Genomic DNA, 144,179 nt, shown 5'->3' on the forward strand with positions numbered 1-144,179 from the left:
TTAAATTATTAACTTTGGGAATATTCTTCCAACCTACAAATAACTTTCGATAGATGTTCTTAATGCTTTTCAAGAATACAAACATCTAGCTGGTAAGTGTGGGGGAATGCAGCGACCTCAAATTTAAATCATTAAATTTGTCCATTTTTCGAACCTCACCACAGTTCTGACCATGCGCGCTTACGCAAGCATAAATAATTTTACCCGTCGACTCGCGTTGCGCGACAAATAATTAAGCTTATGTACAGGTGTGGATCATGAGTCATCCTCACCTGAAAAGCCCTTTATTAATTTTCGCCAATTATTAGGCAATCACAAAAATGGTTAAGCTTTCAATTATGAATGTGCGATGTTATTCCATAGGGAAATTGAAGGTGTGGCTTAACCAAATTCATTGGCATGTTTGTTCAATGGAGAATTCGACCTTCTCATTATTGACTTACATTTTTGAGAATATTTGAGGAACATTATTTTGATATTCCAATAACATAATTTAAAGTTTCACGACAATGGTTCGAACCCATGACTTCCGATTTTGAGGTGAACTCACTACACCATACGGAAAGTCATGAAGAATTGCAGAGGTCTGCACAATTTAATTCATGAGGTTCATCGATGCTTCTCATCGGAACGGACAACTTTTAGTAGAACAAAATTTAGTAGAGTTTTCGGGGACTGACTATAAAAACCCCAAAATTCTTGAGGAGGGCAGTTAGTTCCAGAATTAGTTCCAGTCAGTTCCAGCCAGCTCCACTCCAGTGCAGTTCCAGTTCCAGAAGACGCCCCAGACCAGCCGGACCCGCCAGCAGCCACCAGTAGCAGAGGCCCCAGTCCAGCCGGACTTAGCGGTGGAGGCCGCAGTCCGCCGGGACTTAGCCGCCGTGAAGAGTCCGCCGGAACTTAGCCGCTGTGAAAAGTCCGCCGAGACTTAGCTGCCGTGAAGAGTCCACCCGGGACTTAGGAGTTCGGGGTCTGGCATGGCTCGGCGCAGAGGTCTGGAGGACAAGTCTGGCTTCAACGTAGAGAATTGGCACGACGAAAGTCTTAATGAAATTAGCAACAAAAAGTTGAGTGATGTGATCGTGCGCGTAGAAGTTGAAAGTGTTACCGCAAAAATGTAATCTTCAAAAAGTGTAATATACAAATAAGTGAAGTTAACTGATCTGTTTTGACTCTACAAGTAAATATCACAAAAATCCTGAAAGCCTAAACCGCTCGGGCCGTTCAGTGCCCTATACTCCACATTTAGTGCCCTCATAGTTTCCATACAAATCGCCATACAAAGTTCAAAAGTCAGATTTCAGATGTCGCCATTTTGAATGGTTTTCAGTGCTCAAATTTAGTGCTCATTTAGTGCTATTTAGTGCCCTATACTCCACATTTAGTGCCCTCATAGTTTCCATACAAATCGCCATACAAAGTTCAAAAGTCAGATTTCAGATGTCGCCATTTTGAATATTTTTCAGTGCTCAAATTTAGTGCTCATTTAGTGCTATTTAGTGCCCTATACCCCACATTTAGTGCCCTCATAGTTTCCATACAAATCGCCATACAAAGTTCAAAAGTTAGATTTCAGATGTCGCCATTTTGAATGTTTTTCAGTGCTTAAATTTAGTGCTATTTAGTGCCCTATTCCCCACATTTAGTGCCCTCATATTTTCCATACAAATCGCAATACAAAGTTCAAAAGTCAAATTTCAGATGTCGCCATTTTGAATGTTTTTCAGTGCTAAAATTTAGTGCTCATTTAGTGCTATTTAGTGCCCTATACCCCACATTTAGTGCCCTCATGGTTTCCATACAAATCGCCATACAAAGTTCAAAAGTAAGATTTCAGATATCGCCATTTTGAATGTTTTTCAGTGCTAAAATTTAGTGCTCATTTAGTGCTATTTAGTGCCCTATACCCCACATTTAGTGCCCTCATAGTTTCCATACAAATCGCCATACAAAGTTCAAAAGTAAGATTTCAGATGTCGCCATTTTGAATGTTTTTCAGTGCTCAAATTTAGTGCTCATTTAGTGCTTTTTAGTGCCCTATATCCCACATTTAGTGCCCTCATAGTTTCAATACAAATCGCCATACAAAGTTTAAAAGTCAAATTTCAGATGTCGCCATTTTGAATGTTTTTCAGTGCTCAAATTTAGTGCTCATTTAGTGCTATTTAGTGCCCTATACCCCACATTTAGTGCCCTCATAGTTTCCATACAAATCGCCATACAAAGTTCAAAAGTCAAATTTCAGATGTCGCCATTTTGAATGTTTTTCAGTGCTCAAATTTAGTGCTCATTTAGTGCTATTTAGTGCCCTATACCCCACATTTAGTGCCCTCATAGTTTCCATACAAATCGCCATACAAAGTTTATAAGTCAAATTTCAGATGTCGCCATTTTGAATGTTTTTCAGTGCTCATTTAGTGCTATTTAGTGCCCTATACCCCACATTTAGTGCCCTCATAGTTTCCATACAAATCGCAATACAAAGTTCAAAAGTCAAATTTCAGATGTCGCCATTTTGAATGTTTTTCAGTGCTAAAATTTAGTGCTCATTTAGTGCTATTTAGTGCCCTATACCCCACATTTAGTGCCCTCATAGTTTCCATACAAATCGCCATACAAAGTTCAAAAGTCAAATTTCAGATGTCGCCATTTTGAATGTTTTTCAGTGCTAAAATTTAGTGCTCATTTAGTGCTATTAAGTACCCTATACCCCACATTTAGTGCCCTCATAGTTTCCATACAAATCGCCATACAAAGTTTGAAAGTCAAATTTCAGATGTCGCCATTTTGAATGTTTTTCAGTGCTAAAATTTAGTGCTCATTTAGTGCTATTTAGTGCCCTATACCCCACATTTAGTTCCCTCATAGTTTCCATACAAATCGCCATACAAAGTTCAAAAGTCAAATTTCAGATGTCGCCATTTTGAATGTTTTTCAGTGCTAAAATTTAGTGCTCATTTAGTGCTATTTAGTGCCCTATACCCCACATTTAGTGCCCTCATAGTTTCCATACAAATCGCCATACAAAGTTTAAAAGTCAAATTTCAGATGTCGCCATTTTGAATGTTTTTCAGTGCTCAAATTTAGTGCTCATTTAGTGCTATTTAGTGCCCTATACCCCACATTTAGTGCCCTCATAGTTTCCATACAAATCGCCATACAAAGTTCAAAAGTAAGATTTCAGATGTCGCCATTTTGAATGTTTTTCAGTGCTCAAATTTAGTGCTCATTTAGTGCTATTTAGTGCCCTATACCCCACATTTAGTGCCCTCATAGTTTCCATACAAATCGCAATACAAAGTTCAAAAGTCAGATTTCATGTCGCCATTTTGAATGTTTTTCAGTGCTAAAATTTAGTGCTCATTTAGTGCTATTTAGTGCCCTATACCCCACATTTAGTGCCCTCATAGTTTCCATACAAATCGCCATACAAAGTTCAAAAGTAAGATTTCAGATGTCGCCATTTTGAATGTTTTTCATTGCTAAAATTTAGTGCTCATTTAGTGCTATTTAGTACCCTATACCCCACATTTAGTGCCCTCATAGTTTCCATACAAATCGCAATACAAAGTTCAAAAGTCAGATTTCAGATGTCGCCATTTTGAATGTTTTTCCGTGCTAAAATTTAGTGCGTCGCGTTAATTAACGACGTTAATTAACGTACTCCGTCCACGTTCACGTTAAGATCAACGTAGGCTTCGTTCGCTTTCACGTTAATTTTAACGATTAACGGAGTCGTTAACGTTGATTAACGTTTAACAGCACTGGTATCTTCGAAACGATAACAACTAGCAGGTTGATTCCAGTTGCATTTGACTGGTAATAAGTTATTACCAGTCAAATGCAACCGGAATCAACCCGCTAGTTGTTATCGTTTCGAAGATACAGGTCCTCAAAATCGGGGCCTCAAAATGTTTTTTTCTTTTGTTATAGCAGGTTCCCGGTTCCCGACCACAGTGTCCAAAACCGGTTTTACCAGTAACATCCACTATCGGTTCAGATTCCGTATTTTGGTAGCCAAAACATGTCTTGGTCATATAGACCCGAGTGACCATGGCTAGGTTAAACCTGATTAAACCAGCACTGCATTGTTGTCGTTCAAGGGCCATCCATAAACGACGTGGTGGCAGAGCCGTATCTAAGGGGGGTGTTATGGGTGTTCAACACCCCCCATGGAAAAAAATAGCCTACACCCCCAACGCCCGCACAAAAACAAGGCCCGAAGGGCCGCCATTTTTTATGATTATCAATATTTATTCACCCAGGAAAAAACTTCACTCTCACTAGATACGCCATCAAGTGAAAAACTCAACTCTTAGTAAATACGCCCTCATAAAAACATTTGACGCTAACAAAAAAACTCCACTTTAAAAAAACACGCCCTTCTAAAAATATTAAAAAATTACCATGATCGTTGACGCCTGAAGAAAAACTACACTCTCGCTAAATACGCCTTTCTAACGCCCTTTTGATCGTTGACGTCTAGAGAAAAACTGAACTGTTACTTAATACGCCCTAATAAAATATTTGAAAAAAATTGAACGTTGACTCCCAGAGAAAACTCAACTCTCACTCGATACGCCCTCATTTATATTTAAAAAAAACTTCGATCGTTGACGCCTAGAGAAAAACTAAACTCTTACTGAATACGCCCTCATACTATTTTTTGCAAAAAAAACTGAATGTTGACGCCCAACCCAACTTTCAATAAATACGCCCTCAAGAAAATATAAAAAAAAACTTTGATCGCTGACGCCCCGAAAAAACTACACATTCACTAAATACGACCTCAAGAAAATATTTAAAAATAACTTTGATCGTTGACGCCTTGAAAATAACTCAACTTGCACTAAATATGCCTTCTTAAAATAACTTAAAAAAAAACTTTGATCGTTGACGAACTCCAAATAGGCATCCTTGACTGATTAAAAATAATTTGATTGAATATAAAGTTTACTAATTACTTAGTATAAAAGTTTATATTACTCTGGAAATTCTAAATAAAACTTATCTAAACTTAATTTTGCAAACTTTCAATTTAACTAAATGTCAATATATTACCATAGAATTGCTAAATAAACATTTTGGAGTGGGTATAACACCGTTTGGGGTCTTTGTATCGCTAGAATAGATTTTTCGTTGGAATTTCGTACCAACCGGAATTACGTCGTCGAAAAATCCGCCGGCATCGAACCGGTCCACAATTCACAAGTTAACCTATGTGGCATCGGAAAGGGCATAAAATTTCCGATCTTTTGATACCCATACATCTAGGTTTTCTATAAAACCCACGTTTTTAAATACCTGGGCAAAAAGTAAGTTTGATCCACGAGAACAAAAATTACGAAATTCCATACATTTTTGGCAGATTGCTCAAACGAAACCATAACAACGTTTTTGCCTAGGTATTTAAAAACGTGGGTTTTATAGAAAACCTAGATGTATGGGTATCAAAAGATCGGAAATTTTATGCCCTTTCCGATGCCACATAGGTTGACTTGTTAATTGTGGACCGGTTCGAATGCCGGCGGATTTTCCGACGACGTAATTCCGGGTTGGTACGAAATTCCAACGAAAATCTATTCTAGCGATACAAAGACCCCCAAAACGGTGTTATACCCACTCCAGAATGTTGATTTAGCAATTCTATGGTAATATATTGACATTTAGTTAAATTGAAAGTTTGCAAAATTAAGTTTAGATAAGTTTTATTTAGAATTTCCAGAGTTATATAAACTTTTGTACTAAGTAATTAGTAAACTTTATATTCAATCCAAATTATTTTTTTTAATCAGTCAAGGATGCCTATTTGGAGTTGGGAGACTGGATTTATGGTGATTTGTCAACAAATAACTTTATTAATGTTAATTTTTCGAAAGGTGTACAAACTTTTTTTGCACCTTTTTTATTTTTGTAATAGTATTTGTTATATAACTTTTTATAGAAAACATATTTTCATGAGCTTTTTGCAGCAAAATGTTCGGCATGAGTTTCTGAACAAAACGTAGTATTAGGTTTATGTCAACATTAAATTGTTTACATGTTTCATCACAAAATGTGCATAGTGCCCAAGGGGTGTAAATACTTTTTACATACTGTAGGCATTCATAAAAATTTGCAAAAAGACCTTGTGTTACGCGTTACATGGGGGTAGGGGGATCGCTCATCTGTTATGATTTGTTACGATGGGGGAGGAGGGGGTCAAAATCCCAATTTGCTCACGTTATTTTGGGGAAGGGGCCATCTATAAACCACGTGGAAACTGTTTTGAAAACATAACCAAGCCCCCACCCCTTCGTGGACAACTATCCATACAAGAAAAAAATGTATCAAGCGCGGACAACCACCCCTCCACCACGCAGGCCCGTATCCAGGATTCTTCAATGGGGGTGTTTCCTCCCATAAGGCGTTAGGGGTGTATGTGTGTTATAGGAAAGGCGTATATAGTCAACAAATGAGTACCAAAAAAACGTGAAATTTGCTTTATATATTGTAACAGTAATGCTAAAAATTATCTAAACATCAATAAGTACATGAAAATATTTTTATTCATGCATATATTATTGATGTGATACATGTGATTGAAAATATTGAAATAACGATGAATTTAAAAATGAATTTAAAATGGAAATCAACTCGTAAGATCTAGGGTAGAGGACCCAGAAATCGCCCACTTTATAGTGGGAATCATAGAAATTTGACAAGAATTCAATGACAATTTATGATTTTCGGTTCTATTTGTTGTAAAACTTTGACAAACTATTTGCTTTTAATTTTCCACCAGGTTTTTATCATTTACAAGTTCATTTTTTTGAAATTTTGCGTTTTAATAAAGTGCTCTGAAGTGTCTATTTTCGCCCCCCTAAATCCAATTTTCGCCCACCCTTGGAACCAGTTTTCGCCCACGACAAAAATCAAGAAATCAAATAAAATTATGGCTCAAAATAGGTCTCCTATTGATTCACAATATGTTCCCGAAGCTCAATTTCATTGATGTGCACAATTTTGTTGTAATATTTTTAAATTGAAATTCAAAACCCTAGTTGTTTTTTTAACAGATATTCCACTAATTTTGAGGTTCTAACTAAAACCAAAACATGTTCGCACTCTTAAAAATATGACTTAATCAAAATTCCTAATAGAACTCATGTGTCCCTATTCACCCAAGATAAGGGCACACAGTTACAATTAGTTCCATGTTCGCTCCCGAATTGACTCAATAGAAAACTTCGAGTACCTCTTAAATAAAAATATTTAGCACATGTGCTATTTTTAAAGATGTTGTGTAACTTTTTTCCTCCTTTACTTAATTTGTTCTACAACTCTTACCACGTTTGAACTAGGTGTCCCATATCTGAGTTTAGGTTAATTTTTGAACTGATGTTTTTACCAAAACACCCGGATGAATTATTCAATAAATTATTCAGATACATTATTTTCGGACGAAATGAATTGTTTTCCTCATTAACATTATTACCCACTGTAGTAGGAATTGACAAAAATATGGCGGCTGCAATAAGGCTTTTTTTAAATGCTTATAAAAACTTAATAAACAATAGTAATTCACTAGGAATGTTTCAATTAGAGCTAGAAATGAATGAATATGCAAACCTGCATAATAAATTCAACCTAAAAATGGTACAAGTTAGCTGAATACAGATTAAATCCAGTAGGTGGGCGAAAACTGGAGCAGGGCGAAAACTGGGTCCTCTACCCTATGCGTTTTGATTTTCGCCGTTTTTTTATTTTTCTTAAATATCATGAGCTTATAGTTCGTGTTTTAAGGAACAAGTTTGCCGAAGACATCAGCGAGATTTGTTCGTACCAAATAAAAAAAATATTAGGATTTTTTGTTGAGAAGTATTTTTATAATCATAGTGTTTGGACAGTGAAAATCTATGCTCCACAACAATAAAATTGCTTTTAAATTTGTCTCAGTGGCCATCAAAATGAAATGAAATGAAAAAATATATCAAGTAGAAATAATGTTTTTCATGGCAATTTAGTATTTTCAACTTGTGAATAAATAGATAATCATTGAATTTGCGTAAAAAATCTAATTTCGCACGTTATTTAACTTGAAACACTATTTCATGAAATCACAACAACAAGTTTTACAATATTTGAAGTGAGTTTTTGAAAAAATGGTTGCATACTTTGGGTGAATTTCATATGATACAAAGTTGTATTTTTAATGATTTTTAATGGTTCCATTTATGGTATGATTTTAGTTATATGGTTATATGGCCTAATATTTAAATTTATTAGACAAAAATAATTTTTGTTGCTTAACACATAAGCAAACAATATTCCTAGTTGTGAAAGCTTCATAAATAAAAATCATTGATTTGTCCGTACAACTTTCTATAGAAGTTTGACAGCTGCCCATATAATTGCTTACGAGTCCATTTCACGAAGCGGAACACCACTCGAAATCGACTTTTTCTGAACATGCTTAACATTTAGCGGAGCTGTTTATCCTATCGAAACATGCAAAAATCCCTTCTTTTGGCACCGCCCCATAGTTTTACGATTTTCACCTATTTTTTATTTAGTTTTCAAATGGTTATATCTTGGATACAAAAATAATAGAGCAAAACTCGACTGCTTTTAAAGAAACGCTGAATTATATTGCGTCTTTACTTGTTAGGCCAAGTTCTCTTGTCAATTTCAAATGTATAAGCTTGCAGTAGCAGAATTTACCTACATCGATCCATGCAACATTTTTTAATTGTTAAAAATGCTGCCATGTTTGATTTTAATCAAAATGATGACGATGAATTGAATCAGCGTCAAATTTCTTTTAAAATAGCAGTCGAATATTACTCATTTTTGTTTCCAAAATATTTGACAAAGTTTTTTTAAATTGGCGAAAATCGTAAAACTTTGGGGCAGTATAATGATAAACAGTCGCCAAATTTCAACAGAATCAGAAAAAGTAGACCATATTTAAAAAATCACTTTGGCGGTACATAGTCAAATTTGGATTTGGATCCGATAACGATCTAAGAAACCATTTTACTTAAAATCCAGAACTGCCTATCCAGTTAGTCGAAGGCTTTATAATAATAATAGCTGGCCGTTTTTAGTGAGATTTCGATTTTTCTCCGTGTGTTAACTATCAAAGTGTCTTTTTAATTTTTTCAAAATATTTTTCTTATGGCGTATCTGGTAAAAGTTGAGTTTTTGTTTTGACGACAACGATCAAAGTATTTTTTGAAATATTTTTATGAGGGCGTATTAACCCCTTCCTTCCCAGAGTAAAATCGAGATTTTTACGTTTTTCACCATAACTCCTAATGGTTATAACCTAACAATCTATATAAACTAACGCAAGTTGAATCAGGTTGAAAACATGCATGGTTGCAGAGAAATTTAGTTTTGAAGACAAAAATTAGTGGTGCTCTGGAGTAACCATGGGCGTTAGAGGGTTAAGATTTTGGTTTAGCTAAACTTTAGTTTTTTTGAAGGCGTCAACGATTAAAGTTTTTTTTTAAATATTTTCTTGAGGGCGTATTTAGTGAGAGTTGAGTTTTTCGGTGGCCATCAATGATCTTTTTTTAATATTTTTATGAGGCGCATTTAGTGAAAGTAAAGTTTTTCTCTTGGTGTCAATGACCAAAGTATTTAGTAAATGTTAAGTTTTTCTCTTGGCGTTAACGATGAAAGTATTTTTTTTTTTCATTTTATTAAGGCGTATCTAGTGGGAATTAAGATTTAGTCAAGGCGTCAACGATCAAAGTTTTTTAAAATTATTTTATGAAGGCGTATTTAGTGCAAGTTGAGTTATTTTCAAGGCGTCAACGATCAAAGTTTTTTTTAAATATTTTCTTGAGGGAGTATTTAGTTAAAGTTTGGTTTTTGCAAGGCGTCAACGATCAAAGTTTTTTTAAAGTTATTTTATGAAGGCATATTTAGTGCAAGTTGAGTTATTTTCAAGGCGTCAACGATCAAAGTTATTTTTAAATATTTTCTTGAGGTCGTATTTAGTGAATGTGTAGTTTTTTCGGGGCGACAGCGATCAAAGTTTTTTTATATTTTCTTGAGGGCGTATTTATTGAAAGTTGGGTTGGGCGTCAACATTCAGTTTTTGCAAAAATAGTATGAGGGCGTATTCAGTAAGAGTTTAGTTTTTCTCTAGGCGTCAACGATCGAAGTTTTTTTTAAATATAAATGAGGGCGTATCGAGTGAGAGTTGAGTTTTCTCTGGGAGTCAACGTTCAATTTTTTTCCAAATATTTTATTAGGGCGTATTAAGTAACAGTTCAGTTTTTCTCTAGACGTCAACGATCAAAAGGGCGTTAGAAAGGCGTATTAATTAACGTACTCCGTCCACGTTCACGTTAAGATCAACGTAGGCTTCGTTCGCTTTCACGTTAATTTTAAGCACTGGTATCTTCGAAACGATAACAACTAGCAGGTTGATTCCAGTTGCATTTGACTGGTAATAAGTTATTACCAGTCAAATGCAACCGGAATCAACCCGCTAGTTGTTATCGTTTCGAAGATACAGGTCCTCAAAATCGGGGCCTCAAAATGTTTTTTTTCTTTTTGTTATAGCAGGTTCCCGGTTCCCGACCACAGTGTCCAAAACCGGTTTTACCAGTAACATCCACTATCGGTTCAGATTCCGTATTTGGTAGCCAAAACATGTCTTGGTCATATAGACCCGAGTGACCATGGCTAGGTTAAATCTGATTAAACCAGCACTGCATTGTTGTCGTTCAGGGCCATCCATAAACGACGTGGTGGCAGAGCCGTATCTAAGGGGGGTGTTATGGGTGTTCAACACCCCCCATGGAAAAAAATAGCCTACACCCCCAACGCCCGCACAAAAACAAGGCCCGAAGGGCCGCCATTTTTTATGATTATCAATATTTATTCACCCAGGAAAAAACTTCACTCTCACTAGATACGCCATCAAGTGAAAAACTCAACTCTTAGTAAATACGCCCTCATAAAAACATTTGACGCTAACAGAAAACTCCACTTTCAAAAACACGCCCTTCTAAAAATATTAAAAATTACCATGATCGTTGACGCCTGAAGAAAACTACACTCGCTAAATACGCCTTTCTAACGCCCTTTTGATCGTTGACGTCTAGAGAAAAACTGAACTGTTACTTAATACGCCCTAATAAAATATTTGGAAAAAAATTGAACGTTGACTCCCAGAGAAAACTCAACTCTCACTCGATACGCCCTCATTTATATTTAAAAAAAACTTCGATCGTTGACGCCTAGAGAAAAACTAAACTCTTACTGAATACGCCCTCATACTATTTTTTGCAAAAACTGAATGTTGACGCCCAACCCAACTTTCAATAAATACGCCCTCAAGAAAATATAAAAAACTTTGATCGCTGACGCCCCGAAAAACTACACATTCACTAAATACGACCTCAAGAAAATATTTAAAATAACTTTGATCGTTGACGCCTTGAAAATAACTCAACTTGCACTAAATATGCCTTCATAAAATAACTTTAAAAAACTTTGATCGTTGACGCCTTGCAAAACCAAACTTTAACTAAATACTCCTCAAGAAAATATTTAAAAACTTTGATCGTTGACGCCTTGAAAATAACTCAACTTGCACTAAATACGCCTTCATAAAATAATTTTAAAAACTTTGATCGTTGACGCCCTGAAAAAACAAACTTTCACTTAGGAGTATTAAGAAAATATTAATACGCTTTCATAAAAATAATTTCAAAAAACTTTGATCGCTGACGCCTTGAAAAAATTCCACATTTATTAAATACGCCCCCAAGAAAATATAATAAAAAAACTTTGATCGTTGACGCCTTGAAAAACCAAACTTTCACTAAAACCGCCTTCAAGAAAATGTTTTAAAAAGCTTTGATCATTGACGCCTTGAAACAAAACTAAATTCTTGCTTCATAAAAATAATTTCAAAAAACTTTGATCGTTGACGCCTTGACTAAATCTTAATTCCCACTAGATACGCCTTAATAAAATGAAAAAAATACTTTCATCGTTAACGCCAAGAGAAAAACTTAACATTTACTAAATACTTTGGTCATTGACACCAAGAGAAAAACTTTACTTTCACTAAATGCGCCTCATAAAAATATTAAAAAAGATCATTGATGGCCACCGAAAACTCAACTCTCACTAAATACGCCCTCAAGAAAATATTTAAAAAAACTTTAATCGTTGACGCCTTCAAAAAAACTAAAGTTTAGCTAAACCAAAATCTTAACCCTCTAACGCCCATGGTTACTCCAGAGCACCACTAATTTTTGTCTTCAAAACTAAATTTCTCTGCAACCATGCATGTTTTCAACCTGATTCAACTTGCGTTAGTTTATATAGATTGTTAGGTTATAACCATTAGGAGTTATGGTGAAAAACGTAAAAATCTCGATTTTACTCTGGGAAGGAAGGGGTTAATACGCCCTCATAAAAATATTTCAAAAAATACTTTGATCGTTGTCGTCAAAACAAAAACTCAACTTTTACCAGATACGCCATAAGAAAAATATTTTGAAAAATTAAAAGACACTTTGATAGTTAACACACGGAGAAAAATCGAAATCTCACTAAAAACGGCCAGCTATTATTATTATAAAGCCTTCGACTAACTGGATAGGCAGTTCTGGATTTTAAGTAAAATGGTTTCTTAGATCGTTATCGGATCCAAATCCAAATTTGACTATGTACCGCCAAAGTGATTTTTTTTAAATATGGTCTACTTTTTCTGATTCTGTTGAAATTTGGCGACTGTTTATCATTATACTGCCCCAAAGTTTTACGATTTTCGCCAATTTAAAAAAACTTTGTCAAATATTTTGGAAACAAAAAATGAGTAATATTCGACTGCTATTTTAAAAGAAATTTGACGCTGATTCAATTCATCGTCATCATTTTGATTAAAATCAAACATGGCAGCATTTTTAACAATTAAAAAAATGTTGCATGGATCGATGTAGGTAAATTCTGCTACTGCAAGCTTATACATTTGAAATTGACAAGAGAACTTGGCCTAACAAGTAAAGACGCAATATAATTCAGCGTTTCTTTAAAAAGCAGTCGAGTTTTGCTCTATTATTTTTTTGTATCCAAGATATAACCATTTGAAAACTAAATAAAAAAATAGGTGAAAATCGTAAAACTATGGGGCGGTGCCAAAAAAGAAGGGATTTTTGCATGTTTCGATAGGATAAACAGCTCCGCTAAATGTTAAGCATGTTCAGAAAAAGTCGATTTCGAGTGGTGTTCCGCTTCGTGAAATGGACTCGTAAGCAATTATATGGGCAGCTGTCAAACTTCTATAGAAAGTTGTACGGACAAATCAATGATTTTTTTTATTTATGAAGCTTTCACAACTAGGAATATTGTTTGCTTATGTGTTAAGCAACAAAAATTATTTTTGTCTAATAAATTTAAATATTAGGCCATATAACCATATAACTAAAATCATACCATAAATGGAACCATTAAAAATCATTAAAAATACAACTTTGTATCATATGAAATTCACCCAAAGTATGCAACCATTTTTTCAAAAACTCACTTCAAATATTGTAAAACTTGTTGTTGTGATTTCATGAAATAGTGTTTCAAGTTAAATAACGTGCGAAATTAGATTTTTTACGCAAATTCAATGATTATCTATTTATTCACAAGTTGAAAATACTAAATTGCCATGAAAAACATTATTTCTACTTGATATATTTTTTTCATTTCATTTCATTTTGATGGCCACTGAGACAAATTTAAAAGCAATTTTATTGTTGTGGAGCATAGATTTTCACTGTCCAAACACTATGATTATAAAAATACTTCTCAACAAAAAATCCTAATATTTTTTTTTTATTTGGTACGAACAAATCTCGCTGATGTCTTCGGCAAACTTGTTCCTTAAAACACGAACTATAAGCTCATGATATTTAAGAAAATAAAAAAACGGCGAAAATCAAAACGCATAGGGTAGAGGACCCAGTTTTCGCCCTGCTCCAGTTTTCGCCCACCTACTGGATTTAATCTGTATTCAGCTAACTTGTACCATTTTTAGGTTGAATTTATTATGCAGGTTTGCATATTCATTCATTTCTAGCTCTAATTGAAACATTCCTAGTGAATTACTATTGTTTATTAAGTTTTTATAAGCATTAAAAAAGCCTTATTGCAGCCGCCATATTTTTGTCAATTCCTACTACAGTGGGTAATAATGTTAATGAGGGAAAACAATTCATTTCGTCCGAAAATAATGTATCTGAATAATTTATTGAATAATTCATCCGGGTGTTTTGGTAAAAACATCAGTTCAAAATTAACCTAAACTCAGATATGGGACACCTAGTTCAAACGTGGTAAGAGTTGTAGAACAAATTAAGTAAAGGAGGAAAAAGAAGTTACACAACATCTTTAAAAATAGCACATGTGCTAAATATTTTTATTTAAGAGGTACTGAAGTTTTCTATTGAGTCAATTCGGGAGCGAACATGGAACTAATTGTAACTGTGTGCCCTTATCTTGGGTGAATAGGGACACATGAGTTCTATTAGGAATTTTGATTAAGTCATATTTTTAAGAGTGCGAACATGTTTTGGTTTTAGTTAGAACCTCAAAATTAGTGGAATATCTAAAAAAACAACTAGGTTTTTGAATTTCAATTTAAAAATATTACAACAAAATTGTGCACATCAATGAAATTGAGCTTCGGGAACATATTGTGAATCAATAGGAGACCTATTTTGAGCCATAATTTTATTTGATTTCTTGATTTTTGTCGTGGGCGAAAACTGGTTCCAAGGGTGGGCGAAAATTGGATTTAGGGGGGCGAAAATAGGCACTTCAGAGCACTTTATTAAAACGCAAAATTTCAAAAAAATGAACTTGTAAATGATAAAAACCTGGTGGAAAATTAAAAGCAAATAGTTTGTCAAAGTTTTACAACAAATAGAACCGAAAATCATAAATTGTCATTGAATTCTTGTCAAATTTCTATGATTCCCACTATAAAGTGGGCGATTTCTGGGTCCTCTACCCTAGATCTTACGAGTTGATTTCCATTTTAAATTCATTTTTAAATTCATCGTTATTTCAATATTTTCAATCACATGTATCACATCAATAATATATGCATGAATAAAAATATTTTCATGTACTTATTGATGTTTAGATAATTTTTTAGCATTACTGTTACAATATATAAAGCAAATTTCACGTTTTTTTGGTACTCATTTGTTGACTATATACGCCTTTCCTATAACACACATACACCCCTAACGCCTTATGGGAGGAAACACCCCATTGAAGAATCCTGGATACGGGCCTGCGTGGTGGAGGGGTGGTTGTCCGCGCTTGATACATTTTTTTTTCTTGTATGGATAGTTGTCCACGAAGGGGGTGGGGGCTTGGTTATGTTTTCAAAACAGTTTCCACGTGGTTTATAGATGGCCCCTTCCCCAAAATAACGTGAGCAAATTGGGATTTTTGACCCCCCTCCTCCCCCCCATCGTAACAAATCATAACAGATGAGCGATCCCCCCTACCCCCATGTAACGCGTAACACAAGGTCTTTTTGCAAATTTTTATGAATGCCTACAGTATGTAAAAAAAGTATTTACACCCCTTGGGCACTATGCACATTTTGTGATGAAACATGTAAACAATTTAATGTTGACATAAACCTAATACTACGTTTTGTTCAGAAACTCATGCCGAACATTTTGCTGCAAAAAGCTCATGAAAATATGTTTTCTATAAAAGTTATATAACAAATACTATTACAAAATAAAAAGGTGCAAAAAGTTTGTACACCTTCGAAAAATTAACATTAATAAAGTTATTTGTTGACAAATCACCATAAATCCAGTCTCAACTTCAAATAGGCATCCTTGACTGATTAAAAATAATTTTGATTGAATATAAAGTTTACTAATTACTTAGTACAAAAGTTTATATAACTCTGAAATTCTAAATAAAACTTATCTAAACTTATTTGCAAACTTTCAATTTAACTAAATGTCATATTACCATAGAATTGCTAAATCAACATTTGAGTGGGTATAACACCGTTTTGTTTGTTAGAATTCGTTACCAACCTGAATTACGTCGTCGGAAAATCCGCCGGCATTCGAACCGGTCCACAATTAACAAGTCAACCATGGCATGAAAGGGCATATTTCCGATTTTGATACCCATACATCTAGGTTTTCTATAAAACCCACGTTTTTAAATACCTAGGCAAAAACGTTGTTATGGTTTCGTTTGAGCAATCTGCCAAAAATGTATGGAATTTCGTAATTTTTGTTCTCGTGGATCAAACTTACTTTTGCCCAGGTATTTAAAAACGTGGGTTTTATAGAAAACCTAGATGTATGGGTATCAAAAGATCGGAAATTTTATGCCCTTCCGATGCCACATAGGTTAACTTGTGAATTGTGGACCGGTTCGATGCCGGCGGATTTTTCGACGACGTAATTCCGGGTTGGTACGAAATTCCAACGAAAAATCTATTCTAGCGATACAAAGACCCCCAAACGGTGTTATACCCACTCCAAAATGTTTATTTAGCAATTCTATGGTAATATATTGACATTTAGTTAAATTGAAAGTTTGCAAAATTAAGTTTAGATAAGTTTTATTTAGAATTTCCAGAGTAATATAAACTTTTATACTAAGTAATTAGTAAACTTTATATTCAATCCAAATTATTTTTTTAATCAGTCAAGGATGCCTATTTGGAGTTCGTCAACGATCAAAGTTTTTTTTAAGTTATTTTAAGAAGGCATATTTAGTTGAGTTATTTTCAAGGCGTCAACGATCAAAGTTATTTTTAAATATTTTCTTGAGGTCGTATTTAGTGAATGTGTAGTTTTTCGGGGCGTCAGCGATCAAAGTTTTTTTATATTTTCTTGAGGGCGTATTTATTGAAAGTTGGGTTGGGCGTCAACATTCAGTTTTTTTTGCAAAAAATAGTATGAGGGCGTATTCAGTAAGAGTTTAGTTTTTCTCTAGGCGTCAACGATCGAAGTTTTTTTTAAATATAAATGAGGGCGTATCGAGTGAGAGTTGAGTTTTCTCTGGGAGTCAACGTTCAATTTTTTTTCAAATATTTTATTAGGGCGTATTAAGTAACAGTTCAGTTTTTCTCTAGACGTCAACGATCAAAAGGGCGTTAGAAAGGCGTATTTAGCGAGAGTGTAGTTTTTCTTCAGGCGTCAACGATCATGGTAATTTTTTAATATTTTTAGAAGGGCGTGTTTTTTTAAAGTGGAGTTTTTTTGTTAGCGTCAAATGTTTTTATGAGGGCGTATTTACTAAGAGTTGAGTTTTTCACTTGATGGCGTATCTAGTGAGTGAAGTTTTTCCTGGGTGAATAAATATTGATAATCATAAAAATGGCCCTTCGGGCCTTGTTTTGTGCGGGCGTTGGGGGTGTAGGCTATTTTTTTCCATGGGGGGTGTTGAACACCCATAACACCCCCCTTAGATACGGCTCTGCCACCACGTCGTTTATGGATGGCCCTTGAACGACAACAATGCAGTGCTGGTTTAATCAGGTTTAACCTAGCCATGGTCACTCGGGTCTATATGACCAAGACATGTTTTGGCTACCAAAATACGGAATCTGAACCGATAGTGGATGTTACTGGTAAAACCGGTTTTGGACACTGTGGTCGGGAACCGGGAACCTGCTATAACAAAAAGAAAAAAAACATTTTGAGGCCCCGATTTTGAGGACTATCTTCGAAACGATAACAAGGGTTGATTGGTTGCATTTGACTGGTAATAACTTATTACCAGTCAAATGCAACTGGAATCAACCTGCTAGTTGTTATCGTTTCGAAGATACCAGTGCTGTTAAACGTTAATCAACGTTAACGACTCCGTTAATCGTTAAAATTAACGTGAAAGCGAACGAAGCCTACGTTGATCTTAACGTGAACGTGGACGGAGTACGTTAATTAACGTCGTTAATTAACGCGACGCACTAAATTTTAGCACGGAAAAACATTCAAAATGGCGACATCTGAAATCTGACTTTTGAACTTTGTATTGCGATTTGTATGGAAACTATGAGGGCACTAAATGTGGGGTATAGGGTACTAAATAGCACTAAATGAGCACTAAATTTTAGCAATGAAAACATTCAAAATGGCGACATCTGAAATCTTACTTTTGAACTTTGTATGGCGATTTGTATGGAAACTATGAGGGCACTAAATGTGGGGTATAGGGCACTAAATAGCACTAAATGAGCACTAAATTTGAGCACTGAAAAACATTCAAAATGGCGACATGAAATCTGACTTTTGAACTTTGTATTGCGATTTGTATGGAAACTATGAGGGCACTAAATGTGGGGTATAGGGCACTAAATAGCACTAAATGAGCACTAAATTTGAGCACTGAAAAACATTCAAAATGGCGACATCTGAAATCTTACTTTTGAACTTTGTATGGCGATTTGTATGGAAACTATGAGGGCACTAAATGTGGGGTATAGGGCACTAAATAGCACTAAATGAGCACTAAATTTGAGCACTGAAAAACATTCAAAATGGCGACATCTGAAATTTGACTTTTAAACTTTGTATGGCGATTTGTATGGAAACTATGAGGGCACTAAATGTGGGGTATAGGGCACTAAATAGCACTAAATGAGCACTAAATTTAAGCACTGAAAAACATTCAAAATGGCGACATCTGAAATTTGACTTTTGAACTTTGTATGGCGATTTGTATGGAAACTATGAGGGAACTAAATGGGGTATAGGGCACTAAATAGCACTAAATGAGCACTAAATTTTAGCACTGAAAAACATTCAAAATGGCGACATCTGAAATTTGACTTTTGAACTTTGTATTGCGATTTGTATGGAAACTATGAGGGCACTAAATGTGGGGTATAGGGTACTAAATAGCACTAAATGAGCACTAAATTTGAGCACTGAAAAACATTCAAAATGGCGACATCTGAAATCTGACTTTTGAACTTTGTATGGCGATTTGTATGGAAACTATGAGGGCACTAAATGTGGGGTATAGGGCACTAAATAGCACTAAATGAGCACTAAATTTTATCACTGAAAAACATTCAAAATGGCGACATCTGAAATTTGACTTTTGAACTTTGTATTGCGATTTGTATGGAAACTATGAGGGCACTAAATGTGGGGTATAGGGTACTAAATAGCACTAAATGAGCACTAAATTTGAGCACTGAAAAACATTCAAAATGGCGACATCTGAAATCTGACTTTTGAACTTTGTATGGCGATTTGTATGGAAACTATGAGGGCACTAAATGTGGGGTATAGGGCACTAAATAGCACTAAATGAGCACTAAATTTTAGCACTGAAAAACATTCAAAATGGCGACATCTGAAATTTGACTTTTGAACTTTGTATGGCGATTTGTATGGAAACTATGAGGGCACTAAATGTGGGGTATAGGGCACTAAATAGCACTAAATGAGCACTAAATTTGAGCACTGAAAAACATTCAAAATGGCGACATCTGAAATTTGACTTTTGAACTTTGTATTGCGATTTGTATGGAAACTATGAGGGCACTAAATGTGGGGTATAGGGCACTAAATAGCACTAAATGAGCACTAAATTTTAGCACTGAAAAACATTCAAAATGGCGACATCTGAAATTTGACTTTTGAACTTTGTATGGCGATTTGTATGGAAACTATGAGGGCACTAAATGTGGGGTATAGGGCACTAAATAGCACTAAATGAGCACTAAATTTTAGCACTGAAAAACATTCAAAATGGCGACATCTGAAATTTGACTTTTGAACTTTGTATTGCGATTTGTATGGAAACTATGAGGGCACTAAATGTGGGGTATAGGGTACTAAATAGCACTAAATGAGCACTAAATTTGAGCACTGAAAAACATTCAAAATGGCGACATCTGAAATCTGACTTTTGAACTTTGTATGGCGATTTGTATGGAAACTATGAGGGCACTAAATGTGGGGTATAGGGTACTAAATAGCACTAAATGAGCACTAAATTTGAGCACTGAAAAACATTCAAAATGGCGACATCTGAAATTTGACTTTTGAACTTTGTATGGCGATTTGTATGGAAACTATGAGGGCACTAAATGTGGGGTATAGGGCACTAAATAGCACTAAATGAGCACTAAATTTTAGCACGGAAAAACATTCAAAATGGCGACATCTGAAATTTGACTTATAAACTTTGTATGGCGATTTGTATGGAAACTATGAGGGCACTAAATGTGGGGTATAGGGCACTAAATAGCACTAAATGAGCACTAAATTTTAGCACTGAAAAACATTCAAAATGGCGACATCTGAAATTTTACTTTTAAACTTTGTATGGCGATTTGTATTGAAACTATGAGGGCACTTAATGTGGGATATAGGGCACTAAAAAGCACTAAATGAGCACTAAATTTGAGCACTGAAAAACATTCAAAATGGCGACATCTGAAATCTTACTTTTGAACTTTGTATGGCGATTTGTATGGAAACTATGAGGGCACTAAATGTGGGGTATAGGGCACTAAATAGCACTAAATGAGCACTAAATTTTAGCACTGAAAAACATTCAAAATGGCGATATCTGAAATCTTACTTTTGAACTTTGTATGGCGATTTGTATGGAAACCATGAGGGCACTAAATGTGGGGTATAGGGCACTAAATAGCACTAAATGAGCACTAAATTTTAGCACTGAAAAACATTCAAAATGGCGACATCTGAAATTTGACTTTTGAACTTTGTATTGCGATTTGTATGGAAAATATGAGGGCACTAAATGTGGGGAATAGGGCACTAAATAGCACTAAATTTTAGCACTGAAAAACATTCAAAATGGCGACATCTGAAATCTAACTTTTGAACTTTGTATGGCGATTTGTATGGAAACTATGAGGGCACTAAATGTGGGGTATAGGGCACTAAATAGCACTAAATGAGCACTAAATTTTAGCACTGAAAAACATTCAAAATGGCGACATCTGAAATTTGACTTTTGAACTTTGTATTGCGATTTGTATGGAAACTATGAGGGCACTAAATGTGGGGTATAGGGCACTAAATAGCACTAAATGAGCACTAAATTTTAGCACTGAAAAACATTCAAAATGGCGACATCTGAAATTTGACTTTTGAACTTTGTATGGCGATTTGTATGGAAACTATGAGGGCACTAAATGTGGGGTATAGGGCACTAAATAGCACTAAATGAGCACTAAATTTTAGCACTGAAAAACATTCAAAATGGCGACATCTGAAATTTGACTTTTGAACTTTGTATTGCGATTTGTATGGAAACTATGAGGGCACTAAATGTGGGGTATAGGGTACTAAATAGCACTAAATGAGCACTAAATTTGAGCACTGAAAAACATTCAAAATGGCGACATCTGAAATCTGACTTTTGAACTTTGTATGGCGATTTGTATGGAAACTATGAGGGCACTAAATGTGGGGTATAGGGTACTAAATAGCACTAAATGAGCACTAAATTTGAGCACTGAAAAACATTCAAAATGGCGACATCTGAAATTTGACTTTTGAACTTTGTATGGCGATTTGTATGGAAACTATGAGGGCACTAAATGTGGGGTATAGGGCACTAAATAGCACTAAATGAGCACTAAATTTTAGCACTGAAAAACATTCAAAATGGCGACATCTGAAATCTGACTTTTGAACTTTGTATGGCGATTTGTATGGAAACTATGAGGGAACTAAATGTGGGGTATAGGGCACTAAATAGCACTAAATGAGCACTAAATTTTAGCACTGAAAAACATTCAAAATGGCGACATCTGAAATTTGACTTTTGAACTTTGTATGGCGATTTGTATGGAAACTATGAGGGCACTAAATGTGGGGTATAGGGCACTAAATAGCACTAAATGAGCACTAAATTTTAGCACTGAAAAACATTCAAAATGGCGACATCTGAAATTTGACTTTTGAACTTTGTATTGCGATTTGTATGGAAACTATGAGGGCACTAAATGTGGGGTATAGGGCACTAAATAGCACTAAATGAGCACTAAATTTTAGCACTGAAAAACATTCAAAATGGCGACATCTGAAATTTGACTTTCAAACTTTGTATGGCGATTTGTATGGAAACCATGAGGGCACTAAATGTGGGGTATAGGGTACTTAATAGCACTAAATGAGCACTAAATTTTAGCACTGAAAAACATTCAAAATGGCGACATCTGAAATTTGACTTTTGAACTTTGTATGGCGATTTGTATGGAAACTATGAGGGCACTAAATGTGGGGTATAGGGCACTAAATAGCACTAAATGAGCACTAAATTTTAGCACTGAAAAACATTCAAAATGGCGACATCTGAAATTTGACTTTTGAACTTTGTATTGCGATTTGTATGGAAACTATGAGGGCACTAAATGTGGGGTATAGGGCACTAAATAGCACTAAATGAGCACTGAAAAACATTCAAAATGGCGACATCTGAAATTTGACTTATAAACTTTGTATGGCGATTTGTATGGAAACTATGAGGGCACTAAATGTGGGGTATAGGGCACTAAATAGCACTAAATGAGCACTAAATTTTAGCACGGAAAAACATTCAAAATGGCGACATCTGAAATTTGACTTATAAACTTTGTATGGCGATTTGTATGGAAACTATGAGGGCACTAAATGTGGGGTATAGGGCACTAAATAGCACTAAATGAGCACTAAATTTTAGCACTGAAAAACATTCAAAATGGCGACATCTGAAATTTTACTTTTAAACTTTGTATGGCGATTTGTATTGAAACTATGAGGGCACTAAATGTGGGATATAGGGCACTAAAAGCACTAAATGAGCACTAAATTTGAGCACTGAAAAACATTCAAAATGGCGACATCTGAAATCTTACTTTTGAACTTTGTATGGCGATTTGTATGGAAACTATGAGGGCACTAAATGTGGGGTATAGGGCACTAAATAGCACTAAATGAGCACTAAATTTTAGCACTGAAAAACATTCAAAATGGCGATATCTGAAATCTTACTTTTGAACTTTGTATGGCGATTTGTATGGAAACCATGAGGGCACTAAATGTGGGGTATAGGGCACTAAATAGCACTAAATGAGCACTAAATTTGAGCACTGAAAAACATTCAAAATGGCGACATCTGAAATTTGACTTTTGAACTTTGTATTGCGATTTGTATGGAAAATATGAGGGCACTAAATGTGGGGAATAGGGCACTAAATAGCACTAAATTTAAGCACTGAAAAACATTCAAAATGGCGACATCTGAAATCTAACTTTTGAACTTTGTATGGCGATTTGTATGGAAACTATGAGGGCACTAAATGTGGGGTATAGGGCACTAAATAGCACTAAATGAGCACTAAATTTGAGCACTGAAAAACATTCAAAATGGCGACATCTGAAATCTGACTTTTGAACTTTGTATGGCGATTTGTATGGAAACTATGAGGGCACTAAATGTGGAGTATAGGGCACTAAATAGCACTAAATGAGCACTAAATTTTAGCACTGAAAACCATTCAAAATGGCGACATCTGAAATCTGACTTTTGAACTTTGTATGGCGATTTGTATGGAAACTATGAGGGCACTAAATGTGGAGTATAGGGCACTAAATAGCACTAAATGAGCACTAAATTTAAGCACTGAAAACCATTCAAAATGGCGACATCTGAAATTTGACTTTTGAACTTTGTATGGCGATTTGTATGGAAACTATGAGGGCACTAAATGTGGGGTATAGGGCACTAAATAGCACTAAATGAGCACTAAATTTTAGCACAAAGAAAATTCAAAATGGCGACATGTGTCATCTGGCTTGTATTTCAAATTTTGTATGGCAATTTGTATGGAAACTATGAGGGCACTAAATGTGGGGTGTAGGGCACTAAATAGCACTAAATGAGCACTAAATTTTAGCACAACGAAAATTCAAAATGGCGACATGTGTCATCTGGCTTGTATTTCAAATTTTGTTTAGCAATTTGTATGGAAACTATAAGGGCACTAAATGTGGGATATAGGGCACTAAATAGCACTAAATGAGCACTAAATTTTAGCACAAAGAAAAATTCAAAATGGCGACATGTGTCATCTGGCTTGTATTTCAAATTTTTGTATGGCGATTTGTATGGAAAATATAAGGGCACTAAATGTGGGGTATAGGGCACTAAATAGCACTAAATGAGCACTAAATTTTAGCACAAAGAAAATTCAAAATGGCGACATGTGTCATCTGGCTTGTATTTCAAATTTTGTATGGCAATTTGTATGGAAACTATAAGGGCACTAAATGTGGGGTATAGGGCACTAAATAGCACTAAATGAGCACTAAATTTTAGCACAAAGAAAATTCAAAATGGCGACATGTGTCATCTGGCTTGTATAGACCGAAGCTTTTAACAGCGGCCTTCCACAGCCCTCCGTGGTGCGGCGATCGGGCAGGGTTGAAGTGCACAGTGAGCGGCGACTGCATCCGACGAGTGCATCGCATCGAATGCTCGGCGCAGTTCCTCCAGGTGGCGATTAGCCCCGACGAACGTTCGGGCGTTATCGCAGTAGAGGACGGTCACGCGGCCGCGACGTCCAACGAGACGCTTTAGGACGTTTATGAACGACGCGGGCGTGAGGTCGTACACCATGTCGATGTGTACCGCTTTCGACCACATACAGACGACGATCGCGACGAATAATTTGACGGACGCGCCGCGACGATTCGGTGGCCTTACGGCGAACGGCCCGCAGTAGTCGACACCACTGCTCGCGAACGCGCGCGACGGAACGAGACGAGCTGCTGGCAAAGGCCCCATCATCTGGTCAATGCTTCTTGGCTTGCAGTGGAAGCAGTCCAGACACTCGTTGACGACTCTCCTCGCAACATCTCGCCCCTGACCGGCCAGTAGCGCTGACGTAGCGTCGATAGCAGCAGTTGTGGACCCGAGTGTAGAGTATCCCAGTGGGTGTTTTTGGCGATCAGATGTGTCAGATGTGCTTTGGCGGGCAAAATTATGGGGTACTTGGTGTCGAACGGTAAGCTGCTGTTTTCCAACCGGCCGTGCACTCTGAGCAGACCCTCCGGGTCGATGAAGGGATTCAAGGTCTTGATTTGGGATTTGAAATCGAAGTCTTTACGGACTGGGCCAGGGTTTTTGAGAAGATGCTTGATCTCCTGAGCGAAGTGGGTGCGCTGCGTCAGTGTAATGAGCAGCTTGAGTGTGTTGTCAATTTCTCGAAACTTTAGAAAACCATTTCGTCGTTCTTCGGGACGGCTGCGACAGTTGTCCGTGAATCTCCGAATCCAAGAGACTGAGCGGAGCAGGGGCAAGAGTGCGGAATGATCTTGGATTTGGATGCGATCTTCGAGAGAGCTTGTTGTGAGCACCGACACAGTTTGGCGTGCTTCGTCGTCACGAGCCTGCATGTGTAATGGTGAGAGTTCAATGCAGTTTGGGGCCAATGCGAAGAGGGCAGCTCGATGACCTCTGGTCCGTGCTCCCACAATAAAGGAGAAAAGCGCGGAACTTAACCTCAAAGGTAAACAACCGAATGAACTTTTTTGACAGGTGTCAGTTCCGGGCATTTAAAATTATAATTTTGTTCCGGTTGTTCCGTTTCGCATGGACACAAATTCGACCAAAAACACGGCAAGGACACGGCCACGGGAATGGCCAGGAACAGGCACCTACACGGCCAGGGACACGAAAACGGCCAGAAGCACGGGCACGAACACGGGCAGGAGTCCGGACAAAGACACGGCCTAGAGCACGGCCACGGGAACGACCAGGAACAGGCAACTACGTGGTCAGGTGCACGTACACGAACACGGCTAGAAGCACGGACAAACACACGGACACTTATACGAAAAAAAACTCGGATATGACGTTTCGCGCAATCGGAAGCAAATTCAAATTCAAAAAAATTCTAAGTCCCGATTTGACACCTGTCAAACCACTCAAATGGCACTCACAAAATGAATACTGAGTTCTTTGAGTTCATTTGCTACGTCACAGTTTTCTTGCCTATACACATCCAACCAGCTCTGAAGGAAGAAGTCCCCGAGAAATAAGATCTGCTGGATTCAGGTGGGTTGGGATGTGACGCCAGGGCATGCCCTGCGTGAGGCGTTGGATTTCTGCGATCCGGTTCGAGACGAACACCTTCCAGGTTGATGAGCACGACGCAATCCAATGCAAGACGATCGCAAAATCGGACCAGTAGACCACTGGACAGCTCAGGTTGGTAGCTTCCAGGACAGCTGCGGTCAGTTGGGCCCCCAGCAGAGCTGCGCACAGCTCGAGACGGGGGATCGTTAATCTGCGCCTAGGGCAGACGCGAGATTTCGAAATGAGCAGGTTGACCTTCGACCTGCCGTACGAGTTAGTTGACTTCACGTAGATACAAGCGCCGTACGCTTTGTCGGACGCGTCCGAGAAACAGTGCAGCTCGATGACCACTGAGTGATCGATTAGAACTCGGCGAGGGATTTTGAGCATGCTGAGGACGCGAATTTCGATTCTGTACTGCTTCCACCATTCTTGATACTCCTCTGGCAGCTCTTGGGTCCACCCGAAGTTCTTTTCCCACAGCGATTGGAGAAACATTTTTGCTCGAACAATGACTGGTCCTGCCATACCAGTTGGGTCGAACAGCTGCGACAATTCCGAGAAAATGAGTGCCTTCGTGATTGGCTCCGTCGAGTTGTATTCGGGAACCTTGCAGCTGAGGTGGTCAGGCACCGGCTGCCACAGAAGGCCGAGCGTCTTGATCGATCCGGATTCGCTGAGCTCCAACTCGGTTCGGGGATCTCGGAGTTCCTCGGGAATGTGAGACAGAACGCGAGAACTGTTGCTGCACCACTTGCGCATGGTGAAACCGCCAGATCCAAGAAGTTCGATGAGTTGACGATTAGTTTCCATCAAGCGGTTCTCGTCGTTGTCACCCGATAGGTAGTCGTCCACGTAAAACGATCGCTTGACTTGAGGAGCAGCGAAGGGGTAGTTTTCTGCCTCGTCGTCGGCCAGCTGGTTCAGGACGCGGGTTGCGAGGTACGGCGCGGGGGCGGTACCGTAGGTAACAGTGTTCAACTGATACATCTTCAGGTCCTCGTTCGGGGTTGATCGCCATAGAATCTGCTGCAACGGCCGATCGTCCGGATGGACGAGTACCTGCCTGTACATTTTCTCCGCGTCGGCAGTGACGACGTACTTTGGCAGACGAAATCGCAGAATGGTGTCCAAGAGTGGTGGTTGCACCGTAGGTCCAATGTAGCATAGATCGTTGAGCGAGATGTTGTTTGACGATCTACACGAAGCATCAAAGACCACTCTGGTTTTTGTTGTTGAATTGGCAGACGAACCACGTACCGACCGTCAGGGGCTCTAGTGTGGGTCTTCACAAAATGATTCTCGCAATACCGTTCCTCGAGGGACAGGGCTTTCCCTGTCTCAAAGCTCTCCACCTCCCAGAACTTGCGAACTGCAGCTTCCAGCCGTTCGACAGCAGTAACGTTGCAAGTTACGGTTTGTTGTGCAGGTGCATCCGTGTCGCCAGCGACGACGTATCCAAAGACAGTGTTGCGTAGTGTTGGTAGGCCAGATCCAATCGATAGTTGTTCACCCTGCAGGATAGCGAAAAAGTGCTTGACGCCAATGATCATGTCGACGTCATGAGCGATGTTGAATTTTGGATCGGCAAGTGGGAGGTGGCGAGGAATGACCCACTTCGAAACATCCACCCCAAGTAACATTATTTGTCACCGATGCTTAATCCAGACAAGTTTGAAACAAACAAAATGAGTAGATACTAGTGCTGTTAAACGTTAATTAACGTTAACGCGTCCGTTAATCGTTAAAATTAACGTGAACGCGAACGGAGCCTACGTTGATCTTAACGAGAACGCGAACGGAACACGTTAATTAACGCCGTTAATTAACGTCGTTAATTAACGCGTTAATCCTTCTGAGGCCCCGACTTTGAAGGCCTGTATATCCCGAATGACAACATTTAGCGGGTTACTTCCAGTTGCATTTTACGGGCATTAACTGTGACTATGAGTTCCCGGTGAGGTTATTTGTCCAAAACTACCACCGGTTCCGGCAACCCGGAACATCCGTCAAGCATGTTTTTTTAAAGCTTTTGTCATTCAATCGACATTTGAGCCAATGTTATGAAACCTTGTTTGTAGTACATAGGTACACTGAATACCTTGGGTAAGTTCAGGGCATCTGTGGCCACTCCGGAACCGATTCCATGGTACCACGCAAATGGTTCCGATGATTGTGATTATCAAAAGTCGACATGTTGCTTATCAAATTTAGTGAAATGAAACTCATTAATCAGCTATTATCATGCCGGTGTCCTTTGACCCGATCGGACCAATCCGGAACCGGTTACCGGTGACCGGAGGAAGTGTAGTGAGTATAGGAAAAGTCCTTTCATGCGACATATCAAACATCATGAAATTGAAAATTATAACTAGGCTTAGTGATTTTTCACGCTCGAAAATTGCAAATGTCTCGGGGACCTGAATTTTAGAATACCAAATTTCACGCAAATTTCGCGGAACGTTATTTTTTTTAAATATCTCTGAAAGTTTTATGTTAAAATCACAGGAACTACTTTTATGCATCATTAGTTATTAATCTTCAATAAAAAAAATCATTACTACATTTGAACGTGACACGAAAAAAATCTCTTAATTTTCAAAAAAGTTTCCACCGGGTTTGTTCGGGATGGTCTCTATTTATATTTCGAAAAAAAAAATGCAGGGCATGCGTATTCTCATTTATTGAACTTTTTTTTAAATATCCAACAAATAATTTTGAAATTTTAATGGGCAAAACCAGTATAATTTGTAAACAAAATATTTAAAGAAAAAATATTTTTTTTAAGTTTATATAATTATAATAGCGAATGAAAATATAACTAACTTTATTTGGTTTTTTAAAAAACTGAAAATCTGAACAGTTTATAAAATTTCACGAATTTCACGCCATCCACGAAATCGTTTATAAAAACCACTAACCCTGTATAAGTAATAAAAAAGGGTATTCACTCGCTTAATTCTACAGTATTTAATAAGGCTATTTTTATTTCTATTTGAGTTTGACAAATTATTTTTAAAAAATCATTACATTTCCAAACAAACATAAAATTTCACGGGATTTCACGGAAAAAGCTAAATTTCACGGATTTCACGCTGTCCGTAAAATCGTGAAATATCACTAACCCTAATTATAACCAATGAAGGCCAAACTGACGTCATCAGGGTTGATCCTTCCGGAATCGGCCATTGGAGGCCGGAATCGGCCGGAATCGGCCATTGGAGGCCACAGTGCTTCCCCCTCCCCTCTCGCTTCTCCTGCATCATAGATAAAGTGTCGACGCCTTTGAAGAATTTCATATTATTAATAAATATATTTTAGCTATACCACAGAGTAAGACAGAGTTACCACTGCCACTTGATTTATGGTTCCACTTTGTGGTACATCGCACGCCTGCTACCAGCAAACCTTATGGAGCCAAAAAGTAAAATGACATTTATTTGGACTGCTCGCTCTGTGTTACTTTGTGGCTATACACTTGTATTGGTTGGCTGGTTTTAAAATCATTGACAGAACATTCGGAAGTGGTTCCGCAACGCAAACTAGGAGGCCTTGAACTAAAAATCAAGCAAATTTGACAATTGACGTAATAAACAGCAACTACTGGCTCTTTGATTGGGTTTCCATGGTAACCGGCGAGATGAGAGTGTCAAACCTGTACAATTCAGCTGGCTACTTGGCCTTATTGGATGGAATGCAATGGGACTCCAACTGCCTACCATCTTGTAGCCTACAAACTGCAAAAGCGCACTGGAGTTTAAAGGCTGGTCAACCGGAACCAATACAAAAGTTTAATTGTATATTTCCTGAATAAAATAAAAAATCTACATATTGAATCATAAGGCATCGACATGCATCTAAGAGGACATAATTTTCGATTTCATGAAGTTAGATATGTCGCATGAAAGGACTTTTCCTATACTGACTACACTTCCTCCGGTCTCCGGTAACCGGTTCCGGATTGGTCCGATCGGGTCAAAGGACACCGGCATGATAATAGCTGATTAATGAGTTTCATTTCACTAAATTTGATAAGCAACATGTCGACTTTTGATAATCACAATCATCGGAACCATTTGCGTGGTACCATGGAATCGGTTCCGGAGTGGCCACAGATGCCCTGAACTTACCCAAGGTATTCAGTGTACCTATGTACTACAAACAAGGTTTCATAACATTGGCTCAAATGTCGATTGAATGACAAAAGCTTTAAAAAAACATGCTTGACGGATGTTCCGGGTTGCCGGAACCGGTGGTAGTTTTGGACAAATAACCTCACCGGGAACTCATAGTCACAGTTAATGCCCGTAAAATGCAACTGGAAGTAACCCGCTAAATGTTGTCATTCGGGATATACAGGCCTTCAAAGTCGGGGCCTCAGAAGGATTAACGCGTTAATTAACGACGTTAATTAACGACGTTAATTAACGGCGTTAATTAACGTGTTCCGTTCGCGTTCTCGTTAAGATCAACGTAGGCTCCGTTCGCGTTCACGTTTAGGTTAACTTTTAACGATTCCGTTAAGTTAAACGTCGTTAATTTAAACGTTTAACAGCACTGGTAGATACGACTAATGTGTAACCTTTGGCGTGACTGGAAAAGCGCAATTTGGAAGCTGATTTGAAACATCTTTCAAGTTAAAAAAAATTGTTGAAAAAATGTTGTCAAAATGTTTCGATTAAGTTATCAAAATAAGAAATTTTGTAAAGTTGTACCAGGTATGTTATGTTTAAGTTGCAGCAATTTTATGTTAACACGTTGATTTCAGTGTTTACTTGAAGTTAAGTTATTCTGTCAGATATTTCTTCCCCTCAACAAATGCAAAACATATTTAGGAATGTTGATGTCTCAATTATGTTTTTGCTGATGATGAAAAAAATTACAAGTTCGAAAATGGTTTTCATTCCTTCTTCGGATTAGTATCTTATTATGGTAGTTATAATGGTCATTAAACATCTGATTAAACTGCGAATTAACTTTCTTCGAACGAAATTTAATTATACTTTTAATTTTTTTACGGGCCTTATTTTTTAAGGATATTTTGCCTTGAAAAATATTTCAAATGGCTGCAAAATAAATGCTAATGATTTTTTATCTATAAATACGTCAGATAGTCAGAAGAAAACCTCAAGCTTTGAATAATGTGATTCATTTCAAACCAAATTTAATCAGTTTATTTGCATAATTCTGGAACAATTTAATTTGTAATCATCAAAAAATTACAAGAATGAAAGAAACAGCATGGCCTCCATCGAAAACAGGGTCAAATCGAGGCACCAATTAAAAAAAATATATAGCAAAATAATTGTTTATCTAAACTGACACATTTAATTGGGTACTAAAGCCCTATATAAATTTTTATGTACAACGGTAAAAAATACGATTAAAAACCATTTCTGATCACTTTTTTTCATTTTAATGCGAATTTTTTTTTTTGACAAGACAACATTTTTTCGATGGATCAACTATGGTCCCCTTGGAACGAGCTGTCAAGTAGGAGCTTTTCTGTCAAGAAGGACCGCGAGGTTAATTTTTCAAAATTGATTTAAAAATCCATTTTAAACTCTATGTGGTCGTACAAAGGGTCATTGTACTCACAAAAATAAGTTTTATCGCTGTAAACAATAATATCAGAAATCCAAGCTTCATTTTAGGACCCAATTTATCGATTATATTTTCTATGCACAAAGAAATTTTGAATTGAAAGTATTTACAATTAGATTAGAAATAATTAAATATATTCTACCAATTTTAAACCAATTAAACCTTCAGAGTCATATTTTTGATCATTATTAGCCTGTGTATCTTTTAATTCCGAAAATTATGAAGACTTCATATTAAAAGTATTTTCTACAGTATTTCAAAGTAAAAAACATTCGGATTGCATGTAAAATCATTATTGTACATCTTAACACGACCCTTGATACGACCCTGCTGTTTGACATTTTTGCCAAGTTTCAGTTTGTTGCATTTTTGTTGAGATAATGTTTTTGGAGCATCTCAACAAATGTTTTGTAATGTTGCAAACAAGTGTTCACATTTTGTCCTTTTGTAGCGGGAAGTGTCAACATGCCAAACGTTTTGGGTTAGTTGTGTTGAGCAGTTCATGTTTTCGTTAGATTAAAAATGATTTGTGCCGTGCAGACTGAAAAAAGAAAGAATTGCCGACCGGAAATGACTATCACGCAGCCACCGACACTTTCGCCAGTAAATCCACTAGACACTTTGGATTGTAGGTCTTTTGAAAGCGCATTGTTGGGCACAAAAACGTATAAAAACACTTTTTTATGTTCCGGTGGTCGATTCCCCAATTCTGGAGATCTTCTTTGGGTAGGGTTGAGGGAAATCTGCAGGCTCGTAATCGTCAGACTAATTTTGCAATGCATCATTGTCGGAATCTATGGCAGACGTCAGGCCTAATCAGGGGTTGGGATGAATCCATCTGCTAGTCATTGTAGGTTCTGGTTTCTGTATGCTTTTCAATGGGGTCTGTATTTATGTTTACCAGTTTCGTCTTTTTCATACGCTACATTTAGCTGGTTCTTACGCCAGATTTCGGAATCCGAAAGCGATTATGGACCTTTCCTTTTCTTCAAAGTCCGCACTAGTTTTTACTCGTCGGACATAAACTAAATGAATCAAAACAATCACGCATTACGTTAATTTGTTTGGCTAATGAATGTTACCGCTACATATTCACAACATAGTTCTTACTAAATAAAAACAATCGGAAAGTTGTCAAGTTGTTACAAAAATAACTTAATGATAACAAAATATGTTACAACTCATCAGCTTTTTCAGTTTCCCAAAAGGCAAAAAGAAGGTCAAAGACACTCATAATATTTTGTTTCAAATTAGTTGTCAATAAGTGTCGCCCACAAAATCCAAATGGTTGTAACAAATGTAACTTTTTTACGCCCCTGATATAACATAGTTTGGACTTAGCCATTTGAAACATGTTTCGCGATGCTACTTGGGGCTGGTTCATCGGATCTTGCTCCAACCTCTTGAAGTAATCCAAGTACGACAGCTCCAGGACTTGCGGCTTTCGTACAGACGGTCCTTCCAGAACTGTTGCAAACTGTTCTTCCGGATGTTTAGGTAATACTCGTCAAACATGTCCCGCAATGAGAAATGGACTGCGGACCCTCGAGAGTGTAGGAGAAGACTTTCCAATTTAACGTGTAACCCTATTTTGATTTAAGTTGGCACCAGGGATGCCAGATACACAGATTTGTCTGTGTTTCACAGACTTTTGAGCTTGTGTCAGACATTTTTTGAGGTGCACAGACTTTAAAAAAACTTCACTAAATTATTATTTTGTAATCTTTTTTGTCGAAACTTATTTCGTTAGTCTTCAAATGCCTAAAAACGCAATTTCTGATGGATTTCAATGACTGTGTATTGATATATTTGAATTTTAGACAAATGCACAGACATACACAGACTTTTTTACAGACATTTTAAAAAAACAAGTGGCATCCCTGGTTGGCACCCCTGTTATCGGAAGAGCAACTGTCACCCACATAGAAAAATGGGCGGAAAACGGCCAGAAAGCGGGGACGTTTTGCCTGAAAGCGGGCCCGATTTTCAGCACGCTTTTTCCCCTCGTTGTGGCCCATTGCGTGCCAGAATGCAACATTTAGGCGGGCGTTACGAATTTTGGCCGCTGTGTTACGCCCGTCTCTGGCACGCTTTTGGGCCCGTTTTGACCACGATAACGGGCCTATAAACGGGGGACTGACGTGCCGGAAACCGGGGGGTTTCTCCTTCCTGTTTGCTTCGGATTTCATGTTAGGGCGATTAAATAAAATAGGGTGACAAATAAACACGACAAATTTTTTTTTATTTTTTTTTCTTGAATTAACAACAAAAATTAAGCTAATTACCTAATATGCTGAACAAAATATAAATTGGGTTAGTATGTAAACAGGTCATTAAATTGATTTTATTGGTAATTTGAACAAATTTAGTTTATTTTTGTAATATTTAGTTAAATTGAGATAAACTTAGTTAAATTAAGTTAAAATCAGTAAACCTTAAATATAGTTAAATAGAGTAAAATGTAGTTAAATTTATTAAGATTTAATTAAATTCAGTTGAATTTAGTTATATTTAATTAAAATAGGTAAAATGTTAGATTAAATAAAATTTGATAAGGTTTTGTAAAATTTCACTTCATTTATTTCAAATTAGTTAACTCTGGCTAAATTTAGTTATATCAAGTTCAAAACAGTTAAAATAAATTAAATTGACTTAAATTGAGTTATATATAGATAATGTTAGTTAAATTTAGTTAAACTTAGTTAATGTAGTAAAATTTAATTAAATATATTTAATTTTAGTTAGATTTAGTAAAATGTATTGAAATTTAGTAAGATTCAATTAAATTTAGTTAAATTTATTACATTTAGTCAAAATGAGTCAAATTTAGTAAGATTAAGTAAAATTTAGAATTTTGCCTAACTTATTTCAATTTAGTGAAACTTTGTTAAATTTAGTGAAATTTAGTTAAATTCAGTTTATTAAGTTAAATTTAGTTATATTTATTTAAACTTAGTTAAAATCAATTGAATTTAGTAAGATTTAATTAAATTTAGTTGAATTTAGTTACATTTAAATTTAGTTGAATTTAGTTACATTTAGTCAAAATAAGTCAAATATAGATTAGAATAAGATTAAGTAAAATTTAATTAAGTTTCGTGAAATTTCACCTAATTTATTTCAATTGTGTTAAATTTAGTTAAACTTTGTTGAATTTAGTTGAATTTAGTAAAATTAAGTTGAATTTAGTTAAATTTAGTCAAATTAAGTGAATTTTAGTTAAATTTAATTAAAGTTAGTTGAATTTAGAAACATTTAGGAAAAATAAGTGTAAATTAGTTAGATTAAGTTTCGTAACATTGGATAAATAAAGTTATAATTAGTTAAAATTAGTTAAATTAATTTTAATTTAGTTAGATTTAGTCAAATTAAGTTAAATTTGATTAAATTTGATTAAATTTAATTATAGTTAGTTGAATTTATTTACATTTTGGGAAAAATAAGTGAAAATTTCTTAGATTAAGTAAAACTAAATTAAGTTTCGTAAAATGTCGCTTAATTTATTTCAATTTAGTTAACCTTGACTAAATTAAGTTATATTAAGTTAAAATTTGTTAAACTAAGTTAAATTGAGTTAAATTTAGTAAAGCTAAATTTAGTCAAATTGAGTTAAATTTAGTAAGATTTAATTAAATTTAGTTACATTTAGTCAAAATGAGTCAAATTTAGTTAAATTAAGTAGAATTTAATTAAGTTTCGTAATATTTTGCCTAACTTATTTCAGTTTAGTGAAAGTTTATTAAACTTAGTCAAATTTAGTTAAATTCATTTTTTTTTATTCAGTTGAATTTAGTTTTATTTATTTAAACTTATTTAAATTTTGTTAAATTCATTTGAATTTAGTAAGATTTAATTACATTTAGTTGAATTTTGTTACATTTTAATTTAGTTGAATTTAGTTAGATTTAATTAAATTTAGTTGAATTAAGTTACATTATGTCAAAATATGTCAAATATAGATTAGAATTAGTTTCAGTAAAATTTAATTAAGTTTCGTCAAATTTCCCCTAATTTATTTCAATTGAGTTAAATTTAGTTAAACTTTGTTGAATTTAGTAAAATTTAGTTGAATTTAGTAAAACTCAGTTGAATTTAATTAAATTTAGCCAAATTAAGTTAAATTTAGATAGATTTAATTAAAATTAGTTGAATTAAGTAACATTTAGGAATAATAAGTGTAAATTAGTTAGATTAAGTAAAATTTAATTAAGTTTCGTAACTTTGGCTAAACTAAGTTATATTAAGTTGAAATTAGTTAAATTAATTTAAATTTAGTTAAATATAGTTAGATTTAGTCAAAATAAGTTACATTTAGTTAGATTTATTTAAAGTTAGTTGAATTTATTTACATTTAGGACAAATTAGTGAAAATTAGTAAGATTAAGTTAAAATTTAATTAAGTTTCGTGAAATGTCGCTTAATTTAGTTCAATTTTGTTAACCTTGGCTAAATTATGTTTTATTAAGAAATTTTTTTTAAACTAAGTTAAATTTACATTAATTGAGTTATATTAAGTCAAGCTAAATTCAGTCAAATTTAGTTAAATTTAGTAAGATTTAACTAAATTAGTTGAATTTAGTTACATTTAGTCAAAATAGGTAAAATTTAGTTAGATTAGGTAAAATTTAATTAAGTTTCGTAAAATTTTGCCTAATTTATTTCAATTTAGTTAAACTTAGTTAAATTTAGTAAAATTAATTTAAATTTAGTTATTTTCAGTTAAACATAGTTAAATTTGATTAAATTCAGTTGAATTTAGTAAGATTTAATTAAATTTAGTTGAATTCAGTTACATTTAGTTAAAAAAGTAAAATTTAGTTAGATTAACTAATATTCAATTAAGTTTTGCAAAACTTAGCATAATTTATTTCAATTTAGCTAACTTTGGATGAATTTAGTTATATCAGGTTAAAATTAGTGAAATTTAGTTCAAGTTAGTTAAATTGAACTATATTTAGGTACATTTAGTAATATTTATTTAAACTAAATTAAATTTAGTATCATTTAGTTAAATTTAGTTAAATAGACTTAAATTTACTAAAATTTAAAAAAATTAGTTAAAATAATAAAATTTAGTTAGATTTAGTAAAATTTAATTAAATGTAGTAAAATTTCGTTTAATTTGCTTCAATTTAGCTAAATTTGGCTTAATTAAGTTATATTAAGTTAAAATTAGTTAAATTCGATTATATTTAGTTAAATTTAGTTAAAATAAGTAAAATTTATTTAAGTTCATTGCAATTTCTTTTAATTTATTTCAAATTGGATAAATTTAGTTCGACAAAGCTTGATTTCGTTGAATTTACTTAAATTTAGTTTAATTCTCTTAAATTTGGCTAAATTTTAATAAAATCAGTATAAAAAAGTTGAGTTATTTTAAATTTAGTTGAAATATATTAAATTTAGTAAAACTAGGTAAATTTTGTAGAATTAAGTAATTTTTTTAAAATTTAGTTAAATTATGCTAAATTAAGCAAAATTAGTTTAAATTTTCCTAAATGTGGTTAAATTTACATAAATTTAACTAAGTTAAGTAAAAATTGGCTAAATTTAGTAAAATTTTGCTAAATTAAGTTAAATGTATGTAAAATTTGCTGAATTTATTTAAGTTTTGTTAAAATGAATATGATTAAGTAAAATATGGTTAAATTTATTGAAATAAGAAAATTTAGTAAAATTACGTTAAATAAGATAAATTTAGAAACTAAAATTTAGTGATGTTTAGAAAATCTATGTTTAATTTTGTTAAATTCAGTTAAGTTTAATAATTTTCACTAATCTTTGTTAAATTAAATTATTAAATTATTTAAAATAAGATAAACTAAGTAAAAATTGATATAATTAAGTAAAATAAAGACAAATCTAGTTAAATTATGTTATATTTAGTAAGATTGAGTTAAGTTTGGCAGAACTAAAGTTAATTAATTTAATTTTATGTAAATTAAGTTAAATTTTGTTTAAAAATGTATCGTTTGGCGAAATTTCGTAAAATTTAGTTTAATTTGGCCAAAATGAGTTAAATTCCTTGTTAAATTCAGTTAAATTTGGTTTAATTAAATAAAATTAGGTTAAATTAAGTAAAATTTATTTATGTTTAGTAATTTTTCGCTTAATACAGTAATGTTACTTACTAAAGAAGTATTAAGCTTAATTAGCTGAATTCACTTAAATTTAGTAAAATTCAGTTAAATTTACCTAAATTTGGCTTAATTTAGATAATATTAGTAAAATAGATTTTAATTACATTCAATTAACTCAACATTTAATTAGGTTAAGTTAAGTAGAAGTTAGTTCAATTAAGTAAAATTTACTTAAATTAAGTTAAATTATGTTTAATTTAGCTAAATTTTGGTAAAATTTAGTTGAATTTGGCAAATTGTAGTTAAATTTGGCTATGTTAAGTTAAATTGTGTTAAATTTTGTTGTTTGTTTGTTGAGTTTATTAATATGACTAGCTGAGTTAGGATTAATTTAGTAAAGCTTGGTTAATTTTTGTTTAATTCTGTTGAATTCAGTTATGTTTAATAAATTGTATTGAACTTCGCAAAATTGATTTAAATTAGATTAAATTGAGTTGAATTAAGTTAAATTGGGTTAAATTTAGAAAACTTAGTTAAAATTGGTAAAATCAAGTGGAAAAAAGGTTAATTTGGTTAAATTAAGTTATTTAGTAAAATTTAGTCAAATTTGGTAGAATTTAAGTCAATTCAATCAAATTAAGGTAAATTCAGTTAAATTTAGTAAAATTTAGTTAAAATATGTTAAGTTTTGCTAAAATTTGTAAAATTTAGTAAAAAAAAAGTTAAAATATGCTCAATTTTTTGAAATTTTGTTTAATTTAGTTAAATGTGGCTGAATTTAGTTTAATTTAAATAATTTTGCCTAATTTTTTAAATATTAAGTTAAATTTTATTGACTATACTTAAATTAACTTTTATTTAGTTAAATTTTGAAAAATTCAGTTAAATTTAGTTAAACATAGTTAACTTTAGTTTTTTTTCCTTTTTGGTATATTTGTATATCTTTGAATTTGTGTTTTTTGTTTTTTTTTTTTTGGGTTTGTATTTTTGCATACAAACATTTTACATACAGCATTTTGATTTTTTTGTTGCATTTTTGTATTTTTTAATTTTTGTATTTTTGTATTGTTGTATTTTTGAATTTTTTCATTTTTGTATTTTTATATCTTTTTGTTGTATTTTTTTTATTTTAGTAATTCTCTATTTGTGTATTTTTGTATTTAAAGTTTTTTGGTTTTTCTTTTGTATCTTTGGGTATTTTTTGCACTTTTAAAGAAAATATTGAGTAATGATGGAAACTTTTAGCCTTTAAAAATATACTGAGGGAACGAAACACAGTAAAAAGAAAAAAATGTCAAAAAAATAATGTTTTGGGAGAAAATAAATAAGTGAGAACTTTGAAAAGTAATAAAAAAAACTACTTTCCCGCAGATCAAAGCGCAGATCTAGCGACGGAACAAAAAGGATGCGAGAAGGTAATTCTCGGAAAAAGCAAAAAAAAAAGGAACAAATGCGAATCAGCAAATCAACACTGCTCAGTTGAGGTTCCAGGTGACGGAACCATGGCCGAAACGAACTCGGCCAGCCCGGCGGCGTAACGTACCTGGGGTTGCGAGAGATGCAGCGTTTGCTGCAGCGAGATGGACAGCTCGGCCTCGGTTGATCCGTCGGGGAACATTGAGTTGGTGGGTTCGCTCCGGCGACCATTTTGCTCAGCACCAACAGACTGCGATGGATGTTGAGGCAGAAGGACTGGACAAACTGTTGGACGGCCGGTTCGACGGCCTGCTCGTACAGCACCTTGCGCTGGACTTGCAGCTTTTTGCGCAGCAGTGCGTTCTGGGTGATCCGAGCCAGCAGGTTTTGGGCCGTGCTGGACTCATCGCCAAGCCGTGACGTGATTTCGTTGATTCGGATCGTACCACTCTGACAGGTGGAAGTCACGTTTGCCGGGGAAAGCGCTTGTTGCCGAAGGCGTCGCTGTTCAACAGAAACGCCTGGCGAAAATTCTCCCCGCTCGATTGTATGTAAGGCAGAACCTGTTCGAAGAAAAACTAACGTTAAACTCAAAAAAAGACATTCAATAAAATCTACAAACCTTTTCAACCTCTAAGGAACCACGTACGCCGATTCGGATTGAATTTTCGAGCGTTCTTAGACCAAAAGTTGATGGAGGAGCATTCAAGTTGTGCATGATGGGAATCAGGTTGACCAGGACACTTCCGCAAGTCTTTTTCGTCTTCACCTGCCCAAAGTGGATGCACCCGTTGAGCCATTCCTTCAGTACAGCTTACGGCACTTCCGGTGGGTTTGATATCCACTATAAATTGTCGGCTGCTAGCACGGAACTGGTCGCCGAATCGAAAACACACCGGAAATACCGGAAATACTTAGGACTTTCCATCGGAAGGGGTAGAAAAGTTGGAGTGGAGTGATGTTTTGGTCGCGGATCGGCGAGCTTCCCATATTCTGGTTGTAGGCCCGGTCAAGGGACGTTCCCGGCAGCTTGATTAATCAAGCAAGTTTCCGTGGCGAAGGGACCGTGCAAAACTTGGACCGTACATTTGTTGGACTGTGGATTTCAGCTGCCAAGTGTTTCTGTTTGTCGAAAAGCAAAATAATATTGAATTAGATCATGAAATGTTTATTATTTTCCTAAAAAACTTACCTGAAAGTTTGAGGCAAAATCGCATCAACACTTTTTACTAAATAAAGGCACGAAATTTCTGATAAACGTCACTGAAAAAGTTTGACAGTTGGCGCGTTATGAAGCGTGCGAGAGTGTGCGTGTCGGCGTGCGTGAAACATGATGGTGTGCGTTTGCCACAAAAAATCTAAATTTTTGAGGATTGTGTCTGAACTAAAGCGTCTTGACTGGCACTGGCAACCCACGATAATCGCCCGCTCCCCCCCCCCAAAAGTTAGTGTGGGCAGTCTGGAAAATCTATGAGCAAACAACACGAAAAATATATTTGCTTTCACACCGTAAAGTATCGAGTTTTATTACGGCTACAGGTTATGGGAACCAGCGCGAAATGACCTCGGAAAAGTCGGATTATCCGATCTTCGACGGCAAGGACTTCGCGGACTGGAAGTTTCGCCTCGAACTGACCTTGGCGGAGCGGGAGTTGCTGGACCACGTTAAAAAAGAAGCCTAAGGTCACGGGTATGAATCTTCAAGCAATTTCAATATGGCGACTTGTATCAGAATAATGTGAGGCATTTTCGCTAGTTCTCACTGTTCTGTGTTCTGCGTGCACGTCCGCAAACATCGACCACTCACATACTAACACAAATCGCCACCAAGAGGTAAAAGGTGATTACGAATATTTTTGTCACTTTCGTTAAAAATATGCAGTTTTGCAAAAACAAATAACAAAACCTACTTTTAATCGATCGTACGAGCACATCGTGACGGTGCTTTTGGCAATGGAAGAGCTCACACTGCGGAAGGCTAAGGCCAGGTTGCTGAACAAAGAGGTTCGGCGCTCAGAGATGAACGAGGAAGAACCCACGGGACGAGCAGCTTTTCTCGGAGCCCCCAAAAAGTTCACGGGAAAATGCTGGCGTTGCAACGAGCCAGGACACAGGGCCTTTGAATGCCCGAATGCTAGCGGAGAGGAAGCAAGAAACACGGAGAAAAGAAGGCCGGGCCCGCCTAAACGGGCGTTCAACCTCAGCAAGAGGGAGGATGATCGCGGCCAGGAGGAGGATACAAGCCGAGCATTTGCTTTCGTCGCGGCGCGAGGGACTGAATCACTTGGCAGTTCCGGACACGCTTCGAGAGAGGTCTTGTGGATCATCGACTCGGGATGTACGGATCATATGACCAACGATGACAAGCTGTTTCTCGTCGAGCGTCGACTGTCCGCGGTGTACCCGGTGTCGCTCGCAGAGAAGGGACAGGTCATTGAAGCGACAAAGATCGGATTCATCGCTTCCACAAGTGTAGTCAACGGCCGAGAATATGACTGTCACATCTCGGATGTTCTTTTCGCACCTTGGGTCGGAATGACCTGGGGCGCTTCCAGATTGTCCCTCAGTTGAAGGATAGTTTCTTTGGATTTGCCGAGTACGGCCATGGTTTGGACGAGTTCAGCTTTCAGGGCACTCCCTCCCCCCATCGTACGGGTTGATGTTTTTGCTCAAAGCTCGACGACGATGAACCGTCTCGGAACCAAGGTTCTGTTCCTTGTTGTCCCACGAGATGGTCACTGCGGCAGCAGATTGAACGAATTCCAAGCGGATTGCGGCGAGCATTTTCAGAAACGGATTGAAGAGAATTGGAGGCAGATCATCTCTGGCCAACTCGAGCAGGAATATGGACAGGATTCCGATGCGGATCTTTTGTGCCATTCGTCTTCTTGCCTCTGTACTACCAGTCGACTTGAACCGAACCCCGCCAAGCCTCTGTAGGAGTAATGCCACTTCCTTCTCAAGACAATACCGGACAAGTGGCCGTTGTTGACGTCGTTGTTCCCACCGCCGGTTTGGTCGCCGTTTGAAGCACAGGCTGTGTTCCATTCTGTTAGCTCCGTCGTGACTCATTTGCATAGCCACCGTAGGACCTGACCGACACTCCGAGTGTATTTAATATGGCCAATCATGCCAGGGAACTAGGTTAGATTCTGGAGTCAGCGTTTGGAAAAAATAACTTGGCGGGACAGAATCTGTTCAGAGTAAACAAACAACAAAATGACATTTCCTTGTTTCGCTCTTCTCTCTTTTTTTGCTCTCTTCGAAGAGATCTCTCCTAAAATATTCGGAGCAACCGAGAGCAAACGGGAGCAATCGGGAGGAATCTGGAGGAATGTAGAGCAACAGAGAGGAATGAGCTGAAAACGGTCAAAAGTAAAATTTCAGAGCAAACGGGAGCAAACTAGAGGAAACGGGAGCAACCAGAGTAACTCTCTTGCTCACTGTCTTGCCCCGAGGCGTAAAGCCTACCGTTTCCTGCATCCGGATGCCGACTGGATCGTCATTAGCCGCGATGCCAAGTTTCTGGAGAGCACCGGTGAGGAGGGAGTACAAAACAGCGACGACCTGTTCGCGGACGAGGCAGAGCCTGATGCGGCCAAGAAACCGGAAACGTTTGACGTACCGATCAGCGGTGGAGAGCAGCGCGATCGCGAGCTTGCGGTTGCTGGCCCGAGTGCAGAAACGACCGAAGACGACGTGGAGCAACTAGAGCCAGACGTGGAGCAAATAGAGCTGGACGGGGACACGACCGACGAAACAGGAATTTCGGAACTGGAAACGTCCGTGTACGAAAACCACGGTTACGACACGACTGTCATCCACATACAAAGCGAGTGAAGTCAAAATCGAACCAAGATCGAACCAAGTTTTTAGCGCGTGGCATTTGAAAAGGTCGTATGCGCATCGGACATAAATTACATAAATAAAAACTTTTTTCCGGTTTTTTGTCTTTAGAAAGATTTATGTTTTTTCTCAAATTTGAACTAGGGGAATAGCATATAATTCCATCGAGAACCTAATGTTGGCTTATCAGCACTTTGGTGTTCAGTTACAGCTAGTTTAAAGCATTTTCGACAGAAATTTAGTTAGTATTCTGAAAGCGTAATTCATTTTAACACAACGGAAATATCAAACAAATTTTATTTTGTTTCAAGGAAACTGATGCTATTCAGTTTTTAGTTCAGTTCAGTGTGTTGTGTAGTTTTTCTTGCAAGGCCAAGTAGAACTTTGTTTTATTGATCTAATAAATGTTAAATGTAAAAAAATAACGTAATACTTGTAACTATCTCGAATATATATGCAAAAAAAGTTAAAACCGAGGTAGAAACTAACAAAAAACATCATTTGAGAAAAAAATTGTATTTGTTTCATACGACCTTTTCAAAAACCATACGTAAACAATATTGACAGCGCCTCTGGTGGGGACTTCAGGAAACTGCATGCGTGTCAAATCCCTGACGAAAACGCGTCGGAGGGAGATTTGTCTTTCCACGGGTTTCCTCTCAACGAGATTGCGCGACGCTCGCTGCGATTAACCAAGGGTGTGCCACCAGTCCGTTTTGACGAAGCTTTCGTGGTTGCTGCGGCTCCCACGAAAGACGAAGCGGAACCAACAAGTGTGCGGGAGGCGCTGCGGTGTGACCAAAGTGTTGAGTGGAAAAGTGCCTTGGAAGAAGAGCTGCAGTCACACGCCGAAAACGGAACCTGGGACCTGGTACCGCTGCCGCCTGGCTGCAAACCCGTCGGCTGTCGCTGGGTGTACAAGGTCAAGACGAACGCTGCGGGCGAGGCCATCAAGTACAAAGATCGTCTGGTAGCCCAGGGCTACTGCCAAAAGTTCGGACAGGACTACGATTAAGTGTTTGCGCCAGTTATCAAGCAAACAACGCTGCGGATGCTACTGGCCGTCGCGAGCAAACACAACTTGCAACTGCGACACTTCGACGTCAAGACGGCGTACTTGAACGGAGTGCTGCAAGAGGAATTCTACATGAGGCAGCCCGCCGGATTCGAAGAGCAAGGCAAGGAGGACTTGGTGTGCCGTTTGAGGAGGAGCATTTACGGGCTTAAACAGTCGGCCCGTTGCTGGAACCAGCGTCTGCACACGGTCCTCGAGCAACTGGAGTTCGAGCAGAGCACCACAGATCCCTGTCTCTACGTGAAGGTCGTCGAAGGTAAGCGCATCTACCTGTTAGTCTACGTTGACGACATCTTGGTCGGCTGCAAGTCTGGGGGTAAAATCGAGAAGATCTATTCGTTGCTCAAGAAGGAGTTCAAGATGACTGACCTTGGCCCAGCTAACTTTTTCCTGGGGCTGGAGGTCAAGTGCAACGAAGGGAAGTACGGCATTTCCCTCGAAGGCTATATCGACCGTATAGCTGAACGTTTCGGACTCTCGGATGCCAAAGGTGCCAAATCTCCAATGGACGAAGGATTCATCAAGACCGTAGAAGAAAGTCGTCCACTTGAGAACAGCACGGAGTACCGGAGCCTCGTCGGCGCGCTCCTCTATGTGGCGGTTTGTGCCAGACCGGACATAGCAGTCAGTGCCTCGATACTCGGACGGAGTGTCACGGCGCCCACGCAGGCGGACATGGCGGCGGCCAAGCGAGTGGTCCGCTACCTCAAAGCCACGAAATCCTGGCAGCTCCACTACGACGATCCAGACGAAGAATTGGTCGGCTACTCCGACGCGGATTGGGCCGGCGATTTGAAGACCCGGAAATCTACAACCAGATCCGTCTTCCTCTATTCCGGAGGAGCTGTTTCCTGGGCAAGTCGTCTCCAGCAGTGCGTGACCCTGTCACATCCCAAGAAGCAGTCTGGCTGCTGACCCTGATGGAAGACTTCGGTGAACCGGAGCAGAAACCGTTGACCATCAAGGAGGACAACCAAAGTTGCATCAAATTTGTTGCAGCAGAAAGAACAACGCGGCGTTCCAAGCACGTAGATACCAAGCACTGCTACGTGAAGGAACTCTGTGAACGGAAGGTGCTACAGCTGGAGTACTGTCCGACCGAGGACATGATTGCGGACGTGCTCACCAAACCCGTAGTAGCCGTGAAGCACCGGAAGCTGTCTTCACTGCTTGGACTTGCAGCGCCCGGCAGTAAACAACGACTGTCCTATCCCTCGACCGTTGTCGCCACTTTGACAGTTGTGCTTCCTTTCTTGCTTGCGAGCAACAACGCCTTCTGCGTTTTGCCACTTCCGTTTCTCACTCTCAAAGTTGATCTCGAACTGTAAACCTCGCGCTCGAATCGAAATACATTTAATTCGTTTGTAAAACTCATTTCTCGCGTTTAATTCCGTTAAACTGTGCAACCCGAATAAGCTTCTCGCGGCGGGTAGCGATCAGTTCCTCGACGGACTTGTCCTTCAGATCGTTGACCACCTTGGCGACTCGGGTTGATTCGGCCTCGATACCGACCGAGTTAAGGACCTTCTCGATGTCGGGGTTCGACGGAACGGCGATTAGAAACATGCGCAAGTGCGCAACTGCCGCGAACAGGCCCAGCAAGAAGTTCAGATGAGGACCCCGTGGCGCGGTGGTTAGCGGCATCGGCTGCAGATCCTTCATGTGTGCTAGGGGCCCGGGTTCGATTCCCGCCCATCTCCTCTGGATGATCTGTGTTTGTCCCGTTTAGTTAGTAAATTCAGTCTGAAAAAACAATGTGATGTCTATTATTATGATCGTTATGAATTTAAGGAAGCTGCCGGTTTTCCGCGAATCCGAAACCTTCGATGAAAACTAGATGCGGAAATGGACCTTTTGCAGCTTCTAGCAACAGAAATTAACTGAATTCTTCCGGAAGCATTCGCGAAAACAAATTGAAATCAAAAAAATGATTCCTTTGTGGACCACCAATCAGTGAGGTCAAAATCAAACCATCCACATTAACGACCCCCGGGTCTTTTGTGGTCTCTATTGCAAGTTTCTGCTCGAACCTAGGAGTCCGAAGGCTAGAATGGGGAGAGCAACCAAACCTCTTTTTACTCCAAGGAACCCCAGTGTTTGAACTGACGACCTTTGGATTGCGAGACCAACCGCCGCCAGCGATTCCACCGGGGTAGGCTTGGTTTGGTGTGTTGTTTGTACTTATGGCGTGTAGACAACTCCTACACCTGGAATGACTTAACGGCTTAACAACCAAGGCCGGGACCGACATTTTACTTCCTCATCCGATGGAAGGTTGCACCAGATGGGAATCGAACCCAGAAACATCCGCTTACAAAGCGGACAGCGTAGCCATTCGGCCACGTAGTGAGGTACTCCTGGATATTAGCTCCTGAAAAGTGCTAAAAAGTGCAAAAATGCCTCACGGCAAGAAAAAGAGGCGGTCTTCACCAGCAGGATCGGCAGACTTGAAGAAGCTAAAGAATGCCGAACACTACCTGCAAAGCCAGGCAGTTTGAGCAAGGACGCTCAAAATTCGTCTGAAAACCAGTTCGCTACCCTCCCTGTGGACGTGAGCGAGAAGGAAGAACTTGAACGACGGGAAAAGTTGCCACCCATTTTTGTGAAAACATCGTCATCGGATTCGGTGCGAAAGTGGCTGACCGGGTTTATCAAATCTTGTGCTTTACGAGCTTCCATTCGCTTGTGTGCTGATGGACTCAAAATTCTGCTACCTACCAGAAAGGATTACAACTACGTTCGGGATTTCCTGAACAACACAAAGATTGAATACTACAGCCATGACGATCCAGGTAAACGCCCCATGAAACAGGTCCTCCGAGGCCTGTACGACATGGATGTGAATGTGCTGAAAGAAGAGCTCAAATCTCTGAAGTTAAACGTGAACGAAGTCTTGAAGACTTGATGAGGAGACACAACAAGGACATCAAGTATCGTGATCAACTGTACCTGGTTCATCTCGAGAAAGGATCGACAACGCCGTCTGAGCTGAAAGCAGTTCGGGCAATTTTCAACATCATCGTGACGTGGGAACGTTATCGTCCAGTGCACCGTGACGTGACGCAATGTTCGAACTGCTTGCAGTTTGGACATGGTGGAAGGAACTGTTTCATCAAGAGTCGTTGTGCAACCTGCGGATGTGAGCACAAAACTCAAGCTTGCGAAACAAACAACGAGAACATCGAAGCGAAATGCTTCAATTGCGGCGGCAACCATTCTACCAAGAATCGAAGCTGCTCAAAACGAACTGAGTTTGTAAAAATTCGGCAGCAAGCGACGACGAGGCACCAACCAAATCGCCGCAAAACACCACCAGCATTCACGGATTTCGTGGATTTTCCTGCTTTAGGCTAGTATGCAGATCGGAAGGAAATGGGTCAAGAAACAGCTTTACGAACAGCAGAACAAAGGAGAGGGAGCGATTTCTTGGGGCTTTTCTTCACCCTCTCTGACTTTCTTGCGCTGCCGCTGCTGCCCATTTGATTTTTTTCTTGACCGGTTCCTTCCGAAGTGCGTACCTTACATTTGGCGTCACCAGGAGGGGGATCTGCTCGAGTGGTTCCAAATCTGCAGCCATTGCAGTTGAATCAGCGGCAAAGAGTTGCAGAGAATACAACACCTCCTGGCTTCAGTCAGCAACCTAGGGAGAACCAACCAGCATCAACGGATGAAGGCAGTAGTGACCTGTTTTCACCACAAGAACTTCTGAACATTTTCATCGAGATGACAACAACACTGCGTGGTTGCAAAACTCGTGCAGAACAAGTGGGAACGCTTGGAGGATTTATCTTAAAATACAGTTCGTAGTTTATTCGTTCTAATGATTTTCAATAATTCAAAGATTTTTTTTTAGTTTTAAGTAAGGATTTTTTGTTAAAGTGATTTTTTTCTTTTTTTTACCCAAATGTATTCGATTCAATGCAAAAATGTAAAACAATTTGAAATAAATAAATGAATGTGAACAGTAATAATAAAACGAAAAATACAACAAAGATGAAGAGCATGTAGCCATACCACTTAGAATGTAAATGAAATGTAATTATTATAAGAAAGTTCAATAAAGACATATTTAATTTAAAAAAAAAACAAGAAACTGATCAGCATCGCCAAATTTTTGAGCAAGATCAAATACTCAACACAAACTTGACAGGAGAGTGCGTGAAGGAGATGCAAAACAAATCAATGTTTTCAACAAAGCAGGTTGGGCGCTGTCAAATGTTAGTTGACAAGAGGAATTTAATCGAGAAATAAAAAGTGCTACATGGAGTTAAACTTTCTGTCAAGCTTCTGTGAAGTTTACCATGACAGTTGCGAAAGTTTAACTCCATGTTACTGTTGAGATGAACAACCCTGTAGTCGTCATCGAGTCGATCTAGTCGGCCGAACCCCCTTTCGACCTCACGCGCAGCTGTCAGAGCTGCAAAACAACAACAACAAGTGTGTTACGTCATCCGTTACAAAAGCACGCGGTTCAATAAAGTTCTCCAGTTTATTTTTCATAAACTACGCGTTTTTCTCCGGAACAAATCCGACCAACCTGCCACTTTGCTCATCAGGTTATGAGCCCAGGTTGCGCGAGTGCCGAAAAGTTGTTTTCGCGGCGTCCATAAAGCTGCAGACTGTCCGGAGAAGAAGTCCGACGCAACGAAAGCGAGCGCACTCTACGGATCGAGTGACGACGAGGTGTGCTTCGTCGGCGTGGAGAAGCTTCCGGAGCTGCGGAAGGTGAGCTGGATTGTGGACTCTGGTTCATCGGAACACATCGCCAAGGATCGTGAGTTGTTCGAGGAGCTCGTGCCGCAGAAGAACCCGGTGACAATCGCCGTTGCCAAGAAGGGGAAGTCGATCGTTGCTGAGCATCGTGGCGTGATCCGTCTGACCTCAGCCGTGGACGGAAAGACGATCCCGATCGAGCTGAAGGACGTTCTGTACATCCCGGAAGCCAGCGCGAACATGTTGTCGGTTCGTAAACTGGACGAGCGCGGACTGAAAGTGGAGTTCAGTTCGGGAACAGTGAGCATCAAGCAGGAGGCGAGAACTGTGGCGATCGGAAAGCAGTCGGGGAGGCTTTACCTGCTGGTTCTTCACGAACAAGGACCAGGTCGGGTGCCTGAAGATCCGGAGGGATGCTTCGAGGGCGGAAGCGACGAAGCGGAGAAAACTGAACCACAACGAGGCCAAAGCAAGCGAGAACTGAAGCAGGTCAAGAAGGCGTACACGGGCTTCGCCTTGAGTGCAGCTGACTGTGTCCCTGTTGCGTTGTCGAAGATCGAGGAGCAGCATGACGTATCGAGGAAGAAGACTACTGGTTCTGCGCGGAAGCCGGATGGTGGAGCGGCAGAAACGTTTTTGGAAGTCCCTGCAGCAACGAAGATCAAGGAGAAGTTGAGAACAGAGGTTCCGAAGATGCGAGCGAGGCATCGACGAGCGAGTGAAGCAGGACACGGGTAAGGAGGCGGTGGGACCTGCTGCGAAGGAAGACCGAAGGAAGATCATCGAGGTCAAGAAGGTAATCGGCCTGGAGCAGGCGGATGTCGTGGGTGTGCTGAATCACACACCAGGGCTGATAATTGTGACCCGGTGGCATCGCGCGGGACATGGCGACTCCCAGGATTGAGCGGGGGTGTTGAGATGAACAACCCTGTAGTCGTCATCGAGTCGATCTAGTCGGCCGAACTCCCTTTCGACCTCACGCGCAGCTGTCAGAGCTGCAAAACAACAACAACAACACACACGTCATCCGTCACAAAAGCACGCGGTTCAATAAAGTTCTCCAGTTTATTTTTCATAAACTACGCGTTTTTCTCCGGAACAAATCCGCTGGTCTCTTGCTTGTTACTGTGGTAGACCCACTTAACTCCAGAGAGCCCTTGAACGACCCAGAACAAGCCAACATAATATAAAATTAGTCTACTGTACTCACTGGAGATATGTGGGTATGATCCCTGGTCAAAAACCGCTGACCTCTTGCTTGTTACGGTGGTAGACACAGACAGACACAGACGACAAAAATAGACAAAAAATAGGCTAGATTTTTTAAACTCAAAAATGTTTTACTTCGAAAGTCCAACAAATCGGCTTTAATTGGGTCCTAAAATGGAGCTTCGATTGCTGATATTATTGTTTGCAGCGATAAATCTTATTTTTCTGAGTACAATGACCCTTTGTACGACCACAAAGAGTTTAAAATGGATTTTTAAATCAATTTTGAAAAATTAACCTCGCGGTCCTTCTTGACAGAAAAGCTCCTACTTGACAGCTCGTTCCAAGGGAACCATAGTTGATCCATCGAAAAAATGTTGTCTTGTCATAAAAATTTTTTGCATTAAAATGAAAAAAAGTGATCAGAAATGGTTTTTAATCGTGTTTTTTACCGTTGTACATAAAAATTGACAAAGGGCTTTAGTACCCAATTTGCGTACAAGAGACCAAGAGTGCTAAAATCGGTTTGAATGGCGCGAGGCAATTTTTTTTGAAAAATTGCCATTTTGCGGACCACCCTAACAAGGCGTAATGGTCAAACAAAAAATACGTGCCAAAGAACACCAATTTTGAGCTAAATAGAAGAACTTTTATTTTCATTATTGTCTAAAATTAAAAACCCATGCCACATGGAGATGTATTTATTTATTTATTTCTACAAATCAATTTCCTGGACAGCAAAGTGATGATTGATGGCCACTCAGCAAAACATGAATCCAAAGTAGAGAAGTGTATCAGTACTGGTTTAGCAAGTTATTAGTGTTATCCCATAATGTTCGCTTAAATATCATCTTTGTTTTTTCCGCGTGCTGCTTTAACGGTAGTAGAGAGTTGTTCAGAACTGTGTGATCTAAGTTGTTCAGAACTGTGTGAATAAAGTTGGCGCTATGTCAGCATTTTGAAGAACATTATCGCCAAAGCTATGTTAATTATTAGCACTAACATTACGAGCTGCTGTCGTGAGAACCAATCCTGCAAAAAGTTAAAAGAAATTACGTTAAATTTAATGAAATAGTTCAGTTAATTTGTACAATGTTATGTTTATACAAATCAACAAAATAACAAAATCAGGAGAACTTTTATTTTGAAAATAAACCATAAATTTTTGCTTTGTTTTTGTTTTCTCAATAAGACGAAGAGGTTAATTGAGAGTTGATTGTGAGATACGCACATCAATCGTCGTGCGTCTCCATGGATGGAGACGCGTTGTGACAAGAAAAAATGGAGATTTTGGAAAATCCTAGGAGATACTTTCTAGCTCAAAACTGGCACAGATGCTTAATTTAGCACTAGAGCAGTTCTCTCAGATTTCGGTCAATCGATTTTTTTTAACCGACTGAAACTTTTTTGGAGCCTTCGGTATGCCCAAAGAAGCCATTTTGCATCATTAGTTTGTCTTTATAATTTTCCATACAAATTTGGCAGCTGTCCATACAAAAATTATGTATGAAAATTCAAAAATCTGTATCTTTTGAAGGAATTTTTTGATCGATTTGGTGTCTTTGGCAAAGTTGTAGGTATGAATACGGACTACACTGGAAAAAAATTATACACGGTAAAAAAATTGGTGATGTTTAGTTTACTTTGCCACTACAACTCAATTTGCAAAAAAACACTTTTTTTATTTTTTTCATTTTCTGATATGTTTTAGAGGACATCAAATGCCAACTTCTCAGAAATTTGGGGCAGGTTGTGCAAAAAATCTTTGACCGAGTTATAAATTTTTGAATCAATACTGATTTTTTCAAAAAATCTAAATACTGGTAGCAAAAATTTTTCAACTTCATTTTTCGATATATAAAATTAAATTTGCAATCATAAAGTACTTTAAGGAATTTTTGATAAAGTGCACCGTTTTCAAGTTTAAGCCATTTCTAGGTAACTTTTTTGAAAATAGTCGCAGTGTTTCATTTTTTTGAATTAGTGCACATGTTTGCCCACTTTCGAAAAAATATTTTTGAAAAGCTGAGAAAATTCTCTATATTTTGCTTTTATGAACTTTGTTGATACTACCCTTAGTTGCTGAGATAAACATAAAAACTGTTGTTCTCCAAGTCTCACCCAAACAACTCATCATTTTCTAACGTCGATATCTCAGCAACAAATGGTTCGACTTACAATGTTAAAATATGAAACATTCGTAAAATTTTCCGATCTTTTCAAAAACAATATTTTTTATATCAAGACTAACATTTCAATTGGGCCAAAACCTTTTAAAATGCAAGTCTTGTTTTAAAAAATTTTAAAAATATTTTTTTCGAAGAGATCGAAAAATTTCACGAATGTTTCATGTTTTAAAATTGTAAATCGGATCATTAGTTGCTGAGTATCAACAAAGTTCAAAATAGCAAAATATAGAGAATTTTTTCATCTTTTCAAAAATATTTTTTTCAAAGTTGGGCCACGGGGTGTTTTTCCGAGAACATTATGATAAAAAAAACCTTTCTTAATCCACCATTAGGTGGTTGGTGCCTTCCACACATTAACAATTTAAGAAATTAAACAATGCAAATTTCGGAATTAAATCCGAAATTTGCATTGTTTCCAAATCAAGTTCCAGCACCGAAAAAGACTTGATGAAAATAAGTTTATGAGTAAAAAAAAAAATTATACAGACTTTTCCAGAAAACATGCAGAATATCATTTGAAGCAATGTGGCAACCGGGCATTTCACATCTGGCGCGACTCTCGCACGTAAACAAAAAGACCCCACCATTTGAGGTTATGCAAAAATCACCCTTTTTTGTATCTACAAAAAAACTTTTTCATGGCATTACTTTAAAAGTCCTTCACTAAACAGAATAAAATTTAATAGGGTCTTAGGGGACCCCAAAACGAACAGAATAAGGCGGATCCGGCCAAAATCGGTTCAGCCAGTTCTGAGAAAATCGTGTGGAAAAAAATCATGTCTACACACATCCCCACAGACATTTGTTCAGAATTTGATTCTGAGTCGATAGGTATACGTGAAGGTATATCTAGGATTTAAGAAGTTCATTTTTCGAGTGATTTTATAGCCTTTCCTCAGTGAGGAAGGCAAACATCGGCAGGTCTGATATTTGGCACCATGAAAGAAGGGCTCTTTCCCGATATTTTGCGGGGTCCGGCGAAATATTTCGTCGGGGGGTCTAAGGCAACTTTTTTTTTGAAGGTATTTTTTTCGATTTTATATGATTTTTCTTCAGAAAGTCGATGGAAATCGATGGGTTCGTGTTTAAATTCATCAGTTCCAACCCAAATTTACCAGTTTTCTAGCTTTCCCCAAAATTCAAGCGTGAACCTCAAATCGATCGAACAAAAATTTTCTTTGTAGAATTTGTCATGAAAATACAGCAGCAGATTGCCCGGATACAAATTCGAGCATAAAATATTGCTAAACTTAGAGTATTTCATTTAAAAGCTATTTATTACTCAAAAGGTTCCATTATGTTTTCAATTCTCTGCCAAACAATACTAAAATATTTTAAAACATTTTAGAATCAATTACATTGTAGAGAACAATTTTCTGAACAATTTCCGAATTTTATTCCCACTCAAACGATGAACACTGCCTACTAAGATTATTGAGGGATAAAAACATTTTGCTGAAACAATAAACTTATATAAAATTTTGATGAAATTTATGGTCAAGTCACTTTTTATTTTACGAAATTGGCTATATCTATGCTTATATTAAACCAAAATTGTTACTTTTTTATGGAAATTGTTCGAAAAATTGTTCTCTACAATGTGATTGATTCGAAAATGTTTTAAAATATTATAGCGTTGTATGGCAGAGAATTGAAAAAATAATGTTGAAATACTCTAAGTTTAGCAATGTGTTATGCTCGAATTTGTATCCAGGCAACCTGCTACTGTATTTTCATGACAAATTGTACAAAACATAGATTTTTATTCTATCGTTTAGAGCTGTTTGAGGTTTCAAGCTTGGATTTTGGGGTTATTTCAAAATAAACTAAAAAACTGGTAAATTTGGGTTGGAAACTTTTTATCCGAGGCCAAATATGTAATTTAGAGTCTCTTGAGGCACATTCATTAGAAATTTGATGGATTTGAACATGAACCCATCGATTTCCATCGACTTTGCTGAAGAAAAATCATATAAAATCGAAAAAAAACCTTCAAAGAAAAAGTTGCTCTAGACCCCCCGACGAAATATTTCGCCGGACCCCGCAAAATGTTGGAAAAGAGCCCTTCTTTCATGGTGCCAAATATCAGACTTGCCTAATTTTTTTTCTTAAGCTTTTTCTAGGAAACACACCGTGGGGCAAACATGTGCACTAATTAAAAAAAAATGAAAAACTGCGACTATTTTCAAAAAAGTCACCTAAAAATGGATTAAACTTGAGTACGATTTCACTAAAGTACTTTTTGATTGCAAATCTGATGATGATGTTTTAGTGACAAGAAGTTAAATAAAAAATTACCATTTTTTTTACCGTGTATAATTTTTTTTCAGTGTAGTCCATATCAATACCTACAACTTTGCCGAAGACACCAAATCGATCAAAAAATTCCTTCCTTTTGTATGGACAGCTGCCAAATTTTCATGGAAAGTTATATGGACAAACTAATGATGCAAAATGGCTTCATTGGGCATATCGAAGGCACCAAAAAAGTTACAGCCGGATTAAAAAATACAAAATTAAAATTGAAGAAAAAAGTCCGATTTCGTAGAGAATTGCTCACTAAGGAATCGAGAGAGGGAGTTTCCCTAAATATGATTTTTTGTCCTCCTAATGTACCAACTATCGCAATAATCTTACCTTCACTTTTGGACTGACAAGATACAGTAACGGGTTTGCTTTGAGGCGCTCTGACTCGTCAATCTGCCGCCGAACCTCCTCTCTCCGGGCCGATCCCAACAGCGATACTTCTTCTCTACTCATCGTATTTGTGGTGAACGGAAGCTGCTGAACATCTGGCAACGACTTCTTTCGCTGGAGAGTCGTGTTTACCGGAATGGACTAGAGGAACAGGAAAAAATAATATTGATTTTCATAGTAAATAAAAAAAGGACCTTGTTAATTCTGGTATTTGATCTATAATAAGGCCAAAAAAATCAAACCATCCACATTAACGACCCCCGGGTCTTTTGTGGTCTCTATTACAAGTTTCTGCTCGAACCTAGAAGTCCGAAGGCTTGAATGGGGAGGGTACCCAAACCCTTTTTTACTCCAAGGAACCTTCCACCCCAGTGTTTGAACTGACGACCTTTGGATTGTGAGTCCAACCGCCGCCAGCGATTCTACCGGAGTAGGCTTGGTTTGGTGTGTTATTTGTACTTATGGCATGGAGACGACTTCTACACCCGGAATGACTTAACGGTCTAACAACCAGGGCCGGGACCGACATTTTACTTCCTCATCCGATGGAAGGTTGGAGCAGATGGGAATCGAACCCAGAATCATCCGCTTACAAAGCGGACAGTGTAGCCATTCGGCCACGCACTGCCACTGCGCACAGGCCGTTGCATATATTTTTCAAAGTTTATTATTGCGAAAAAAAATTTCGGCAATACATCGATATTTTGAAAACTAATGATTGGAAAGCAACTGGACACTTGTAAATGCATTTAAAAAAAACCTTTTTTCTTCTAAATGTTGAAACGTAGGCTTGTAATTTTAATTTTTTTTGTCCCCCTCCCCTCGACTTTAATCAGAGCCGAGGGACATAAACTTTAAAAAAAACGGCCTAAGCATACAATTTCATCCATGAATCTTGGAATATGAACTGAGCTTATGTGATTATTTCTTTCGTCGTATCGATTTAAAATTTAACACTGCAATTCTGTTAAGAGGTTACCTCTACGGGTGGAGAATCAATCCAGCTCTCAGACGCCCTTCGCGCAAGCAGCGCCGGCGAATAAAGCAGATAGTCTTCGTCTTCGTCTTCCTGATACCAAGGCATTTTGTTCCACTACTGTATGTTGTCTTTTATCAGTTCACAAACACTTGCTAAGTAACTCAATCTTGATGGGGAAAAATATTAAGTTCAGCAGAGATGGGCAGTATTGTGTGGGAAACATGGAGACAAACGGAAACATAAACAGAGCCTTTTTCCGTCGTAAAATTCACTAAATTACACTAATTCCACAACTTAAAAGCCGCTGCACAAAATTGGAGTATTTTCTTTAGATGGAAAAACGGCCATGTGGCTTGTTGACTGTCGCGTGAGTGCTTCAAATGATTATTTTTTTTAAGTTTCAGAGTTTTTCAAATTACAGTATTTCAACTGAATTATTTTTAAATTTCCATCCCTGGTTCTTGAATAACATCACAATCAAAAATAGTGATGAAATGGTGTACATTTTTTCAAACATTGAGCACTGAACAAATTATTTTGTTTGCTGCATAACTATAACATGTAATTCACAACGCCATCTACCACATGCGTGTTGAGCTATTTCCACCTAATGAGTTGTTCAACGCAAAATTTAAGGGTGATTGATATTTATAACAAAAATGGCATGACCAATTAATTATAACTATTATTCAAATGCCACTCAGATTCACAAGGATATTTTCCTGATAAAAAAGAAACAGCTCATGCTTGAAGGCACTTATAAATTCGCGAGTGGTATTGTTTCAAGTTGCTTCACATTTGTTGTTGTTGGAATTGTTTCACGTTTCACACACAATATTTCCGCCATAAACTGCGTACACTGATAGCAATATGATTTTTCAAAAGGCAATTTAATATTGCCAATATGTTGGTAGTCGTAAACTATTGAATATTTTACCACATATTCTAAAAAAGTTCAGTACAGCAGAGGAATGACAAAGAGTAACTTGTCGTTCGTTAAAAATATATGTTATACGAAACGGAACCCATCTCTTCGCCAGTAGTTGCCGAAAAAGTTATTTCTAGCTTTGCGAAAGAAAATGAGACAGTAGCCTGAGGCAATATTTTCAAACGGTGTGGGAACTATAGAAATATAATGCTATATTTGAACTCGTTTACGTGTAGTGCGCAAATTACTTTTAATTAATTTTATTCATAGTTGTTTTTTCAAATATTGGATAATAATGTGATAAAATGAATCGAAGTTACGATAAAAAATATGATTATATTCTGAAATTTGAAAAAAAAGGTGTTTTTTCCTAAACTTATTTTTCTCATTATAATCAGCTTATGCCACGCCGCGTTTTGAGCAGCGACTTGAGTCTTTGGCGTTTGAAGCGCATGCGTAGGAAAATTAATATAAATCTCGTCACCTAGGAGTTCACACATTACTTGTCCCAGCAAAAAAAACACACGTTACAAATAAAGTATTAACAGATGTATTAATAACTTTTCATCAAATGTAGTTCAAAACTTAAATATTACATAAAATACCAAACAAAGTATTATTTATTTTTGACAATTTTCGAGGTTCTGAAACACTCAGTTCTGAAAGTGGAGCAAGTGTCACATGCTAAGGAAATGACTTCCGCTTTGTTAACACGAATTACAAAACAACTGTAGTCCCGATTCGCTCCAGTTGACGGTAGGGTACGTTACCTATTAGTGGACCCCTTTAGTATAGTGGACCCTCTGAAGGTTTTTTGATGAGAAATTCAATAAAATCACAATTCAAAGTCAAAAGTCTACAAATCTTTTATTTGGCAAGTTAGGCACTCATCTTTTCCGCCAAAATAAGTGTTTTAAGTTCGACATCTGGAATCAGCAATGGCCACTAGCATTTGCACAACAAAACGGCATTTCCATTTTATGACTGAATTAACTATCCAATCATTTTTTCACTGATTATTTTACTTCAGTAAGTCGAAATAATGTAAGTGTAAGGAACTTCATTAAAATAAAACAAAGCACTGCTCAATTTCGAGCAAAATTAAGGGGGTCTAATATAGGACAACGAAAATTCCAACTTTTCCAAAAAAAGACCCCTGTCATTTTAACACACAAAAATGAAGAAAACTGTGTATTAAAGCAAAAGTTTTTCTTAAACATACAATAAATGCTTGTTGTAATCAACCTTATTGTATATATTCCAATCATGAGTATAAATATAGTTGTTTTCATGTTAAAAGTACCAAAGTTGCCGAAACTGTACAGTATGGCCCATAAAAAATGCGACATGTGCATTTTTTCATAGAAAAAGTGGTGCCATTCTTAAATTTATTTAACAATCTGATTTTTTATGTATTATGGTGTTAGTTTAGTATGTTTTGAAGATATAGTTATGATAGTTTTTAACAGTTCACCAAAACTGTGTACAATTATGAATGTATTTTTGGAATAATATTTACCCTAATTAAATAATTTATATTTCAAAAACGAAATAGTTTAAAATATCCAACAATGTGCCGAAAGCATCTTTAGAAGTCTTTCTTAAATACGCCCAATCAACGAAGTTTTTTAATTTTGTTAAAATTGGTAATTTGTGTGAAAATGCCATTTTTCTTATTATTTTGTGTGATTCTGTCAAAATAAATCAATAACTTAAAATCGTTGTGGATGGCTCAAAAGCGTGCCCAGCGGCTCTATATTGTTAAAAGTCACATCAGTGCATCTGTTAGTATCAATCACCATCATTAGTAGCATTTGTTTTTTTCGTTGAAACATTGCAGACTCCAAAAAATCCCAAAAAATGATGCATTTTCAGAATCGGGCTATTTTTGAAAAGTTCACTATTTTACTATACCTGGTAAATAGAATGCGTAAAATTCGGTGGAACTAACTCTTACAACTCTCAAAACCAGTAACCTTGAAGGCTGTATACTTTTTAGTCCATAAAAATGCCATAATAGCCAGATCGACCAACATGAAAAAAGTATGTTTTTCTTTATATGGCAAATTGGAAAATTATAAAATTCAATGAGCTTTAACTTATTGTATGCTAAGGCATTGATTGTTTGTTTTGAACCTATTAAACATGTACACATGCTACATTAGGGTGTAATATCAAAATCGATTTTCCAGCACAGCTATTTTTCAGTTCCTTTTGGGGTCCTAAACAACTCCCCAAAGTTTGGCAACGATTGGTTTAGTCCTCACTTTGCGCAAAGCGATTCAATTTTTCATATTAATTTGTATGGGAAAAACCTTTTTTTTAGATTTTGATATTTATAAAATCCACGTTTCACGCTGTACTAAAACCGGATTCATATTCGGATGCTCTGGAAGGTGCTCTACAACTTTCCCGAAGAGAGTATGGTGCTAACTTGCTCATAAAAATAGATACAGCGTGTTCAAAACTCGTCTAAAACGTGTTTTTTGCTCGAAAATCACGTTTTAGACGAGTTTTGAACACGCTGTATCTTTTTTTAGGAGCAAGTTAGCACCATACTCTCTTCGGGAAAGTTGTAGAGCACTTTCCAGAGCATCCGAATATGAATCCGGTTTTAGTACAGCGTGAAACGTGGATTTTATAAATATCAAAATCCAAAAAAATGGTTTTTCCCATATAAATTTATATGGAAAATTGATTCGTTTTGCGCAAAGCGAGGACTAAACCAATCGTTCCCAAACTTTGAGGAGTTGTTTAGGACCACAAAAGGAACTGAAAAATTGCTGTGCTCGCTAAATTTGGACAACTTTATTTTTTTCCATACAACCATATTACACCCTAATGCTACATACATCATAAATAGTAAAAATAGTCCCGATTTACACCTAATAATAATGTCGCATTTTTTTATGGGCCTTACTGTAAGAATGAAATCAATCAATCACATCTTTATTTAATTGAACTTAAGAGGCAGTATTTGTAGAATTTACTCGGTTTGTTCTAGAGCTCGTTTCGAGGTGCTCCAATTTGGATGAAACTTTCAGTTTTTTTTTTTCAAGGCTGTGGAGTCGGAGTCGGAGTCGGTGGAGTCGGGTCTTTTTGGGGACCTGGAATCGGAGTCGGAGTCGGAGTCGTCAAAACTCTAATAGCTGGAGTCGGAGTCGGCTAAATTGTATGAGCTGGAGTCGGAGTCGGAGCCGGAGTCGTAAATTTCTGATAGACCCGAAGTCGGAGCTGGCAAAAAAAATTAATATAATCTACGAACTTATTTATTGTTCAATATTTGTTATAATTCAGGTTAATTCCCATTTTTTTATATTTTAAATTTATTTATTGAATTGTGTGCACTGCAATGACATTTTTTTGTTTAATTTATTTTTTGGTTCAAGATATTTATCAGATACCATGATGTTTTCGAAGCATTTTTATTGAGATTGGAAAGCTCACTGTCAGTATTTAACAAAAATAATTATGTTTTTTAAACATTATTGATCATCAAGCCTCGAGTTGTTTGACGGATGGAGGTGGAAGAGACCTCCGAGACGGATGATTTCCAACTCATCCCCGGAAACCGGAAGCGGAAGAAGACCCCTGAGATCATCGGAGCTTTCGTCGGAGAAGGAAAAGTGGAGCAGAATGTGCTCAATAACAACAAGTTCAGCCCGCTAGCGGATAACAAAAACAACAACAATGCCAGCCCAGCAGGAGGAGGAGACGCCCGGCGGTTTCACCACCCGGCCAGTCGGCCGGTAAACAAAAGCAACCACCTTTGGTGGTGAAGAGCATCACGAATTTTGACAATCTCGTGGCAATAGTTGAAAGTTGTAAATTTGGTTTCAACCCGATTTACAAACTAACCCGATTTGGAACCAAGGTGACCTGCTTCTCTGTCAAAGATGTTGACAAGTTGCAAGAGCTCCTCAAAAAGAAGAAAGTGGAATTCTACACCCACGAACGGCGGAGCGAACGAAATCATCGGGTAGTTCTTCGTGGTTTTCCTGATGAACTGAAACCGGACGAGGTCAAGTACCTGCTGAAGAGGGATTTCAAGCTGGACGCGCTGGAGGTGCATGTCATCAAGCGGAAGGAAAAGTCCACCGTGGACGAAACTCCATACATTGTGGTCTTCCCCAAGGGATACACCAATCTGAAGAAGCTCTTTGCAATGAATGTTGTGGCAAGCACTATCATCCGGTGGGAGGCCTACAGGAACAAGCGGCCGAACGTGACCCAGTGCAGGAACTGCTTGCAGCTGGGCCATGGGACCAGAAACTGCCACCTCAAGGGGAGGTGCAACAACTGTGGGGGTCCCCACAAGACGGACGAGTGCAAAGCCCAAGAAGCCGAGCCGAAGCGGTGTGCCAACTGCTCTGGAGCCCACGAAGCCACGGACCGCAGCTGCCCCAAGCGTGCGGACTTCATCCGGAGGCGCCAGCAGGCGTCGAAACCAAAACCGCCGACAAATAAGGCGGAGAAGCAGAGTCCAGCAGTTCCGGCGTTCACGCCGGCGGAGTTCCCTCCGCTGCCGGGCGCAGTTCCGGTTGGAAAATCGAAGGATCGCCCCGACCCGCAAGAAGCAGCCAAGGTGGCTCCCGAGACGGTGGAACCACGGAGAAGGAAGCCGGGGAGGTGCTCTACAGTTCGGCTGAGCTGTGAGGCATTTTCTCCGAATACATCGGCAGGTTCAAGACCTGCAAGACCCGCTTGGACCAAGTAACCCTCGTCAGTTACATGATCTCCAAGTATGGATTGTAAGGAGATTTATTTTACTTTTATAATATATTAGATTTTAAACCGATCCTCGGTCCCAACCTGGTCGTAGCACCTAAATAGACCTAATAAAAATAAGTTATGAGTAAAAAAAAACATTATTTATCAACTATTATATTAATCTTCTACTTGGAACGTAACATGCTCATTTTGTATGTAAATAAAAACAAATCAAAGTGTCGTGCTCAAAACTTTTCCAACGGACAAAAATATCGAAAATAAGTTGCAGCTAATTTTGAAATACATTTAAACACGCGCTCTTATGCCTCGCATATGCAACTTTGCATATACGATTCATTGAATTTATTACATTTATCGATTACCCCAATGTTTACAATTTCTCTACAAAACTTTTAAAGTGTTGATCCTTAAATAATAACGTTGAACAAGTCTATTTTTTTAAATGCCTTAAATCGGGATGATATAATTGATATAAATAATATATATATAATTTATTTTTCAAATATTAGAATTTTCTCATGATTTGTATGTTTAATGTGTGTACTGGGCTGGATCACACAATGTCAGTGTACGTCTTCTCAAATAAATTCAAAAAAGCTTTAAAAAAAAGTTACTTTCAAAATTGTTTATTTCAAAACCAGGGTATCTTTGATAGTTACTGCACACCAATTTCTCATTACTGAATTCACTAAAATTTATTGAAATCTGTGCTTATTTTCAGTAAATGAAAACTTACTGAAAAAAAAAAAACAATTGAAAATTAGTGTAGCTAGGCTATTAACTTAAAAAAATGAAAGTAAATTTAAGTAGGAGAAAATCTTCGTATGTTTGTCAGGATAAGCACTCGCTCCTCCTCCATCCAATTTGCTGATTTTCACTATGTAAACAACTAATTTTGCATAACTTTTGATAGAAACTTGCTTGCTCACTTTTTATTGAGCTATTTATCACTCGATTCCAGTTGAAAACGCTTTTAATTAGCTTTAATTGAATGTCAAAGTTCTGTGGAAGTTCGCTGGAATAAGATGCTGTTAAATAAAATGGTCCAATTTTTCAAACAATAAAATTCAAATTTAGTCAGAAAATTGTTGTGCTGAAAATGCGTTTTTAAATATTTAAAATACAGATTAGGTGTCGGAGTCGGAGTCGGAGCTGGAGTCAACAAATTTTGGAAAGCTGGAGTTGGAGTCGGAGTCGGCTAGAGTTGGTAGGCCAGAGTCGGAGTCGGAGCCGGAGTCAACAATTTGTGGAAAGCCGGAGCCGGAGTCGGAGTCGGAGTCGGTTTATCTCAGAAAGCCGGAGTCGGAGTTGCTTGAAATATGACCCCACTCCGCAGCCCTGTTTTTTTTTGTCTATACATGAGATGAACTCATGCCAAATATGAGCCCTCTATGACAAAGAGAACTGGAGTAAAACGAGCATTTAAGTTTGAGGTCCAAACAGCATGAAAAATCATAAAATTGCTCCCATTTGCGTAAAACTTGATCAATTCCAACTCTGTTAACCCTCTACTGGCCAAATTTTTTTTCGATTTTTTTTTACTTTTTCCGTGTTCAGGAGGTCATTTTGAGCAACTTATGTTCTGCGAAAAACGTCACTTCTCTTGTTTTATGTTTTTCTTGTTTTATTTTTAGTATTTTAATTTTCATTTATCTTGTTAAGTTTATGTTTGTTTTTGGTAGTATTAAGCATATACTAACACCTCCCATCATTACATTTTGCCTATCTTATTTTTTCATGTTTTTACAGTCACTTTTTCATTTTTTTACTTGATTTTCACATTTTCTGCTATAGAATGGAACCATTATCATTTAAATTGTTAACAAAACTTCCAACCCTAAAATTATCTAAAATTTTTAGAATTCTTCTTTTCAATGCATTTTAAAGATCAAAAATTGGTTGAAAAATGGATTTTTGGCGATTTTTCAGATTGAAGCTCGTCTTAAGAGGGTTAAAAACATTCGAAAGGTCGTTTAAAGCCCTTTATAATGTGCTATTTTCGTCTAAGATTGGTTTGACTTTTCTCATAGCTTTTGCAAATTACTGTTAAAAATGTTTTTTTTAAACCTTAATATCCTTTTGCAACAGCCTCCAACACCTATAATCCTGTAGGTAAAAAGTTATGGAATTTCATGGACTATAAGCCTACAGAATAAACTCCTTGGCCAATCGCTGTTTTTCTCATAGATTTACGATTTTTCTATAAAAAACTTTTTAAAATTTTAACTTTTGCCCTGTAGCTCATTATTTGGCATGAGTGTAGACAAACAAACGCTGAAAGTTTCATCCAAATCGGAGCACCTTGATACGACCTGTTACACACTGGTGAAAAACTCGCTCTCAACTGAAGCATCATAATTGAAGTTTGAAATGATATTTTATAATTCAATTTCAAATCAATTCGGTTTTATTAGTGAATAATCATGTTACAATAAGTTCTTTTGCGGTTCATAACAGAGTTTTGGAGTTCCTTTCAGATGTGTGTTAAATCTCAATCCATTTTGAAACGATTATTGCTTATAACCACAGACAACAGACGTTTTGGCTGGATCACCACCTTGTGTAAAAACATGCAACGGTTTTATCGAGAATGGCAAGCCGTTTGTGGCGCTGTCGTCGCAGAGGAGATTTGACAACTTTCCCGCGCTGCTACCGAACGTAAACAACAAAATTGAAAAGCACGTGGTTGGGCGTATTCTCATTCTCGTCAAAAGTTGCATGCCTCTTTTATTCGAGAAAATTGATGTGTAGATCAAAAATAGTTTTTGAATGTAGAAAGTATTTATTCCCAGTATTGCTTCGGATAACTTTAAGTAAATTTCAGAGCAAAAAAATAGTTTATTAAAAAAAATAGCATCATCGAATCAAGTTGGTGAGAATAAGAATACGGCTCCTGCAAAAACTGTGGTGCAATGCAGTCTACATTCAGGCTTATTCTTGCAAGTGGCAATAGACTACGAGATGGCGTTAGTGTATCACCCGCCATGTTTATACACACGAATTTCAAATTATTTTGTTCTAGCTGCTACGTCTGTTGTCTGTGTTATAACTAAGAGATTACCAAGAGAGCAGTTTTCTACGGAATCGGTCTTTTTTCTTTAATTTTAATTTTTGTAATTTTTAATCCGGCTGAAACTTTTTTGGTGCCTTCGGTATGCCCAAAGAAGCCATTTTGCATCATTAGTTTGTCCATATAATTTTCCATACAAATTTGGCAGCTGTCCATACAAAAATGATATGTCAAAATCCAAAAATCTGTATCTTTTGAAGGAATTTTTTGATCGATTTGGTGTCTTCGGCAAAGTTGTAGGTATGGATATGGACTACACTGGAAAAAAATGATACACGGTAAAAAAAATATTGATTTTTTATTTAACTTTTTGTCACTAATACTGATTTGCAAAAAAATACTATTTTTTTTATTTTTTGATATGTTTTAGAGGACATAAAATGCCAACTATTCAGAAATTTCCAGAATGGGCAAAAAATCTTTGACCGAGCCAGATTAAAAAATACAAAAAAAAATCGAATGCTCGAAATCTCAAAGAATTGCTCAAGAGTAAGAAAAAATAAAGAAAAAACTTACAAAAAATGCAAAGGAAAGGGGATAGAAATAGAAAAAGCTTACAATAGATCACAGTTTTTTTTATCTATTGTAGATGTGCTTGATCATAAGCTCCCCGAGGGCCAGGAATTGTTCCGCCTTGTTACGGTAGGTCCGAAACCGCGTCATCATCTCCCCCGCTAGAGCAAAAAACTCCGGCAGGGTAAAGAGATCTTCCCCGGTGACTCCTTGCTGGGCGGCATTGCCGCTACCGGCAGCGACCACGCTTACAAACGATCGCCCCCATCCGGGAGGGGACGCTGGGTTGTCCGCTGGAACCGTACGCTGGCCAGCTGCAGGAACGGCTGCGCTCATACTTCGCTGAGGAGGGTGGGACGCTGCTGATTTCTTCTTCCTCTTTTCCTGCTCCTCGAGGTAGGACCTGCGCGGGACGCATCCGCGGTAATTACCGGTTTGGTTACCGTCACAGTTTAAGCATTTTACGCGCGGCTTGGTTTGTTCTGCGTTGTCAACAAAGCCCGCCTTTCGTGGTAGTGCGCACCGCCTCCGAGAGGTGTGACTCACCGCACTTCACGCAGCGGGGCCGGAGGTTGCAGTTCCGCGAGCCGTGCCCAAATTTCTGGCAACGGTGGCATTGCGCTACGTCCGTCGGGTTCTTGGTGTAAACCGCCAGTTTACCCAAAAACCGTCCAATGTCTTAGCCAGCCGCAGGTCTTGGATCGTGACAGTGCCGCGGTCGAAGTACAACAGATACAGGGTGTGTGTACCTGTTGCCGTTGTCTTGAGCGAAAGCACTTTTATCTCCCGCGGCGTACGAAAGGTGCTTCTTTAGGTCAGAGATCGGACGGTTTTGATAACCCTGCCAGACGACCTTAACAGGGGCTTCTCGGGGTTGAATGTGTAGAAGTTGAAGTTGCTACGCTTAAATTCTTCAAACACCAAGTCGAAGTTCTTTTTATTCAGTGTGATCACTTGCACTGCCGACTTACCGATTTTCAGACAATATCCGAGGCCTTCCAGCAACTCGTCAACATCGTCCGCCAACGTGTCCAAAACAAAAATTGGAGGTGGTCTACGTTCCTTTGTAGAATTGTTCTTTTTTGGCGTCGACACTTTCTTCCGTGCACGCCCGTCATCGTCGTCGTCGTCGGTAGTGCTGCTACCGTTGGTGTTGTTGTTTTCTTCGTCGTCGCTCAGCATCTGGAACTCGTTCCTGATGGGGATATTGGTGGATGTTGATGTGCCACTGGTCGTGGCACCAGAAGTACCGGAACGAGTCCACACTGGTGATCTCGGAACGTATCCGGGATGTAGATACTTTTTGTCGATTCCATCTGCGCTCACGCTCCCCTGCGCGATGGCGGCCGACACGGCGTTGGTTTGTCTACCTTTTTGCACACGGCCGGTAGACGAACTTCGCGGGTTTTTTGAGGCCGCACTCGAACTGCCACGGCCACGGCCAGCCTTTGGCATGCTGGATCAGCAAACTCGCGGGTAATCACAATCAACTACGGCCGATATTTTATAACAATTAATCAATGACAAACCATTTTTTATAAAAATAAACATGTGTGGTTTTATCAGCAACTATAAACAAATCTTTTGTTTTGTTTTGGTCAACTATTTAAGTAATTCATATGGAAAAACGTTACTTAATCCACCCTAAGGTGGTTCCAAACTGCAAAATTGCGTAAATAACACTTAAGTGCTTTTAACTTTTGATAGGGTTGTCAGATCTTCAATGGTTTAGACGCGTTAGAAAGGTCTTTTAAATACCTATCCAACGATAGGTCGCATGAGAGATCCGGACAACGTTTTCATCAACATATCTGAGACCCGGCCTCTAAAAACTGTTTAAATAACACTTAAGTGCTTATAACTTTTGATACAGTTGTCATTTTCTTCAGTTAAATTTGGTTAAATAAAATAACATCAAATATCAGTTAAATTTGATATACAAACAACGTTTTCCTATAGTGGACCCGGGTTCACTATAGGAAAAGGGGGTCCATAACAGGCAAAAACGCTTTTTTCAAATGTCTATTTTTCAGCACAAAAGCAAATAATTCATAAAACAAGTAGTCAGAATTGTTCAAAAGACTTCAGATTTCATTGCGTTGTACAAAAGGTTATGAAATAGTGTGTAATGGTTTGACCACCACTGCACCTTCAGCAACCCATTTCTATTCACACATACCCGCTCGCACTTAATTTGCATCACACAACCCAGCCAAGGTTCATATTCCAAAACAAACCCTGCCTTGGTCGTCAGACCACACACACTGAAGAACCGGGATCATATTGCCCACAGCCGGTGCGATGGGCGCAAACATAGGTAATTGCTGATGCATGCACCTAGCCTTTTCGAATCACTTTCGGTTCATCGGCTATTGGCCGGGGCACTGGCTCCTGCCAAAGGATCCCAAAGGATAAGCCAACTCCAGAAGTCATATTGTAGCCTATAAGTGTCGCAAGACAAATTACAAGTCTTGCGACATTAGGTCTATTCCCGTACTGCAGAATTCTGCAATTCTGCACAAAAACGGCAGCAGAGCGTTCCCGTACTTTTCTGCAACAAAAGTAACTTTTCTCTCAGGCAGAACTTCTGCAGTGACAAAGGTAGAAGTTGCAGCAAAACCGTTCCCGTACTTTTCTACAAGCTCTCTCTTCTCTTTCTTGTTGAAAAGTTACTGCAATTTGATATGATGGATGTTGACTACACGCTTACATAAAATCTGCAAGTTGGGTGAAATTAAGCATGTTATTATAAGTTGTAATAATAAATGATTTTGGGGTAGTTTTTTGATGTCTGGTATTATTGAGAACGATTTTTTTATGTTAACGATTTCAGGCTTAAATTTTACTACAAAAACAAATTGTTTTTAAAAACTTTTAAAAGACACATTTCTTTTGAGTTTAATAATTTCAAATAAATATTTGTTTAGGAATAATTTTTGATCTTCAATTGTTTTTTTAATATATCTCGAAATATACTAAATATGTGTGTTAACTAACAAGTAAATTTAATTGGCAAATAATCAATTATACCTTTAACGTTGCTACCAATTTGTATTCTTCTATGAACCAAAAAAAATGTTATTTTGTCGAAATTAAAATTCTTAAATTCCCAAATTCTTAAATTCTTAAATTCTTAAATTCTTAAATTCTTAAATTCTTAAATTCTTAAATTCTTAAATTCTTAAATTCTTAAATTCTTAAATTCTTAAATTCTTAAATTCTTAAATTCTTAAATTCTTAAATTCTTAAATTCTTAAATTCTTAAATTCTTAAATTCTTAAATTCTTAAATTCTTAAATTCTTAAATTCTTAAATTCTTAAATTCTTAAATTCTTTTCTTAAATTCTTAAATTCTTAAATTCTTAAATTCTTAAATTCTTAAATTCTTAAATTCTTAAATTCTTAAATTCTTAAATTCTTAAATTCTTAAATTCTTAAATTCTTAAATTCTTAAATTCTTAAATTCTTAAATTCTTAAATTCTTAAATTCTTAAATTCTTAAATTCTTAAATTCTTAAATTCTTAAATTCTTAAATTCTTAAATTCTTAAATTCTTAAATTCCTAATTTCTTGAATTCATGAACTTTTGATTTCTACGCCATCTTGAATCATAATAAATACACATTTTTTGAAGTCATATTTTAGGTTAGAAACTCAAATTTAGAGGATTTAGAGATCGGAAATTTTGACTGTTCCTGTTTTATTTATATTTGAGTTTAAAAAAATTTGATTTACAGATTTTTTAATTTTACTTGTATTTGAAATTATAATTTATTTAAGTTTTTCTTATTATTTTGAACTGTAGCTTTTGAATTTGTTGTGTTCTGAACTCATAAATATTAAAAAACTTTTGTTAGTTTATTACGATTTTTTCAACCTTTTTTTTATTTTCAATTTTTTAAATTAAGATTTTTTGAACTTAAATCATTTTGAAATATTATGTTTTTTATTATTTGATTTTTTTAAGCTTTGCATATGTGATTTATTGTTTATTTTCTGATATATTTAGGCCGATGCAAATATTTAAAAAAGTTTTTGTCCTCGGCCCTGGCCGAGGTCAAGGGGGGGGGGGGGGGGCAAAAAAATTAAAAATTATAAAAATTTAAATAACAAGCCATAGTCTTCACATTTAGATGAAAAAAGTGTTTTAAAATGCATTTTACACTAGTTCAGTTGTTTTGCAATCATTAGTTTTCAAAAAATCTAAGATCTGACAAAAACAAAAATTGTATCGAAAAAAAAGATTTTGCATCGAAAATTTTCAAAAAATATTAAGATTTTTTAATAGACCCAAACATGCTAAAAATGATTTTAAACGCAGAAGAATGTATTTTAATTTGATTTCAGCTGGTTGCACTTGAATTTTCAATGAAACTTTGAAGCTTATTGTAAAAATATTTTTTTTGCCCCCTGATTTTTCGGGCCAATTTTGAAGGGGGGGGGGGGGGTGACAAAAACTTTTAAAAATATTTGTACCAGCCTTATTTGCATTTTGAAATTTCTTAAATATCTCATTTAATGTTTTTTTAAGTTTCTTGATGTGGAAATTTTTTTTTCTATATTCTATTTCTTAATTTCCAGGTTGCTTAATTTATGTGTATCAACATTTTTGAGTTTGTGATCATTTTTTTCATTTGTCAATTTTACTGCGTCACTGTTGTCACATCCAGTAATAATTTATTTATGTTATCCTGAATAATCTTTCAAACATTCTGCTATTTAACATGTATTTATGGTCCCTTGTATATAAAACCTTTGTTTGTCTTTTTTATCATATTTATTAAACGTACCTGCCACTCTCATTTGGGTCATTCCATCTGAAGCGGAACAGCATTTGAAAATTACCCTCTCCGATCCTGCTCAAATTTGGCAGAGCTGTTGAGGCTATCAAAACATGCAAGAATCCCGAATTTCATCCAAATCGGACCACCCCCTCCATTTTTGTACCTCCCCAAAAAATCGACTTTTTGGCGATTTTTGACCAAACCTCCTAGTTTCCAACGACGATAACTCAGGAACCACAAATCGTAGAGGGTCGGTCTTGGACTCAATTTTGAAGGAAATTGGACGTAGAATCCATTTCCGCGATCAAAATGTTGATTAATTTATTCTACCTGTATTGCGCAATTGAAAACTTTAAACGTGCGTATCTCAAAACACCCCAACTTATTTTTTTTATTTGACCTCACCATCGTGTTCCCCGGCCAATTTTACATAAGAATCACTTATCGACAAAAATGAATATGTTTCGTTCCAGAGATATCGAATTTTAAAGTTTTGTGTTTTCGAGATTACCTACATCAGCTTCATTCGCCACATCTGCTAGAAGCGCACAGGCGGGCTGATCAATAACTGCTACCTGGTCATTTATTGAAATAATATTTCATCATAAATTATTTATCAAATTGGGCAAAAATTAACTGTATAACACTGTAGGAAACTGGAGTTAAATCGCGAATGTGTGTCTGCTAAAAAAAAATTAATGATGTGAATTTCTGTGCTAACCCACAGGACAGTGCAATAACGACACACAGTAAAGGGCAGAATTGGATTCCGACCGAGCGAGCAGGAAAATGCAATTAATCTTGTTAGTAACACTGAACAATAAGTGCACGATACATTATTGAGTAAAAAATATGAATTAAAATGAATTAAATTTGTTGATACGTTGTACTCTAGTGAAGGACGATCACAAGGAGTAGGAAAAGGATTTCTGGAAAGTATAAAACTGAAAAATATAAGAAAATCACAAAGTTTGATCTGCTGCAAAGCGGCTAATTCTCCAAATTTAGTTGCGATGATTTCGACACCGTCCGAACCACAGTGTTTTTTTTCTTCTATCATTCTTGGATTCTTGGCTGCTGTCCACACGTATAAGGTTTTTTTTAATTAAGTGTACCTTGGCCAAAATCCTCTTTTAATCAAATAGGCTCACAATATAAAAATTGATTTAATATGATCAATCTTTTAACCCATAAATCGGATTTGCCAAATTATGGTAAAGTGTCAATAATAAACTATAATTATAATAATAATAATAATAAAGCAGGTTTTGGGGTTTTTGCTGAATGGCACTATTTTGCTACCGCCCATGATAAAGGCCCTAGTCATGGCCTCGGAGGTACTCTAAAACGGTTAGCAACATGTAAAAAACGGTGCATTCAAAATAACCCAATAAATATTCCTTTCACAAAAATAGATTGATCAAGGTAAGGGAACAGCATCTAATTCCAGCGTTCCTCCAATGCTGCCATATCAGCGCTTTGGCATTCAATTACAGCTGATTAAAAGCGTTTTCAACTGAAATCGAGTGATAAATAGCTCAATAAGAAGTGAACAAGCAAGTGTCTATCAAAAGTTTTGCAAAATTTGTTGTTTAAATAGTGAAAATGAGCAAATTGGACGAAACTAGGAGCGAGGACTTAACCTGCCAAACATACCAGAATTTCCCCTATTAGCCATTTGAATAAATATTTGCGTAAAATCATAAAAATATAAATTAAATTAATCATCTCCCAGAATACCAGGTAGCAGTTATTGATCAGCCCGCCTGTGTGCTTCTAGCAGATGCGGCGAATGAAGCTGATGTAGATAATCTCGAAAACACAAAACTTTAAAATTCGATATCTCTGGAACGAACCATATTCATTTCTGTCGATAAGTGATTCTTATGTAAAATTGGCCAGGGAACACGATGGTGAGGTCAAATAAAAAAAATAAGTTGGGGTGTTTTGAGATACGGCCGTTTAAAGTTTTCAATTGCGCAATACAGGTAGAAAAAATATTTTAATTCAAATTTTGATCACGGAAATGGATTCTACGTCCAATTTCCTTCAAAATTGAGTCTAAGACCGACCCTCTAAGATTTGTGGTTCCTGAGTTATCGTCGTTTCAAACTAGGAGGTTTGGTCAAAAATTGCCAAAAAGTCGATTTTTTGGGGAGGTACAAAAATGGAGGGGGTGGTCCGATTTGGTTGAAATTCGGGATTCTTGCATGTTTTGATAGCCTCAACAGCTCTGCCAAATTTGAGCAGGATCGGAGAGGGTAATTTTCAAATTTGCACTTTTTCGTGCACAGTTGAGATGGAATGACCCATTTGCAAAATCGTTTACCTAATGTAAATTTTTAGAGTTGTTTCTAATATATGATTTCTACCTGAGCATAATTAATTTCTACATACTCAATAAATAATACATCCTTGATTTTTTAAATTAAATGTTGCGCGGCATAAAACAATGTCCCAGTTCTAGAGGTAAACTTCCTTCAATTACTTTTTTGTAAACCATTTTTTAAAAATATTTGAAATAATTAAAAAAAATAATACCCAATTTGACAAAATTCACTCAACTGTGTACAATGTTGCAGAAAAAGTACTGGAACGCTCTACCCAGGCAAAATTTTTGCCGCTTCTCTCCTTGCAGAACTTCTGCAAAAGAGAGAGATGAAGAGAGTGAGCTGAAAAGTACGGGAACGTGCTGCAAACAAGTGACTTATGCTGGCTGCAGAATTCTGCAGAAGCTGCAGAAATTACTGTCAATACATTGTTACATATAAACTTAAGCATATCTTTACTGTCGTGATATCTTGTCGCACGTGTATTTTGGGGTCAAATTGAGTTAAGAACGCCATTTTGTGAAACTCACAATGCCTCAACTTGTGACCTTCTCAGATCCCCAAAGTTCAATTTCAATCCTGAGATATTTAATAAAAACCGAAAAAACTCCGTGCATTTTTGTCTCTTTTCATCAGCCCGGGAGCATGTGGACAGCTCCCATACAAACTGAGCGTACCCCTTTTTGTGGGCCGTTAATAATTGAATTATGCTTTTTTTTTATAAAATTATTTTTATTTGGTCCTTTTCGGTGCTGGGACCTGGTTAGGACCGAGTCGGCTTTTGTAATTACATTTGACTTAATAATTACAGAGGATCTTGTGTGTAAATGTTAGTGGGAGGGGAGCCGATCACCCGCGGCCTACTCGGGGTTAGTAGGGAAGGGATTGATGTTAAAGACAAGGCGTGGGAAGGGACGGGGGATTATGTAGGAGTCTTGGTTGGCTCTGCTGGCCTTTGCTTTTGTTCTCAGCCGCAATTCGGTGTCCAGCTGCTGGGGCGTTCTTGCTTTGCTTCCGGTGCAAACCAGAAACGACGGCTTTGTGTGAAGGCGAGTTATACTAACTGAAGGAAAACTAACTGAAGGAAAACTAACTGAAGAAAAACTAAATGGATATTTTGGAATCTAAGAGGAACTGATAGATCGGATAGAGAACATCAAGGTCTAGTTGAGATAACGCGTCTCGCATCGGGATTTCTGGTGGTCTTCCTCGGGCCCTGAGGGTTTCTTTCAACTTAATTCTGTGAACATGGTGATCTGGACACGCCCCTACGAGATGGTCGATGTCCTGATAACACTGCCCACAGACGCAAAGGTTCGTATCACTCATGTTGATACGGAAAAGATGAGCCTTGGACGAGTAATGGTTCGACATAAGGCGGGACATCGTTCTGATGAATCCACGCGTCAAGTCCATTCCCTTGAACCAGGCTTTTCTTTGCACCTTAGGTCGTATGGAATACATCCAACGTCCCTTGGTGTCCTCGTTCCATTGGTTTTGCCAATCCAGAAGCGCTCGCTGCCTCGGAAAACCGTAGCATTCTTGTAGGCTAATTGGCATTTCAAAAATGTCTCCACTCTCAGCACCCTTCTTGGCGAGCAAGTCCGCTTTCTCATTACCCGGAATCGAGCAATGAGCGCAGACCCACACCACCGTGATGCTGAAGGACTGAGCCGCCAGGTTGTTTGAATTATGCTTTAATATGATTAAAAAGCTTAAATCTGCTGTTAAAAATTCAAAAAATGTTCTAAAGCATCGAATTTGACATGATACAGATAAAATACAGATTTATTTTTAAGTAAATAGGGTAGAGGACTCAGTTTTCGCCCTGCTCCAGTTCCAGCGTATTTGGTTAAGGTTTAGTACTTCCACCATTGACCTGAAGTTAGTATGGAACTTCTAAAAATTTACTATGGGAAATTTTCACTTTTAACCTCTTTATAGAGAAAGTTTCCCAAAACCCAATCAAAATTTCCTATTCTCAGGTTTCTTATAGTTTTTGATCCGGGGAACAACTTTGTAGAACATCGCAAAGCGCTAGTAATTGATCCCGAAAAGATACAGGATATTTTTTGGAGTACGGAAACAAAATTCAACGTTCTCTAAAAATTTGTCTGTATCTTTCCGGGATTAATTCCTAGCGCTTTGCGATGTTCTACAAAGTTGTTCCCCGGATCAAAACCTATGAGAAACCTCTATTCTGAAAAAAATCATACGGCATAGGAAAACTTTCTCGAAGAAGAGTTAAAAAGTTGAAAATAAATAAATTAAATTTATTGAAATTTCTTTATAACTTCAGATTAAGAGTGGAACAACTAAACATTAACAAAATGCGCTCAAAATTTCAGGCTAGCTTCTGCGGTTATAATGCTACAAAATTTCGGTCGAGGCGTTCGAAATTGAACACTTTTGTCTTTTTCATATATCCGTGAGCCACGCTACTGTGTACCCTTATCTTGGGTGAACAGGGACACATGAGTTCTATCACAAATTTTGATTCAGTCATATTTTTTTAGTGAGAGTGAGAACATGTTTTGGTTTTAGTTATAATAGACAGAGAATCTCAAAATAAGTAGGATATCTGTAAAGGAAACTCCTATAGGGTTTTTTGAACTTCAATTTATTTTACGACAATTGTCAAATTTTAAAATATGTGCACATTAATGCAATTGAGCTTCGGGAACATGTTGTGTATCAATAGGAGACCATATTTGCTTAGCTTTGTGTTATAATTTCAATAATTTTATTTGATTACTTGATTTTTAACGTGGGCGAAAACTGGTTCCAAGGGTGGACGAAAATTGGATTTAGGGGGGCGAAAATAGGCTCTTCAGAGCACTTTATTAGAACGCAAATTTTTATCAAAAATGAACATGTAAATGATAAAAACCTTGTGGAAACTTAAAATTAAACAGTTTATCAAAGTTCTACAACAAATAGAACCAAAAACCATAAATTGTCATCAAATTCTCATCAAATTTCCTAGATTGCCACTATGAAGTGGGCGATTTCTGGGTCCTCTACCCTACAAATCCCCCATAAAATAATTTGGCATCGTTGGTGGGCCCTGTGGGCCTAAGATGGCGGCCTTCGATATAATCTAGTCAAACTTTTGAAAATAGGCGAATAGTTTAAATAAATATAGTTTTTGGCTTGTTTCGATTTAAAACGACAAAATAAGCAGTCTGGAATGATTTTCTTCAAAAACTTGTTTAGAGATTCCTCGCGTTCAAATATTAGTCTAGAAACGATTAAGTGAGCGTGCCGCGAAAGCCTTCACGAAAAAAAGTTTCCCATGGGATGCAAATTTTGAGTTGCGCATTTAATGGGCGGACTCCGATGAGGCCCACTAGCCATCTGTCGGCGAATACGCGCAACTCAAGAAAACTGTCAGCTTAGGGCCCGGCTGCTTTTCATATGAAAGAAGTTTCAATCTTTTTGTGCTATTTTGACACAGAACGTCAGAACGCGTTTGACCCAAGTACGAGCTCGACTACCATAAACATTTCAAGCAAAACAATGTAAACGGGCCAAAGCCGAAGTGTAATTTTTGTTTATTCAAGGTCAAACATTAAATGGCGGGTGCGAAAAGATAGAACGACAGCGTCGATATAACAAGGCTTCTGTTAAGCTTTTTCATTCAGCTTTTTTTTAATCTGATGCAAAAAGTTTACTAGCAGATTTGAAGAAACTTACCCTTGCTGCCCTCGACATGCCACCACCACCACCACCTCCGCCACCGCCACCGGATACTCGTGTTCCCATATTTTGGACTGCGCTATTGCCTGTGGCAGGCCCATTCGTACCACCAAGTGGCTTTGCCAAATAAAGGCTCTCAGTTCGTTTTGGTTGAGATGGGGAAGGAATAATGTCTTGTCCGAGCGTCCGTTGTCTCAACAGGACATCTTCGAATGGTTTTTGATTATTAGAAAAGGCAAGATCACTTGCTTGCTGGCGCATCGGGGTATTTCCTCTGGACATGGGCAACTGCCCAATTCCGTTGCCGGTGGGCACCGAAGAGTTGTTCACGTTTGTAACGTTTCTCATCGGGGTCATCCCTCGCACTTGCGAACCAGCTCGCACTGAACGTTCAGGCACAGTTTCACCTTGATTAGCTACATAAGGACCGGATCTATCTATTGACGATTGTCTGGATTGTGTTCCACCTAGTCTACTGGCGGCTCTTGAATAGCGATCGACTGAACCATCCCTACTAGGTGGTCGTTTGTAGTGGTCGAAATAATCTATAGACGTTTGATTAACTATTTGGTTCGATTGGGGTGCATTTGCAGCAATTTGACTGGAATTTCGACGAGCTAGGTTATCTTTTTGATAACGATCTACGTCGGGTTGGTGATGACTTTGTCTGTTGATATAGTTTGACTCTAACGTTTGCTGATGACTCAGTTGAGCCATGTCGTGAACAGTATCATCAACTGGGGATGCATGCTGCATTTGTGTGTACGAACTCGTGTACGCGTTTTGTATGTCGTTTGTGAGGCCAGACATGTTCCCATAGTTTTGCTGAGCATTCCGATCAAACGCCTGAGACATTTTCCGAGCTGCAGTTCGCTGCATGTTCATGTTCGACATTTGCTGTTGTTGCTGCGCGTTGTTGTTGTATCCACCCTGTTGGTAAACATTGCTCGACACGTCGTTGTATTTGGGAGGCTGCGACTGTAGATGAGATGCTTCGTTTGTTGTATGACCGTAAGAATTTGGTTTCATCAAACTATCGCCAGCAGATGCTTTGGGAATCACTGAAGGCGGTTGTTTGACAGTGTAATCCATTGCCGGTTTGATTCGATCCCGTTTCAACCGTTCGAAACGTTCCAGCAGTTGTGGCTTAAAGTCTGGAGCGAACTCTCTGGCCATTTGAATGGCCAAATCGGAATCCATTCTTGCGTGGTCCGCAGCTACATCCGCTAGTTCCGCTTTACCGCGTGCTGTGGCTGTCCGAGAAACGGCAATATCTGCCTTCTGTAACGCATATTTTGAAGCTCGCTGCGCAGAATCAACGGCAGCGTCTATTCTTTCTCTAAATTTGGCAGACCGGATAAGAAACAAGTGTTTCTTCTTCTGGCTAGTTATTAGTACGTTATTCTTGTATTTTCCTTCCTCTTTTGTGCCATCCTTAAAAGTGGTAACACCATAACCGCTCTTTTTATTACTAATCCATTCACCTTCATACCTGCAAGTAAGTTGTGTAAAACACAACGAATTAGTATACATAGCCAATCTAATCGCTATTTACACATACTTTAATCCATCGCTTCGCTCAGATATACCATAACCCGAACGCTTGTCATTCTTCCATTCACCCATATAAGTTTCAATTACACTACCGTCTAACTGCTCATCTTCCACGATAAAACTGGCATTGGAATCTGTGTGTACTGATCTGTTAGATGAAAAAAAAACACGCATTACACTCGTTAACATCAACACTTCTACTCTGGTCGAAATGTTTACTTGTTGGTCATTCCTGATTGTGATGATTCTGTACTAAGCCATGATGTTATCGATGCCGTCGATCGTATACTACCGGATCCAGTACCTCGTTTTTCTAAGTCACCTGTGCTACGTTGTTTCCTGATTTTTAGACCCTTTAAAGATATAAAGTTATTTGAAGAAAAAACATTAAAATATTAATCATAAGATTTCCTAAGCAACAGTCTCCTTACCGATAACAATCCTTTCTTCGTTTTCTCCACCAGACTATTTCGCCTCGCAGGCGGTTCGTCCGATTTTGCCTTCAACACAAATCCACCCCGGGCATCGTCTATTCTATGATTTCTTTTCTCGGCAGGATCCGGCGCTGGAGCCTGATTATTGCCACCTTCATTGCTTCTCAAGGATGTCATCGATGCTCGGATAGACTTGGTTCTAAACCGAGCAGCCATGCCAAAAGGAGCCGAAGTGCGCACACCATAGCCATGTCGCATGCCGCGTAACCATTGGCCTTGGTAGCTTCCTGTTTTGGGTTAACAATTAAATCTTCATTAAAATACCGTGGTACTAGAATCAAACACTCCCAGCTAAGCCGTACCTCCATCTGCATATGTTTCTGATCCGTAGCCGTCCTGCAAACCATTGGCCCATGTACCTTCGTATCTGGCTGTTGATGATACGCTTTGTCGAACACCGTAGCGTCCCTTAAACCCTTGCGTCCACTCGCCTCTGTAAATCCATCTGCCTCGGGTTTCAACGCCAAGGCCATGTCTTTTTCCGTTTTGCCAGTGTCCTTCATACGATGATCCACTAAAAAGATCGAAGAAAAACAAAAAAAAATGAAAAATGTGTTGTGATTGTGACAATTTTATATACTTTTAACCCTCTAACGCTCATGGTTACTCCAGAGCACCACTATTTTTTGTCTTCAAAATTAAATTTCTCTGCAATCATGCATTTTTTCAACCTTGTTCAATGCGTTAGTTTATATAGAATGTAAGCTTATAACCATTAAAATTTCATCCAATTTGGTCGGTCCAGTTACGAGTACTTCGCTTCGCTTCGCTAGGAGACGGTGATTTTAGCGAATTGCAGACTGGATTTTCGCCATGTGATGTGATGATTGTCTAAGCCCAAGTTGCCTAGGAATCGATAATTGGGAATAGAACCAATTCCACCTGAACCAGATTCTCACCACCATGGCAGCCGTCCATTGCCGGCCGCTCCCATCTCCACCGCGCACCGGGGACAAGGAAAGGGAATTGGAAGACGGGAAGTGTTGATGCTCCACTTTTTTAATAGTATTAAGGGAAAATCTCCACGGTATCCTCAAGTAAGTTTCGCTTGGAGTTGGACGGTTTTTGGGAAGGTGAATGGTCTGAGGAGCCTAGGCGAGTGGTAACGACCTTTGGCATTGTTGTTCGAATTCTTCGTGTGTTCTCATTTCTAATGGGAATGCTTTCAATTCTTCTCATCTCTTATTGGATGAATTCTATCAGTCGCCCAGGCTATTTATAGCGAGGTATTTTTAGATTCAATTTCAACTGCGCTTGCAATCTTGCATGCAATCTTGTTTGAGTTTTGATGTTCAACTTGCATTCAATTTGACTCTTTGTCCGATTCTTGGATTCAACTATACCAGTCTAATTCCTCCTCAAGCTACCAATGCTCCACGGTTAAGTGGAAAGCATTTTGCTTGCCCATCCTAAGGACAGGGGATCTGTAGGAATTGGCAATGGCCAAAACCGTCCTTAGTGTGGAATTTCTACGTACGAGGACCGGATTCCGGATGAATCGAAAACGCGTTGTTAGCTTTAGCGTGGTTTTATTCTAACTGACAAGAAATCGTGTAATCGGTGAAAACCTTTTTCTCTTCTTTTGTTCAGCGCATCAGCGCCCTTCAGCAACGTCTGCCGCCAACACTCCTCCTCGCTGATTGCTGAACTTCCGGTTCTAGGACTCCTGAGTGAGCCCCAGATTCTCCGCGAACTTCTTCATCTTGGTCGCCCCGAGAGGCTTGGTAAACACATCTGCAACCATACTGTCGGTCGGACAGTAGTTCAACTGGATCACACCGCCCGTAACCAGGTCCTTCGCATGGTAGTATTTCGTGTCGATGTGCTTGCTCCTCTTGTTCTGACGATCTTGTGACACGAAGTCGATGCAACTGCGATTGTCTTCGTTCATGATCGTCGGCTCCTTCTGCTCCTCGCCCAGTTCGCACAGTAATCTGCGCAACCAGACCGCTTCTTGCGCCGCCTCCGAAAGCGCAACGTACTCGGCCTCCATCGTTGATGTAGCCACGCAGTTCTGCTTCCGACTTCCCCAGCTAACAGCTGCGCCGCCGAGTTCGAAAACGAATCCGCTCGTGGACTTCCGATCGGTCGAGTCTCCAGACCAATCTGCGTCGCTGAATCCAACGAGCGTGAGGTCCTTGACGCTCCTTCCCAGCTTCAACTCGTAGTCCTCCGTTGCGATCAGGTATCGCACGACTCGCTTTAGTTCCGACCAATCACAGTCGCGTGGGCAACTGGTCTTCCGGCTGAGAATCGATACAGCTGCTGCGATGTCCGGCCGCGAGTTCATCGCCACGTAGAGTAGCGCTCCGACCAAGCTGTGGTACTGCTCCTTGTCGGCCAAGGTTTCACCTGACAGCTTGTAGTAGCCGGCATCCAACGGCAACTGGCTTCCTTTTGCTCCTTCGAGACCGAACCGCTGTGCGATGTCCCGAATGAACGCGCGCTGGCTGATCGAGAAGTAGCCATCCGCGTTCTTGCTGACTTTGATCCCGAGGAACTGACTGACTTCGCCCAGCGACGAAATTTCGAATTCCTTCTTGAGTTCCTCCTCCAGCTTGACGATGTGCTTCTTGTCTTTGCACACCACGATCATATCATCCACGTAGATCAGCAAGTAGATCCACTCACCAGTTTCCAGCCGCTTCGAGAACAGGCACGCGTCCGAGGTAGACTGCCTGAATCCCAAGCTCAGCAAAATCCGCTTCACCGTAGTGTTCCAAACTCGCGCCGCCTGCTTGAGTCCGTAAAGGCAACGGTTGAGTTTGCACACCAGGGCTTCCTTTCCAGGCACCGCGTATCCGGGAGGCTGTCGCATGTACTGCTCTTCGTCCATCTTCCCGTTCAGATATGCGTTCTTGACGTCAATATGCCAGACTCGAAGTTTGCGGTGTCCAGCCACAGTGAGTAGCACCCGGAACGTCTGCTGCATTGCGACCGGCGCGAACACTTCGTTGAAGTCGACACCGTACCTCTGCGCGTATCCCTGAGCAACGAGTCTTGCCTTGTAGCGCACGACCTGCCCAGCCGAGTCTCTCTTCTGCTTGTACACCCACTTTGATCCGATGGCTTGACGTCCAGGGGGTAGCGGTACGAGCGTCCACGTGTCGTTAGACAACAGCGACTCGTACTCTTCATCCATGGCCTTCCGCCACTTGTCCTTTTCCGCACTGGTGATCGCTTCTTTGTAGTTGCTCGGTTCCACCACTTCGAGCTTCGCACTGCCGACGACGTAATCCTCCAATCGTCTCGGCAACTGACCAGCGTTCGAGCGCTGCGTCCTTGGTGCAGGCTGGCCCGGTTCTTCACCCTCGAACAACGACTCGTCGAGGAAACCTTCGAACAGTGGTTCCTCGTCCAAGCTGCGATTCCCTTCGGCGTCGTCCCCCACCAGCGACTTATCATCAGCATCTGTCATCGGCGGCTCCACCTCAAAGGTTCTGTCGTGAGGCTCCTCCTGAAGCCCTGCTTCGATTTCCAGGAATCTTGCATCCCTGCTGATGATAATCTTGCCGGTTCGCTTGTTCAGGAAACGATAAGCCTTCGCCTTGCAGTCGTAGCCAACGAAGGTTAGCTTTTCCGCCTTGCTGTCGAACTTGCCGCGCTTCTCATCCGGAATGTGCACGTACGCCTCACAGCCAAAGATCTTGAGGTTGCTCAAATCCGGCTTCTGGCCGTACCAGAGTTCGTAGGGAGTTTTCTCGACAACCCGAGATGGCGTGCGGTTCTGGATGTACGCTGCGGTTGCAACGGCCTCTCCCCAGTAGCGCTTGTGCAGTTTCGCGTCCAGCAGCATACACACCGCCATGTCGTTGGTGTAGCGGTTCCGACGCTCTGCAGTCCCGTTCTGCTGCGGGGAATATCCAGCGGTCAGCTGAGACTGGATCCCCTCCTCCCGGTAGAACTGCGCTAGCTCCTTGTTCACGAACTCTCCGCCCCGGTCAGAGCGAATGATGGCCGGCTTCCGACCAAACTGGTTCTCCGCCATCCGCACGTAGTTCTTGATGTACTCCTTCGCCTCTGCCTTGTCCTTCAGCAGATACAGCTTCACGAACCGGCTGTAGTCGTCGACGATGCACATAAAGTACCGGTTCCCGCCTGGAGTCACGTCCGGCATCGGTCCGCACAGATCCGTATGGACCAGCTGCAGCGGCTGCGTCGTCTTCTTCACGGACACTTGAGGGAAAGGCAATCGGGCCGACTTGCCTTCCAAGCACTCCTCACACTTTCCTCTGCCTCCACAGTCAACAATCTTCACTCCGGACACTAAATCTTCCTTCTTTATGCGATCGAGCACTGCTACGTCGCGATGTCCGAGCCTCCGATGCCACGTATGTTGGCAGTTCAGCGTGTGGCAGCTTCCTCCAGCTACAGCCGCAACCTCCGCCGACTCCTTCAGGACGTACACACCGCCGGATCTTTCTCCCAGCGCCACTACGTTGTCTTCTTCGTCGATTATCTTTACGCTGTCTCGAGTAAACAGCACCTTGAACCCCTTCTCGGCGATCTTGCTCACCGACAGCAGCCCGTTCTCCAGCTTCGGCACGTACAGGACATTTTCCAGATGGATGTCCTTCGCCTTTCCCGCACCGCTCACGCCGACCACAGTTCCGCCGCCGGTTCCACTTGACATGGAGCAGTTCCCATCCGCCATCACCACAGCCACACTGGAATCATCGAGCTTGTTGAAGAATTCCTTGCGACTTGTCATGTGGCACGATGCTCCGCTGTCAACCGTCCACGAGTTGCCAAACTTCACTCCTGCACAGACTTCTCCACGAACTTGTGCAGAGAAACTGACAGCATCGTCTGCGCCGTCTTTCGCCTGTTTAGCCTTCGCTCCCGGCTTGGTCTTCGGTGGCTTGCTGCCGGATGCTTCGCCGTTCTCGTTCTGCGCCTTCCACTGCTGGTACTTCGGGCAATCCGCCTTGAAATGCCCCGGCTTCTTGCAGAAGTAACATTTCTTGGCTTTGTTTACATTCTGCGCAGCCAAGCCTTGTTCTTCGTGCTTCTGGTACCGCTCCTCTCCTGCGTGCTCATGCTGCGTCCCACCCGCAAAAAGTGCTCGTTGGTCAAAACAGATTTCACGAGCGCCATCGTGATTTCCGAGTCCTTACGCACAAGCAACGACGACGCCAGGAAATGGAACGACTTGGGCATGCTCCGCAGGATCATGGCAATCTGGAGCTTTTCTGCCACCTCGAATCCCGCGTCCTCCACTCGCTGGAACAGCGCGTCCATGGCGAGCAAATGCTTCTCAACGTCACCACCTTCCTCCATCTTCGCGTCACAGAGCCGGCACAGAAGCGACAGCTGCGTCTCCACGGTTTGCTTTTCGTGGTAGGCCTTGAGCGCGTCCCACACCTCCCGAGCCGTGGCGCAGCTCCTGATGAGCGGGTACTGGCCTCTTTCGATGGCAAGCACAATATTCGCGCGGGCCTTCCGGTCCGCTTTCTTCCACTCTGGCGTCACCGGATTGGGGCGTTTTCCTCCACAACAAACCAAAGTTCCATGGTTTCGAGAACCATCTCCATTTCCAGCTTCCACATCGCGTAGTTGCTGTTCGACAACTTTTGGATCGAGCACTTTCCCGAGTCGGCCATCTTGAAAAAACTTTCCGCTGGCCGAGCCAGCCTTTCGCAAGCCGAAAACAAGTGTCCGAAAAATCCGCGATTTCCACCGTAAAACCGACCGATTCACCGATCCTCCACTGGGACCAATAACCTGTAGGAATTGGCAATGGCCAAAACCGTCCTTAGTGTGGAATTTCTACGTACGAGGACCGGATTCCGGATGAATCGAAAACGCGTTGTTAGCTTTAGCGTGGTTTTATTCTAACTGACAAGAAATCGTGTAATCGGTGAAAACCTTTTTCTCTTCTTTTGTTCAGCGCATCAGCGCCCTTCAGCAACGTCTGCCGCCAACAGGATCGAACCCCGCCGTGAGCTTGAAGTTTTTTTTTTCATTAATTCCAAATTCAATGAGTCCAGAACTTTCTCGTTAAGAGCAGATGGGTATCGAACCCAGAACCATTCGCTTATAAAGCGAACATCGTAACCATTCAGCCACGACCGCTCCCTGGTCGGTCCAGTTACGAGTACTGGTGAAAAACGTAAAAAATCTCGATTTTGCTCTGGGCGGGAAGGGGTTAATATGGATTTAACTTGAAAACGGTGCACTTTATCAAAATTTCAGTAAAGTACTTTTTGATTGCAAATTTGATTTTACATCAAAAAATGAAGTTGAAAAATTTTTGCGACCAAAATTTCGATTTTTTGAAAAAATCAGTATTGATTCAAAAATTCATAACTCGGTCAATGATTTTTTGCAAAACCTGGAAATTTCTGAAAAGTTGGCATTTTATGTCCTCTAAAACATATAAAAAAATAAAAAAAAATAAAAATAGTTTTTTTTGCAAATCAAGCTTTAGTGATAAAAAGTTAAATAAAATCACCAAATTTTTTTACCGTGTATTATTTTTTTCCAGTGTAGTCCGTATCCATACCTACAACTTTGCCGAAGACACCAAATCGATCAAAAAAATCCTTCAAAAGATAAAGATTTTTGAATTTTCATACATCATTTCTGTATGGAAAATAATGAGCATGAGCATGAGAGACCACCCATGGTTGTCCTTCTCCGTTGCTGAACAGAACCGTAATATCCTTTCAGCACTACTGATCATAGGCTTCGACTATCAGTGTTTCTCAACCTTTATTGATCCATTCCCCCCTTGGCTGAATTTCAGGAACATCATTCCCCCCCAACTAATTGCACAAATGTCATAATGTTGGTATTGATGTTTGCATAAACTTTACATTTTTCACAACATTTCATTTTTTCTTCACGCAACAATTTACACATACTTGCAGCATTTTTAAAATGCATTTTCATTATCTGTTCATATTTAATGGAATGCAAAAGCTCCCGAAAAATCTTTTTATTATAATCTTTTTATAAATGTTCCTGTATGTTGCAATATTATAAACACTAACAGTTTCAGTTTTTATCAATCACAGACAGAAATCATGACTGATATTTTATTTAAAGAAAAAGACAAAATAGACTTCATATAATTTTTACAAAAACTAATATTTGATGCTCGATTATTTTTCAAAGTAATGGAATTTTGCCCAAAACGATGCAAAAACTCCCAGGAATTAATTAGAATAATGTTCGAAAAAACGAATCAACGCAAAACTTCACAAATATATTTTATAAAAGCTTCCCAGTTGAAAAAACTAAACTTAACAAAACCAAAGCAAAATTGACATAAAATAAAAATATTTTCAAAACATTCTCATTTTGAAAGGAAATGAAATTTAGCTTGAATTTGTTTAAAAAAAATATTAGTAAAGCTAATTTTTGAAATTTATAACAAAATATGCTCATGTTTAAAATAATGTTATTATTTATAAAATTATTTATGAAATTCCATTCTTCAAAAATTGCTCATGTTTGAGAGAATGCAAATATAAAAAAATGATGGTATAATTCAGAACAATTTGAAGGAGTAAACTTTTTTGAATTTTAGGTTTTGTTAGCTATATTTTTGAAACATCTGCAAAGATAAAATAAAATAAAAATTGCTGTTGTATTTTATCACAGAAATTCCCATATATTTAAAATATATTGTGAACTTCACAGGTTATTGAAATACAACCCCCCAAGAACGGCCAAATTCCCCCCCAGGGGGGAATTCCTCACCGGTTGAGAAACACTGGACTATCAAGTGGTACCTATTTCCCTTATCAACAGCATGTATGAATGCGCTGAAAAGATAAAACACCATGATTTCCAGAACAAGATCAGTTGCGAATAGGTAACAGTCATTGACCACCAACGGCGCCCGCCATGTCAGTTTGTAGATTTCGATTTTAAGGGACGGGAATGTTAGTTAGCGCAGGTTGCTACTAGGGCAGCTGATTTACTCTGTGCTTACACCCCACAAGCGCCAGGAACCTGAAAATTGGTTAGTAGGATAGGGTGTTTGGTCAGGATTCATCATAGAAGATGATGATGCGACCCAAAATAATAGTGTGTGTTGAAAGGTCTTATATTTTATTCTCAAGGCAAACAATCGGTTGCTGCGTATGAGACATTTCCCGTTTAACTGTTGTTAAATTTTAAATGAAATGGTTTAATCTTAGACAGCCGGCTGTGGAAAGATAAAAGCAAATAATATTTATTTATAAAATGAGGTGTTAAACGCAATGCTGCAATGATAGCGTAGTCTGATTTTTAATTAGGGGAACTATACCCTTTCTCAGCCTATTTCTATTATCGGCCTATCAGCACTTTGATCATGAATTATAGCTTTCATAAAGTGTTTTTGACTGTTCCAAAGTAATAAATAGCTCAAAGAAAAGTGAGCAAGCAACTCTACATAGTTGATACATCTGAAAATGTCGATTTAATAGCGGAAAACGGCAAAAGTGATGAGAATTGGTTGAACGGCTTAGAGTGATTAAAATGGGTATATTTCCCCTATATAATCATTTAGTTCATGAATTTGTTACGAAATAGACGCGACGAACTCAATCATCAAGTGCCTTCCGATCTTCTTTCTGTTAGCTAGATAAGGTATTGATTTTGGTTGCCTCTCGAGCTACGATGCTATGGAGAGGGCTTAACACACAAACAACCGACGTCGAGCCCTCCGAGCTACGGAGCTATGGGAAGGCCTTTTCAACGCAAAAAAGACTCGCGCACCACACGACGTTCTTAATGAATCAAAATAATTTTGTTACACGATAAACCTAACGAACTCGGATCGTTTTTATCGAAAACTATATCACAATTCATGACAAAAATGCGAAACAAAAAGCACACAAAAAAATCACTTTTCACTCCGAATATTTTTTTATGACCACGCGCTACCTTTGCCAATTATGCACTCAAAATTTCAAAAATCAAATCAAAAGATTTGAAGAAATTAAATTTGAAATTGTAAATTATCACATATTTTTTAAATTGAAGTGCACATATATCTAGTTATATCTAAAGGCGAAGTTTTCGATTTTTTTGGCAATTTAAAAATAATTTATGAAGGAAAAGCACCTCCAAGCATCCCCTAAAATTATTTACGAAATGCTGAGAATATTTCCGAAATAAATTGCGAATTGAATTGTTGTTCGAACTGTCAATTATAAAAAAAATTGCATTAAATTTCCTGCTTTTTTAAATAAAAAAAAAAAAACAATATTTTAAAATATAGCTCAACACAAGAAAATTTCAAAAGAACTTAAAAAAATATATTCTTGATAATAAAATTCCGTAATAATTTTGATTGGATAGAGCAGAAAATCTCACAAAATTTTAATCCAAATTTGTATGGAAAATTATATGGACAAACTAATGAGGCAAAATGGCTTCTTTGGGCATACCGAAGGCACCAAAAAAGTTTCAGTCGGATTAAAAAATACAAAAATTAAAATTGAAGAAAAAAGACCGATTCCGTAGATACAGTAGGGTATTTTAACCATTAGTGGACCCCCTAGTAGAGCCGAAACACATTTTTTACAATTTTTTAATATTTTAAGCACTTTTTCATAACCCTCTGTACAAAACAATGAAATCTGAAGTCTTTTGAACAATTTTTACTATTTGTTTCATCAGTTATTCGTTTTTGAGCAGAAAAATAGCCATTTGAAAAAAAAAGTTTTTTTGCCTGTTATGGACCCCCTTTTCCTATAGTGGACCCGGGTCCATAATCCGATTGTGGACCCGGGTCCACTATAGGCAAACTGTTATTTTTATACCAAATTTAAACGATTTTGGATGTTTTGATGCATGGTGTAGGTCTAATGATAGATATAACGAATAAAAGATGGATTTTGCTCACTTTTCATCATAAGAAAATATGTTTTGTTAACAAATTTGGCTTTAAACAACGGAAAAATCTAACAGACATTTAAACACATTTATTTCCGTAAAAGATCAGAGAAAACTTTTCAAAAACTACTGTACTACTGTTTTTTTGATTCAAATTTTTCCATATTTATTACATAAATGGTGGACCGAAACTAAACAATACAGTTGCTTTACAGTTGCTGATAAAACCACGCACGTTTATTTAAAAAAATGTTTTGTTATTGATTTATTATTATAAAATATCATTTCAAACTACATTTATGATGCTTCAGTTAAGTACAATTAACTATAGTTTCGATAAATTTTAAATTCTTACGGCTTCAGAATTGTTGGTACTTTTAACATGAAAACAGCTATATTTATACTCATAATTGAAAAAATATGCGTTTAGGTTGATTACAACAAGCATTTATTGTATGTTTAAGACAAACTTTTGCTTAAATACAACGTTTTCTTCATTTTTGAAGGTTAAATTTACAGGGGTCCACTTTTGGAAAAGTTTGGATTTTCGTTGTCCTATATTGGACCCCCCTAATTTTTGCTCGAAAATGAGCAGTTCTTCGCTTTATTTTAGTAAAGTTCCTTAAACTTACATTATTTCGACTTACTGAAGTTAAATGATCAGTCAAAAATGATTGGATAGTTAATTCAATGATAAAATATAAATGCTGTTTTGTTGTGAAAATGCTAGTGGCCATGGTTGATTTCAGATGTCGAACTCAAAACACTTATTTTGGTGAAAAGGACGATTCAATGTCAGTCAACATTGTTTTAAATGATGCTGAACATGCCAAATAAAAGATTTGTAGACAACAACACGCTTGAAATTGTGATTTTATTGAATTTTTCATCAAAAACGCTTCAGAGGGTCCACTATAGGAAAGGGGTCCACTAATGGTTAACGTGCCCTATGTAAAAAAAGTATTTACACCCCTTGGGCACTATGCACATTTTGTGATGAAACATGTAAAAAATTTAAAGTTTGACAGGAACCTAGTACTACGTTTTGTTCAGAAACTCATGCCAAACATTTTGCTACAAAAAGCTCATGAAAAGATGATTTCTATAAAAAGTTATATAACAAATACTATTACGAAAATAAAAAAGGTGCAAAAAAAAGTTTGTACACCTTTCGAAAAATTAACATAAATAATGTTATTTGTTGACAAATCACCATAAATCCAGTCTCCCAACTCCAAATAGGCATCCTTGACTGATTGAAAAAATAATTTGGGTTGAATATTAAGTTTACTAACTACTTAGTATAAAAGTTTATATAACTCTGGAAATTCAATATAAAACTAATCTAAATTCAATTTTGCAAACTTTTAATTCAAATAAATGTCAATATATTACCATAGAATTGCTAAATAAACATTTTGGAGTGGGTATAACACCGTTTTGGGGGTATTTGTATCTACAGAATAGATTTTTCCTTGGAATTTCGTACCAACCCGGAATTACGTCGTCGGAAAATCCGCCGGCATCCGAACCGGTCCACGATTCACAAGTTAACCTATGTAGAATCGGAAAGGGCATAAAATTTCCGATCTTTTGATACCCATACATCTAGGTTTTCTTTAAAACCTACGTTTTTAAATACCTGGGCAAAAAGTAAGTTTGATCCACGAGAACAAAAATTACGAAATTCCATACATTTTTGGCAGGTTGCTCAAACGAAACCATAACAACGTTTTTACCTAGGTATTTAAAAACGTAGGTTTTATAGAAAACCTGGATGTATGGGTATCAGAAGATCGGAAATTTTATGCCCTTTCCGATGCCACATAGGTTGACTTGTGAATTGTGGACCGGTTCGATGCCGGCGGATTTTCCGACGACGTAATTCCGGGTTGGTACGAAATTCCAACGAAAAATCTATTCTATCGATACAAATACCCCAAAACGGTGTTATGCCCACTCCAAAATGTTTATTTAGCAATTCTATGGTAATATATTGACATTTATTTGAATTAAAAGTTTGCAAAATTAAGTTTTGATAAGTTTTATATAGAATTTCAGAGTTATTTAAACTTTTATACTAAGTAGTTAGTAAATTTTATATTCAATCCAAATTATTTTTTAATCAGTCAAGGATGCCTATTTGGAGTTGGGAGACTGGATTTATGGTGATTTGTCAACAAATAACATTATTTATGTTAATTTTTCGAAAGGTGTACAAACTTTTTTGCACCTTTTTATTTTCGTAATAGTATTTGTTATATAACTTTTTATAGAAATCATCTTTTCATGAGCTTTTTGTAGCAAAATGTTTGGCATGAGTTTCTGAACAAAACGTAGTACTAGGTTCCTGTCAAACTTTAAATTTTTTACATGTTTCATCACAAAATGTGCATAGTGCCCAAGGGGTGTAAATACTTTTTTTACATACTGTATGCTCAATATGCTTTTTTATCATTTTTTTAGATTAATGCAACGTAATTTTTTAAAACATTAGTAAAACTTTACATGTTTTATAACAACAGTTAAAAAAAAGTTTTGTTTTGATGCTTTTAACAGTAATTTAACGACTTTATGCAAAAAAAAACAAATTAGTACAAAACGTTAAATTTTTAGGCAGAAATAATGCGAATATAAAACACTCAGCATTAATTTGTGAGGCATTATTACAAAATTTACTGCAAATTCAATAAAAATATTGCTAACAACAGTTAATTATTGACTATATCTACGAATATTTTTCTGTATTCAAGTAAGACATTAGTTAAAATATAGGTAGAAATTCGGCCCAGCCTATATCGTTAGATAATTAAAAAATATATATCAACACTTACTTAAATTATGTCTAATTAAGAAATGTTTTGTTATAAACCACTAATAATTTGCTGCACGCAAAAATATTACGGTTGATACAACGAAAAAAATTGTTAAAAAATGGTTGAAAAATATGTCCCAGCCAGTTTTTAACAGAATATTCGACAATATCCCAGTCGGCCTGGGTTCGATCCCAGATGGTCCCGGTGGCAAATTTTGAGACGAGATTTGTCTGACCACGCCTTCCGTCGGACGGGAAGTAAATGTTGGCCCCGGACTAACCTAAAAAGGTTAGGTCGTTAGCTCAGTCCAGGTGTAGGAGTCGTCTCCCTGGGTCCTGTCCTGGTGGAGTCACTGGTAGGCAGTTGGACTCACAATCCAAAGGTCGTCAGTTCGAATCCCGGGGTGGATGGAAGATAAGGTGTAAAAAGAGGTTTGCAATTGCCTCAACAATCAAGCCTTCGGACACCTAGTTTCGAGTAGGAATCTCGCAATCGAGAACGCCAAGGCAATGCTGTAGAGCGAATAATTTGATTTGATTTTTTGATTCGACAATATTTCAGCTGAAAACAAGAAATTTTTAGTTAATTTTCTGAAAAAATATTCTAGCAGTCGACTGCTAGAATTTTTTCGGCCATTTAACCAACACAAACGGCAATTCCAACTATTTTTTTAGTTGATTTTAGTCACTGGTGGTCAGCAATTTCGGGTTAACAAAATCAACAATCGATTGTTGAAAAAAGTTTTGTAAAAAATTAACCCATACTTTTAGTTAAATTAGCCAAGATTTTCTTAGATTTGCCCCGGTCGGTTTCTCCGTGTATATTTTGTGAGGAATTTGAAAAGAAAATGTCATGATAATCAACTTTGAACTGAGAATTGAATTGAATTGAAATGAAAAAATAATCACTATATGTAAAATGCTTCTACACAGAAAACAATTTATTTATTGAAACATTCTGAATCAAGATTTAAGATTAAAAGGCAGTTTTTGTAGATTTTGCTCGGTTTGTTCTAGAGGTCGTTTCGAGGTGCTCCGATTTGGATGAAACTTTTTGTTTTTGTTTATCTATACATGAGATGAACTCATACCAAATATGAGCCCTTTACGACAAAGGGAAGTGGGGTAAAACGGGCATTGAAGTTTGAGGTCCATAAAAACATCAAACATCAAACAGAATGTACTATGTGCATTAGGATGTAACAAAAATGATTTTTTGGCGGGCATTCAGGGGTTTGTTCCGGTGGGCATACTGAGCCTAAATCCCAAATATGAGCTTGATTGGACGTAACAGGAGCTGGCGCTCCGCCCTTCAATTTTAAATGGGATTTAACCCGTAAAAAAAGATTTTTTCAAAAATGTCACTTTTTGAGGCATTTTGGCCACCGATGCGTTTACCAAAAACATCACTGGCGTGTAGGCCAGATCCTTGCGCATCTTTTAGTATATATAACATTGAAGTTTGGAGCATCCTGGAGCTCGGTACAGACCTTCAAAGTTTGGCATTTTTTCGAAAAATCGGTCCCAGCAAAATCAAATGGCGTCTTGGGCGTCGCGAGGTGCGACGCATATCTTTTTTGCCGGGGCCGATTTTTCGAAAAATACCAGCTCCAGGATCCTCCAAACTTCAATGTTATGTATACCAAAAGATGCGCAAGGATCTGGCCTACACGCCAGTGATGTTTTTGGCAAACGCATCGGTGGCCAAAATGCCTCGAAAAGTGACATTTTTGAAAAAATCTTTTTTTACGGGTTAAATCCCATTTAAAATTGAAGGGTGGAGCGCCAGCTCCTGTTACGTCCAATCAAGCTCATATTTGGGATTTAGGCTCAGTATGCCCACCGGAACAAACCCCTGAATGCCCGCCAAAAAGTCATTTTGGTTTGCATTTTTCTCATAGCTTTTGCAAATTACTGTTAAAAATTGTTTTTTTTTTTCTCTCTTTGCAACTGCCATACTCCCTTAGGTCAAAAGTTAGAGAATTTCATGGACTATGAGCCTACGGTATTAACTTTCTGGCCAATCACAGTTTTTCTCATAGTTTTACGATTTTTCTGTAACAAACTTTTTACATCGTAATTTTTGCCCAGTAGGTCAACAAGACGGATCTTTTTGGTCTCAATTTTTGCATAAACGGAATCCTCGGAAAATTCCACGGTAAATGCAATTTAAAATGAATTAAAATACTTTTTTAACATTTTGTCGTATTAGGGGTAAAACAGGTATTCGCCTACATGATACAGAATTTGACGTATTGTTCACAGGATAAACAAGATCTAATTTTTTTTACAAAAATGTTTTAATTAATTATTATCTAAATCAAATTTATAACTCCTACACGGAGAGACTGTGCCCAGAAATTTTAACAATTAAAATTGTTGATTTTACTTTCGTAAATTTCACAAAAACGTACTTGTTACGGCCAATTTTCAGTTGAATCAACCAAAATTCAGTAATAATTTAATAACCTGTTTGTTGAAAATGCTAAAGGCAAAAGCTAACAGATTTCCCGAACTCGAATGAACGTGCTCGACTGTTAGCTTTGGTTTTAGAAAAATCAAGATTTTTTGGTTAAATGTAAATATCAATTGGTTGATTATTTAAAAGATGAACTTGGGTTTGTTTACGTTTGTCATTTGAAGTCAGGATTCGAACAAGAGCGGTCGATTTGTTGAGTTTGTGTTGTTAATTGTGAAGTGAGAGAATGTGAAAGGTGAAAATCACACTATTTGGCTAATGTTGAAGTGCAAATCGAAGTGAACACTGTTGCAACTGTGGAGGTGCAATTGGTGAGTAAGTTTGTTGATGATTTCTTTGCAGGTGATAAACTATGAAGAACAAGACGAGGACATTCGCAATGAGGACCTCTGATGCGAGGGGACTTCATGACAATGTTTTAAGGAAAGGGAAGGGCAGTGAAAGGAAGAGGCGGGCGAACTCTTGCACGACAATACTTGCACGGGCAAATTTAACAAAAGGTTGGTTAATCTAAGTAAGTATGGATTTATTTTTACATAGCAATTTATCTGTTGTGATTTTAATTAGAAAACTGAATAATCAAAAACCTTCGTGCTTACGATGGATACAATTTTAATGAACCATTTTTTTTTTCAGAATCATCAACCATAAAATATATGGAAATGAGTACACATAATATCAAAATAAAAATGAGATGATGGGAAATGTCTAAAAAATAAAATTTATAAAAGATATACAAAAGAAGATAGAAATATTTTAAAAATGCTGTTAATAGAAGACTGCTAAATAAACTGGTAAGTAAAACTCAAAATATTGTTTTCAGGAAACGGAGCATTATTGATATTTCTTCTTTCCTCATTATAATTACATTTATTTACGATCCTTTTTTCAGTTTATAGACAAAATTAAGGATTTTGCAGCAAATGGTTCGTTTTGGTGTAAATTCTGTGTGAAAAATAACTAAACCTGAGACCGTTGTAGATGATGATGACTTATCGGATGATTGCACAGTGATGGTAAGTGAATACAACACTTAATTTTATACAACATAATAACTTACTTGGTGAAATATCTTCAAGGAATTCACGAGAAATTAAACATCTTTTATAAATATGTTTAACAAAATTTGTAATATGTTTTATTATTATTTTTTAGATTTATGCAACGTATTTTTTCAAACTTTAATCAAACTTTACATGTTTTATAATAACAGATAATAAAAAGTTTTGTTTTGATGCTTTTAACAGTAATTTAATAACTTCATGCAAAAAAAAACAAATTAGTACAAAAGTTAAAATTTTAGGCAGAATAAATGCGAATATAAAAACACCCAGCATTAATTTGTGAGGCATTATTATAAAATTTACTGCAAATTCAATAAAAATATTGCTAACAATAGCTAATTATTGACTACATGCACGAATGTTTTTCTGTATTTAAGTAAGACATTAGTTAAAATTATAGCTAGAAATTCAGCCCGGCCTGTATCGTTAGATAATTAAAGAAAATATATATCGACACTAACATAAATTATGTTTAATTAAGAAATGTTTTGTTATAATTCACTAATAATTTGCAGCATGCAAAAATATTTCAGTTAATAAAACGAAAAAAAATGTTGAAAAATAGTTGAAAAGTATGGTCCAGCCTGTTTTTTACAGAATATTCCACAATATTTCAGCTTAAAACAAAAAAATATTAGTTAATTTTCTGAAAAAAATATTCTAGCAGTCGACTGCTAGAATTTTTTCGGCCATTCAACCAACGAAAATGGCAATTCCAACTATTTTTTTAGCTAATTTTAGTTACTGGTGGTCAGCAATTTTGGGTTAACAAAATCAACAATCGATTGTTGAAAAAAAGCTGTGTAAAAAATTAACCCATACTTTTAGTTAAATTAACCAAGATTTTCTTAGATTTGCCCTGGCCGGTCTCTCCGTGTAAAGTGGAAATTTCCCTAGGATTAAGAATATTAAACAGGGCAAAAATTAACGTTGTAAAATGTTAGCTACAGAAAAATCCTAAAACTATGAGAAAAATTGCGATTGGCCAAAAAGATAATACCGTAGGCTCATAGTCCATGAAATTACATAACTTTTTACCTAAGGGATTATGGGTGTTGGAGGCTGTTGCAAAAAGTTATTAATTTCAATTCAATTCGGGTTTTTTTTTGCGGTCCGTGGCTTCGTGGGCTTCAGAGCAGTTGGCACACCGCTTCGGCTCGGCTTCTTGGACTTTGCACTCGTTTGTCTTGTGGGGACCCCCACAGTTGTTGCACCTCCCCTTGAGGTGGCAGTTTCCGGTCCCATGGCCTAACTGCAAACAGTTCCTGCACTGGGTCACATTCGGCCGCTTGTTCCGGTAGGCCTCCCAGCGGATGATAGTGCTTGCCACAACTTTCATTGCAGAGAGCTTCTTCAGATTGGTGTATCCCTTGGGAAACACCACAATGTACGGAGTTTCGTCCACGGTGGACTTTTCCTTCCGCTTGATGACATGCACCTCCAGCGCGTCCAGCTTGAAATCCCTCTTCAGCAGGTACTTGACCTCGTCCGGTTTAAGTTCATCAGGAAAACCACGAAGAACTACCCGATAAGTTCGTTCGCTCCGCCGTTCGTGGGTGTAGAATTCCACTTTCTTCTTCGTGAGGAGCTCTTGCAACTTGTCAAAATCTTTGACAGAGAAGCAGGTCACCTTGGTTCCAAATCGGGTTAGTTTGTAAATCGGGTTGAAATCAAATTTACAACTTTCCACTATCGCCACGAGCTTGTCAAAATCCGTGGTGCTCTTCACCACCAAAGGTGGTTGCTTTTGTTTACCTGCCGACTGGCCGGGTGGTGAAACCGCCGGGGCGTCTCCTCCTCCTGCTGGGCTGGCATTGTTGTTGTTTTCGTTTTCCGCTAGCGGGCTGATCTTGTTGTTATTGAGCACATTCTGCTCCACTTTTCCTTCTCCAACGACAACTCCGGTGATCTCAGGGGTCTTCTTCCGCTTCCGATTTCCGGGGATGAGTTGGAAATCATCCGTCTCGGAGGTCTCTTCCACCTCCATCCGTCAAACAACTCGAGGCACGATGCCTTTAGCGCGCACGTCACACACGTCTACTCTCTCGGAGCTGTCAGAGCCGCGTCTAAAACATTGAAGATCGAAGATTCGATCGCTATCGAAAGATATAAACATTTCATTGCTCCGGCAGAAGTCCTAGCGAATAGTCGCGTTGACGTGCGTCTCCTTCGAGGTGTTTTTTCGCGTGTTTTTGGTGGCGAATTGCAGCGTTTGCAAGCGGACTGATACGTTCCGGTGGTCGGTGGATCCGTTGTGGACACGGCGGCGGTGCAGCAGCGTAGAAGGAACGAGTTCCGGCACCCGAGCAGCAGCAGCAGGAGGAGTGAGCAGCAGCGGCCGCGGAGGCAGCTGAGGCTAGAGACGGTCGTTGGCCGGTGGAATCGGCCCCGGAGAGTCGACTGCGGTCGGCGGGCCAGTTTTCTGCCAGGCCAGGTCGGAGACAACCCCGTTGTTTACGTGGCTGGCAGCAGGCAGCACAACAACAACAACAACAAGCGCGCGCAAACGAGCTTCCCACGCATCCCGCTGCGGGCGGCAGCCAGTGCGGCCAGTTCGGTGGTGAGTGCGAAAAGCGAGTTTTTTTTTGCGTTTAGTTTTTTTTTCTCATAGTTTTTTTTTTCCTTTTAGTTTTTTTTTCTCTCATTTCTTTTGCGTTATTTTAGTCTTATTATTTTTAGTTTTGATTAGTTTTCTTCCGTTTTTCCACAATCATGGATCCGACCGAGTCGGACTATGAAGAATCCGATTTCGATTCAACCCTTGAGGGTGACGAGGACGTGGAAATGGAGGACTCTGTTCCGGGAGTTCCTTCAAACACCACCAACCGGGACCACTTCCTGAAGGATGAGGATGCTGGCGGTAAAGGGGGATCCTCGGTCGGGTCTAAGAGGACGAAGAGAAAGCGTCCCAAATCAGATCCGAATCCGGTTCCCCCTCAACCACCGATTCCTCCCTTGACTCCAGAACCGATTCCTCCCAATCCAGATCCAATTCCTCCTAAAACACCGGTACCGAATTCGGATCCAAATCTCCCTCCGCCCCTGAATCCTCTTTCTCAAAAACCGATTCCTCGTCCTCGTCAGTATCAAGAGGGATCGCAAACGGAATGGGTGGTCTTCTTCCGGCCCAAACAGAAGCCGCTAAACTTTGTACAGATCACCAAGGATTTGCAGAAGCACTACCCTGGGGTGGCCGAATGTACCAAGCTGAACAAGAGCAAGCTCCGCGTGATCGTGAACTCCGCGGTGCAAGCTAATCAGATCGTAACTGATCTGCGGTTCAGCATTGAGTACCGTGTTTGGATTCCGGCCCACAAAGTCGAAATCGACGGAGTGGTAACGGACGATGGTTTGACTCTGGGGGACTTAACAAACGCTGTGGGACGCTTCAAGAACCCCAAACTTCCAGCAGTGGAGGTACTCGAGTGCCGATAATGGAGCACTTCCATTCGAGCAGTTTTTGCTTTTTTCTACAATGTATTTCTTATGGAGCGAACTGTCAAAAACTGCTCGGCTGCGGGTGCTCCATTGGGCAACGTTACCACCGATGGTGACCAGAAGAAGTTCATTCCTTCTGCCTCGTTCCGGGTGACTTTTGCTGGGTCAGCTTTGCCGGACTACATTGAGCTGTACAAGCTTCGGCTTCCGAAAACTGCCAGCAGTTGGGAAACACCAAGACCTACTGCAGCAACAAGAGCAAGTGCTCAAAGTGCGCCGGCCCCCACAAGCGATTTTTTATGTGAAAAACAGAAAAATATTTTTTCTCTTTTTTATTTTATTTTTAAAAATCGGCCTTCGTCATGCACACGGGACCGGTTTAAGGAGTCTACACCAAAATTTTGAGCCGATTTGGTCGAAGCAATGTTGAGATATCGTGGCACCCGTTTTTTGAAACTTCTAACTTCAAATAGCTATATCTGGGCAATGCTACAACCAAATGACTTTAAATTAGTTTAGTCAATAGATGAAAAAGAATATTGTTATGATTTTGAAAAAAAGTTTAAGTGTACGCTCAAACCAACCTTTTTGCCGATTTACATGTATCAAATCAAATCAAATTATTCGCTCTACAGCATTGCCTTGGCGTTCCCGTTTACGGGATTCCTACTCGAAACTTGATGTCCGAAGGCTTGATTGTTGAGGCAATTGCAAACCTCTTTTTACATCTAAGCTTCCATCCACCCCGGGATTCGAACTGACGACCTTTGGATTGTGAGTCCAACTGCCTACCAGCGACTCCACCGAGGCAGGACCCAGGGAGACGACTCCTACACCTAGATTGAGCTATCGACCTAACCTCTATGGTTAGACCGGGGCCAACATTTACTTCCCCATCCGACGGAAGGCGTGATCAGACAATTCTCGTCTCAGAATTTGCGATCAAACCCAGGCCGACTTACATGTTTACATGTATGTAACCCCTTAAATGTGAGGAAGGCACCAACCACCTAAGGGTGGATTAAGTAACGTTTTTTCATTTCAATTCACTATTTCAGAACCATCATTGACAGTCATTGCCATGGGGCAATGAAAGACATTATCTACAAAACGCGATTTTCACCGATTGAAAATTTAGAATCGTATTCTTGATCAGGAAGGCGATACACAGCTTTCTACGTATAAATCTCTCATGGGTCATCTCGATTCATAATATTTTGCTTTCGCCATTGTAAATTTAATAGAATGTAAATTGAATAGAATGATGAATGAAACACGATATGTAAAATGCTTCTACAGTACTCACAACTCATATTCGGAACAGTTAACAGATCGGCCAATGTTCAAAAAATCATAACAAATCGATAATTGAACTTAATGATTCGCTTTTATCTTCATTTGAAAGCTTTTCTTGCGATCTTTCGATTGCTGTATCTAACAACTGTAAATTTTAACCTTTATATCAAGCTTTTGAAAAAAAAACTTTGTCCCTAGTAATCCACAAATTTGGAACACTTTTTTCTTACGGATGTAAACAAACTTTGGTTCCCTCCATGAGTACATATTTTTTACAAAATAATGACTTCGCGCACTGAAACCAACGAAACTCAAGCTTAGTTATGTTTTATGAATGGTCTGATAACTTTTTTTTGTAAAAATATTAGTTAAATTCATGTGTTTCACAATTGTGGGAGGCACAATAACATCCCACAATTATGGAACAAGTAATTTGAAGGCAGTGTTTTGCTGCTCTGAATGACAACGGCCTACGTTTGGTCAATTTCGCCGCAGCCAGAGGAATGGCTATCTGTAGCACCTTCTTTGCGCGCATGAACATTCGGAAGCACACCTGGCGACACCCGAATGGCGAATCGTGCAGAGTACTGTCGGAAGCTCGACGAGCGGATCAACGAGGACGCGCCTACGGGTAACCTGGACGAGCAATGGGGAGCCCTCCAGAGCATCGTCAACACAACGGCTACCGAAGTGATCGGCACGACCAGAGGACGCAAACCCAAAGGGTGGTTCGATGCGGAGTGCCAGCGAGTGACGGACGAGAAGAACGAGGCCAGGAAACGTATGCCAAAGCTCTAGCACAGTACAACGCGAACGATAAGCGGAGGTTTTATGCAACTGTCAACGGTGTAAGAAAGAAAGCGACGCCTTCCCCTGTTATGTGCAACGACAGGGAAGGTAACCTGTTGACAGATAAGACAGCGGTAGCGGCCAGGTGGAAGGAGCACTTCCAACAGCTGAGAGGGAATCGTCGAGGACAGGATGAACGTTGAGGATGATGGAAAAGCTGTGGACCCGCCTACGTTGGAGAACGTGGAAAAAGCCGTAAAGGAGCTCAAATCCGCGGGAAAGGACGGACTTCCGGCCGAACTTTTCAAGCACGGGAGCGCGCGGATGATCGAGATTCTGCATCAAATCGTCCAGCGAATTTGGTGCGAAGAACAGCTTCCGACCGACTGGTTAGACGGGCTCATCACCCCAATCTACAAGAAAGGGCAAAGACTCGATTGTGCCAACTATCGAGGCATCACAATCCTCAACTCAGCGTACAAAGTACTATCCCGAATCCTGTGGAGCAAGCTGAGACCGTTGACCGAGACCTTTGTCGGCGAATACCAGTGCGGTTTTCGAGCGGGTCGGTCAACGACGGACCAGATGTTCACTCTGCGACAAATCCTCGACAAGTTCCGGGAGTACAACCTGCAAACACACCATTTGTTCATCGACTTCAAGGCGGCGTACGATTCAGTCAAAAGAAACGAACTTTGGAAAATTATGCTAGAACACGGCTTTCCGGCGAAGCTAATTAGACTGATTCGTGCAACGCTCGACGGAGCAAAATCAAGCGTGCGAATAGCTAACGAGACATCTGAAGCATTCGTTACGTTGGATGGATTGAAGCAGGGCGATGCTCTCTCGAACTTACAGTTCATCATAGCGTTGGAGGGTGCTGCTCGAAGGGCAGGCGTGCAAAGAAACGGAACACTCATCACTAAATCGCACATGCTGCTTGGATACGCTGACGACATCGACATCATTGGTATCGATCGTCGTTCAGTGGAGGAGGCGTTCGTCCCTTTCAAGCGGGAAGCTGCGAAGATCGGACTGACGATCAACACTGCCAAGACCAAGTATCTGGTTGCTGGCAGAGCGCGTGGCAGTGCAGGTGATGGTGTTTCGGAGGTGGAAATAGATGGAGAAAGATATGAGGTGGTGGATGAGTTTGTATATCTTGGTACACTTGTGACGTGCGACAACGATGTGAGCTGCGAAGTGAAACGGCGGATTAGTGCTGCAAACAGGACCTTCTACGGTCTTCGTAGCCAGCTAAGGTCCCGCAGCCTAAGGACGCCTACGAAAATCACGCTGTACAGGACCTTGATACTCCCTGTAGCTCTTTACGGTCACGAGTCGTGGACGCTAAAGGAGGCTGACCAGAGAGCACTTGGGGTCTTCGAGCGGAGAATCCTGCGTTCTATCTTCGGCGGCAAGCAAGTAGGAGACCGGTGGCGCAGGCGCATGAACTTCGAGCTGTACCAAGACTACAAACATGCTGATATCGTAAAAGTCATCAAGCACGACAGGCTGAAGTAGGCTGGACATGTAGCCAGAATGTCGGACGAGCGGGCGGCTAAAACGATATTCAGCAGCGAACCTGGACGGGGTCGTTGGCTTCGTGGAAGGCCTCGTACGCGTTGGCTGTGTGCAGTCGACGAAGATGCAAGAGCGGCCAACATTGTGGGCGACTGGAGACGAGCGGCCCAAGATCGAGCATCCTGGAAATCTTCGATTAGTTCAGCGTTGGGTCGATAGACCTGTTGCTGATAAAGTAAAGTAAGTAAGTAAGTTTTGCTGCTCTGAATGAAGCAGACATGCAGTTTTGCCTTCCTCACTTAGGTAAGGCTATAATCCTGCTCTAAAAATGAACTTTGTATAAAAACGTCGTAGACCCACCTTCATGTATACATATCGACTCAGAATCGAAAACTGAACAAATGATTGTGTGTGTGTGTGTGTGTGTGTGTGTGTGTGTGTGTGTGTGTGTGTGTGTGTGTGTGTGTGTGTGTGTGTGTGTGTGTGTGTGTGTGTGTGTGTGTGTGTGTGTGTGTGTGTGTGTGTGTGTGTGTGTGTGTGTGTGTGTGTGTGTGTGTATATGTGACCCACAAACTAGCTCATGTTTCTCGGCACTGGCTGAATCGATTTGACCTGAACCTGTTGCATTCGATTTGGTTTAGGGTCCCATAGATCGAGTTTTATACAGACTGAAGTTTTAATAAGTAGTTCAAAAGTTATGTATAAAATGTGTTTTCACATATATCCGGATCTCACTTAAATGTATGTAAACTATGTCCGGGTCCATCATCCGAGCCATCGTTGGTTAGTTTATCAAAAGACCTTTCCATAGAGCCTACACAGAAAAAAATATGTGAATTTACTCGACACGGAAAAAATGAATCACATGTAAACCCAGTAGATGTAAACTTGAGATTCGACGTAAACGGTTGAATCACGCGTAAAATCATGTTTTTACGTATAATTTGTTGCAAATTTACATCAAATAACATTTAAATTTAAATGTTTAATGACGTGCAAAAGTGTTACATCATAAATGATGTAACATTCGGAAATATTTTTTTGTGTGTAAAACATTGAAGATCTGGCAACCCTGTCTCGAGATATGGCCACTTAAGAAATATTGATGTACTTTTTGGAAGCCGGATCTCACTTAAATGTATGTAAACTATGTCCGGGTCCACCATCCAACCCATCGTGGTTAGGTTATCAAAAGACCTTTCCAACGAGTTCAAAACATTTGAGCTCTGCCAACCCTGTCTCGAGATATGGCCACTTAAGTGATATTGATGTACTTTTTGAAGCCGGATCTCACTTAAATGTAAGTAAACTATGTCTGGATCCACCATCCGACCCATTGTTGGTAAGGTTATCAAAAGACCTTTCCAAAGAGTTCAAAACATTGGAGATCTGGCAACCCTGTCTCGAGATATGGCTACATAAATGTCACTATGTACTTTTTGGATGCCGGATCTCACTAAAATGTATGTAAACTATGTCCGGGTCCATCATCCGACCCATCGTTGGTTAGGTTTTCAGAAAACCTTTCCAACGAGTCCAAATCATTGAAGGTCTGGCAACCCTGTCTCGAGATATGCCCACTTAAGTGATATTGATGTACTTTTTGGAAGCCGGATCTCACTTTAATGTATGTAAACTATATCCGGATCCACCAACCCACCCTTCGTTGGTTAGGTTATCAGAAAACCTTTCCAACGATTTCAAACATTGAAAATCTGGCAACTCTGTCTCAAGATATGTACACTTAAGTGATATTGATGTACTTTTTTACTCCGGATCTAAAAAAGAGATGAAATTTTTGTACAATTCCATCATATCAACCATTGTTGGTAATTGTTTTATAAGTACTACTTTTACTAGTGAAATAGCAATAGAATGTCCAAATAAAGGTCCTAAAAATAGAAAAGATGCATTAAATTTTGGCATGCTATTGACAAATTATTACAAAAGTGTTCTGAATATGCGGGATGACTGTACAAACTACACAGAAAAAAATGATGGTAAATGATCCTTGCACTGTAACTTGGATTTGGCCCGCACTTTTCTCTCACACTTTTGTCAACAATATTTCCAAAAACTAGGCAACCAGCAGTTGTTTATTTACATTTCCAGTCGCAGTTTCCACCAAACTGGACATTCGCACTATAAAATTAAAAATAAAATGTATACACACAGAAAAAAAATGTTGAATTTTGGAATGTTGAAAATTTGGTAGGTTGAATATTACCTCTTTTTTTTTGAGTAATATTACATAAACAATGTGTAAAAATGTGAACCTGAAGAATATTCATCAAAAACTGATGAAAATTCATCATTTTCAGAGGTAAAATTTATCATTTTTTGACACACAATCTGTCACCATTTCCTGATGAATATTACCATCACATGGTGTCGATCCAATTCCCAAAATAAAATTCCCTGACTTTTCCCTGACCTCTCCAGACCACCATTTTTTTTATTTTCTATTTTTTACTAACATATTGTTTGGAGCGTTTTTATATTTTCATGCATTTTATTTTTTGAATATTGGAAATTTAAAATATTGAAAAAATTCTATGACTTTTTTATTTTATTTTTTTAACGATGCAAAAACTCAAAAACTTTTTTTTTATTTTGTCAATCATTTTTTTCTAAACGAACATCCAAAATGAGCAGCCATGAAATTGTCCTATGTTTTTTTCTACCTTGACCAGAGCCTACAGACGATCATTCACATTTGTTTTCATTTTATAAAAATTAAAACAAAATACAACCTGCTCGAGTATTTCAAATAGTCATTATTTATCAAACTTAGATATTTGGGTTTTTTAGAATAGATTCCAAATTTAAGCTCGATCTGACCACGGGAACTCCTCCTTGTAACCCCTTGAATGTTGTTTGGGGAAAATATGTGAAATGTAGTTGTACAGTCCCTATGAAATCTCGGATGCTGGAAACAACTTTTCTGAAGAGACCATATTTTATAAATTCTTGAACTCTCAAATTCCTTTATTCAGAGTTGTTACGGAGAAATCGAAAACAAATCCGCGCCATCCCAAAACCCAATCCGCGCAAAATCCGCGTCATTTTAAGAAAAATAATTTTGCGACAAGCATACAAAAGAGTTTCACAATAAATTCAATTTTGTAATCTCAGAACACAGAATCTTGAAACGCTGAAAATGTATTTTTCTAGGATTAGGTAAACTAAAAGAAAAAGCCAAAACAAACATTTTCATTTTCAACATATAGAAATTCAGATCTAAAAACTGAATGAAATCTAAATAAAAATAAAAATAAAAATTGTAATAAATTCTCGATCTTGAGGTTTTAAATTTAAGAAACAGCTCATACTCGATGATCTTACCAAAGCGTCACTAAGAAAAATCGAAGCGAATTTTGCTACATCTTCTTCTAAAAAATTTTCTAACCAAAAAAAAACTCCAAAAACACTTCAAATTTTATCAGGTTTTCTCTAATCTAAGATGGTAACAAAAATGGCAGCATTCAAGAACCTAGGAATTTAAGAATTTTAGAATTTAAGAATTTAAGAATTTAAGAATTTAAGAATTTAAGAATTTAAGAATTTAAGAATTTAAGAATTTAAGAATTTAAGAATTTAAGAATTTAAGAATTTAAGAATTTAAGAATTTAAGAATTTAAGAATTTAAGAATTTAAGAATTTAAGAATTTAAGAATTTAAGAATTTAAGAATTTAAGAATTTAAGAATTTAAGAATTTAAGAATTTAAGAATTTAAGAATTCAAGAATTTAAGAATTTAAGAATTTAAGAATTTAAGAATTTAAGAATTTAAGAATTTAAGAATTTAAGAATTTAAGAATTTAAGAATTTAAGAATTTAAGAATTTAAAAATTTAAGAATTTAAGAATTTAAGAATTTAAGAATTTAAGAATTTAAGAATTTAAGAATTTAAGAATTTAAGAATTTAAGAATTTAAGAATTTAAGACTTTAAGAATTTAAGAATTTAAGAATTTAAGAATTTAAGAATTTAAGAATTTAAGAATTTAAGAATTTAAGAATTAAAGAATTTAAGAATTTAAGAATTTAAGAATTTAAGAATTTAAGAATTTAAGAATTTAAGAATTTAAGAATTTAAGAATTTAAGAATTTTAGAATTTTAGAATTTTAGAATTTAAGAATTTAAGAATTTAAGAATTTAAGAATTTAAGAATTTAAGAATTTAAGAATTTAAGAATTTAAGAATTTAAGAATTTAAGAATTTAAGAATTTAAGAATTTAAGAATTTAAGAATTTAAGAATTTAAGAATTTAAGAATTTAAGAATTTAAGAATTTAAGAATTTAAGAATTTAAGAATTTAAGAATTTAAGAATTTAAGAATTTAAGAATTTAAGAATTTAAGAATTTAAGAATTTAAGAATTTAAGAATTTAAGAATTTAAGAATTTAAGAATTTAAGAATTTAAGAATTTAAGAATTTAAGAATTTAAGACTTTAAGAATTTAAGAATTTAAGAATTTAAGAATTTAAGAATTTAAGAATTTATGAATTTATGAATTTAAGAATTTAAAAATAATATTTTTTTTTGTAATCTTGATTGTTTTTATTTGGTTTTTTATTTCTGAATATTGATATCTTTGATTTTTGTTTTCAGATTTTTTAAATTTTGATTTAAAAAATTCCGATCTTTTAATTTCTTTTTTAATATGATTTTATTTTTTTGGGTTTTTAAATACTATTTTTCCTAATTTCTGAATAATCCTGTTTTGAATGTTGGAGCTGTAATTTTTGAATGTTTTGATTTTTTTTATTTTTCTTTAAGAATGTTCAAATAAAAAAATATATATTTCTACTGGTTGAATCCCATCTAAAATTCAAAGGCGGAGAAGCTTCTGTTACGTCCAATCAAGCTCATATTTGGGATAGAAGCACAGTACACCCACTGGAACATGCTCAATAATAATTTTTGTTACATCCAAATGTCTGTGTCTTCAAGAAAAGTTTGAAATATGATTAAGATTCACAAGATTAAAATTGAATGTATTCAGTATAAAAGAAAAATGAATAAGGAAAAAAAACATTACTCAAAACTTTAAAGAAATTAAATATCCAGAGTCAGTATGTTTCAAAATGAGTTGAGTGTAGTCCGTAACAACCCTGTTTATTCCATAAATTGTTGTTTTATTTCTTCAATTCTTGAATTTAATTCTTTAATTTTTAATTACATTTCACCGTAACTATTTTGCTTACATTTTAAATTACACAAAATTAGACTACTTTGGATCATTTCTAAATCATAGTTCAGTTTAATTTTGAGAAAAATAAAAATTTAAATAACGAATACTAAAGTGAAATTTTGGAAAATTTTCTAACCTCACATTTTTTTTTAGAATTTTAGAATAAGAATTTAAAAAATTAAGAAATCGACAATTCTTAAATATCAGAATTTCAATATTTTCAAAAATTTAGTATCTTTATGCTTTAGAGTTTTAGATTTTTTTTTAATTTTCAATTATTCGAATTTGTAAACATTTCATTTTTGAAATCATTCAAATTTTCTGACAAAATGTATGATTTTCTCTATGGTCCCTATATGCTAAGCAAACGACCAATTTTAGAACAAAGGATGGTGGGGCAACTGCCTCATTAGGGTGTAATATCAAAATCGATTTTCCAGCACAGCAATTTTTCAGTTCCTTTTGGGGTCCTAAACAACTCCCCAAAGTTTGGGCACGATTGGATTAGTCCTCACTTTGCGCAAAGCGATTCAATTTTCCATATAAATTTGTATGGGAAAAACCAATTTTTTTAATTTTGATATTTATAAAATCCACGTTTCAAGCTGTACTAAAACCGGATTCATATTCAAATGCTCTGGAAGGTGCTCTACAACTTTCCCGAAGAGAGTATGGTGCTAGCATGTCCCTAAGAGAAGATACAGCGTCCTCAAAACTCGTCTAAAACGTGATTTTCGAGCAAAAAACACATTTTAGACGAGTTTTTAACACGCTGTATCTTTTTTTAGGAGCAAGTTAGCACCATACTCTCTTCGGGAAAGTTGTAGAGCACCTTCTAGAGCATCTGAATATGAATCCGGTTTTAGTACAGCGTGAAACGTGGATTTTATAAATATCGAAATCCAAAAAAATTGTTTTTCCCATACAAATTTATATGGAAAATTGAATCGCTTTGCGCAAAGTGAGGACTAAACCAATCGTTCCCAAACTTTGGGGAGTTGTTTAGGACCCCAAAAGGAACTGAAAAATTGCTGTGCTCGCTAAATTTGGACAACTTTATTTTTTTCCATACAACCATATTACACCCTACTGCCTCATATTGTTCCACCCTGTGTGCGCTAGTAATTTGTAATTTTCAGTTGAACGGAAACCCAAATCAAAACCAAATTATTTGATTTTTTAACCTAAACATATTGCAAACAAGCTACGCGCTTTTCATCGTGACCCTTTTCTTTAGCATTTTTTATATGGAGTTCTGCGTTCCTTCCGGGCTGACCAATATAAAAAAATAAATATTATCAATGTTGCAAAGTTTGGCCTGGAAGACATTCAAATACATAATCAAGGGTGAATTTTCAAAAAGAAATGAAATTTTGTAGTAATATTTTTAGGATCATCGAAATTCCCTGACCCAGCTTAAAGTTCCCTGACTTTCCCTGACTTTTCCAGGTCAAATAATATTCCTTGACAATTCCAGGTTTTCCCTGACTTTTCCAGAAATCGACACCATGCATCATTTTTTTCTGTGCATTCGCAATTCGCAATTTTCAGTGTAAGAACGGGCCTTGACCGATCTTATGCACAAGGTTCCCGCCGAACACGCACTGCCCTTACACCTACATCTCACCCTTGCTCTGAGTCAGTACGAGCAGCACGCTAGAACACGCTTTGAGTGTTCGTGCCAGGCATACACACCTTCTCTTCCGGTTACGCATTTTAACTCGGCCGGGGGGGGGGGGGGTACATTACGTAGGGTTTGATGTAAGTATAAGCGCCTAACCATTTATAGTGTGCCTATCAACTTTCATTAAAGCAAAAACTGTTTTATTTTTAGTTTGAATTCAAAAACTTATTGTTATTTACTTTGTATTGTTTTCTCCTGAAATTTTCCCTATTGTTGAGTCTGTTTATCTGTTGCTATTTCTTTTGTCGCGGTGTTTTGTTACAATTTTTGGTCCTAAGCATGTTATAAAAGTTTACCAAAAAATAATAATATTTGTGTTAATCCTTTAACAATTCCATAAATTGAGTAAGGGCTCAAACCTCACTTGTTTGAAAAAAGGGTGAAGATTGAAAACAATAGACAGTAAAAGAGAATTTATTTTATAAAAATCAAGTATCAATAGTAATAGAATGATGAGCGTATTTTGAAGAGTAAAAATGAGAAGCTAGATGTATTAGATGTAAAATTAGACAATAGTTAAAAAATAGAGATACAAAACAAGCTTAGATTATAGTAATGATAATTTATAGGACAGATAAAGAATTATTCAAATAAATAAATTCGCAATAAAATCAAAAAAGATTAGGCAAATGATAAATAGACTTGATATTACTAGTACATTAAGGAAAAGTATATTTCTAAGGAAAAAAAATCAAAACAAAGTTTGTTTCAGCAGTATAAATTGATGGAAAAGAGTGGAAAAGCTTTGAGGGATAAGAGAATCAAAAGTTAGTAAAATTAAAATCAAATGTTGGGAATTAAATAGAAGAATCAGTGAAGAATTGGGAATCAGAAGAGCAAAATAAAAATAGGAGATAGGTGGTAGCTGAGAATTAAGAGAAGAGAAACCCCGTTGTGCGATGTTTCAGGTACATCCACAGCAGTTGACTCAACATACTGCGAATCAAAACAATACCGTCTGCAATCACAAATTACTTCCCTTTCCCCACATTGTCGCGCCCCTTTCTTTTAGCCGTCTCGACTCTGACCCGCGGTGGTCAAAGGTTTACGATCCGTTTCCACAGGCCACCAGCTAGGTCATCATGAAAACCAAGCCAACGTGGAGGTAAGAAAATAGGACACTCGCAAGGAACCAGATCTATACTGTTCTGATCAAGATAATTCTGATGATCTAACAGAACTACGGATGTAGTTAGTTACGCTCCTTCCAGGATGTTCCTTACGTGGACGTCAACCGAAGAGCACGCAACAAGGTCAGTGCCATTGCATGCTCTTAGGTATCAATCCTTGGCCTGCATCATTTTTTTTCTGTGCATTCAATAAAAAATTAAAATGTTCAGAACACTACTGTCCCTTTGTCAACAACGTCAAAGAGTCATAGTGGAGTCACACTCTGGAGCTCCACGGAGTGTTTAAATAACGAAAAGGACAATATCCTCAATGCAAATTTGAAGACCTGAGGGCTTTTGTTAATTTGATTTGGTTAACCGCGGCGGATTTTCTTGAAATAATTCGAACTGTCAAAAATCCACCAAAGCATCTACCGGTGGATATTTTTCTACCACAGATTTTTGTGCGATCAATGTGGTAGATGCTTTGGTGGATTTTTGACAGTTCGAATTATTTCAAGAAAATCCACCGCGGTTAACCAAATCAAATTAACAAAAGCCCTCTGATTTACTGGAGACACTTACCTAGGCCAAGTATATATTCCCGAAACTTCAAAGCCGTAATGCCAAGCACCAAAGTAGGCACCTTGATTCTTTGGACCCGTACAAACACCATGACCGTGCGCTTTATTATCCTCCCATCCACCGCAAAATGTACCGCCATCCTCAAAGTCATAGCGGCCGCCGCTGATTTTCCCGTCAGAGCCAACAGGACTTGCTGCTATTCCTTGCTGTGGGCCACTGCCAGCCATATTTACATTCTCTTCTCGATTATTCGTCGGTAGTCGTCGTGTTCCGATCACAACACACTTTCAGCAAGTTGATAGCACTGATGCTGCACTTCACGGTCCTCAAAGGCATCAGATAACGATTTTCCTCTAACTTCATATGCTAAGTGTTGCATACTTTTCACGGGAGAGTTTTCACAACATTTTATTAATAAATTCTCCTTGATTTTACTAGGGCCAATCATTCAAATATGATATTCGTTTTCTGCACACAAACACTAGCATTAACTACTGTGAAACTAAAACCAACAGAAACAAAAAATCTCCACCGGGCAAATCTAGATGTTTTAATGTACTAATTAGTTGAAGCGTTTTATCTTTTTTTTTTTTTCAAAGAATCAATCAAATACAAATTATTCGATATTTACAATTTCTGAGTTTTTCCATCAAAATAAAATCAAAATCTCTCGAATTTAAAATAAATATGCAAAAAAACCATGATCTACGAACGTAACAGTATAGAAAATCTCGGATAAGGTTACTGTTTTTTCTCCGTGCTCATGTGTACTTTTTAAACAAATCCTTTTTTCGATCAATTTAACCAATTTAAAACATGTTTGATACTGTTCATTACACGTCCATCCATACTTGAAACTCAAACCCAGTGAAAATCTTTATAGGATAAGGCAATTTTGTCTAACTTAGTTATTAGTTGACCATAACGGTCAAATAAACTTTGAGAACTTTCAAACATCGACTCCATGTATCATGAGTCGGTTATGACTCATGGGGATTATATCGGTTAACCGATTTGGTTTTTGGGCTGAAATTTTCAGTCATGCATCCTATTTATTTTGTTGAATTGAGTTACTTCTTTTTTCCGAAAGTTGAATCACTCCAAGTAGTTCAAATTTCCGCTACTGTTTGTTGCATAAAATCCAATTAAAATTAGCATTTGTGCTATGTTTTTATCTGTTGTAAGTTGTCACATGTTTCAAAGCCAAGCTCGTCACGCAGGTCAAAGTTCTCATTTGTAAAGGACATAATTGCAAAACCTCCACATAGGACGGTTGTCGTTCGCTAACTTTCACTACACCATACACACAACGACGACGTCGACGGCGAAGAAAAGCGTTTTGCTCGATGATGATGAGAACACACTGGCATATATAAATAAATATCAGCTACTCTGGTCGATCCGCAAACGTTTTCTGAAAGTACCGATGACTGGTTGAGGAGAGCTTGTACGTCAAAACGGGAGAAGTTTTCAGCTGAACCATAAAATGTCGAAGATTTTTTTTCCTCCAATTTAAAACCATTGTCTACGGATTTTCCTCTGGATATTCCATATTTAGCAAAATTTTAATGCGAAAAACGCTGTTATCTCTGCTCTCCGAAGCAGTTATATTTATACCCAACTGTCGATCCCATTTTCGTGCGCAATTCTACTATTTTCAATCATCTATTTTTTCTTCTTCCGAACCGCACAACGAGGGTTAGCAAAAAATACGTGTACATCGTGGCAAAATAAGTTCCGATTTTGAAAAATTTCACTATACACATACACACTTCCGTAATTTTCTGAGTGAATTTTTCATTCAACTATTTTCTCCAAATCAATATGAGCTCTCCTTCCTCGCTTGCCCCCTTCGGTACACATACTTGTCGCACAATACATTAAAATTCATTGTAAAATGGGACACACATGTGTGTTGAAGGGCTGGTGTTGTTTCATGTGATTATTGGATATTTTATACATTCAAGGTCCCATTTTCTTTTCCTCGCCTGCCTGCCGGGCACATGAGAAAATAAAAAAAAACACTAGAATAATCTATAACATTACGGCGAACACTACATCAGGCAGGCCACATTTGCATTCCTCAGATATGATTTCCACACCAAGAAAAAGATGAGCTCATTCATAGTCGTTTCAGTGTGTATAGCTTGCGGGATGGATTCGAGGATTTTTCACCTACTAAGGCCTTTTTTCACGCGAACGCGATTTGGAAATCACTCAATAAAACACATTATCACTCTGTTTGGGGAACAAGCATTTTTTCGATGTTAAAAAACTTAAATCACACACGGGAAACCGTACACGCGACCGATGGCAATGGAATCATCCCTTTTTTCCTGTCGAAAAAAAATGTTCTATTTCTATTCTGCACATGAAATTTTACACAAAGATGCATTAGAAAGAAAAAAAAACTCGCCCAATAACTATGTATGCTGCTTATTCACTACGGAAAATTCACTGATATACATTCCTCTGCATATGGGGAAAATTGTTTCTCGACGAGGAAAAGGTATTTTTACGTTCAAATCAAAATATTCGACAATACAGGCGAAAACCATTATTTGTCCCACGTATAGGCATTTCGTCTTTGCCTCACTCATTCGAACACAGAAATATAGACCAGTTTTACACGCACGCTCACGCACAAACACACATACACAAGCGTTACTGACAATAGGATTTTCCGCGTCGGAGTTTTTCATTCCACAGCCGACGAATCTCGTTTTCTTGTATTTTTCCGAGACCAGCCAGCGGGCGCGCTCTCTCGCTCTTCTCCTCTCACTGGCAGGCCTCTCAATTTTGCTCAATTTTTTGGCTTTTCCTTCCACACACTTACGCTTCCTACATTCAACCCTCGAAGTTGATCCTAGAAGTATAAAAAACACTTAACATCTTTCTATATTGTTACCAATAAATTTTCAAAAAAAAAATCAAAATTTGTTATGTTTTGTAATTGATATTCAGATCAAAACCACAACGCTTTAAAAATTGTAATTATTATTGCATAATAATGGACTTTTTAAATATTCTCAATTAAAATCACATATACAGTCTGCAGAACAAGTTTTTGATAAAATTCAAATTTATGTGCCATATAAGCGGAGATTATCCAGTACTTTATAAGGATGTCGACGAATTTTCCAAATCTTGTAAAGGGGAATCGCGATTGGCCACACTTCGTATACAGTCATCCCACATATTCGGAACGGTTTCCAGATCGGCCAATGTTTAAAAAAATCATAGCAAATCGATAATTGAACTAAATGATTCGCTTCATTTGAAAGCTTTTCTTGCGATCTTTCGAATGCTGTATCGAACATCTGCAAATTTTAACTTTTATATGAAGTTTTTGAAGAATTACTTTGACCCTTGAAATGTAAACAAACTTTGGATCTCTCTAGGAGTACATATTTATTACCAAATAATGACTTCATACACTGAAACAAATGAAACTCAAGCTTAGTGATGTTTTATACATGGTTTGAAAACTTTTTTTTGTGAAAATATCAGTTAAATTCAGGTGTTCCACAATTGTAGGAGGCACAATAACAACCCACAATTATGAAACAGGCCATTTGGAGGCAGTGTTTTGCTGCTCTGCACAAAATAGTCTTGGAATGAAGTTTTTTGCTCAAAAAGTACTACTTTTACTAGATAATGTCCAAATGAAGGTTCTAAAAATAGTAAGGTCGACAGAAAAGCTAGTTTTGGCATGCTATTGACAAATTATCATCAAAGTGTTCCGAATTTGTGGGTGTTCCGAATATGTGGGATGACTGTATGTACAGTTCTCTACGAAATCGGTATTTTTTCTTAAATTTTGATTTTTGTATTTTTTTATCCGACTGAAACTTTTTTGGTGCCTTCGGTATGCCCAAAGAAGCCATTGAATGAATTTTTTGATCGATTTGGTGTCTTCGGCAAAGTTGTAGGTATGGATATGGACTACACTGAAAAAAATGATACACGGTAAGAAAAAATTTGGTGATTTTTTATTTAACTTTTTGTCACTAAAACTTGATTTGCAAAAAACACTATTTTTAATTTTTTTTTATATATGTTTTAGAGGACATCAAATGCCAACTTTTCAGAAATTTATGAATTTTTGAATCAATACTGATTTTTTCAAAAAATCCAAAAATTGGTCGCAAAAATTTTTCAACTTCATTTTTCGATATAAAATCAAATTTGCAATCAAAAAGTACTTCAGTGAAATTTTGATAAAGTGCACCGTTTTCAAGTTAAATCCATTTTTAGGTGACTTTTTTGAAAATAGTCGCCGTTTTTTAAAAAAAAATAGTGCACATGTTTGCCCACTTTAGGAAAAAATATTTTTGAAAAGCTTAGAAAATTTTCTATATTTTGCATTTTTAAACTTTGTTGATACGACCCTTCGTTGCTGAGATATTGCCATGCAAAGGTTTAAAAACAGAAAAATTGATGTTTTCTAAGTCCCGCCCAAACAACACACCATTTTCTAATGTCGATATCTCAGCCACTAATGGTCCGATTTTCAATGTTAAACTATGAAACATTCGTGAAATTTTCCGATCTTTTCGAAAAAAATGGTTTCAAAATTTTTAAACCAAGATTTAACATTTTTAAAGGGCGTAATATTGAATGTTTGGCCTTTTTGAAAGAGCAGTTGCTGTGCCGTTTCGCAGTGATTTAGATTTAGCTGTATCACTTGCACGGTCGCAGCTTTTCCATCGCACTCCTGAAGCTAGGACAGTCCCAAGTAACCACAAGCACTAAATTGAAGTATTAATTCAGTACTAAATCAGCACTCGAATGTTTTGAAGTAGTAAATAAGCTTTGCGAATGCCTCATAGTACCAAAACTTTGCAGCATTACAACTGGCATTAAATAACCATTTACGACCTTGAAAATGTGCTTCAAAGCATTTGATGTTTATCAACAAAGTAACCCATCGATACGGGAAACATTTCAGCCAGACACGCTGTTATTGTCTTTGATCCTCCTCCCATCATACCGTTCTAATAAGCGAGCGGGCTAGGGCGCAGTTCTCCCAGTGTGCATAAGTTTTAATTTTGCGTGAACTGGGTTCTATTCCCGCCGATTGAAGTGTTTTTTTTTTTTTTTGTTTTTTTTTTTGTGGAAAACTGCAGCCTGTAATTAAGCCAAATTTTTCAAAACATATGTCCAAGGACATTATCAAAAATTCTCTGGTAAATTGAATGACTTTTCTTACAAGCAATAAGCGGCTTTCCGGAAGTCTGATACACATTGTGAAATTTTGCCAACCGTGGACCAAGCACTCCTCGGGAAACTAGTTTACGTTAGCCGTTAGCCAGTACTTGTCCCTATTAACCCCAAGCCTTCCGTAATTGACTGTACTGTACTTGACTGGATGGCCGCAATTTGCTGAGTGATTCGTCAATAATTTTCGTCCAACGCAATGACAACGGGTTTTTCTCATGAACCAGGAACTCGAAACAGCAGAAAGAAAGTCTTCCTTAGTGTTCAACGATGAATGCATCAACCACATCGATTAAAACTTTCAAAACACACACTCATTTCAGAATACATCAGTTGGCTGGCGCGCATCCTGGAGATCGACGAGAAAATGCAAGAATAACATCAAAGTGTCACACTCACACATGACACGCAACAGGAGAAAAAAAAAACAAAGGACGCCCACCACCAAGTGTGTGGAGCAGCTAGCTGTCCTTTTTTCCCCCAGCCTTGACGTCGATAAAGCAGTTTTTTTTGTTCGAGCTTTCGGTGAGGCATTAAATCGGCATCACTGTGCGCCACTTGAAATATTTCTCAAGGGAAAAGTGCTGATTTAATGTTTTGAAGCATTATTTGCTGGTATTAAATGCCAATATAAGGCTGATTTAATGCCGCTATTTAGTGCCTCGCGGTTACTTGGGGTTATAGCTTCCGGTAGCATGGTTATCCCCGTCCCCTAAGCAAATTAGACACTTGGCTTTGTCCCTACAGTCTTTCGACTGTTGGCCTTCGGCTCCACAGCGTCTGCACAGTTTTCTGCGGTCGGGACCCTTACATGCCCACGATTATGGCCGTACTCAAGGCATCTGAAACAGACGGTTGGACGTTCGACCACTGACACTGGGCATATTGACCAGCTAACCTTGATCTTGCCTACCTTGAGCATCATGGCTGCGATCTGCGCTGGCAGCTTAAGGGTTGCCGTTTGCGTGCCTTGAATGTACTTCCTTAGTTGGACGGGGGCTGAGAGTGTACCAGTGAGGCACTGCGTCGTTATGGCGTCAAGGAGGTCTTCGGCCGTCACCGTTTCATCCAGATTTTTACACTGGAGAGTGGTTTCAGAGCCGAGTGACCGGATCTTGATTTCGTCACTTCCAACACTCTCGTTGACCAATCGTGCGAACTTGGCTTCGCACCCTTTTTGAGGATGATGAGAAGTTCGTTCTGGCGAGTGCGCCTTACCGACTTGGTAGCCTCCCCTAGGTCTTTGAGACCGTCATCTAAGCGCAGTCTTCGCAGTAGATTTGCGTAGTCCGGCTCATTAGCTTTTATCGTTATCGCCTAGCCCTTCGAGCGTGGCTTAAGCTTGCGGGGTTTCTTGCGATTCATGACTTTGAAGTCATCCCCGGCATTGCCTTCGTCTCCCGGGTTGTCACTCTGGATAGCCCCATCGAGGCTGGCGTCAACGTCCTGGCTACCAGATGGCGTGCTTGGGACTGCAGGTTTGGGATTTGCATTGTTAGCGCCTCCCTTCGTCGGCTTCGACTTCTTTTGTCGTTTGTTCTTTTTCTTTCGAGAATTCGATTCCAGTTTCATTTCGACTTCGGCTTCTTGCAGGCTTTTAAGTTCTTCGCGCAGAGAGTGGATTTCCTGCTTTGACTTAGTCAGCTCCGCGGAGTGGGCCGCTTCGGCTTCTGATTGAGACCCACTGGGAGATTTGTTGGGCGACTCTCTCAGTGCTGCCACCTCAGCGCGTAGCGCCAGGTTCTGCTCGCGAAGTGCTGACGCTTCTCTGTCGAGCGCAGCTTGTGTGGAGGTAGGTTTGGCATTTGCGAGCTCCGCTATGGTCTTGGATAATTCCTCGACCTTCGCCTTAGCACCGTGTTCTGCTCCCTTAGAGCTTGGAATTCGCTCAGGGGTACCTGGTCCTCTACTTCTATGGAATGGTGGGAGTCATTGTGGACTTCTAAGGCTTTGACCCTATCCCTAACAATAACCTTTCCGCTCTCTATGTACTGGCCTCGTTAGCGAGGGTGTTGTACTTCGATCGCATCTCCTTCCATAGTTCCTCCGCATGACGCACTAGCACCGTGAGTGACAAGCCAGATCTTGTAATGTCACTCCTAATGTTGCCAGCGCTTCGGATGTAATCGTTGAGCCTTGAGACTTCCTCGAAGGTGTAGTAGACGTTAGTCCTGCTACCTTCGGGCAGTAGGTCGCTAAGCACAACGTGTATTGCCTCACTGTCCACGGTGGCAGGAACTCTTTTCCTACGTTCGACCTTGGGCAGCAGGCTCATGCGTTCGGGTTTGAGCAGACGGCTCTGGAGTTTGGTCAGATCCTTTAGCCCTACCCTGAATCGTTTTGGAACCTCGTCTATCGACTCCTTTGGAAGTGTTCGCGTAGAGGATCCCGCAGCGGGCTCTTCGAATTGCCGTACCCCATCCCTAAGGAAGCGGAAAACGGGCAATGCTGGTCCAATCAGCTTGCTCGGGGCTGAGGACTCAAGCCAGTTCGCCATCGCGACGGCCGGTCCTACTAAGGCAGGCTGGGGGGTGTGCCCCGCAGGCTCTGCGTGTTCCACCGGACTTACTTCTTTTTCCGATGCTTGGGGTGCATCAGAACCCTTTGTTGTTTGTTCGAAATTTGTCATCATTTTTGAATCCCACGAGTCGCTAGGGAAGTACACGGTCCGCCCTGCCGTGGCGCGGTAAGGGCTACATTACTGATGGGGTGCGCTCTGGTGCCCCACAGGCTCCGTTAGCGACTAGGAATTTATTGAACCCCCCTAGCCATGCATCCCTCGACACGGGTCGCGTCACATCTTGGATTCGGGGTTTGGTAAGGTTTTAGGCTGTAGATTGGGGAATGGTATTTGGGAACGGGATTAGGAAGTGGGGATGGGAAGTGTTTCTCTGTATGGCTTTTTACGAGCTGAAAGCAGAGGACAGCATACAACTCAACGTTTCTACTTTTCCCGGGCTTACGACCGAGTGGGGTAGCAGATGCACCAATGCTAGAGGGCATAACCTAATGGAAGCTCTGGCAAAGCTGGACGTTAGGCTGGCGAATCGCGGAACCTGCAGTACCTTCCGCAAAGACGGTCGTGAGTCCATTATCGACGTTACGTTCTGTAGCCCGCGACTGACGGCCGACATGAATTGGAGGGTGAGTGAGGACTATACCCATAGCGATCACCAAGCAATCCGGTACAGCATCGAGAGACGAGCCCCTGTACCAGAAAGGAGCAACGGTCCAACGAGAGGAAATGGAAGCTGCAATACTTCGACGAGGGTCTCTTCGTGGAAGCGCTCCATTGGTGTGATGGTCCCCGAGACTTGAGGGCTGACGAGCTAACAGCACAACAAGTGACAGCATGCGACACAACCATGCCGCGGAGACTGGAGCCAAGGAACTGTCGTCGTCCAGCCTACTGGTGGAATGAAGAACTCGGTACCCTTCGAGCAAGTTGCCTCAGCGCCAGAAGACGAGTCCAGAGAGCAAGATCCGAAGCAACTAGAGAGGAGTGCAGAGAGGAGTACCGGTCTGCAAATGCCGCGCTCAAGAAAGCGATCAAATGCAGCAAGACAAACTGCTTCAAGGAGTTATGCCAAGACGCTGATGCAAACCCTTGGGGGAGCGCATATCGTGTCGCGATGGCGAAGATCAGAGGCCCATCGAAGGTGGCTGAAACGTGTCCCGACAAGCTGAAGGTCATTGTGGAAGGGCTCTTCCCAAGACATGACCCAACGACATGGCCTCCTACACCGCACAACGACGAAGGGGGTAGCAACGCCGAAGGTCATCTGATCATCAACAAAGAACTTGTGGCAGTAGTGAAGAAAGGTGAAGAAAGCTCCCGGCCCGGATGGAATCCCGAATTTCGCCCTGAAATCGGCGGTTCAAGCATTCCCGGACAGGTTTCGAACAGTCCTGCAGAAATGCCTGGACGAAGTACACTTCCCCGACCCGTGGAAGGTTCAGAAGCTCGTGTTGCTGCCGAAGCCAGGCAAACCACCGGGGACCCATCATCGTATAGGCCTATATGTTTGCTGGACACCCTCGGAAAGCTTCTGGAACGGATCATCCTTAACCGGTTGACCAAGTACACGGAGAGCGAGCATGGCTTAGCAGCGAGGCAGTTCGGCTTCCGGAAAGAGAGATCCACGGTGAACGTGAAGACAAAAAGACTTCCGCGCTGGCATTTTGTGAGAGTGGCTCTTCGCTGAGCATGGTAGTGTGTGAGTGTCGTCAAGCGACGGAGTAGGAAAATATTTTCACGATGTATTTGTTCGCTGAGTGAACAGTTCGGGCCACTCACTGGCTGCTTGCGAGACTCATTCGCTCATGAATGCTAGCGGGTTGGAATAGGCGACGAATGGATAGGCGATGAGTGAGTGGTTTCTGTTCATTGAACCGAAAATCAGGACCCTTGATTGCAACTGTTTATCATTTTTTATCAGTTTACCTGTAAATTTTTCGATTCAGGAAGCATCTCATTCTGCACAATCGTTAACTACCTTCAGATCTTGCAGTTGCGGCCTTCCTTTAAGATACTCATTTGGATTCAGTTTAAAAAAAAATCTAAAGAAAATTCCTTCCTTTTTTATCTAAAAAAAAACTGCATGGTATTTCTTGTAACAAAAGCAGATAAATTAAAATCCAAAACGTTTGCAATTAGGTTTGGATCAGAACAGATGACGATTCATGGATGAACTAATTCATCAAATTTGTATTCTCTCTCACACGCTCTTATAATATGATATCTATTGTTGATCACATATTACATTAAATTTTATATCTCAAAACAAACCTGGTATTTTAGTTCAACATTATAATAAACATGTCATTGCCCTGTCAATCTCGGTGCGAGTCGGTCGTGTTTAGCGAGTCTCTTTCACGCGAGTTTTTGGTGCGATTTTTCGGCGTCTTCGACGGCGATTTCCCGTTCCGGCGGTTGCAGGTGGTGCGGACCACGTTTCGGACGAAGTGGACACGGCGACGGTGCAGAAGCGGCAGATCCCCAAGGCAGCTTCCCGAGTTCCCGCTTCCGTGAGGCGGCGGCAGACGCAGACGAGCGGTGGTCGCAGGAGGTGGCACCGGAGGGTCGACTGCGGTCGGCGGACCAGTTTTCGGCCAGGCCAGGTCGGAGACAACCCCCGTTGTTTACGTGGCTGGCAGCAGGCAGCACAACAACAACAACAACAAGCGCGCGCAAACGAGCTTCCCGCGCATCCCGCTGCGGGCGGCAGCCAGTGCGGCCAGTTCGGCGGTGAGTGCGAAAGGCGAGTTTTTTGTTAGCGTTTAGTTTTTTTTTCTCATAGTTTTTTTTTCGGTTAGTTTTTTTTCTCCTTTTTTACTTTTGCGATTAGTTTCATCACTTTCATTTTCGTTTAGTTTATCGCGTTTCTTCGCAAACATGGATCCGACCGAGTCGGACCATGAGGAATTCGACTTCGATTCAACCCTTGAGGGTGACGAGTACGTGGAAATGGAGGACTCTGTTCCGGGAGTTCCTTCAAACACCACCAACCGGGACCACTTCCTAAAGGATGAGGATGCTGGCGGTAAAGGGGGAACCTCGGTCGGGTCTAAGAGGACGAAGCGAAAGCGTCCTAAATCAGATCCGAATCCGGTTCCCCCTCAACCACCGATTCCTCCCTTGACTCCAGACCCGATTCCTCCCAAGACTCCAGAACCGATTCCTCCCAATCCAGATCCAATTCCTCCTAAAACACCGGTGCCGAATGCGGATCCAAATCCCCCCCCCCCCCCCCACCCCTGAATCCTCATTCTCAAAAACCGATTCCTCGTCCTCGTCAGTATCAAGAGGGATCGCAAACGAAATGGGTGGTCTTCTTCCGGCCCAAACAGAAGCCGTTAAACTTTGTACAGATCACCAAGGATTTGCAGAAGCACTATCCTGGGGTGGTCGAATGTACCAAGCTGAACAAGAGCAAGCTCCGCGTGATCGTGAACTCCGCGGTGCAAGCTAATCAGATCGTAACTGATCTGCGGTTCAGCATTGAGTACCGTGTTTGGATTCCGGCCCACAAAGTCGAAATCGACGGCGTGGTGACCGATGACAGTCTGTCGCATGTCGACCTCTCAAGGGCGGTGGGACGCTTCAAGAACCCTAAACTCCCAGCTGTGGAGGTACTCGAGTGCCGGCAACTGGGCAACGTCACCACCGAGCGTGGCCAGAAGAAGTTCATTCCTTCTGCCTCGTTCCGGGTGACTTTTGCAGGGTCAGCTCTGCCGGACTACATTGAGCTGTACAAGCTTCGGCTTCCAGTTCGATTGTACGTTCCGCGAGTGATGAGCTGCGAAAACTGCCAGCAGTTGGGAAACACCAAGACCTACTGCAGCAACAAGAGCAAGTGCTCAAAGTGCGCTGGCCCCCACAAGGACGTGGATTGCCAAAAGCAGGCTGAAAAATGCCTGCTTTGTGGCGGGGGACCGCACAAAACTCGGCAGTGCCCAAAGTACAAGGAGCGCGAGGACAAGATGAAGCGATCCTTAAGGGAACGCTCCAAGAAGTCCTTTGCGGAAATCCTTAGTAAGGTGCCCCACTCCAATCGCTTCGCTCCTTTGGCGGACGAAGATTCGGAGAACGAGGAATCCGATGTGCAGGTTCTCTTCCAGAGAGACGAGGAAAGTGACTCTTCTGGGCCAAACCCGAAGCGCAACAAGGCTTCCAAGTCCAAAAAAGCCGCTGGCGGCAAGGGTAAAGAGAGTGACTCGTTGAACTTCGAGGAGGATTTTCCTTTCGGTCCGTCGGGTAAGCCCGCTCCGAAGCCGGCACCGAAGCCAGTTCCCAATCCACTGAAGCCCGTTCCCAAGCTGCCAAAGATCCCCCTGAAAACGGTTCCTCAACCGAATCCGATCACCGATGCTTTCAAAGGAGTCCTTACTTTTTCCACTATCGTGGAATGGCTGTGCTCTTTTGTGAGTGAACCGACGCGTTTAATCATAAAGCGGTTTGAGCCTCTCGCTAGACACATCGGGAAACAGCTTGCTAGCACGATGCCCCTCTTGTCGTTCATTTCCTTTGATGGGTAATACACCAAAAACGAAAAACGGCATCTCGTTTCTACAATGGAATTGTAGAAGTTTAACCCCCAAGTTAAACGATTTTCAACAATTCGCATTCGAACGGGACTGTGATGTGTTTGCGCTGAGCGAAACGTTTCTTATCGGAGATGAGACGCCAGCTTTCCGGGGGTACAACATCATCACAGAGAGCAGGGCAGGGCCAAATAGAGGTGGAGGCGTACTGATTGGGGTCAGGAAATGCCACACTTTTAGAAAGGTCACGCTCCCGAAGCTAGGAGAAGTCGAAGCAGTCGCAGTACAGGCCAGGATCAGAGGACTGGACATTTGCATTGTGTCCGTCTACGTTCTCCCACAGGTGTCGTTAATTCGACAAAAGTTGTGGGGTATGCTTGAGCTTTTGCAGGCACCACGACTGGTTCTGAGTGACTTTAATCTTCACAGCACCGAGTGGGGAAGTCACAAAACAGACCCTCAAGCATATCTGATTAATGAACTGTGCGACGACTTCCAGATGACCCTCCTAAACAGAGACAAGCAAGTTACGCAACACTACCAACGCCAACCACGTCCGGTACGAAGGCGAGTGCCATCGACTTGTCGCTCTGTTCCAACAGTCTGGCAGTTCTCTGTGACTGGAACGTGCTTCAAGATCCTCGTGGCAGTGATCATATGCCGATCGCTATTCTGGTTAGCCATGGCCCACAGCAATCGACAACGGTGGAGATGCCTTACGATCTGACGCGAAATATCGACTGGAAACAGTACGCGGAGGCAATCTCCATTGGAGTTGAGTCGCGAGATGGGTTGGCACCGCTTGAAGAATATGCGTATCTGGCTAATTTGATCTATGACAGTGCGTTACAAGCTCAGACGAAACCCGTCCCGGGACCATACATCCGAACGCGCCCTCCACTCCCCTGGTGGGACAAGGAGTGTACGGATCTCTCGGCGGCCAGGTCTATAGCTTATGTAGACTTCTGCAAGTGTGGAATCCGAGCGAACTTCCAAAAGTACAGAGCTCTTGATCGCAGGTACAGTAATACTCTGAAGCGGAAGAAGCGAATGTACTGGCGGAAGTTCGTTGAAGGACTACCAGCAGAAACGTCCATGAGCACTCTGTGGCGCGTTGCGAGGGCCATGCGTAGAGGTTCCGTTCCAAACGAGAGTGTGGAAAAATCGGACAAGTGGATATTGGATTTCGCCAAGAACGTGTGCCCGGACTCGGTGCCGACACAACCATCTTTTGACATTGTTGATGGGAGCGATTCTAATCCTCCCTTCTCGATGGCAGAGCACTCCATAGCACTATTGACGGGCAACAACACTGCTCCTGGTCCGGACAAGATCAAGTTCAGCTTGCTGAAGAATCTTCCGGACGTCGCCAAGCAGCGTCTGTTGAATCTGTTCAACACGTTCGTGGAGCAGAACGTAATTCCACATGAATGGCGACAGGTCCGGGTGGTTGCCATTCAAAAGCCCGGTAAGCCGGCGTCCGACCACAACTCGTATCGTCCAATCAGCTTGCTGTCGTGTCTACGCAAGTTGCTGGAGAAGATGATCCTCGACCGCCTCGAACCATGGATGGAACGAAAGCACTTGCTGTCAGACACGCAGTATGGCTTTCGGAGAGGCAAGGGAACAAGCGACTGTTTAGCCTTGCTGGCCAAAGGAATCGACAGAGCCCGTGGTAAAAAACAGCAAATGGCCTCTGTCTTCCTAGACATCAAGGGTGCATTCGATTCAGTCTCCATCGATGTGTTGGGAGTAAAGCTGCGGCGGAGCGGTCTTAATCCGACGATGTGCAACTTCCTCATCAACCTGTTGTCAGAAAAACACATGCACTTTGTGCAAGGTGATCTGGCAATCACCCGGATAAGTTACATGGGTTTGGCACAAGGCTCACGCCTTAGCCCATCCATGTATAACTTCTACGTCAGCGATATCGATGATTGCTTGACCGGAGACTGCACCCTTATACAGTACGCAGATGACGCAGTGGTTTCAATCGCTGCCAAGAAGGAAGTCGATCTGCTAGAACCCTTGCAAGATACCCTGAACAACTTGGCCCATTGGGCAGTTGGAAAGGGTATTGAATTCTCTCCGGAGAAGACGGAACTGGTCGTTTTTACGGGGAAGCATGAACCGCCGCAGCTCAATCTTTCTCTCTCGGGAAAGACTATCGAGCAGTCGGACCACTTCATGTACATGGGTACCATCTTTGATCAGAAGGGAACATGGGGGAAGCACATCAACTATCAGAAGCAAAAGTGCCTGCAAAGAACTAATTTTCTGCACAGCGTCTCTGGCAACCGGTGGGGTGCTCTTCCTTCTGACCTGCTTCGACTGTACAAGACAACGATACTCTCGGTGCTGGAATATGGCAGTTTCTGCTTCCAAACAGCTGCGAAATCACGCTTGATGGTTCTCCAGCGGATACAGTACCGAAGTCTTCGCATTGTCTTGGGATGCATGCACTCAACTCACAACATGACCCTCGAGGTCTTGGCGGGAGTATTGCCTCTGCGAACTCGTTACTACGAACTGTCTTACCGGTTCCTGATCCGGTGTGATTACAGGAATAAACTGGTAATTGACAACTTTGAAACGTTGCTGAACCTTCACGTTGAGTCTCGGCGCATGCTTCTATATTATGACTTTATGTCATCGTGGGAGTGGAGCCCGAACACAACGGCACAGCGCACGCCTCCGTTAACCAGCAGCACCCTGATTGGCTTTGACACGTCCATGAAAGCCGATACTCGCGGTATCCCAAACCATCTTCAGCGGGGAGTTGTACCGTCGATCTTCGCATCAAAGTACAACCATGTTCCTCCAAACAACAGATTCTTCACCGATGGCTCCAAGCTCGACGGCTGTACGGGTTTCGGTGTTTATCATGAATCTTATCAGCTGTTCTTTAAGCTGAAGGACCCGAGTTCGGTTTACGTCGCAGAGTTAGTCGCGGTTTACTGCGCACTGCGAATCATCGAGACCATGCCACCTGACCACTACTTCATCTTCACCGATAGCTTTAGCTCTGTTGAGGCTATCCGGTCTCTGAAGCCGACCAGGGAGTCTGCGTTTTTCCTCACGGAAATACGCAAGACTTTAAACAACCTGGCGGCTCAGTCCTTCAGCATCACGGTGGTGTGGGTCCGCGCTCATTGCCCGATTCCGGGTAATGAGAAAGCGGACTTGCTCGCCAAGAAGGGTGCTGAGAGTGGAGACATTTTTGAAAGGCCAATTAGCCTACAAGAATGCTACGGTTTGCCGAGGCAGCGTGCGCTTCTGGATTGGCAAAAACAATGGGACGACGACACCAAGGGACGTTGGATGTATTCCATACGACCTAAGGTGCAAAGAAAAGCCTGGTTCAAGGGAATGGACTTGACACGTGGATTCATCAGAACGATGTCCCGCCTTATGTCGAACCATTACTCATCCAAGGCTCATCTGTACCGTATCAACATGAGTGATACAAACTTATGCGACTGTGGGCAGGGTTATCAGGACATCTACCATCTCGTATGGGCGTGTCCAGATCACCAGGCTCACAGAATTAAGTTGAAAGATACCCTCAGGGCCCGAGGAAGACCACCAGAAATCCCGATGCGAGACGCGCTATCTCAACTAGACCTTGATGTTCTCTATCCTATCTACCAGTTCCTCTCAGAATCCAAAATATCTATTTAGTTTTCTTCCAGTTAGTTTTCCTTCAGTTAGTTTTCCTTCTGTTAGTATAACTCGCCTTCGCACAAAGCCGTCGTTTCTGGATTGCACCGGAAGCAAAGCAAGACCGCCCCAGCAGCTGAACACCGAGTTGCGGCTGAGGACAAAACGCAAAGGCCAGAAGAGCCAACCAAGACCCCTACACAATCCCCCTTCCCTTCCCACGCCTTGTCTTTAACATCAATCCCTTTCCTACTAACCCCGAGTAGGCCGCGGGTAATCGGCTCCCCAACATTTACACACAAGATCCTCTGTAATTATTAAGTCAAATGTAATTACAAAAGCCAACTCGGCCCTAACCAGGTCCCAGTACCGAAAAGGACCTAATAAAAATAACTTTATGAAAAAAAATAATAAACATGTCAAGAACGCAGCGCAGCGGATATAGCAAATGAAAACGACGACGACGACAAAAGTCCAATCAGAGAAACAGCCCAGTCAAATCAATCCGAATTCTGAAACGGAATCTAATTAGAATCGTATACAAATTCCGTTTCAAACGCAACAACCGGTTCGAACACGGAACCGATTGTTGCGTTTTAAACGGAATTTGTATACGATTCTAATTAGATTCCGTTTCAGAATTCGGATTGATTTGACTGGGAGCGCGCGCGCGTGTAGGTAAACAGGCAGGCAAGCTCGTGAGAAAGTTTGAACTTGAGAGAGTGCACGTGCGTGTACGAATGGAAAATAAACATCGTTGTTAGGTAGCCCCTTACAGCTGGCCGCGCAAAAACGGTTAGTTTTGAGCGCTAATAACTTCGCGGGAAAAAAAACATGGTGTCTTCGTTGTTCTAAAATTTTTTCTAAAGTTGTTCTAAATTTAATAAAGGTTCTACTTTTGAGAAATGGAATGAATCAGATAATTATGGCGCCTTCCACAGGTAAAAAAGTAAAACAGTTGCTTTTCCCCATACATTTTGACGATTTTTCCCATACAAACTTTAAGCGATTGGAGGGAGGGGTTCCCGTGGTCAGAATGAGCTCAAATTTGGAATTTAGCCTAGTGATGGGTCAATCTTTGATTTCAGGTGGTAGCCCCAAAAAAGTCCGGATTTGGACCACCCTAATGTATACATTGCTCGATCAAAGCTGGCTATATTTTTTGTGCCAGCTATTTTGACAGATGAGCGGATCCCTTAATGCATTGTCCGTCCACGTGGATACTTTAAGGGGGGGGGAGGGTATTAGGGAGCGTTCTTTTATTACGTAACGTAGTTGGGGAGAGGGGGGTCGGAGCGAGGGTCGGAGGCGGTTTTACGCTCCATACAAAAATTTTAAAATTTCCCTTAGCGATTGTCTACGCTCCATAACACATTTTTGCAAGGGAGGTGGGTAGGCCAAGAATTTTTAAAAAAGTGTCTACGTGAATGTGGATAAGGTGTCATCGATTAAGTACGTCACATTAAAATCAGCCAAAATTTACTCCACCCCCCTTTGTCACGATTTCCCTATGCTTTTAACACGCAATGTCACGCTTGCTCAAAACCCCCCTCTTCCCTCAGAACGTGACGTACTTTATGGATGACGCCTAATGGACGTCCCCTTTAGAATTAAATTGATATAATGTAATACAATATTGACCAGTCTTGATTTGGTCCCTGTAGGGATTATGGGTTGCAGGATTGAATATGTAATAAATTATTAAATGAGTATTTATTATAAGATTGATATAATTCATAAATAAGAGTTAAGAGCGCAACAAAAAGTGCGCACCTTCATGAATATTGCCTTGTTAGCTAATTGTGGATTGAGTGCGAGAGTGCGCTAGCGAGCTGCGAGAGAGAACAACGAGCGAGAAAACAACGAGATGCGCGCGGCCGGCGAAAGAGAGAATGAAGATTGTCAAATCAGTTTTGTGGTTAATTTCTGTGGAATAAGGGTCATTCCATCTGAAGCGGAACAGCATTTGAAAATTACCCTCTCAGATCCTGCTCAAATTTGGCAGGGTTGTTGATACTATCAAAACATGCAAGAATCCCGAATTTCATCCAAATCGGACCACCCCCTCCATTTTTGTACCTCCCCAAAAAATCGACTTTTTGGCGATTTTTGACCAAACCTCCTAGTTTCAAACGACGATAACTCAGGAACCACACATCTTAGAGTGTCGGTCTTAAACTCAATTTTGAAGGAAATTGGACGTAGAATCCATTTCCGTGATCAAAATTTAGATTAAAATATGTTTTCTACCTGTATTGCGCAACTGAAAACTTTAACTGGCCGTATCTCAAAACACCCCAACTTATTTTTTTAATTTGACATCACCATCGTGTTCCCCGGCCAATTTTACATAAGAATCACTTATCGACAGAAATGAATATGTTTCGTTCCAGAGATATCGAATTTTAAAGTTTTGTGTTTTCGATATAACCTACATCAGCTTCATTCGCCGCATCTGCTAGAAGCACACAGGCGGGCTGATCAATAACTGCTACCTGACCATTTATTGAAATAATATTTCATCATAAATAATCTTTATCATATTGGGCAAAAATTGACTGTATAACACTGTAGGAAACTGGAGTTGAATCACGAATGTTTATCTGCTCAAAAAAAAATGAATGAAGTGAATTTCTGTGCTAACCCACAGGACAGAGCAATAACGACACACAGTGGGGGCAGAATCGGATTCTGACGGAGCGAGCAGAAAAATGCAATTAATTTTGTTAGTAACACTGAACAATAAGTGCACGATACATTACTGAGTAAAAATATGAACTGAAATTATTAAAATTTGATGATAGTTGTACTCTAGTGAAGGACGATCACAAGGAGTAGGAAAAGGATTTCTGGAAAGTATAAAACTGAAAAATGTAAGAAAATCACAAATTTGATCTGCTGCAAAGCGGCTAATACCCCAAATTTAGTTGCGATGATTTCGACACCGTCCGAACAACAGTATTTTTTTTTACGTCATTCTTGGATTCTTTTAATCAAAGGGAGCCGGCTCACAATATAAAAATTGATTTAATATGATCAATCTTTTAAACCATAAATCGGATTTGCCAAATTATGGTAAAGTGTCAAAAATAAACTAATAATAATAATAATAACAAAGCAGGTTTTGGGGTTTTGCTGAATGGCACTATTTTGCTACCGCCCATGATGAAGGCCCTAGTCATGGCCTCGGAGGTACTCTAAAACGGTTAGCAACACGTAAAATAACCCAATAAATATTCCTTTCACAAAAATAGAATGATCAAGGTAGGGGAACAGCATCTAATTCCAGCGTTTCTCTAATGTTGCCATATCAGCGCTTTGGCATTAAATTACAGCTGATTAAAGGCGTTTTCAACTGAAATCGAGTGATAAATAGATCAATAAGAAGTGAACAAGCATGTTTCTATCAAAAGTTTTGAAAAATTTGTTGTTTAAATAGTGAAAATAAGCAAATTGGACGAAACTAGGAGCGAGGACTTAACCTGCCAAACTTACGAGAATTTCCTCTATTAGCCATTTGAATAAATATTTGCGTAAAATTATAAAACAAGCAAAACAATGTAAAAGGACCGAAGCCGAAGTGTAAACAATGAGTCTATCTTGCTCACGTCAGTTGATGTTTACATTATAAACGAGCAGGATAGACTCTTTGTTTACACTTCGGCTTCAGTCCTATTACAATGTTTAGCTAGAAAAATATAAATTAAATTAATCATCTCCCAGAACACCAGGTAGCAGTTATTGATCAGCCCGCCTGTGTGCTTCTAGCAGATGCGGCGAATGAAGCTGATGTAGGTAATCTCGAAAACACAAAACTTTAAAATTCGATATCTCTGGAACGAAACATATTCATTTTTGTCGATAAGTGCTTCTTATGTAAAATTGACCGGGGAACACGATGGTGATGTCAAATTAAAAAAATAAGTTGGGGTGTTTTGAGATACGGCCAGTTAAAGTTTTCAATTGCGCAATACAGGTAGAAAAAATAAATTAATCAAAATTTTGATCACGGAAATGGATTCTACGTCCAATTTCCTTCAAAATTGAGTTTAAGACCGACCCTCTAAGATGTGTGGTTCCTGAGTTATCGTCGTTTGAAACTAGGAGGTTTGCTCAAAAATCGCCAAAAAGTCGATTTTTTGGGGAGGTACAAAAATGGAGGGGGTGGTCCGATTTGGATGAAATTCGGGATTCTTGCATGTTTTGATAGTATCAACAGCTCTGCCAAATTTGAGCAGGATCGGAGAGGGTAATTTTCAAATTTGCACTTTTTCGTGCACAGTTGAGATGGAATGACCCATAAGACGTGTTGTTTGTTAATTGCAAAATATTTGTGTTTTTATTATAAAAGAAAGTCCCCGATCACGACAATGGCACAGTCCGGTAAGTCGAACCTTTTGATTCATGAAAGATCATTTGTTTTGCTTGAATTGTTGTGTTGTGAAATCTAACAGTTTTGTTTACCTGCCAGAATGCAGGTCCAAAGTTTCGCTTTGTTGTTTTGCCTGTGTTTTGAAACAGGTAGATTTTTGCTTGAACTTGTTATTTGAAATTGATAAAAGGCATAAAACTATCTGCGATAATTGACGGTCTTAAATTTAATGAATGATTTGCTTGTTGTTGTGATATTGGGAACGAATGTTTTGTTTTGAAGTAGTAAATTTGGCTTTTCGTTGTGATAATTGAAAACCAATGTTTTATTCTAAGTTTATGGTGGAATTTGAAGGCAAATAATTTGCTCAAAATTTGATTGTTTTTACAATCACATTTTTGCTTTAGATTTGTTTGTTGTTGTTTTGATTGACGACCAATGTTTTGTTTTTAATTTGATGCAATGTTTAATCGTTGTTGTGGAAATTGAACTCCAATGATTTGTTACGAATTAGACTTCATTTTTTCTTATTTTTGTGATTGATAAAAATCAATATTTTGTATATAATTTGACAAAAGATTTGAAAAGATTGTGGAAATTGAAAATCAATATTTCGTTTTGAATCTGATGGAGGATTAGTTTGCGATTGAAGGTAGATAATTTGTTTTTAATTTAGTTATTGTTTTGGTAATTGAAATCAAATTTGTTGTTTGAATTTTATTGTTGTTATTATAATTGACGACCAATGTTTTGTTTTGAATTTGATGCAAAATTTGATTGCTATGGATTGTTGTTATTATTGATGATCATGATCATTATTTTTATTTTTTATTTTGGATTGGATTCTGGTTACTTTGGTAATTGAAGACCAATGTTTATTTTTGAATAAGATAAATATTTGCTTCTTGTAAGTTTTGTTTTAAATTTGTTTTTTTTTTTTTGTTGTGGCAATGACTTAATGCAAAGTCCAACAAAATCACAAATTACAAAATTTACAGGTTTAATTTTGATTGAAAGATTTGATTTTTGATGAGGGAATTAAAGACCAATGTTTTGTTATGATAAGATGACAAATTTGCTTATTTTTGCGATAAATGAAAACCAATATTTTGTTTCGAGTAAGATACGAGGTTTGATTGATATTGTGGTAATCGATAACCAGTTATTATTTTGAATATGATGATAGATTTGCTTTTTGTTGTGGCAATCGAAGGCCAAGATTTGTTTTCTGAATTTGAGTATTGTTATTATAGAACGGTATTTTTATTCGGTTTTACATTTCATGCAATATTTGATTGTTGTTTTATGATGGGCAATTTTGAGTTTTAAATTTGACGCTATATTTGATTGTTTATATGGTAATTGATGACCAATGTTTTGTTTTGAAGTTGATGCAAAATTTGATTATTAATTTTATGGTTAATGAAAAATTTTTAGTTCTCATTTGAATGAAGATTTGATTGTTGTTATTATTGACGATAAATTTTTACTGTGAATTTGATGCAATATTAGATTGTTGCTTGATGCTGTGGAAATTGAAAACAATCGTTTTAAAATTCTAATGAAAATTTTATAGATTTATGCAGAAATTGACAAACAATGTTTTGCTTTGAAATTTTGAGCAACGTTTTTGCCGTTATAATTGATTAGTCATAGTTAATTTTGAAGTCTCTTCTGTGTTGGAGGCTGACAGACCTCTGCGATGGTAGTCAGAAAAAGTCTCCTCTGTGTTGGAGCCTGACAGACCTCTGCGATGGTAGTCAGAAAAAGTCTCCTCTGTGTTGGAGCCTGACAGACCTCTGCGATGGTAGTCAGAAAAAAGTCTCCTCTGTGTTGGAGCCTGACAGACCTCTGCGATGGTAGTCAGAAAAAGTCTCCTCTGTGTTGGAGCCTGACAGACCTATGCGATGGTAGTCAGAAAAAAGTCTCCTCTGTGTTGGAGCCTGACAGACCTCTGCGATGGTAGTCAGAAAAAGTCTCCTCTGTGTTGGAGCCTGACAGACCTCTGCGATGGTAGTCAGAAAAAAGTCTCCTCTGTGTTGGAGCCTGACAGACCTCTGCGATGGTAGTAAAAAAAAAGTCTCCTCTGTGTTGGAGCCTGACAGACCTCTGCGATGGTAGTCAGAAAAAAGTCTCCTCTGTGTTGGAGCCTGACAGACCTCTGCGATGGTAGTCAGAAAAAAAGTCTTCTCTGTGTTAGAGCCTGACAGACCTCTGACATCATCAGATAAAAAAAATAATAATCTGTGCTGGAGTTCTTTGCGAAAGCATCAGATAACAATCTCCTCGATAAAGGAACCCGACAGACTTTTGTGATGATTTTTTTTTAAATAACTTCGCAGAAGGAGCCTTATGGATTTTAAAAAATATATTGTTCAGCAAATCTTTTCATTCAATTAAGGACCGTCTTTAACATCACAAAATAAATTGACCTAAGAAAATGAATAAATAAATTTAAATGTGAAAGTGAGCACTTTTTGGTATCCACAGATAAAGCAATATGTATTTTGGCGTTATTTCTGTGAACTGCCTGAAAAAAAGATGATTTCAAATTCATCGAATAGGATTAAAACGCTTGTCACTATAACTAACTCTGGAGTTGTCCTCTCTTGAAATATAAACCTCTAAATTGAAAGACGTTAATGATTAAGTATTCCATATTGATAGTTGTTATGGTTAATTGTTACTTTAATCGATTTACTCAGCTGTGATACAAAAGTTGCTTGAAACCCAACATTATTTCACAGGAAGGTAAAAATTTAAGTAATCGTTAACATGAACAATACATTATTAGTTAAAAAAAAGGAAAAATAATTCACTTAATAATTAATTTGATGCAATTTTTAATAATAAATAAAGGAATGATTAATCATCAGAAATGCTTAAAATATAATTTAAAGTGTGAGAGCGTTGCGTCACATGAGAAAATAATACAAATATTTAAATATTAATTTTGAATTGAGAAATATGAGTGACAATTTGAGCAACGAAAAAAAAAACATTATTTAAAAAAAAATGGGAAATATTTATATTTATTTTTATTTTTCAATGCAATATCTGTTATTTGTATCAAAATAGTTCAAAATCATTCATTAATTTCGATAGAAATTATATTTTAACACTGTATCATTTTATTGAGTTAAAAAAAACAAAACTTTCAGAATTTTAGTAAAGTAAATATATCAAAATTCAATAAGGAGAAACATTATTTTGAAATAAATTAAGGAAACTTTGGGGTTCTTCAATCGATTGTACTTAATTATGAAACCAAATTTTATCAAATTACATAACAGGAGTTTATCAGCAAAGAAAAAGTTAAAATTTTAAATAAGAAAAGAAATTATTGACAGGTGTTTATTGTGGAACAACCTAAAGTAAATGTAGTCTAGATAAATTTGTGTTCAGTGTTCTATGTACTTTCTCTCTTGATCGATCTGTGTAGTGTAACAATATTTGTGTGACCTTATCAGCGAGAGAAATGATAAGAGAGCGAGATCTTAATCTCCTCTCTAGGCTAGCTATTAAATTTGGACTAATAAATCTGCCTCTTTCGGCTCTGACCACCCGACGACTCGGTCATGTGTCCTGACTTCAAAAAAAAAAAAAAAAAAAAAAAAAAAAAAAAAAAAGAAAAAAAAAAAAACATCGAAGGTGAACATAAAAGTGGTCCTTCGAACCGGATTCGAAGACCGGGTCCGAAGGACGTGAAGGACGGTGACCAGTGACAGTGAAGTGACCACGAAAAACGGTGGACACGGACGCGTGTGGGGGAACAATTGTTCCTGGGCGTTCCGCGTTGGACATTGTTTGTGCGAACAAAATGGACGATCGGTCCATGTGATTCACGATCGAAGATCGAAGAACAATTGGTGCGAGAAATTGGACGATTGAAGTGCACGGACAATTTGTGCTATTTGAACACGAAAAGAACTGTGTGCGACAAAACTGCGAGCCAAAAAAGAGTGCAACAATTCTCAGCCGAGGGCTGAAACAGTGGCCTTCGGGCAAAAAGAACAGGTGCAGTTGAGTTGATCGTGACTGTGGGGGCCGCGGTGCGGTGCGCACTGCTCGATGCCAGCTGGATCACCCACGTGATCGCTGTATGTATGCTCTTCATGCCTTTCAGGTCGGTCTAGGTGGAATCCAGGTTAGAGGTCAGGTAGGTCGTGCAAGTGGGTGCGTTGTTTCCGGGAGAATTTTTGGGAATCGCTCAAAATGGCGGCCGAGAAGAAAATCGCGGTGACGTCATACACCCGTATGATTGACTCCATTAAGGAGCGGGGTAAAAAACTGTTGATCTTTGTGCGTGATTTTGATTCCGAGAAGCTTGATCGCTCACTTCTCGAAGACAAGCAGGAATCGGTCGAAGAAATGCGTTCTTTGTTCCACGAGACCGAGGTTAAATTGTACGGTGTCATTAAAGAGGATGAGGTTTCGGCATTTCAACAAACCAACGAGGAAGTGGAGGACTTGCTCGACGAGATCCGCCATCTTGTTCGACAAAGACTGCGAGAAATCGATCCTCCCAAGCCGGTGAGTGAGCAGGTCAAGGTATCTTCCTCTCATCAAGCCCATCCCAAGTTGCCCGACATTCCCTCCCTCACTTCAGCGGAAATCCGGAAGATTGGCACCTGTTCAAGGACACGTTTACTGCGCTAATCAAGCGTCGCGAAGGTCTCGCCGACAGCGAGAAGCTATTCTACCTGAGGGCGGCCATTCAAGATGGCAAAGCTCGCTTCATCCAGTCTGCGGAAGACACTTTTGTCTCTCTGTGGAAAGCTCTTCGCCAAGAGTACGAGAACAAACGAGTCCTGGTAGAAAAGCACATTGCCCAATTGTTCCACCTGGAGCCCATTGCTAGCGAATCTGGATCAGATCTGCGGACCCTGATCAATGAAGTTAGCCAATCTCTAAGAGCCCTTGCAAACATGAACCTCAAAGTCGAGTCGTTGTCCGAGCAGTTCATGATCCACCTAGTGTGTTCGCGTCTCGATCCAGGTACACGCAAGGATTTCGAACTACAGCTGACCAACAACGCGTTGCCGTCCTGGGAAAAGCTGTTCGAATATCTCCAGTCCCGGTGCAGGTGTCTTGAGAGCATAGAGAACGAGACTAAGGACAAGTCTGCACCACGTGGTAAGACCACCCCCCAAGAAAGATCTGCCCCTCGCCAGTCCAAGGCCTTTCCAGTGCAAACAGCTCCTCCAAGGTCGAAGTCCAGCAACAGCAACGTGAAGTGCTTCGTGTGCAAGGGTGCGCACTATTTGAACAAATGTGGTCAGTTCTTAGCCCTGTCTGCGTCGGATCGTTCTGCCAAGATTAAGGAGTTGGGCCTTTGTCTAAACTGCTTCAGCAACAAGCACTACCTGAGAGAGTGCCGAAGCAGCTCGTGTCGTACGTGTGGTGGTCGCCACCATACTCTGTTGCATCTGCCCCACACTGCCCCAACCTCCAACGTCCCCAACCAAGAGCAAGCACCAACACCATCACAGAGCATGTCGTCATCGAACTCTGTCGTTGGGTGTGACACGTCGTCGATCCCTTCAGCGAAGCAATTTGTGCTGTACACTGCGGTGGGGGTTGTTGAGGACGCCTATGGAAATTCGATCAAGTGCCGTATTCTGCTCGATTGTGGCTCGATGCACAATATCATCTCGTCCCGAATCGTCAACATGCTGAAACTCCCCAAGGTCAAGGCCAACGTTTGCGTAGCTGGTGTGTCTGGAGCACCACAATTGATCAAGAGCAAGGTAGCAGCAAGGATTCGCTCTACCACGAACCCCGATTGTTTGTACGAGCTGGAGTTTCTCATGATGAAGAAGATCACAACAGACATCCCGATCGAAACCTTTGATGTCGACCCCGAGCGGTTCCCGGCAGGTGTGCACCTGGCAGACCCTTTGTTCAATCGATCACGACGAATCGATATTCTGTTGGGCATCCAAACGTTCAATGATCTTTTTACGGGCGCGTCGTTTCCTCTGGCAGATGATCGTACACTTTGGTGCAAGGAAACGACCTTTGGCTGGGTCGTGGGTGGAGCCGTGACCGAGCGTCGAGCAGATGAGACTTCCACGAGCACGTGCGGAGTCGTGACCAACGAGATGCTGAGCGAGCAGATCAAGCAGTTCTGGGACTCCGAAGCCGTTCCAGAAACCCGTGCGCTGACCGCGGACGAGCGGGCAGCCGAGCAGAGCTACTCGGACACTTGCCGGAGACTTCGAGACGGTCGATACGAAGTTGGACTTCCGGTGAAGGAGAGCATCCGAGAACTTGGCGATAGTCGTGCGATGGCGCTGAGCAGATTTGTGCAGATGGAGCGAAGGATGCACCGCGACGAGAACCTTCGTGAGCAATACGTGGCGTTCATGAAGGACTACGAAGACCAAGGGCACATGATCGAGGCGGACGAGGTCCCGGGTGGATACTTCATGCCCCACCACGCGGTGTTCAACCCGGCGAGCACCACTACAAAGACGCGTGTCGTGTTCGACGCCTCAGCCGGTACAACATCTGGGAGCTCCCTGAACGATCACCTGTACGTCGGTCCAGCCCTGCAGCGGAAGCTCTACGACATCGTGATCCGCTTCCGTTTTCCCCAGTTCGTGTTTACGGCCGACATGACCCAGATGTTCCGACAGATTCGGATTCGATCAGAAGACCGGAAGTACCAACAAATTTTCTGGCGGAGGCATCCAGATGAGCTCGTGAAGGTGTACCAGCTAGCTACGGTGACGTACGGGACAGCCTGTGCACCATTCTTGGCAACCAGAACTTTGGCGCAAGTATGCAAAGACGAGATCGAGCGCTTTCCCCTGGCGGCGAAGGCAGGAACTGACGACGTGTACATGGACGACTTGTTGAGTGGTGCTGACACGCTGGAAGAAGCGTTGGTGCTGCAGAAGGAGTTTGTCGCGATGATGAAGTCGGCTGGATTTGACCTGCACAAGTGGGCATCCAACCACCCGGACTTGCTGAAGTCGGTTCCGAACGCCGACAATGAGCAGGACGCGTTCTTCAAGGACCAGAAGACCACGCGAACGTTGGGGTTAACTTGGCAACCCAGCAGCGACAAGTTCCTCACCAAGCTGCACGAGATTCGCTTCAACACTGGGCCACCGACGAAGCGATCCCAGTACTCTGACATCGCGAAACTGTACGACCCGATCGGGCTGCTGGGTCCTGTCATCTTCAAGGCGAAGGTGATGATGCAGAAGCTGTGGGAAGTTGAGGTCGAGTGGGACGATGTCTTACCATACACCGAGGAGTGGGATACCTTCCGCAACCAGATCGCCGAGATGGGTGAAATTGAAATTCCTAGAAACGTAATCCCACACCCAAATCCGCTCCAGATAGAACTGCATGGCTTCAGCGATGCATCGATGTTGGGATACGGAGCATCTGTCTACGCTCGGTGCGTGTACAGCAGGGAGTACAGCACAGTCAGATTGCTCACCTCAAAGTCTCGAATCGCACCCAGCAAAAACGCAAAACAGACCATTCCGCGCCTAGAACTTGATGGCGGGCTTGTACTTGCACGACTAACCTCTAACCTAACGCACATATTGAGCATTTCCTTTACTAGAATAGTTTGTTGGATGGATTCCACCGTGGCGCTTTCCTGGATCCGGACCGACCCAGGCAGACTCGACACCTACGTCAGCAACCGAGTCATTCAGATCCAAGAACTGACCAAGAACTTTGAATGGAAGTACGTCAGCTCGCACGAGAACCCCGCTGATGTACTCTCTCGCGGCTTACTGCCGACCGAAATCCGAGAGTGTCCGATCTGGTGGCAGGACGAGACGTATTTGGACCAGAACGAGCCCCTCTGGCCATCCCAACCACCCACCATACCTGTAGAGCAACTCCCGGAAACGCGAAACCCAACAGTAAGCCTCCCAGTCACTGATCCTCCTGCTATGTTCAACCTGTTCGAGATCGAGAGCAGCTTCCGGAGAATGCAGCGAACGATGGCGACGATGCTGCGGTTCATCGACTGCATCCGGAAGGACGATCAACGAGAGCGTCGGAGCGGACATCTGACCATCGCCGAACTCAACCGAGCGACGGCGGCGCTGACGAGCATTGCTCAACGAGAGGCGTTCCCCGACGACTTTCAACAGCTGGAGTCCGGAAAGGTAATTCACAGTAGAAGTAAACTAATCACCCTCTGTGTGTTCCCAGACCGTTCTAAGTTCAACGTGCTGCGAGTAGGCGGACGGCTCCGTCACTCCAACCTCACCGTGGGTCAGAAACACCCCATGGTCTTGCCGTCGAAGCACCCGTTCACCGACGCCGTGGTACGGTCCTACCACGAGGAATTTCTGCACGCCCCGCAGCAACTGCTGCTGAGCGCGTTACGGCGACGATTCTGGGTGCAGCACGGGCGCAGTACGGTGCGTAAGATCATTCGACGGTGCGTCACTTGCTTCAAGGCGAAGCCGGTGGCTATGCAGCAGATGATGGGCGACCTGCCGAAGTCCCGTCTCGAAGGTGTGTGCCCGTTCCTCAACGCTGGTGTGGACTTTGCTGGCCCGATGTACATCCGCCAGCACAACAAGCGTTCGACGGTCACCTACAAGGCGTACGTGGCGGTCATCCTCTGCTTCGCTACACGTGCCATACATCTGGAGCTTGTGGGAGACCTGACGGCCGATGCGTTCATCGCCGCCCTGCAACGTTTCGTCTCGAGGAGAGGTAAACCGGTCAAGCTTTTTTCCGATAACGGTCTTAATTTCGTCGGCAGCAAGAACAAGTTGAGGGATCTGTACGAGCTGTTTCGGTCCCAGCAACTCAAGGGCAAGCTGGACGACTTCTGCACCAAGACTTCGATCGACTGGCGCATGATCCCTCCCAATGCTCCGCACTTCGGAGGACTCTGGGAGGCCGGCGTGCGCTCTGCCAAGTACCACCTCAAGCGGATCACCGGGACAGCCAACATGAACTTCGAGGAGTTCACGACCGTTCTCGCTCGCATCGAGGCTGTGCTGAACTCGAGACCGATCAGCCCGATGTCTGAGGATCCAACCGACGCCACACCTCTCACGCCTGGTCACTTCCTGGTGGGACGACCGTTGACCGACATCGCCGAACCAGACCTGTCGGACCGCAAAGAGACGACCCTGTCGCGTTGGCAGCGGCAGACGCACATGGTGCAGCACTTTGGGCTCGCTGGCACCAGGACTACCTCACAACCTTGCAGAACCGAAACAAGTGGCACAAGCGGTACGAGATCAAGCCTGGGCAGCTAGTGATCATCCGAGAGGACAACGTGCCGACGATGCAGTGGAAGCTAGGGCGAATCGAGAACGTCATCCCGGGCCCTGACGGCCTAGTGCGGGTGGCTGACGTACGAGCTGGCAAGAAGGTGATTCGACGGGCGATCGCGAAGCTGTGCCTGTTGCCGATCGAGGACAACGACGCTGAACAACCCGAAGCTGAGGCTGCAGACGACGGCAGCAACGATCAGGAAGAACAAGAAGATTGAAATTCGTGGATTTCAATGGGGGGAGCATGTTTATTGTGGAACAACCTAAAGTAAATGTAGTCTAGATAAATTTGTGTTCAGAGCGGACAGGAACCGGCCATGAAAAACGGGGACCGGCAAGAACAGATCGCAACGGATCGAAATAAAACAGAACGCGCGGACTAGAAGTCAGGACACATGACCGAGTCGTCGGGTGGTCAGAGCCGAAAGAGGCAGATTTATTAGTCCAAATTTAATAGCTAGCCTAGAGAGGAGATTAAGATCTCGCTCTCTTATCATTTCTCTCGCTGATAAGGTCACACAGGTCGTGCAAGCACTTTTATGTTCACCTTCGATGCTCGTTCGAGAGCGGACAGGAACCGGCCATGAAAAACGGGGACCGGCAAGAACAGATCGCAACGGATCGAAATAAAACAGAACGCGCGGACTAGAAGTCAGGACACATGACCGAGTCGTCGGGTGGTCAGAGCCGAAAGAGGCAGATTTATTAGTCCAAATTTAATAGCTAGCCTAGAGAGGAGATTAAGATCTCGCTCTCTTATCATTTCTCTCGCTGATAAGGTCACACAAATATTGTTACACTACACAGATCGATCAAGAGAGAAAGTACATAGAACACTGAACACAAATTTACCGGCAAATTTACAGGGATCGTAAAGATCGTGATTAAAAAAAAAAATAAGTTTCTATGAACAATCTACTCAAGTAATATATCAAAGTAGCTTTGAACACATTTTACATTACGAGAAAAATAAAACAAAATATAACCGGCTCTGTGGCTTAATGGTTACGGCTTCTGTCTCCCAAGCAGAAGGTTCAGGTATCAAATCCCGGTCGGTACCTTAGAAATTTGGAATCAGGAATTTGAATATGAATAAAAACTAAAGTGAATCAGGTGGGATTCGAACTCACACCTTTGGATTGGTGGTATGGGACGCTAAGCAGTCGGCTATCAGAAGGTTTGCACTCTAGCAGTGAATTGATCCGTAGTGTTGAAACATGTTATCTCTTCTTCTCATATTATTAAATACGCGCTGATCCCTGATTTGCCTGAGGGGATTGGAAGTCTAAATATAGATCGAGTTTCCTTCAGATGCTTGCTTCTATGTTTAGGCGGGGCCGAACAATGCCCAGCGACCTCGGAATTGGACCGCAAGGAGCTCTGTCATTCTGAAACGGGTCGTTGGAAGCAGCGCGAGGGCTATCACCACCTAATACCCGGGACTGAGATAAGCTGTATCAGCATTCGGCATGTACACAGTCTGATACAAATTATACTTTCCCATAATTTCGCTACCGGTTAGCGGGTATTGGATTGGACCACACACACACACACACATACGAGAAAAATAAAACAAAATATTTAAAAATAAAACATTACAAAACCTTTCAGCTGATTTTAGATAAGCAAGATACGTTTTGAAAGAATTTATGGTTAGGATATTGTCTCCTCCGTGTTGGAGCCTGACAGACAGATGTTTTGTTTCAAGATAAACAAAAATATTATTTAGTAGACACAACAGAGAAAAAAAAAAACTATTCGGTAAAAACTATCGTTTGTCTGGTTAAAAGATCGCGTAAGTGAATATTTATAGAAAGTTCAAAATTTTTAATATAAAAGTTGAAAAATGTTGATTCTACCATGCATTTACAGAACAAAATCGTTAAATCGGTAATTTTTTTTTAACCTTCGGGAAGTCGCGCAAAAAAAAAAACTACAAGAGCAGTCGCGTGGTGTACTTTGTGCACCTGTCAGAAATTTTCAAATAAACCGAATATAATTCCAAATAGGAAGAAACAATGTTCTACAAAGTTGTTAATTCCACCAATTAGAATGCCATCAGATATCTAACCACCATCCAGAATAACCCGGGGGGCCCCGGGGATGTTCCGAAGAGGGGACATTTCCGAAATTCTGGTCCGCTAGGCATGATGGGTGTCAAACTTCATAATTTTCAAAGGCAAACCTCTATATGGGCATTTTAAGTATCAAAGATGATCTGGCCACCATCCGGATTAACCCGGTGGCCTTGGGGATGTTCCGGAGAGGGGACATTTCCGAAATTCTGGTCCGCTAGGCATGATGGGTGTCAAAATTCATAATTTTCAAAGGCAAACCTCAATATGAACTTTTTTAGTGCAATAGGTGATCTGGCCACAATATGGACTAACCCGGTAGCCCCGGGAATGTTCCGAAGGGGGGACATTTCCGGAAATCCGGTCCACAAGGCATGATGGGTGTCAAACTTCATTATTTTCAATGGCAATCCTCTATATGGACATTTTTAGTGTCATTGTTGATCTGGCCACAATACGGACTACCCCGGTGGCCCCGGGGATGTTCCGAAGAGGGGACATTTCCGAAATTCTGGTCCGCTAGGCATGATTGGTGTCAAACTTCATAATTTTCAAAGGCAAACCTCTATATGGGCATTTTATGTATCGAAGATGATCTGGCCACCATCCGGATTAACCCGGTGGCCTTGGGGATGTTCCGAAGAGGGGACATTTCCGAAATTCGGTCCACAAGCCATAATGGGTGTCAAACTTCACAATATTCAACGGCAACCCTCAATAAGAACATTTTTAGTGGTATAGGTGATCTGGCCACAATACGGACTAACCCGGTGGCCCCGAAGATGTTCCGAATAGGGAACATTTCCGGACATCCGGTCCACAAGGCATGATGAGTGTCAAAATTCCCAATTTTCAAAGGCAGTCCTCTATATGGACATTTATAGTGCCATAGGTGATCTGACCACAATAAGGACTACCCCGGTGGCCCTGAAATCCCAAATCTGCAATAACAAGATCATTTCTAGAGCTTTTGTGACTCCAAACTGTACTGTATTTTTTTAAGTATTCTTCATGGTGAATGATTTTTCCTATGTTTAAAAATCTGTTTATGTCCTACTTACTCGTAGTAATCAAAAAACTTGTTATAAGATTTTAATCCGAATGTATAAAAAAATACAATATGTTTTTCTAAGATGATAAATAATGACCTAAAGCAACATTTTAACTATTTTTTTTTCTTTGCTAGGACTACTTTAAATTTTCAGTGATTAAATATTTACAGTACTTACGGAAAATTAAATATACATCAATAATCTTAACGCAGAATGCATATATATTTTTTGATCGTAATTAATTTGGGTTCCAATGGAAAGCATTACTTACATACGTTATCTACTTCAGATTTTTAAAACCCCCCAACATAGTAGTCATGTCGTCATTAAGAGTAATAGGGGCAGGGGGGGCAGAATGGGCCACCCTTGGTTTTGGGCTTTAGAATGGATTTAGACCAATTGTAAGGCAAGGGTCTTATAAAGGACGTCAAATAACTTCACCATACCGAAAACTACGTTTGAATTCATTGTATTTTTCGAATTATGAGCAAAAATGTAATTTATTGACAAAACCACGCAAATGTTGTTTATTTCGAGGTTTTTAAATAAGCTTTCTGAAAAGTTGGATTGTTTGAAAAAGTTTGCTCAATGCTTATAACGTTACTAGATGTTACTACTACGGAACCTTGAAATCATTTAGAGGCTTGGTGGTGGAAGTGTTAAATTAAAATCCACTTGGGGGCAGAATGGACCACCCTTATCCTGCCTTATAAACACAATCAAAAGTTATGAAATTTCGATTAAATGGATTATTTCACTCCTGGTAGCTTCACAAATCACGTTTAATGCTACATTAGTTGATTTTTTAGTTATTTTGATGATTATTTGTAAAAATAGTGTCCTTTTTCAACATATTACCACTATTTTCAAAAATGTTTGTTTTGTTAAGTGACTATTTTTATAAAAGTGGTCAAACTTCATGGAAACTATGTTAGAAAGGTACCTTAAGTCATTTCTTATCTCCCTTCAACGTTGTATTAGACAAAATGGCTTGTTTTCTAAGGTGGCCCATTCTGCCCCGCAGGGTGGCCCATTCTGCCCCGCACCCTGGAAAAAGTAGTCGAAAAAACTTTTTTTTTAAAGTGACTTAAAAATAGTTTTAAGCTAAAAAATTTCATCAACCAAGTATATAACATTGAAGGGAACATCCCAAAGCATAAGCCTACTACACTGAATTCATAAGTTTTCATGTTTTTCTATGGTTTTTGGCACATTTTACTTAGGTGGGCCATTCTGCCCCCCCCCCTCCCCCTAGGCTTTTTCAACAAGTTTCATTTAATTTTTTCTCGAACTTTTTTTTCGAACATCAATATGGCTAAATATTTTCCTCTTTATAGAATAGGGCAGCGAAAGGCCAAGAAGGTTGAATCAGTCAGAAATAAATGAATTAACAACAAGAATAATCTGTATACAATATAAGTCATCTAGTGTTTCTGATTGGCTTTATATTATTTTGCTTCAAAATTTATAGTATCATAATTCCCGGGAGTTTCGACCAAATTTCCCGGGAATAAAGAGTTCCAAAATATCCAATTTCTCTAGATTTTTTCGGGTATTCCGTGGTCTAAACATAGCGACGTCATCCCCGTATTATATGTGTTGGTGAGAACTGCAGATCGCTGAAATGTTTACACGCGGGCAAAAATGATCT

General features: G+C 39.3%; 4 protein-coding genes and 1 long non-coding RNA gene across 14 annotated transcripts; 1 reads left to right on the top strand and 4 right to left on the bottom strand.

Annotated features, from left to right (window-relative positions):
* Positions 1–24,815: 24,815 nt before the first annotated feature.
* LOC119766273 lies at positions 24,816–27,662 on the bottom strand. Its single transcript, XM_038250717.1, has 3 exons — positions 27,370–27,662; positions 26,041–27,307; positions 24,816–25,421 (listed from the first exon to the last, which is right to left on the bottom strand). Exons 1-3 carry the CDS (start codon positions 27,660–27,662, stop codon positions 24,816–24,818), a joined length of 2,166 nt encoding a protein of 721 aa, XP_038106645.1.
* Positions 27,663–39,014: 11,352 nt separating this feature from the next.
* Positions 39,015–40,489, bottom strand: LOC119767539. Its single transcript, XR_005277579.1, has 3 exons — positions 40,402–40,489; positions 39,832–40,331; positions 39,015–39,772 (listed from the first exon to the last, which is right to left on the bottom strand). It is a non-coding gene; the product is annotated as an uncharacterized LOC119767539 (long non-coding RNA).
* A 4,853-nt stretch (positions 40,490–45,342) lies between these two features.
* Positions 45,343–45,715, bottom strand: LOC119767850 (60S acidic ribosomal protein P2-alpha-like). The gene has a single exon (XM_038257524.1). The coding sequence runs from the start codon at positions 45,694–45,696 to the stop codon at positions 45,502–45,504; it is 195 nt and encodes a 64-aa protein (XP_038113452.1). The 5' UTR covers positions 45,697–45,715; the 3' UTR covers positions 45,343–45,501.
* A 5,023-nt stretch (positions 45,716–50,738) lies between these two features.
* LOC6053408 (junctophilin-1) lies at positions 50,739–112,524 on the bottom strand. 10 transcript variants are annotated; one of them, XM_038251715.1, is made up of 9 exons: positions 112,506–112,524; positions 109,834–110,213; positions 78,323–78,534; positions 77,958–78,247; positions 77,746–77,879; positions 77,534–77,674; positions 75,970–77,464; positions 54,879–55,079; positions 50,739–51,084 (listed from the first exon to the last, which is right to left on the bottom strand). In XM_038251715.1, the coding sequence occupies exons 2-9, from the start codon at positions 110,058–110,060 to the stop codon at positions 50,998–51,000; spliced, it is 2,787 nt and encodes a 928-aa protein (XP_038107643.1). In that variant the 5' UTR covers positions 110,061–110,213; positions 112,506–112,524; the 3' UTR covers positions 50,739–50,997. The 10 variants fall into 10 exon arrangements, with proteins under 10 accessions (XP_038107643.1, XP_038107639.1, XP_038107640.1 ...); XM_038251711.1 differs by having other exon boundaries at positions 109,834–110,374; positions 112,506–112,522; XM_038251712.1 differs by lacking the exon at positions 112,506–112,524 and adding an exon at positions 112,379–112,497.
* A 21,820-nt stretch (positions 112,525–134,344) lies between these two features.
* On the top strand, positions 134,345–139,619 carry LOC119766274. Its single transcript, XM_038250719.1, has 3 exons — positions 134,345–134,666; positions 134,711–139,284; positions 139,335–139,619. Exons 1-3 carry the CDS (start codon positions 134,345–134,347, stop codon positions 139,617–139,619), a joined length of 5,181 nt encoding a protein of 1,726 aa, XP_038106647.1.
* Positions 139,620–144,179: the final 4,560 nt, after the last annotated feature.

The sequence above is a fragment of the Culex quinquefasciatus genome, chromosome 2 (genome assembly GCF_015732765.1).
Source record: "Culex quinquefasciatus strain JHB chromosome 2, VPISU_Cqui_1.0_pri_paternal, whole genome shotgun sequence".
NCBI classification, from domain to species: Eukaryota; Metazoa; Arthropoda; class Insecta; order Diptera; family Culicidae; genus Culex; species Culex quinquefasciatus.

Excerpts from the sequence above, each read along its gene's own strand:
- LOC6053408 (XM_038251715.1), bottom strand. The coding sequence starts at position 110,060 with ATGGCTGGCAGTGGCCCACAGCAAGGAATAGCAGCAAGTCCTGTTGGC. Across the intron at positions 77,465-77,533 it reads GAGCGAAGCGATGGATTAAA|GTATGAAGGTGAATGGATTA; the intron begins GTATGTGTAAAT and ends ACTTACTTGCAG. Across the intron at positions 55,080-75,969 it reads GCATGTCGAGGGCAGCAAGG|TCCATTCCGGTAAACACGAC; the intron begins GTAAGTTTCTTC and ends CTGTTCCTCTAG.
- LOC119766274 (XM_038250719.1), top strand. The coding sequence starts at position 134,345 with ATGGCGGCCGAGAAGAAAATCGCGGTGACGTCATACACCCGTATGATT. Across the intron at positions 134,667-134,710 it reads CGATCCTCCCAAGCCGGTGA|TTGCCCGACATTCCCTCCCT; the intron begins GTGAGCAGGTCA and ends GCCCATCCCAAG. Across the intron at positions 139,285-139,334 it reads GGCAGCGGCAGACGCACATG|AACCGAAACAAGTGGCACAA; the intron begins GTGCAGCACTTT and ends ACAACCTTGCAG.
- LOC119766273 (XM_038250717.1), bottom strand. The coding sequence starts at position 27,662 with ATGATCATTGGCGTCAAGCACTTTTTCGCTATCCTGCAGGGTGAACAA. Across the intron at positions 27,308-27,369 it reads ACTAGAGCCCCTGACGGTCG|ATCGTCAAACAACATCTCGC; the intron begins GTACGTGGTTCG and ends TGCTTCGTGTAG. Across the intron at positions 25,422-26,040 it reads GACTTCTTCCTTCAGAGCTG|GCTCGTGACGACGAAGCACG; the intron begins GTTGGATGTGTA and ends TTACACATGCAG.
- LOC119767850 (XM_038257524.1), bottom strand. The coding sequence starts at position 45,696 with ATGTTTCTAATCGCCGTTCCGTCGAACCCCGACATCGAGAAGGTCCTT.